Raw genomic sequence first — 144,179 nt, 5'->3', positions numbered from 1 at the left:
AATTGTGAAAAACTGTAATGAGCCTGCCAGGTATGAGAACCTGGTTCTATGACATCTTACAGAGCAAACCAGCTGCAGTATGCCTTTGTTCAAACAGAAGCTTAGACTTGGACCATTCTGTTTGACTTCTCAACTCTAACATGCGTTTATCTCACGCGTGCATTCGAGCACACATACCGTATGTCTCTCACCATGCTCTCGAGCCCACATAACAAACAAGTGTCAGAAGCGTACACAGTGCTGCACTGTGCTACTCTATAACCAGACAACACTAGGTTGTTTATTTGCAGAGTCCCATGCAAAAGCCACAAGCTCGCCCTGGGTAAAACCTGGTTACGCAATTCCTGATCTCCTATGCTGTGTTGAAGTGTCAAACTCAAATTACCTTTCTTTGCTGAATTTGAGCGTGTGCAGTATAGCCGGTTGCTTTTGCCTCAGGTTCCACAAGTGTATGCTGTCATCAGTTAAGGCACTCACCAGCGCCCCCTGTGGAGAAGTGCAAAACCAAAACAGTGTTTACTAGCAGTATGAAACCCCTTGTTTTCCCCTTCTATGCAGTTACAACCTGCTAGAGACAGTGCAGCTGAATTACCGAAACATTTCCCATCCCCAAGATGACATTACTGTTTGATCAATGTGTTCACTCAGAGGCCATGTAAACCAGCTTGCTGGGATGAACAGTCCATTAACACAGAGCATGTCTCACACAACACTGATTAGGACGCAGGCTAGTGGGCCCACACTACACTGTGTGTGTTGTAGTAAGACCGTCAGGAAGCATGGGTGTGTTACGACTTTGGGATGAAGGGCAGGTTGTGTGTGTGTGTGTGATAGAGGGTAAAGTAGCGTGTGTGTTCCAACTTTGAGAAGAAGGGCAGGTTGTGTGTATGTGTGTGAGCTCTGGGCTGAAAGCCCAGCTGCGCGACCCACCTCGTTGACCAGGAACTGGAGCTGGATGACAGCCGCTCCGCTCTCGTGCTGGCAGTAACACTCCACTCCAGCACGCCCAAAGCTGCAGCCAGGCTCCATCAAGGAACACAACAAACGGTCGGCCACTATCGTACTGTACACTAAATGTTGTAATATGGTGCAACGTGGTCTTAATGGGACCCACTAAAAATGATTTATGTGTGAACGCTTTGACATTCCCCTCAGCTGTGATGCTGCATGATCTCGTCTCCTCGAGTCAAAACACAGAGGAGCAGTGAGTGTGAAGCGATGGGCTTCCCTAATCAAATTATTTTAAACAGCAGTCAGAACCAGTCCTATTTAGGCAGTCTGCCTTATGAGAGTTGGCACAAACATGCCTCCTAAATACAAGAATGAATAAATAAAGTTACACTATAAATAAAAACCTGAAGGCTCTGACAGACGTATTTATTACATTCAGTGCGGAGGGCAGCATGATCTCAGTTCTTTCAGATCACAGGATCTTAGTTCTCAAGACAGTGACCACAAGGTCAGTCATGTAGTCATGTGCCCCTGGAAAACCACCCACTCTGAACCACTCCTGAACTGTGACTGATAAAAGGAGGATCTGTCTACGGTGAATTGGTTAGGATCAGTGGAGCATTTCTGAGGAACTGGCATTAGTGGTAAAACTGGTTCAAAAGTCTTCATTTCCTATTGTTACCCTTTTGTCGTGTGACATCTGATATACCAGCCCCAAACAGAGGGTGGCAGGGAGACTGGGGACTGAGGTGCTGAAAGAGTGGAGAGAGAGATAGAGAGATAAAATGAGTAGAATATGGATATACTACACCTAACCTGCTAGCACACTCCAGGTTGGTATGAGGAAAGTGAATACAGGTGCCTGAGTAGTGCTTACAGGGAACACACAAACATGCTCTTCATCAACAAGAGTTTAGTAGACCAAACAAGAAAACAATACAAACAACAAGGCTCAGATGTTGTAAATGTTGACCCATAACCTAACCGATGCTACAGGAACTGCCAAGCCTGTCCAGCACTGTGCAACCTCAGGTGTCACCTACTAAACTATAAAGATTGGTGAAGAGTTAACCTGTTAGCACATCTTATTTAACACTGTAGATAATAGCGGTAATAATCACCAAAAATGCAATAATCACCCAAACCTCACACAGTTGCCTTTCTGGGGCATACTAATGTCCAAACCACTCAAATTAAAATGTTTCATGTCATAAGTTAGAGGAGAAAAAAAAAGCCTCAACTGAGGAAATTCCAGTGAACTCCATACCTCTAACTATACCCATGCCCAAACAAGGTTTTCATTTTTGTGGGACAGTAGACCAACATGGCTCCAGCGATATGACAGGTGTCATCGCTTTGTTCTGCTAATTTAACATCTTTAATCAATCATCAAGCGCGGGCCACCAACAGTCATCAGACAGGCTCTGCTTGTCAGAAACGGCAGCATTTGCGACAGTGTCAACGAGAGCTGACACGCTGAAATGAGATATGTCTGAACAAGATTAACAAAGCTGTAATCAAACAATCCCTCCATGCCTTGAACAAACTAAGGTGGGGTTACAGCAGAAAGCCATTAACGGAGGCACCACAGTGGGCATCTCCTTGGCGCCAGGCATAAAAAAAGGGAAAGGGATAAAAGCCCAGCAGCACCAGCCTGGTTCAGCTACAGCATGATGTTCCTCTACCTGCCCTCTCCAGACAACCTTTCACCCATGGGTTCCTTCAGTCCTCCTACAAGGGGGGATTTCTATATTGGTCCTCATATCCAGGGTCCCTTATCCTTCTAAGCTCCCTCACAAACAATAGTTGACCCTACAAACTGGTTAGATCAAGAAGTGCTATTGATTTGCATTGAGCAAGCTGTAAGTGGAATTCCACCTCCACCAACTGTGCTGTGGTCACTCATTCACTCATCTGTCATGCGTTCATTCACAGCAGACATTCCCCAACTGGAACTGAAAGAGTTCAATTTTAGATGGCGCACAAAACAGTGGGGGAAAAAACATTTATTATGAGTGCTCATGAGCCAAATTGAATGCACTTTTGGAATATGTCACAAGAAGTGAGGTCACATACAGACACACTCTTGCCACCTCCTGCCATGACAGTGCAACCTCCTGCCATGACAGTGCACTATCTACAATATCAACCTAATACCAAGAAAGGATCTGCAACAGAAAACACTTCCTTGTTTGGTAATGCGGTTTCCCACACTACGTTGCACAACCTTTCCTTCTACTGATGTGTCCTTTATCGAATAAAGCATGTCTTGGCTAAGAGTTGTTTCTGTTCATGAGATGGATCGATACGGTCTGTCTTTTGATAAATGGGCCAATTGCCTTGATGACAGTAATCCCATCTACTCCCACCCACCCCCCCACCCATACACGTTAGGACAACATGTGTATTTTTGGGGAGGAGACCTATGCACACCTAGCTGTCAGGACCAGCCACAGACAACACTGTGGACGGCCTATCCTAACAGGATAGGCCGGATCACAACAGTCCAAGATCATTCTCACCATAATGCAGATGGCTATGCATGTTGAGTAAGGGCTGGGGCCGAACTGTGCAATATAGATTAAGAAATACATCAAACATCCTCAAGCAGGAAATAACAATAGTTTTCCTGAACAAGGTAGGGTATCTGAGGTAGTCCTGACTCTCCAAAACCGAGCAGGGATTCCCCATGGGGCCTGCAAAAGGGCAAAGAAACACGGTGGGTTTCCCTCTGTCTACAAGACGAGCACAGCAGCACCAGTGATGTTGACAGCACACACAAGACGGCATCCTGACAAACACTAGGCCGCACGGTGGATTAGGTTGGCTACTCAGAAGCACAAGGCATGGGTGTCATCGTGTCACTTCCCTCCCTCCCTTGCCCACTGCCGGATCTCAGGTCCTCTGACTCACTCATGCAATGACCACCTTTCATGAACACAGCCAGCTACGCCACTGAAAAGCAAGCAGTTCGATGGTGAGATATTGGTGAGGTATTTATACAGAGGAGTGAGTAGAACTCATTCAACTCAGTTCCACATATGGCAGCTGAGCGTTTTATGCCACAGTGGAGATTACATTAATGAGCCAGGTTTCTCCTGGAATAACACAGCAATGCTTCGAAAAACATGGCACAATACCATCTAACCATAGCCTCAGGCGAACAGTATTTGAAATACTTCTTGTTTGAATGAGCTTTCCTGGAGCAGAATTGGAAAATATTATGTAGGGGCTGCAAATACCATCCCATATCAGTCAATATCTCCACTCCACGGCCATTACCAAGTATAGTGCTTCGTAAATGTGAGGTATATCAGATGAGTCTATCGACAGTGTAAATACAATGTACAATACAGTAGTAGCAGTAGGAAGAGATGTGGTTGGCAAGACATGAGAAGTATAAACATTTTGACCTATCGACTGTTCAAAAAATGCAAATCTTTGTTTTCAAATTGTCGTTTGTAAAAAGATACAGCCTCAAAGCTCCACTCTGCGTCCCGATGGCCAGTATCTTCTGCACAGGGTCAAACGCCATGGAGGACGGTTGATGAGGGAAGCCGTGACGCACAGTCTATATTAGAAAGCACACCGTTGTTAATGCTATATCAGTCCATAGTAACTGAAAGGTGAGATAAAAGTACAGTGGGGCTCTAGGATTTTGGGGGCCCTAAACAAAAAGTAGTGTATGGGGCCCATTGATTGGCAAAAACATTTTGTTTTACAAATGTTTTTTTTTGTGGGGGGACCAATTGCGGGGTCCTAACCATATATTTAATTTGTTTTGTTTATTGGGTTGGGCCGGCCCTGAGTGGGGGCTGAATACAGTTTCTGTGCATGTTGCTCAGGCTGTGAACATTGGACAGTTCAATACTGTCTGACAGTGGGCCAAGTAACTACCAAAGTGGAATAAAGCAAATAGCCTGTTTGTTGACTGAAATAGTATGAAGCACGTGACAATGTCATAAACTGGACGACTAGAGACAACAAGCAGGCCTACACTCAGCAGATAAATGACTGATCTTCATAATATGCTTGCAGCTAACTTGCTAATTCACACGCTTGCATGTGAAGCTGGCTCATCTCGCCCGAAGCATATATTCAATGCATTGCAAACAACAGTGTGTGCTGTAGCTGTTTAGCTAAGCCATAGCTTTGCCTATGCTAAGCAATGCATGGGGGGAGCAGAGTCAGCTGACAGTGCTCTGTGGAGGATTTGACAGCTAGCTAGCCAGCATGCTAACTAGCTTAAAGGCTACCCTCACAGATATAGCTTGCTAATGAAGTACAATTTCCATTTCGGTGCTGGCCATGGCATTTATGCTACAGTTATTTTTAGTTTGCGCTATTCATTTGAATAAGGGAACTGCATAATACGCTCATACTGGCATCAGTCAATACTTTTGGCAGTAGCATTGCTATCTAAATTCCTACCTTGCACAGCTGAAAATGCTCTGATTGTAGGGATTCTGGAATTGCATCGTTTTCCTTGCTTCCCGATTGTGCAGATGCAGAGGAGGAGGAAGCTGCCGTCAAGCCGTCCAAGACCTTTCTAATATTAAACTTCTTCATTTTCCCACAATATAGACGAGTATGAAACTGAAAAGAATTATCAACGGAGCCACCATCAATTTATAGAGTGCTCGTTAAAGACGTACAGTTAATATATTGCTCTGTTGATCTCACATGTTACAGAGGGTGTTGGCACTGCACTCTCCATTTCATAAAACAAAAGCACCCCGCTGATCGCAAATAAACATTGATTGAGTCTTCTACGATATTAATTTTGAACCACTGACATTGTAGTATTGACGTTTTTTAGTCGGACTCAATCGTTTCCGTGAGCTCCTCTGACAGGAAAAACCGAGCTAGTGGCTAAACACGGAAACGCAATGAACTGCAGAAAGGGAGTAGCATGCAGAAAATGTCTAATATAGGGAAAACTGTCACTCGGGAAACTTCCGGGTTCTGAACTGGTTGCAGTTCCACTCTAGTTCCATATGAGGGCACTAACGAGCGAGTGCAGAATGAATTGAGGTCTATGGAGCTATACCCCTCAAAATCCACTTTTCTCACGATATATTTTTTTGTCTAGTAATTTGAATTCAGAATTCGAAAGGGGAGGCAAAAAAAGATACACTGCAAGGTGTTGGATTGTTTTAAAGTTGCCTTTCTGTTCTAAAAAGCCTTTTAAAATGTCAATGACGTCATACACATTGTACGACCAGAGATACTGCTTTACTGCAAGCTCTGGTCACTTCCTTTTTTCTCTCGAGCCATCGACAACACAGGTGACAGGTTAGGCCATCCTTGTCTATACACATGCTAGACGGCACTATTCCATGTGTATTAGGTACATTTAACTACAGGACAGTTACTCAAAAGTACGCCTATTTTATTTTCAATCCCCGCATTCTCCACTAGGTGTCTCTGCCTACACATCTTCTACACAAGATGTAGACACGAGAGGGAACCATTTACCAATCTATCTATTCTCTCACTTTAGGTGTCTCAAAAACTCCAAGACAATATCCACATATTTCAATGACTCGATTTTGTAAAGAAATATTACTATGCAATTATTAAACGAGATTTTAATTCCTTTGTAGAAGGGAGGCTGCCTATTGGTTGTTTTGTAGCCCCCTTAACCCTTTCTCAGGGTTTTCCGTGAGTTCTTGCCATCGCAATTTTCGTCTTGGCCATACCTCGAAGACCAGCGGTTGTCCAACACAAACACCGGCTTTATGAATGAATAATCACTGCATCACAAGTCTGACCACTGAGGGCTGTGCACGCTTTTAGATTGCAAATCACGACTTCACGTCGGAACATCTCTGTGAGAAATACTTATCCCATATGCCTCGCAAGGCCGATCTGAACTCTGATGTTGAGGGATTGTTAATGGCCGGGTTTCCCAGATTCGATCGTTCTTAAGGACTTAAGAAGGCTCTTAAGAAGGGTTCGGCTAAGAAGGAGCGCTAAGATAGGGGTGTTTCCCAGACGCGTTCTTAACTGCCTTCTTAAGATCCCGCCAAAGAAGCTTCTTAAGAAGCTCTTAGAGGGAGCTGCCCACCGCCGTGGTGCTGAAACTAAGTCAATCGATGCCAGGCAAATCGATCACCCACCACTTTATCAGCGCATAAATCACACACAACACCCTGTTTCTCTTATTTTTTTTAAATAAACTTCTTTTCCTTTTCAACCATGTGTTCTGTGGATCATTTTGCGTCATTTCCTAGCTTTCAAGCCTACATGATAGTTGGTATGGGTTGTGTGATGGTAGTGGGTTTAATGTTGGGAGTAGGGGGGTGGCACCCTATGTTGAAGGCAGCGTAATGTTTCCTCCCAATCCAGCACGGATCCACCAGGGAGGGATTGTGGATTGGGATCAGTGTGCCATCCACGACACCAATCACCCGGGGGATCCCAGCCATGGCATGAAATCCACGGTGGACCTGGCGGACCTCGTCCCGTATGGTGGGCATTCTGATGTGTGTCCGGGCATGGCGCAGGAGGATCGGTGTCACGGCTGCCACACTACGTGAAACCGATGCCTTGCTGAGGCCGGTGCCGTCCCCAACCACCTCCAGGAAGCTCCCCACTGCGTAAAAACGCAGCGCGGCCAGGAGCTGCACCTCCGGGCTGAGGGCAAAATTGCATCGGGTTGCCCTCTGACGAGGCGTTGGATCTCCACACGGGGAAGCCGGTACTTGGACTGGACAGCCCGGTCCGACAGCACATTCAGTGGGGAGAAGTGCTGACGCACATAGGCATTTATATAAACTGTCTGGCTTCGCGCACGGCGACGCTGTTGATTAGCAGCGAGAATATGCTGTATTGCAGCCATGGTGTCTCACGCGTGGACTTCAGCAACGCCTTTATATAGACTAGCAGGTGGAGCCTCTCTTGATGAGGTTCCAGCCGAGTTCAATTACACCTGTCAGTTTCCCTGATATCTGTGAAATACCACAGGGTTGTTGATGTTTTTATAGCTAATGTAAACTCATATGCATATGCCGAATGTGTGTGAAAACGTAATGAGTGATAGTAATGATGATTCATTTTATTTATGTGCTATAGGAACACATGGGCAATTATTTATTTTTATATCTTTATTTTTCTTCTTATGCTATTATTGTTCTTGTTCTGCAGCTGTGGGCGCACATTTATCATCACGCATGGTTTTAGTATTCCTTTGAGTGTCAGATATAACTTTCCCTGATGCAGCTGCAGTGAGCGTTTGGTCGCTAAGAAGGCTGTTAAGAGTGGGTCAGGCTGATCTTACATTTCCTTCTTAGTGAAAGATCTTCTTAAGCTAAGAACGACTCTGGGAAACACGTCCTTCTTTCACAGCGCTCTTAGAACGCTCCTAAGAAGCTCTTAGCGCTTAAGAGCTTCTTAACGAATCTGGGAAACCCGGCCAATGTCTTACTGAAGTGAGTCGATTTAAAATTAGTTCAGCACCATGGAGAGTTACATTAGGGCTTGGTATACCATCTTTTTTTTCTTTTCTTTTTTGCACAATTCAAGCAATACAATTACAAAATAAACAAACATAATAGAGATAAATGAATATCACTGTACAGGAAGAGGCAAAAAGCCAACTGAGCTTATTTGAAGCCTCCACCTATATAATATTAAAATATTTTACAAAATTACAAACAGAAAATGAAATATGCATAAAATAGACAACAAAAGAAAAGAAAATTATATAATTGCGTTGAGTGTGTGTGAGTGCATGTGTGTGCATGTGAAAGTAAGCTCGACTTGTGTTTGTTCAGGGATGTTGGATTATACCCCTGTGGTATTTCCTAAGCGATGGGAATGCTAAGTGAAACAACTATAACGGCAAAAACAAGAAAGAAATTAACAATAATACATAAAACTCTTACAAAACAGCAATTTACTTTGAAGTAGGTCTTGAAATGACCTCAATGAGGTCATATAAATCCTGTAGAAATAAGTATACCCATACAATTAGATCTGCAAAAAAGAAATATTTCAGCGAAACATTTCTGAAGTGTTCAAATGATATAAAAAATAAGTGGAAAGTAATAAATCAGGTGCTGCAAAGAGAAAAGACTACCAATGAAATTCCTTCAGTCTTTTTGGATAGTGACAATTCTCTTGACAAACCGGTTGAAATCGCAAAAAAATTTAATGAATTCTTTGTAAACATTGGTCAGGATTTAGCTGACAATATTCCAGCTTGTCATGGGAATCCAGTGGATTTCTTGTCAAACAGGTGAAACAGTCAATACTGCAGCCACTTGTTCACATCTTCACCTTGTCTTTGAAAACAGGTGTTGTGCCAGAAGATTAAAACATTTCCAAAGTTATTTCTTTGTTTAAAGCTGAAAACTCATGTTGTTTCAACAACTATAGACCCATATCTGTATTGCCTTGTTTTTCAAAAATACTAGAAAAAATCGTACAAAAAAGGATTATGTTTCATATAGAATCTAATTTAATTCTTTACAAGCACCAGTATGGTTTCCTTAAAAATCATTCAACATATATTTACTTTACCTTGTTGATACGGTTATCTCTGAACTTGACAATAATAAGTAAACATTAAGTAATAATAAGAGTAAACATATTGACTGTGTTTGTAGAAAAATTAACAAATCTATTGGAATCATACGAAGGGTTAGACACCTTGTCTCTGCAAACTGTGTCCTTATTTTTTATTATTGTTTAATTTTTCCTTATCTTTCATATTGTAATATAGTCTGGGCAAGTACTTTTCCTACTTCTCATACAACATTGGCCTTGAGGACAGATTGGAGACATCTTTAATATTTAGTATGATAGGCTACATAATAAGCATGTATTCCACTGTTGTCGGGTAATGGAATTGATGACGTTTTCACATGAGAATAGGCTATCAGATGGACAGTGTATAATATCAATGTAATAATTTATGTTATCGATGAGAGTTTTTGGTGTTTGTCCAGATCGACACCAAATGGAGGCAACGTCCCTGCTTGACTTCAGAATCTAGGTCTTGTGTATCTGGGACATAACATCCCGATTTAGTTGTTGCCACTCCTTCACATGCCCTCAGGCAAATCTACCATACAAGGTAAAGTACAATCAGTAAGTGTGTCTTGCGTCACTCCTGAGTGATAGAAACACACCAACCAACTATTCAAAAGTAGCCTACTAGGGCTTTCTCAAGGTTCCCTGCAAGGAAATATCACCTCATGACTTTTTGGACTCATCGAAGGAACCTCAATGTTAGACAAGTGGAGCTGGATAGAGGCACAGTAAGCACGGGTATATAGAACAGATCCCTAGACACACAGCAAGGACACTGCAAAGTAAAACTACAGTAAAGCAAATAACAGATGGGTGTGTAAAAATAACCAGCCACTAATATACAAAATGTCAGCAAATATAAGGGTCAAGGTTTCACTTTCACTCAATGCAAAAACGGTAACAAACAACTATCAGGACTTACGTACGCGACCTGAACCACTGAACAAGTCTTTATTTCATAATCCTCTCTCATCCTTTCTTAATGGAACAAAAATATAGTGGGTTGTGTTCCAAAACAGTTTGAATGAATCACGTGAAAATCAACACTCTTTTTTAGAAACTGTGATCGTAACTCTGTCTTCCCTGTTTTGTGACCACAATGACTCATGTCCAGTTCCTGTCTGATATGGAGGGGGCCATAGCTCTCCCACGGTTCTCCATGCTTTCAGTCACACTCCTGAATTCACAGACTTGATTTGTGTTGGAGGTGCTGTGGTGACTTTTCACCGGACTGTCTGGTTTATCTGGTCATTTTAACCAAATTGACTGCAATGGGAATTAATCCCCTATCAAGATTGCACAGACCCATAGAGGGTGTTGTGGCATGCTGCAGTCTCAGACACTACATTTCATAAAGCAAACACCCGCCAAAATGGGCCACGTCTAACTCTGCATGTTCAATTCTATCAACATTTACCACATTCATAGTGTATGTGACAACCTCTGTGCCTTGTGTTGGTTTTTCTGGTGACAGAGATGATTATATCCACAAGTTACACATGAGACCCACAACACTACAAGAAAAAAATCTATTTTCTCATCCAGTCAGAAGCTTTGTAGAGATATACATTTACATGACAGACAGGTAAAACTGTTCTTTTAAATAAAAGAACAGTTCCTCAGTATTTCCATGGACAGATAGTGTACGACTAGTAGGCAGTGCCGATCCTTCCTATAGGCGACATAAGCAGCCGCCTAGGGTGGCATGAAGAGGGGGTCGGCAATTTTCCAAGTGCATCCATTTAAATGAACCCTCCCGCTGTCCTTGAGTTTCAAATGCATTACCAGCAGAGGGCGCCAACCACGGCACGTCATATGTCCGCGTTGTGGTTGACCATGGGGGGGGGGGGGGGGGGGGGGCAGTGTAGGTTAACCCTGCCTAGTGCACCAAATGTGCTAGGACCGGCACTGCTAGTAAGTCATCTGTGGAGTGGTTGTGGTGTAAGAGAGTGTCACAGCCTTCTCCCAGCATGCCCTGTATCACGCTGCTCTGTATATTGGCCTGTTGACTGTATCACTGGATTAACAAGGGAAATTAGTTAAATCTTCTCCACAGGGGTGTTTATGAAACAACCCACACAAGCACTGGTAAGGAAGAATTATATCTGTCATGATGACGATACTGCACTGCACGGCAAAAGCTGGTACCCTGCTTGTTGCAACGCTTCTCTTTACAAAGTTGGAGAAATATTCTATTACACAGGAATAATCTGTCAGTGCATGAGCTCCACACAGAGCACAAACACACACCTCTGCTGTAGTCTGGCTCTCTGCTTCATAAAATTTGTCTCCACATAGTTAACAGCATGGAGTTCGGTGCTGAGTAACCATGGCCTCCTGCTTCACTTTGATCTTGTTCCCATGGTGCTCTTCATTGGACAAGGATTGGTCACTTAGCAATGATGTCATCCACCATGAGAGGACCTGCCTCATCATTTTTGATACTGGTCTGAAGTTTGTACAAACAAAAAAAATAGTATTTGGATCCCTACATTCACTCTGACCCCTATGTTAAACGTGAAGGTACAGTATAGTTTGAGCCTGAACATCAATCATCTCTGTTAATGTTCTGTCAAACATTTTATATGAACTGCATAGTATGATTAGTCAAAAAATTACATGACTGTGAAATGTGAAGTGCTTTATATAACTATAAAGTATGTGTAGCTACAATGCAAAGCAAAGCAAATTATAGACAAGTGAAAGAATGTACTGATACACACATACATACCTTTGCTGAAGTCTGTAAGTAGCCCAGAAAGCCTTGCTCTTTGTAGAATGTGACAACAAATTTGCTCTATACTATGTGTCTTTCTGTCGCATTTGTTGGCAAAGAGGATGGCAGGGATGGAGACTCCACTGGCCAGTCTAACCTTGCTATCTAGGTCCCATTTCCACTCTATAACTGCCTCTAAAGTAGATATTTTTGTCATGTCGAAAACAACAATAATAATACTTGATTTTCCAAAATATATTACATTTTCAAAACATCTCTTTCCATATCTACTTTGAAGTAGAATCCCGTCTGTGTATTTTCAGCTACTCCTAATAAGAATCTCTAACGTGAAGAAATAATTTCTCTATACTGGCCAAGTTAACCACACTCAAAGTAATAACGCTAAATCAAAGTCTAATAATTCACAAGCAAACCCATAAACATTTTAATACATTTAAATGGATTACATAACTGTGTAAGGCAATTAATTATTATGACAGTACATAAACGCATAAAAAATGTTAATATTAATATAAAGCCTGTCTTTTAATGTTAACAGCCATTGTTGTCTCACTACTGTATGTAATCATTACATGGTAAATCGTTACTTGGTAAATCGTTAGTTGGTCAAAGTTATTATCCTGTACATAGCTCCAACAAGCACTTTAGAAGCTACAAGCAGATTATTTATGCATCTAGCAAAAGTTGGAATGTACATTCACACAAAACCCTTGACATTTTTTAAATATTAACTATACTGTACACTTTAGCACGTACTAACAAAGGCTTGAGGACTCATTATAAAAAGTATCATACAAATCTAATTGATTGGAAAACAGAAATTAGACACAAAAATAAATATCTTAATGGCAGGTATGTGGCACTTTAACATATTCTCTAAGACAGGCTACTTTCTTGATACAGCACTTTTTTCCTGTAATATGGTAATATTTGATTTAACTATGCATCAATTCTGTATTCATCTGACAAGACAATGAATGCTTTATTGCTTCACAATAAGCCACCTAAATTGAATACTTTTTTTGGCACAAATCACTCTGGAAATATCAATAAAGAACACATTCTTCTCATTAACAAACAGTAATTATTCATTTACAAGTTAAACAGTGTATACCTAAGTTCCTACATATGTTATATAAACACAGTTTTCTGTTGTATCCTATAACTGGTAATCAGAAAGCATTATGCAGACACATCTTAGCATTCATCTTCCTAGTATTCTATGAACTTCAAAGCATATTTTGAGACAGCCGTCAAGTGGGCAATTTATGACACAACTATACTGTACTTTGTGATGGGTGTATTCTCTAAAACATATTACAACATCTGCAATGGGGTTTTTAAAAGTCACTCCCACTGATGTTACAGAATTTATCCTAATTCATCAAGTCATTTAGTCACCAGCTCACTCCATTTATTAATTAGACAAGTAATCACATACAAAACGTAATTCCCCATATGTACAGGATACAGTGCACCTTTTAAAGAGTTGAGGAACTTTGTTTGTAGTCTCTGAGGATTACAGAAGCATAGGTCACACTCTGAGGGGTGCACAAGATTGACTCGGACACAGGGGAGTTTGGAAAGGGGTTCCCTGTCCCCATCGAATCACGAAATGGGGAAGGAGGCATCAGGGACAAGGAGTTCTCCATTGCCAGTTTGACCTGAACCAACTCCTCCTCGTCATGAATCTGGGCATTGTCGTACATGTATCCGTGGAGGAGACCAAACTGCTCCTCCTCCAGCTCCTCCTCCTCCTCTTCCTCATCCATAATGGAGATGGGCTCCTCATCAAAGGGGTCCATCTCCAAGGGCAACACCTGGTGCTGCTGGATGAGGTGGGGCTGGTGGTACACCGGCCGGCCCCCTCCCACCATAGAATCCGGCAGACTGATCATATCACTGAGCTGGGGAACATCACTGTTGTACTGTCCCCCCACCCCCTGGAAGGGAGTAATGACGTGTTGTTGGACCAAGCTGTTTTGCTGCAGGCGCTCTGGGGTATAGAACTCCACCTCGTCCTCGTCCACCTCTTTCATGGGCCCGCCAGCGGGCATCTGCCCGTGAGCCATCATGGGAGGACTAGGGGGGTTGTATCGGATTGGGTCATTCTCATCCTCCTCAGCCACATTGTACAGAGTCTTGGTGCTGAGGTCTGAGAAGTCCAGGGCTGTGTTATGGTAGGTATTAGTTAAGGGTTTGATGACCGCCATCTGATTGGAACCTGCCTCCTGTCTCTTCACATGCACTGACAGTCTGTGCCACATGTGATCCCCTTTTGGAGGATGTCTTGAACCTGGTTCAGACCATGACACAGACTTTCCATTAGAACTATGAACAGAATAAAGACGGCTGTTATTTCACAGGAACTCAGAAAAGTGGAGACAACAACAGCATTTCTGGTTCATGTAAAAAAAAAGTAACTATATAACTCTAGGTCGATACAAAGTGATATGTTTAGATCAATATTTAAGAGAAATAAATAATAAACAATAAATAGCTAGCATGAGGTGATTTACTGTATAATTCCAAGGTGTATCTTCAGCCCCTCTGCGATCCATTAGTACTCTTGAGGATGCTGGTTTTAATTGTGTCCCACCGACAGATCAAATGTCACATCGTCGTTTAATTAAACCTCCACTAGGCCATGTCTGCTACAGGTGCCCTGAGAGAGAATTACAGCGAGCCTGAACCAGCATCCCCAAGGTGCCTCCGGAGCAGGGCAGAACTGAAACACAGGAACTCACTTGGCGTTGCCAGAGTTCTTCTTCCTCTTGAACATGTTCAGAAGGCTGTTGCTGCGGCAGGCGATCTTGCCGTCGCCCACGTGCATGCGCACCACGTCGGAGGTGGTGAAGGCGCTGCGGACGTTCCTCTCCGGCTTGGCGATGATGATGTACATCTTGGGCGTGAACATGCAGCCCAGCGCCACCGTGACACTCAGACTGACGGAGAAGGAGGTGGTGATGATCTTGTAGTTGGAGCCAAAGTAGATAGGCACGAAGGCCAGCCAGATGATGCAGGTGGTGTACATGGTGAAGGCAATGTACTTGGCCTCATTGAAGTTGGCGGGCACGTTACGCGTCTTGAAGGCGTAGTAGGTGCAGCTCATGATCAGCAGGCCGTTGTAGCCCAGCGGAGCCACCATGCCCACGTTACTGGTGTTGCAGATGAGGAAGACCTCACGGATGCTGGGGTACGACTTGATGGGCTCCGGGGGCTCCAGGATGATCAGGGTGACCTCCAGGGTGAGCTGGACACTGACCAGGATGGAGGCAATGACCACCTGGGCCCACGCACTCATGAACCTGGAGAGAGTTTTACATTACAAAATGAAACTGTAGATGAATAGACAGACATTTGGACAGACAAACAGACAACCTGTTTAAACAGGCAGACAGGCTGTACAAACAGACAGACAAATAGACAGGCTATATAAACAGACAGGCAGTCTGACAGACAGGCTATATAAACAGACAAACAAATAGACAAACCGACCGACCGACAATCAAACAAACATACCGACAGACAGGCAGGCAGGCAGGCAGGCAGGCAGGCAGGCAGGCAGGCAGGCAGGCAGGCAGGCAGGCAGGCAGACAGATTCTATAAACAGCTAGACGTAAAGATTGACAGTCTGTGTCAACAGACAGACAGACCTGGGCTTCCGGGTGCAGATCTTCTTCTTGCTGCCGGCCAGGATGCGGGCGATGCGGTTGGTCTTGGTGACCAGCGCGGAGTAGCACATGGCGGCCGAGAGGCCCACCAGGAGGCGCTGCAGGTAGCAGGAGAACACGGTGGGTCGGGCGATCAGCGTGAAGGGGCAGATATAGCCCAGGAAGATGCCCGCCAGGATGATGTAGCACAGCTCCCGGCTGGAGGACTTCACCACAGGCGTGTCGCGGTACAGGACGAAGATAAAGGTGACGAAGGACGTGACCAGGATGCCCAAGCAGGAGAACACCACCTGGACTATGGATTCTGGGTTTCCCCACTCCAGATAGCGCAGTTGGATGGGTTCACAACCTGAGAGGCACAGACATCTCCTGTAAGTTTTTACGTTGTTAATGTTTTTGAAATGACTTCCATTAAATACGCTAAAGGATTCATGGTCGTTTTAAAATGGTATCTTTCTTTGGCTGCAGAATCATTACAGAATCGGCACAGTTGGGGAGGAATTAAAAATGCCTTGATTGTTTGCCTTTTTCTTTACTGAAGCCTGTGACATACGCATACATTTCTTGTGTGTCCAAGTCTTAAAGTAGGTTTTCAGCTCAACTATAAATACACTGTGTCTTGAGGGGGGAGGAGGAGGAGGGGGGGGGGGCAGAGATACAGAGCACAGCCAGGGGAGACTGAGGCCACTGCAGCAGGACTAAGTAAATCACTGTAGATCAAAACTTGTACAGGAATCAACCCCAACTGTATCTGCAAACTGTCAACACTGAATATTCCTTCATTGGACTGTCCTTAACCTAGTGTCATTATTAACTATTACAGTTATTAACAAAATCATGACAGTAGATTTTTTTAACTGTAGTTTTAAGATAAAAAAAAAATGGTCATAATTTCCAGATTTGTTTGCTGTTTTATCTTATAATTGATGTCTTTTATCTGTTCTTTATGTAACAGATAAAATGATGGAAACAGGAAATCTTCTGAAGAAAGTGTTGAAAGTGTCGAAAGTGTGAACGACGCAGGGTGCATGTGAAAGTAGGCCACAGTAGAAGCCATTGTGGCCTGTCGGATCAGGGGTAGAGATGATGAATGGGGCTCAGGTGTCATGGGAAACCTTTGAAAATGGGGCACCCCAGGTTAACGAGACACTGCTGTAACACCACAGCAGGATAGACAAGTTAGAAGGAGAGGGCTTGCAGTAACAAAATTCCTCAGGCAGGATAAAGCCTCTTTTATGCTTGAACTCCAACATGAACGACCGAGGTGACCAATCGGGTCATCCGACAAGCATCCACGCATTCGAAGCCACACGTTCTCAGATTTTATCTACAGCAGATCCTGGAGAGCTATCATGTACAGCGGCTTTTTACTCCCACCCTAATTTATCACACCTCATAACATCATTTACAAATAAGTTCAGGAACTAGATGGTTAACAAGCAGAGTCAGGTTAGCCACAACTGGTGTTGGAGTGAAAGCCTATGAGTGTAAACCTCCAGCCCTGTTCTACAGCAGGTGTCTTCACTGGGGTCAACTGTACCTTCCAGTTCGTCTTTAGGCCACCAGCCAAGGTCGCAGACCTTGCAGGTGAACTCATCCAGGACGTACTCGTTGTCCTTGCAGGCCGTGCAGATCCAGCAGCAGCTCACCTCCCCCTTCCTGATCACCTGTACCACACAGCAGGAAACACGATGGATTACACAATCACACTTTGAACAGAGTTAGTATCCATAACATGATACGTTCTCTAATTCTAATGTAACATTCTTTTAGAAATGCAAGATGTCTTTCAAGCCATGCCAATAACTCTGACTATCACGAAATAGTTGAGATCTAAATTATTCGGAAATTAACACACTGCTATGCCAGCAAGAGGAGCAGGACCAAGAATTTCAGTGCGCCCGAAATAGGACTTGTTGCAAATGGCAAAATAAACCTGAAATCTGCCAGAGGGACAGTCATAGCTTCTGTGCTACCTTGATCTCCCCCTTGGAGCAGGGCTCACTGCAGACGGAGCGGACCATCTCACTGCGGTTCATCTGGATCATGTAGTCATCGATGCTGAGGAGCCCCTCATGCCATGAGCCCACGTTGATGTAGTCGTACATGCCAGGCTCCACATACTGCAGGTTCATGATCTCATACCTGAGAGTTGGGAGAGGGACACAGGTTGGGTCCTTGTCACAGAGGTTGTGGTTATCATCCAGTTCTAGAGGTTTGTCTGACTCACAGTTTGCTTTTACTGTAAGTTGAACTATTTATAGCCCAAAATGCAGTGCTTCATACTTTCATGCTTCTGTGCTTCATATACGTACCTTCCAGGGGTGTCTCCGTTCTCGTCGAACCACACGTCTTCCCCAGACACTCCGGCGAAGGACGTCCTTAACAGGAAGTCCAACAGCTGGCTGCCGTCTATGGGGTCCATGGCTTCACAGAGGCCCACGTGACCAGGACACAGGTGTTTGTGCATGTCATGAAGGCCGTGGGCCATGGCATAGATGGCATTGATGACAAAACCCATCTTGCTGTCTTGAACGTAGTTATCCTCCAGATTTTCATAACCTGTCAATACAAAGAAAAGAACACAGAATCAAAATAAGGAACGAGGACATTCATTAAGGAGTGATCCATAAGTGAGAGTGCTGGTTTAAGCAGTTACAGCGCTACAAGCGTTATGCAAGCATTACACAATGAAAATACGCAATCAGGTCATCACTAACTGTTGCTCGAGAAGAGGAAAATTACAGTGTCTGAGTTTGTCAGCTGTCTGTCTGTAGCATGATGTAACCAGCTTATTACAAAGGAATGATAGGGTTTCCAAAGACACATTGTTAAGCTTTAGGCAAGAGGAGTTCCTCGCTTCTGTGGGAGAGAGCATCAAAGGGCAGACAGCACAAGAGTGAAGCTTCAAAAGAATGCTCGTTCACAAGGATCAGCGGGCCATTTCTGCATTTTCAGTTCAGCCTTCAATGTTAAACATTATGCATATTTGTATAACTAATTAAGAGAGAAAACAAGCTCAATCATCTAATTTATTCAGACCTCCCTCTGTTTGTATCCTCACTTGGCACCTAACCACGTTCTTGGCGTGCTAATAAAATCAGGATGTTTAATTCACAACTCAGCTTACTCTTTTATAAGAATATCTGTGATAGAAACAATTCTTAAGACACTTGCATTCTTAACACTAATGTCCAAGGACACCCTATCAATTCAGTTGTATGCAAGCTAGAAGCAGGAAGCGTGAACACTGTAAATACAAATGAAGCTATTATAAATATGTCAACAAACCAAAATCTATCAAGCAACACAATCAACAATTTGTTACACTATCAACATGTGTGTTATATATTTGAAGGGCTTTGGTAGAAATATTACATACTTTAATTCGCTCATGTGTTAGTATTAACCAAAAAGGGCAACATCTGACACCAGTGCAAATTAACACACTACTAATCAATCCAGTGGGCTAGCCGCAGGCAATGTGCGCATTCTCCATGTGTGAGATCATATACCAGCAGACACCAGTGAGGAGTGACCTAGTTGTATTACTCCTTGGGTTCGACCCCGTCTTGCTTGTAGATAAATTGTACTAGCATGTAGAAGACTACTAATGAGTGTTGTTTGCGATAGAGTTCATCATTTAGTTTAATCTGGTGAACTGTGGTGGTGTGGTGGTGCTGATGGCAGAAACATAGAGTAATCAAAACCCAACCGTGAAAAAAGAATTTGGAGAAAACTGTGAGGACGTGTAAAACTCGAGCGAGTGGCTTAGACTACCGGGCCAACATGCAGTTTGTATAGAGAGAAGCCAGTGGGCAGTTTGTGCTTCAGTTGTTATTGGGCTATGTTATTATACAGCAGTCTGAAGGTCTTGAAGGTGTGAGAACACAGTACACACAAAAACCAGTCAATTGTGCTCTCACGCGCAATGCATAAAAACATCCCAATAGCTGCATATATTAGAGGTCAACTGACATCTGAAATCTGCCACCATTTAGATTTTCAGATGATATCAGCAGGGGGTGGTGGCAGGAATTTAGGGCCTGAAATTTATTTCAGGCATCCCTCCCCCCAAGATGTTCCTGGGCCCTTTCCTAGCTGAGGCGTCCTGAATGCCTCCCTCTTTTTCTCTATGATCCCCCTGGATATCAGGGTAGTTCAGTTTCAGTGACAGTTTTAGGTCCAGTATTTAAGAGTTTAGGTCACAAAGTGTGATGAGGTGTTAACAAATCATTTGACCTCTATCTATATTGCCAAAGTGAGGTGTTTTATTACTGAGGGTCATTCAGAGGAGTACACTCACCATCTCGAAGCTCTACACAGAGGGACAATAAAAGTGACAGAACAGCAAGCTATAACACTATCGCTGATTATCACAACGGATCAGTTTTAAACATGGTACCACTTATAGGTTTGTACGTTTAGAAAATAGCGTGGAAAATATTGAAATGCTTGAGATATGTGAATGAGGCAAGGAAAAGGGCATGTCTTTCACTCAAGCAAATCCACAGATCCAAAATAAGATCAAATCAATTGGGAAGGTTGATGTAATAACTGAAACATAATTCCATGCAAATACCTTGTATTTTAAAGAACTTAAGAGTTTAAATTAACACAAAATAAATGGCTAAAATGATTTGTGCACTGTTGCATGCATACTTTTATATTTACGTTTATCTTAAAATTAATTTAACATAATTTATTTAAATACAGGATATTTTAAAAACCACAATATGACTCAGAAGTAGCTCATAAGTTTTCAAAACGTAAATATATTTTTGAAAAGGAATAATATGTGAAAAGTGGAAAAAAAGTTTTCTTTTGGTTTGAAAATATGCTTATTGAGCATTTTTTCACGTGATCAAGAGTCTAATGTGTCTGTTTTCATCCTTTCTGTGTTGGCCGATGTGAAAAAGGATTCCATTTTTACCTAGATCAGCTTTTGTCGGCAGGGAGAATGTTTTAGAAATAAAGTAAAACAAAGAAAATATTAATATATTGTATGGATAGATGCATAGCATGTCCCAACTTGTAGAGGTCAAACCTATTGTAAGTTTTCAGCTTCTTGAAGATTTCAGCCATTTGAGGATGTAACATTTAAACAAACGTTGTACCTTATCATTCAAATGTTATTGACAACTGGCATGAGCTGACAATAATGACAGCCTTTGCAGTTTCAACCAGGGGATCAATAAAGTGCTACCCTACTCTCTACTCTACAAAAACCGTCTTACTGACACAGGAAATTGGCTTTGTTCTCAGCATCACTTTCACAGATAGACAGACAGGCGGCCTTTACAGTAACATGTTCATATCTACCTGAGCAGTTTCGATAGTAGTTCTCGTTTTCCTGCGGGTGACCTGGGATCCGGCACTGGAAGCGATGCTGCCAGAACTCAGGGAACCAGGGGTTCCTGGTGTTAGTGTCCAGACGCAGCTGCAGGAAGTAGTTGTCGAAGGAGGTGACCTCCTCGGACTGCAGCTTGACGGTGATGCCGCCCACGGCCTCCTGCTCATAGCCCTCCACCACCTCGTCTCTGTCCGCCCAACCGTCACTGGGGGGTGGACCGGGGGTAGAGGGGGAAGGGGGTGGAGTGGAAGGGTAGGAGGGTTAGCGTGGAGCCATGTCTGCTCCCCAACGCTTGACACATGTCTTGCAGCTGTGTAAGCGCACTGTCGTTACAACAAAAACATTGTATACTTGCGTAATTACGTTGTCATGAAGGGATGTTCAAACTGCACAGAGATGCTTTACCAAAAGCAACAGCAGCCTATGAATGGTGCATTTTCACCACATGCCTGACGTATCACAAGTTTATGACAAACTCACAACACAAGACTGGGCCAGCTCAGGCTCTCCCACTCTGGCATGGCAACATTAGCAGCCTTCCGCCATCTGTTTCACAGCACCATACTCCCCCTAACCAAACTGTCTGCCAGAACCCTGCTGGACTGACGCAAGCACATAGATGTGATCATACAAACCTATCCTAGCATCAAACTGTACCACCACAGACCAAATATCTAACCACTGCAAAGCTGAGCTATGCGTTTGTATCATTCAAGTCATGTCAAATTCCAAAAAGGCAAAGAAAGAGATTGAGTCGACACATCCGTGAAATGGACTATGGATCAATCCTACGAAGTCACAGACTTGTTCAATCTGTTTGCTGCCACACACTTAAACCAGCACACAACATCATCCACCAACAATTGTTGCAATCCTGTCAGAGTCTGATAAATGTGTTGTTCGTTATTTTAGGGGAGACAAACAAGGTTCATCTTGTGCGACATCAGTTTCCTCCCCCTCAGATCAAAGGATGGATGGCCAGCTCCTCTGGTCTTCTGACAGGCCCAGTCCACCAGCCCACCTTCCCTGTGCCGCAAATGCATTGCTCTAAAAATGTTCCAGTAGTCTCCTTGACCCAGAAAGAAACAACCGCAACGAATCAATGTCCTCTTTATCCTCTGCAGAGACTTTACAGTCGAAGGCAGCCTGAACTCTTGAGTTGCATTTTACATGTCTGCTTTTGAAAATGTCTCAAATAAATTCTTTGGAGGGGTGAGTGAACAGATAGTCTACCCAGATTTTCCCTCCAAACCACCTTGGTTTCTGTCTGATGTATTCAGCTATTTATAATGAGCTGTTTGAATCTAGGACTCAGGGGGAACTTTGTGTCTTTTTAAGCCGTTACTTCTTCTTTTCCACTCATCCCAGGACTATGCATGAGCTTGGTACTCTGTAGAGCGCTACAGCTCGTGAGCATCTAGCCGTTCACAGCAGCTTTGATGCTCAGCACTCATCCTTCCTCTAGCCTGCGCTGGAGGTGTTGTTCCATGGTACCCCGTGCCACATTCTGACAGGGAGAGAGGGAACTCGCTGTAGATGCATTATTCATGACTTAACCTGACTCGAAGCATCTTCTGCTTTCAGAGGATCTCCACTCCTGCCAGGATAATGATCCCAGTTCATTCTGTGTGAATTGCAGTGTGCCTGATCGCATGCCTGGGAAAAAAGTCCCCTAATTGTGAACCATGGTTGTCACCATCAACACTCTCATTTCAAAGTAAGCTACAGAAACACATGACTAGAAAGACAGTTATGTGTCTTCTAGCAATGTACTGCATAGGATAATGCAGTAAACTATGTAAATGACTATGTAAATTACACCAATGTGCAGAGGTGTAAAAGTGCATTTTCAGAAAATAGAATAATGTGTTTGTTCCACACATGGTCTAAGCCAATTGCTGGAACCAACCCATAGTTTTACTCACACTCTGAGCATATTTGCTGGCATGGCCCTATTCATAATGCATTTATTTATCTTTTATCGAAAGCAACACATGACAGGGATTTGAACCTTGGACCTTTTGATCTGCAGTGGCTTGCTCTAAACACTGAGCAGTACCGACCTACCTTCCAATGAGGAGAAATTCCCCCACTACGCCAAGGCGTCTCATGGCCATGAGTAGCCCTCGCACGGTCATGCCCTCGCAGAAGCACACCACCACCCTGGCTTTGGGCAGGCGTTCCCTCAGCTTCCTCAGCAGACGGTCGAAGTGCTTCTCCCCAGCGTTGCTGTAGATCTTGTCAGAGTGGGCGATGCACAGGCCCTCCTGGGAAGCCAGCTCTTTGAAGGCTTCCATCCCGCTCTCGCCGTAGTTCCCTGAGAACAGGAGAAAAGGATGATCTGGTCGTCATGGTATTTGTTTTGTCTGTATCCACTTGACAATCATATGATGAATACACGTTCACTGAACACTTACTTACTTCTTACTTAAATGGTAAATGTTATAGATTTTTATCACTTCATCCTAAACACATTGCTGAGGCCCACTGCTATTTCTTAAATGGTAATGTGACCTGTAACCTGACATCATATTACCTAATAGGACCTGTAACTTGATATTATTTGCTGTATGAGTAGTAACTGTTGAAAAGCATAGAACAGCTTCATCAAGCTCAATGCACACCGCTCTCTCCCACCTGGACAAGGGAATACATATGTGAGGATGCTGATCATTGACTACAGCTCAACATTCAATACCATCATCCCCTCCAGACTCGTCTCCAAGCTTGTGGACCTAAGACTAAGCACCTCCCTATGCGAGTGGATCTTCAACTTCCTGACGGGAAGGCCACAGGTGGTGAGAATCGGTGACCGCACCTCATCCACACTGATCACCAACACAGGCACCACCCAGGGCTGTGTGCTCAGCCCTTTCCTGTTCTCCTTGTTCACTCATGACTGTGCGGCAACGCGCAGTTCCAACCTCCTTGTTAAGTTTGCTGACGACACAACCATTGATTGTGGACTATAGGAGGCGGCAGGAGGAGGAGCATGCATCGGATCCAAAGTGGAAAAGGTCAGCTGCTTCAGGTTCCTCAGGGTGAACATCAGCAAGGACCTCACCTGGTCTGCTCACACGGACAAGGTGGTCAAAGCGGTCCGGAAACGCCTCTTCTTCCTGAGGAGACTGAAGACGTTTGGCATGGACTCAGTCCTCCTCACTAACTTTTACAGATGCACTATAGAGAGCATACTGACTGTTTGCATCACAGTGTGGTATGGGAGATGCACAGACAGGGACCGCAAGGCCCTACATAGTGTGGTCAGGTCTGCTGAGTTCATCATTGGCAGGAAGCTCCCAGCCCTACAAGACACCAACCACACACGATGCCTCAGGAAAGCAGACAGGATTCTAAGAAGCTGTTACCACCCATCCTTCAGTTTTTTTTACCCCGTTGCCTTCTGGCAGGCAATACCAACATTTTCTTTCCAAGGGCCATCAGGCTTCTGAATGGACATTGATATGGACATTGATACACTACTCTCTAGCCACTTTACACACTGTCACTTTCAGCTACTGGTTGCTCTATCAGCAATATTGCACTATTGCACTAATTGTACCCCACTGTCTCTAGGTTGGTATAGGTTTATAAGGTTAGTATAGGTTATTATATGTATTAGAGGTTCAGTATACTGTACTGTATATTGTATATTATTTTGTATATTTAGGAGGTTTATTATATTTTCGCTTATCATAGATGTAATCTATGTTAAACTGAATACTTATATGTTATATGTATTTGCGTTGTTTTGTCCCAAGAATTTCAGTGCCCAGTCTGACCTTGTGTTGTTCTGTGCATCTGACAATAAAAGACTTGAACTTGAACAACCATTTTCATCGTTGTGGTAAGTAATGGAGGTGTAACATTTACATTACATTTACCTTTAGTCATTTAGCAGACGCTCTTATCCAGAGCGACTTACAGTAAGTACAGGGACATTCCCCCGAGGCAAGTAGGGTGAAGTGCCTTGCCCAAGGACACAACGTCATTTTGCACAGCCAGAATCGAACCAGCAACCTTCGGATTACTAGCCCAATTCCCTAACCGCTCAGCTACCTGACTCGTAACAGGCGTAATTGGATTTTTTATCACCTCATCTTAAACACATTGCTGACTCCCACTGCTAAGGGAGCAAGGGCTTCTGATGAGGACACAGCATGGAGATCAGACAGCTATGAACCTGATGTCATCCCAGGGTCTCCACTGGAACAGGAATGTTAATTATTGTATAATCCAGTCCCCAATCTGAACTCCAAGTTAGAAAACCATATATATTCTAAATGAGAAACTGAAACGCATGAATGAAAAACCTATACTGTTACAGCCCTAACAGGATGCCATTGAATCCGAACTGAATTGAGTCCAAAAATGCACAGGCCAAAATCAATCCAGCTTGTCATTACTTTATCATTCATCAGTCGGGGACAGACTCCATGAGCTTATAGTCTCCATGACCTCATTCTGGAGCCATTTACAGAAGGTCAACTTGACAAGCATTTTGACAACTGGAAACCTGTCACTGGCATCACTTCTTTAGATTAAGATTAAGATTATTGCAGATTTCTTTTCTGAAGCATTTGAAGCAGCTGTATTTTGAATCAGGTAAGAAAAATTGCATTTTACATAATATTACTGTTCAACTATTTGACTTTTTGGATGTCTACTGGTTGTATTAATAGGTAACCAAGTAAACAAGATTAGATATTTGGCAACAGGAAATCATCCCTTTTGACCTCATGTAAAAGCTTATATTGTGCTTCTTGCTCTGGGAGATTAAATACTTGGCTCATGGTTTAAAACTGGATTATTCTTGCAAATGTCCAAAATGGAAGTTGGAGTCACAATAGAGGAAAGACGCCCCAATGGAGATGGAGTTTTTCCCAGATGCATGCATTCATGATACCCAACAGGGCCTTACCCTCTGTGTGGACAGCTGATACGTAGGTCCAGTTGTAGCGTTTGACAATGTCTAAAATGGCCCTGGCCTGAAGGGTGTCAGAGGGCACAACTCTAAGAAAATACTTAAACAAGGTTTTGTCACTCAGATCGATGCTCGTTGCAGAGTACGCAATCTGAGGGATGTTGAAAAGTTGCAGTAGGTTTTGAACTTGAATGGCCACTGAACTTGACCCAGGCCCAATGACCCCTGCTATGGGTTTCTTTGTTGGGGGGGGCTGGCTGGAAGGCACTCCTTCAATACACCACCTGGAGCCGTCCTTCTCATCACGGATGGAGATGAGAGAGTCTCTTATGAACTCGATGCTTTGCTCCAGAGCCACTGATGAGTGCCAGCAAGAGTCTCTGATCTCGCAGCCCAAAGTGATGTTGGGTAACAGGTTGGGGTCAGAGTTGATCCGATCCAATGCATGGAACATCGCCTCCACTCTTTGAATTCCGTATTGCTCCCGGACTTCGCCACATTTTCTTTCCGCAACTTTCTCGGCCGAGGGCTGGTGGTGGACTGAGAAGAGGGCACCGATGATTACGTCACCGTCCATCCTGGCCACCATGCGGGACGCCGCCCGCGGCACCAACGACCTCTCATACTTGTCACTGGGAGACACGAACGCCTCGAACAATAGAATTGGAAAATATAAAATACCGATTGCACTCAGACAAATCATATTCCACATTGTGTCAGAGGTACTGACTGCAGAATCAGGTCATCTCAGCCAACCAAGAAGACTGCGCATCCAAGTTTTTATTGGGTATATCCATCAACTTAGCATCCCTCTTTCAATTATGTCCTTCCTGTAGGAGAGATTACATGACATGAAGTAATTTCTCTTCAAATGGTATACCTACTAATATGTGCCTAAATATAGTCCAATAAAGCCCTATCAAGTGTAAGGAACATATATAACTTTCAGCACACAATTGCGAGTAAAGCATACATACAAGTGTGCAACTCATAAGTAATGTTGACACAATTCAGCCGAGGTAGCTAACCTGTCATTTAGACCTATACAGAATGAAAATCATTGAGGTATCTGCAGAATACAGAACGCAAAATAATTTCAAAGTTGATATATCATATATATACCACATCGTTCCCATCAATTCAACCCACACATATTCAACTAAATTATCCAATTCCTACAGTTTCAAACTACCTAAGCCAAAAACAAACTCCAAAAGAGAACCTTTTTTTTTTACCGTGCCGCTAATCTTTGGAACACCCTACCACCAAACATCAGATCTCTGTCCAGTCTTGCAAACTTCAAAAAGGCAATTCACCATTTGTTCGCAAACTAGATTCATAGTTATGGGAATTTTTTTAAACTGTATATTTTATGTGATGATTATGTATGACTATGTTTCTTTGATCTGTCATCTGTATATATATGTCATACATGTGTGTATTTGTTAATTGTTCGAACCCTGGAAGATTAGCCCTTATAGGGCTAAAGGGTATCGCAATAAACAGAATAAACAGAATATATAGTGACTGCGTGTCACTGGTTTCAGCACCCTGGACAGCACATTTGCAGATAAACTGTGTTTCTCTCGAACGGGTGAATACGTCTCTTCTAAACCCTCTAAAACTTGCCCTGGATGGTCACATCATGTTTTGATGGCACATCGTGTTATTTTAAATTCATGGTCAATCAGTGGCTCACGAATTCGTATATTTTTACTTAATCTATTCCAAGCATATAACATTTGGAGTAGCCTGAGTATGTATATGAAAGTATATAACTTCAAGCCTCACACACAACACATCTATAATTTAAATTATATTGGGAATCACCTCATTTTAAGTTTTTGTGTTTGTCGCATAGCCATTAGCCATATGGCAACATCTTCAATTTACTAAATATTCAACTCAGGACATGCTGGAGCCTACCTGCATTTGGTAGCAAGGATCATTGCGTACCTCCTCTTCCCCTTTCTCACAGCGTCTGGAATCGAAGTTAAGCCGTTACCGCGCAAGATAGCGCCTGTCTCTCCCACTGGGTAGTGAAGATGGGTGCCCCCCTTCTCTCCCTCTTCCTCACTGCATCCCGTAAACCGGGTCACAGAGACTGCAGTGTGGCACCAATAAAACAGACGAAACAGCGATGTTTGGTGCATTTTGAACAATCTGAACGTGTGTATCCTTTGTTTGCATTATCATGCATTATTTAAATTGTTGAAAATAATGAATCGCTATTAAGCCTTAAAGATCATGTGGTTGTGCTTGCAGTTAAAAAATATTGTTCTGTTGGAATGTTCAAGTTAGCCTACACAGGATATTAAAATCTGAATCATGTGAACGATCTCAGTAAGGTATGAGCAACAAAATCGTGTGCTAACTTGTAGAAAGGCAGACTTTCGGAGAGTAGACGAAGTCTACAGGCATGAACGCTCAAAACAGGGCCCTTAGAAACAGTCCCGTGTGAAACATGTTCGACCGACGTTACCAAGACTTTACTGACATTTATTGAAGTTTTCACTTAACATACACAACTGTCTGTTGAAGGATTGAAATTATTTGTGTCTATTCCAATATGTAATGATAGTATTCAATGACACAAATCTGTGTTCTAGAAAGAGTGGTCTGGAGTCACAGAGGTCCGATAATATCAGCTTTAATGCAGCAGTTGGAAATCAACAAGTACAGAGCTCTGGGGTTGTCTAAGTTTCCCTACCCGCAACAGAGTTTGGGCTGGTTTACGAAGTCCAACTGGCTATCTTTCCCTGCCCCAGCATATCATATACAATGCAATTGAAAGTTTTGAAACACAATTATCAAAAAAGGGTTGAGCTTGTTCTCTCGTGCATCAGGGAGTTGTTCTTGCCTACGTGTCCCACCTGCTCGGGTGCCATCTCCACCCAGTTTCAAGGTTGTTTCTGAAAATGAAGAGATAGAGACACAAAGAACATCCTGCTTCCCAGACCCTGTGTGAGACACCATGTTTAAGCCTGAGCACACTTCTCAGATCATAAGACAGAACTTTAATAAGCACAATGCATAACTTTACTAAGCACAATATATTCTTTACTGTAAGCATTAACAAATTGTAATTGATATATGAACTGAATGCAATAGACAAGTTCTTGCATAATGAGTTTCATATTCGACATTCGGAAAACGCTGGAAGGCCCAGTGCGCCCCTCTGTCGACCACATGTAATTACCGCCGACTTGCATGCAAAGTCGTTGTTCTTTGCGCCTTGCTTGACGCAGCCCCGTCACTATGGAACGCCGATTGGGTCACATATATACACGTGGTTTTAAGCGTTATTCTTGATTGGTCACCCGTTTAGGAAGCGCCTGAATTTAATAAGCGGCGCAGCCGTAAATGTGCAGGTGAAAGTTACACATGAATTTACAAGTTAGTTAATGCTTGTAGTTACACCTGACATGCAGCGCTTGTTTGCTCACCAGCCACTGTGGCTAGTGGTTTTCCAAAGTTACTAGCCACTCAGCAACTTCATTAGCCACAATTTTCGTTGAACAGTCTTTTCTTTTTCTTTGTCTTGTCATGATACAAGTTCTCTGTGAAATAGTAATTATTTAATTAATGCACACAGCTATAGGCAAATGTCCACATATGTGGACTATAAATATCATTACAATCAGTTCATAAATATTGAAATCCACGGACATCTGGGCACTTGAGCCACTCTCCCTGGTATTATTAGAAAACACAACACAACTATTACTGTAAAACTAAATACTAAGGATTTAGAGATTAATTTAACACAATCAATTATCTTTGGTAGAACGTGCCTGTTCTTCCACTTCTTCGTTGTGTTTCCTCACCCCAATCCGGTGACCTTCGTCCAGTTGCATAGTGATGTTGTCTCTGCCTAGCATGGCTAGCTTGATAGTATTCTCCATGTGTGCCTTTGTGCACTTGTTTTGTTTTCTCAGATACATGTTTAATGTCCTTAACCCCTGTAACAGTCCATGCTGTATCTGTTCCGAATGTTATAAAAAGCAAGCACGGGAAGCAAAATAAGGCATTGACATGACTGCATCCAGCTAGCCAGGCCTTTCTGTTGTAGCTTATCGTTGGAGAAACCTCTCGTGTATGATTTAGCTCTACCCTTTTCGCTCGCCTGTTGTGTTATTTTAATGTCAGGTTGATCTGGGCCAAACTCTTTTATCTTTATTTTCTCCACTAAAGTTCTCCTCTCAAAAGGATTTTGGAGAGGATATCTGACAGAATTTGAGAACTGCTAAAGTCCGGTCCAGAGTCATTCATTTTCAATAACGTAAAGTAGGCCCTACAGTTGCAAAATCACTTCTATACTCTTAACTCTTTGCTTGGGGCGATTATTTCAGCGCCCTTTAGGAATAATTTTTGAGGACGCTGATTGGCTAAATATGTGTTTCTTGTTAGCAACGGTCAGCAATTCACCTATCGCCAGCAGGTTGGTAGGCGTTTCGATGGGCGACTTTTCTAGCGCCCCAGATGTCGAGCATGAAGTACATTTATCCCAAAACATCCCTGGCGCCCTCTATTGACCAGCCGGTCTGGTCAATAGAGTCTGGTCTGCCCTCCGGGTTTTCCTACACCTGTTATGTGCTGCCACATCCTAGCCTTGCAGAGTTTACTATTTTAGACAGGGTCCTCAAGTTTTATCAAAAGCTTGGAGTGACATTTAATGTAGGCCTATGTTTTGACAGGATATGGAACATTACAGAAATGATATCCAGAGCACTCTGCTTTAATAAATGTAGTCTTAATGTAACTAGAAAGACTATTAATACAGTATAATTTGAAATAAAATGAAGAAATACATCTTCAGTCCTTCCCATACCCTCTAACATATATTTGATCTCCTCCAGGGTCCCACTAACTCCCGCTCCCTCAGACCCTCTTCCTCCATACACCTGTCTGTCCCCTCTGCCCATCTGACCAACATGGGGAGTAGAGCATTCAGCCACTCTGCTCCCCGTCTCTGGAACCTATTACCACCCCAAATTCCCCATTTGAAATCACATCTCAAAACACATCTGTTTAAGTAAGGGATAATGCCCGACGAGGTGTCCAGTATCACCTGATAATGGACGATGCGGAGGCGTGAAACGTCCGATGCGCAGCAGAGTCCATTATCAGGTGATATTGGACACCTCGAAGGGCATTATCCCGCTTATACCATGGTCACTTGCCAACGATTTTTTTTTTACAAACATTAATTTATGTTTTCAGGTGTTTTGCAAAATAAATCAAAAGTTTTTTTAACGTTAGCCAACTTTTTATATTTTATAGTCCACTCAGCTCATAGAACCAACACCGGCTTTCCCTTGGCTGAGCTATTAGCCCGAAAGCTAACGTTATGCTAGCAAGATTCAGAGGCATTAACATTGTGTACGGTTGACAAACAGTAAATATAATTTTAGAGTATGTTTGGCAATAAGATTTGCTAGCTAACCTGTCACTGTCCCAAAATCAATATCAAGATTTTCAGGAACAAAGTATCGGCCATACAAGTACTAATCTACAGTACGGCCGCAGCCTGTGGAGCGAGTTGAATAGCAAATGGATGACTAGCCAGCTATCGAGCCATGTCATAGTCCCTAAATAAATTCAAGATTTTTAAGAAGAAAATAATTGGCCATGTGTAGAGTTGCTGCTACTGTCGTGTTGGCCGCAGCCTATCTGCAGTAGATTGACTAGCGAGGTGAATAGCGAATGGGATGTGAGATGAGCGGTTACGTGACACTGACACACTACATTCAGAAAAGTAACATTTTTCTGAATTTTTCTGAACATCAAGTCACTCATTGTAAATACAAGTTAGCTTGTTAAAGTCTTTCAAAATTATAAATGGAGGCTTTGACTCCATCCCTGTTGTTATGGTTACTTATTTCAGACACTTTGTACAGGCTCATATACTATGTAGCCAGCGGAATAATTTAGAACGGTGAAAATACATTTTCGCTGCAATCACGTAGTAGGTGTCCGTTATCACCCGATAATGGACACCCCTGCAGCCAATCAGAATCGAGTATTCACCCAGACCATGGTATAAAATTGCTTATTCCACTTAATGTCAATTGCAGTGCTTCCTTCTGGTCCTTCTTTTTCTGCTGCTTTTAATGTTTTTTGTACCTCTGTACTGTGTCCTTGAGTGCCGAGAAAGGCGCCTTGGAAATAAAATGTATTATTAACATTTCCCTTAGTTTCAGATTCTGTAGGCCTAAACCAGCCAAACTGAGCCAAAGCTTCTGGTTGGAAAGCAGTTGTAGAGTTTTTGACTGCATCAATAATAATTTTGCAAAAAGTAGCTATAAATGTTCTAGCCTTGTGGAGTAAATACAAACAATGTAAGACGGATCCCACACCAACTCCATACACTACTAATTTACATGACACTCACATCCAAATATATTTAAATATTAAATACTTTAATTTTGCTTTACATTAAAATCATACCAACGGCTCTCCCTCTTCCAGCTCCTCAGCTCTCTCAATACCTTTATATGTTTCTCTCACTCTCACCTCGTTTCATGATGACGACTAGAAGAAGAAAAACAACGTTCATTTTATTATTCAGTCAGATCAGGGGGGGCCACAGGGGGGGCCAGGGACATTTTTACAGGGGCACTGGCCCCTGTACGCCCCCGTGTAGAACCGCCACTGTATGCACCTTCCTGCCAAAGTAAATTCCTTGTCTGTGCAAACTTTCAGGGCGATTAAACCCCATTTCTGATTCTAGTTCCAGGGAGCTGTGTGTGTGTCTCACCGACATCACTGACTGCATCGCAGGCACCGATCACTTGTATAAGTAATAGCATACGTGTTGGGAACAGGGCATACAACACATTTCATGTCTCCATAGTGAAAACCTGTGGGAATATACTGTATGTGAGATAACAATAGTTATTGTGTGAGATAGTTGATGTTATTATAAATATAAATATCAAATTTGCTTTTTCACTTATTATTTATGTGTGTTCACTTAAAGATCCTGTAAAGCAAATTCCATGATTTGCTTCTCAGTACATTATATACGTGTGAAATGAGTTCCTGAAAGCATGTGCAAAGCGCAAAAACTTTGTCGCACTGAAATGTGGAGTTAGACCGTAGAACACTTTCTCTTTCGTTTACAGATCAGGTTTTAATGGTGGAGCCAAAAAAATACCCATCTACGTCAGATCACTGAATGGTTCCTCCTGCTGTACTGTTATTGTAGCCTACATCAGCTAGCTAGCTAGCTTCAGGATGTCTCCCTCCACCCGCAACTGCATCTTCCCTGGATGCAAGAACTTCAGCTGCGCTGCAACCAGGGGCGGAGCTAGACTCTCAGTACAGTGGGGACGGAACTTCATCACAGGGCCCTCTGCTACCAAGTCATTTTAAAATTAAAACCGTAAAAAAAAAACGGTTAAATATCTGATGAATGCACATGTTATAACGTGTCACTTGTTGAGCCAAGTAAGCCTATATGTCAAATAAAACACAAAGAAAAGCCACATTTTTTGACAAATTTGTATTTACGAACACAGAAAACAGTTTGCCAGTCAAGTAAAAATGTTTCAACACCACAGACAACAACAGCTGATTGACAGCGATGGTGCTGAACAGGCCAAGTGCGCTCAATCAGATGATGAGAAGTACGATGTGAGAGGAGCACACGATGCTACCACACTTCTCCTACTATTTCGTTCTTTTTAATGCGCCCGATTTACATTTTCTCTCCATTTTCGTAACTATTCTCTTAAGTGCTATATTTATTGCGCTGCCACTGTCTAACTGTACTCCCTGGATAAATATTGTCTAATTTCTGGAAAAAAGCTAAAAGCTATTTGAGAAAGAAGCAGACAAAAGGGTTGCATTATGCATTTGAAGGTTAAACTGTCAAAATGTAAGTAAGTGATGCAAGATCAGTGGTGTTCGAGGGGCCCCTTATTGGCATGGGGCCCTGGGGCGGCCACACCCAAGCACCCACGCTATCTCCGCTACTGGCTGCAACGCTATTTAATTTCCCTATTGATGAGCAAAGGAAAAATATGTGGATTGATTTTGTGAAGAGCCACGCTGATGGAAAGCTTTGGATAAACTCCAACAGCCGCCTAGGCAGTGACCATTTCACAGCGGATAATTTTAACATGGACCAGACAGACGGGATTCAGGGACACACGGCTTCTATTGCAGCGCAGACCCGTACCGAGCATCGCCCTCCTGGCCGTTCCTCCTCCGGTCGCACCTGGACCATCCACCGCTGCCAGCAGTTCATCACTCAGTTGCACTGAAATGTTTAGTTAGACTGTTGAACAGTTTCTCTTCCGTTTTCAGCTCAGGTTTTGTATAGGCGGAGCCAAAACCCGACCGATCTACGTCACAGCGACCTATCTACGTCAGATCACAGACGGTTGCATTCTGTTACTCAGCTGGTACAATGCAAAGACAAACTATTTAATACATAAAACACTCAGAGACTGCAGGTAGGTCTGTTCTGATATCTGCAGCGCATCATCCTTGTCGGCTGTGGAGGAGTACAGGTGAGCCCCAAGTGCATGTACGACATGGGACTGAGTCTGTATGGGGTGAAGTGCATGGTCCCAGTCCTCGTGGTCATTGGTCAGAAACATGACGTCATAGTGGGCACCAACATGCTGAAATATGTGCTACATCAGCTGAAAAATGAGAACAATTATTGGACACTTCACGAGTTCAGTAATCACACCATCGATTGAATAGTAGATAGCTTTTATTGAAGCTGGGCTGGTAGCAAAGCCAAGCCTAATGCATTGTGGTACAGGCTGGTAGCAGAACCAAGCCTGAGGCTGGTAGCAGAGCCAAGCCTAATGCAGGGTGTCGCAGGCTGGTAGCAGAGCCGAGCCTGAGGCTGGTAGCAGAGCCGAGCCTTGAGTGGTTGGTGTAGGCTGGTAGCAGAGCCGAGCCTGAGGCGGTTGGTGTAGGCTGGTAGCAGGGCCGAGCCTGGTGCTGATGGAGGCCGGTAGCAGAGCCGGGCCTGGGTTCCTGGGAGGATGAGAGTGTGATTAGGGGATGCAGAGATGGTGGAAGTGATGTGGATGGTGCATGTATAGTTACCAGGGAGGTGATGTGGATGGTTCATGAATAGTTACCGGGTATGGACTCGGGGTGTGGCGGTCCTTATGGGTCACGGCCGAGCAGCGGCTCAACCGGATCCCCAAAGGAACACTCACCTACGGGCTGCTGCGAGGCTGATGAGAGCTTGAGTGTGGTGGAGATCGGGGAGGTTGGTCCTGACGTATAGGCGGTATGCCTGAGAGGACCAGCGACCCAGAAGCTGGATAGTGTGGTCAGCAACGCCCTGGCTGGAAGCAGAGGAAGCGGCGCCGATTCTGAAGGAATGTGCAGAATAGTGTGTGGGGTCTATGCCTGATTTGGTGAGGATGAGGCGGAGATGATGGTGGAACCAGAACCGGGAGGCGACGAGTCCTGATTCCGTGATGAATAGTGGGCTGGATGGGAGGGCGTGGCTTCCGGATTTGGAGTGAATGAGTTTCTGTAGAGACTCGAAGGGGCTGAGAGGAGAATTGAGGTGGAATAGGAAGATGGGAACTGCGGGCCCGCTCTGATTGGTCTTGCTGCGTTTCAGAGAGAAAATGAGTGTGTCGGGGGAGTGTAGGGTAATGTCAGAGACGCATGGGTGAGCAGAAGGGTCGAAAGTGGAGGAGGTGGACGTGAATTCGGAGCACCTCAGAAAACCGAAGAAAGCCAGAAGGAACATAGCCTCCAGGGTTGAGTCAGTGGAAGGGGAGGAGTAGCCAGACCGCAGTGTGGTGATGCAGGCGGCTAGTAGGTCGGCAGTGAGGGGGAGTCGTGCAGAGGGAGAGCGGGGTTCCAGGCGCTTCAGACCCTTCATGAGAAGGGAGGTCTGGCTGTTGGAGATGGCTGTGCAGGGGGAACCGGAGAGCAACTTGCAGAAGAAGTTGATGCCGCTGAGGTATGTGTGGATGGTGGAAGTGCGGATAGAGAGGTGCGCGTGAGCGTATGAGATGAAGCTGGTGATGGAAAGGAGGTTGAATGAGGGGAATGTGAGGCGGTGAATGGTGTGGAAGGACCTGAAGCTTTTCCAGGCTGTCCAGTAGGTGGAGAGTGTACGGGGGGACAGACCTTGGAGGATGACGTCCTGGGTATGGAGGTGGAGGTCGTGGAGGGGTGCCGTTACGGGAAGATCGTATAGGAATACGGAGGGACCGGAGTGGGAAGGGGGTCCGCCTCTGGGGCCAAGCGCCTGAATTTCTGCAGGGAGAGACGAGAGAGAGAGTCGGCAATGGTGTTGTGGTGACCGGGGATGTGAGCTGCTCTGATTATGAACTGATGTGTGACTGAAAGCCAGGTGAGGCGACGGATGAAGGGCATGGCGGTGATGGAGTCTGATCAGCCTTTGTTGATCCAGGAGACGACGGCAGTGTTGGGGTTGGATACAAGATCGTTATAAAAGAAAGTGATGCCGTTCCAGTGGGAAAGGAGATGATGCCAGAGCTCCAACTCCATGAGACAGGAAGCGTCCAGTGTGATGGTGTGGTGGAGCGACTGTACAGATGAAGCCAGGAGGAGGAGGTGGGAAATGAAGGAGCGGCCTTGGGGGATGATGCGGAGGGGGTAGTTCAGATGGCCGAGAAGGGAGAGGAGTTGGCGCAGGTGGGGGTGATCAGGTAATTGGAAAGAAGGAGCGTGATGCGGTCCAGTTTGTCGGTGGGGAGTGAAGCCAGTCCAGTGTGATACCGAGGAACTCCAGTGTTGTAGCTGGCCCTTCTGTCTTTTCCAGGGAGAGGGGGACACCCAGTTGTGAGAACACCGTGGTGAGAGCGTGGAGGCCTTGCGCCGGTGGGGATGAAGGGGGGCCGATGGTGAGGAAGTCGTCCAGGAGATGGACTAAGAAGGGAACCTTGGACTCGTTGAGGAGGATCCAGCAGAGTGCTTCGGAGAGGCAGTCGAATAAGCGTGGGCTGCTTTTGCAGCCGAATGCCAGTCAGACGGCAAAGTGGTAGGAATCCTCCCAGCAGACCCCAAAGACAGCCCAGTAGTCTGGGTGGATGGGAAGGACCTTGAAGGCGGTCGTGATGTCGGCCTTCGCCAGCCAGGCGCGGCGGCCGGCCAGGCGGATGAGGGAGATGGCGTGGTCGATGGTGGTGTAAGCCAGGGAGTAGTCCGGGCTGGGGATCAAGCTGTTGATGCTGGGGACGGGGCCGCGACGGGGAGCAGAGAGGTCGATCACGAGCCTCTGCTTGCCCGAGTACTTCCGGGTGGCGACGCCGATGGGGCTCACCCGGTAGACAGGGAACGGGGGAGAGGCGAACGGGCCAATCATGAAGCCCTGAGACACCTCCTTGGCCAACAGGGCAGAGACCACGGCGGTGGCCTCGAGCGCCGAGCGGAGGTTTGGGCAGGCAAAAGAGCAAGCGGGCAAGGACACCAGGCCGGGGGAGAAGTCTAGGACCAAGCCGTCCAGGAGGAACCGCACAGCGGCGGAGTCGGGGTGGCAGCGGAGGGCCGCAGCCAGGGCAGGGACGACGATGGGGGTGGACAAATGGGCAGTCAGGGGGCCGGACGGCCGGGGGGGGTCAAGAGAGCAGGAGGAGCGGGAGTGGGCCCCGCCACAGAAGGAGCAGACGTGGAGGCTCCGGCAGGATGACAAGGAGCAAGACCCGGCGTTGAAATTATTGCAGATCATACGCCCCTTCTGCATCAGGATGGGGCGGCCCCGGCGGTCGGTGCCCGCAGGGCCGGACATGAGGGGCTGCGGGGTGAGGGGGTGGGGAGAGGCAGAGGAGCGGGAGGAGGAGGAGAAGGCAGGCCGAGCGGGGGGCCGCAGGCCGGGGGCAGGCGCCGGGCGGGCCGCAACCGTGCACTCCAGCGACGGATTAGAGGGGGCGCCGCACAGGGAACAGGGCAGGGCGGACCGGGCGGCGAAGACCCGGCAGTAGGCTTCGATGTCCAGCACGCCCCAGTAGGTTGACTCATTAAACTGCTGCAGCCGCCCTGTGGCCTCGGAGGCAAACCGGACGTGGTAGGTGTAGAAGCCAGAGCCCCCGAACCACAGGGCGAGCTGCAGGACCAAGGTGAGGTAGTCGTCCAACTCCGCACGGCGCCCGGGGAAGGAGGAGCAGACGACGTCCCGGTACATGGAGAAGGCGTAGGCGAACTCCGCAGGTGTGAGCTCCCGGCGCCGGGCGGGGTCGGGGTGACGGAGCAAGACGGGGCCGCAGGACCCGTCAATGGTATGGGGGGCGGAAACCTGGGAGGGGAGGAGAAGGTCAGCCAGGTCCACATAGTTACCCAGCAGGATGGCGGCCGGGAGGGCAGAAGACACGGGGGAAGGCCGGGAGGCAGAGGGGGCCGCGGGGCGGACCGGGGGAGGCGCCGTGGCCAGCGTGAAGGGAGGGGCGGGCAGGGGACCGGCAGGAAGGGCAGCAGCCAGGGGGGGGGGGGGGGGCGGCCGGAGCGGAGCCATCTGCAGAGGAAAGAACAGAACACAGTCAGGGGAGCAGGGCCCGGAGCAGGCGCGGCCAGGACGGGGCACGCAGGGGCAGGCACGGGGCAGGGGGGCGCCATGTAGGCGAGGAACAGGGCAAACAGCCCAGGAAGGTCGGCGAGGGCGGGAGCCGGAGCCGGGGCAGAGGAGGCGGGGAGGGGGGGCAGGGGGAAGAGGGACGCGGGCAAGGCAGGGGGCAGGAAGACGCCGGCCGCGACCCCACGCCCGGCAGCGGGAGACCGGTGCGGGGAGGCGGGCGAGGCAGGAGGCAGGGAGCTGCGGGGCTCGGCCCGGCGCCCGGCAGCCGGAGAGGGGCGGAGCGGGGAGGCGCGCCGGCCCACGGACTCCCCGAAACAGAGGGCGAACAGCCTGGCCTTCGGATCGGCTGAAACGCAGCCCCCGAGCCCGGAGGAGGCGCTGCAGGCCGGCGACGGTCCAATCGGAGGGCAGCGCCGGGACGAGGCGAGGGACCGCGGGGCAGGCGGAGCCAGGCGCCGCGGAGCAGGAGACGAGGAGCGGCGCGAAGAGCCGGCGGAGGAGGAGAAGCGGGGCCCCCCGTGGTCGCGAGAGGCGAGGCCGGGAAGGCTGAGGAGAGGGCGAGGAGGAGAAACCAGGGCCGGCGCAGGAAGCCGCCGAGACCGGGAGGGACGCCTGGAGCGATCCCGGCAGGAAGGCCGGGGGGGCGGAGACCGCGGGAGGCGGTCGGGCCGACGCCCGGGACCAGCAGGAGAAGCCGCGGGAACCGGGGAAGCCGAGGAGGTCGGAGCAGCGCCGCACGAAGAACGGTCGGAGGCCTCGGGGACGCGGCCAGAACGCCGAGGGCGGGACCGGCGCTCCAGCCGGGAGGGAAACTCTTCGTCGGACGGGTGGAGGTCCAGGACGTCCATGAGCGCCGCAGAACGAGGGCGGGAGGCGAACAGCCGGAGCTGGGAGAAAGGGCGAGCCGGACCGCAGCCGAGCGGGAGCAGCAGAGGCTGCGGCAACGAAGCAGGTGGCAGAGTCGGCAGTCGGCAGGCAGAACAGCAGCGGGGTGCACGAAAAGTCGAATGACAAAAACATGCTAGCACAAGGATCAGAGCAACGGAAGACACTTTATACAAGCCTCGTAATTGATACGGGGAGTTTGGTCGTATTCTTCCGTGCTTTCGCTAGGCTGATGCGTATGAAGTTGATTGGAGTTGGTGCGCATTCTTCCGTGCTTTTGCGATTTGCTTGATTGGAGTAGAGGAGGAGTCTTGGTGCGCTATCTTCCTCCCGAACTTTAGTTAGTTAATCTAACTCCCTTTATTTCACGCAACACACAGGGGTCTTCAGACGGCGAACAGTTTTTGGAGATGATGGCAAGCCTCACGAGATGGAGGGGTGGAGATGTTCCGGAAAAAGTCGGGACAGTGAAGCTAACTCAGGCGGTGACTCTCCTCCCCAAACAAGAGTACCTACTGTGGTGTAGACTGCCAAGTAACGTGCCCAAGTCCCCTGGGAGCACGGTTATTGTGGAGCCTACCACTTCCAGGTGTGTGCCTCGGGGCATCATGGTGGGGAGAGTGGTCACGCCGCTGTTGGGAGATGGCTGGACCCCTATGAAAATCACCAACATCTCCAACAAACCACTCACCCTTAAAAAGAACAGCAAGCTGGCAGACGTCTCTCCTTGTGTCGCGGCCAAAGACTTCACACTGTTCCAGGGTTCCTCTCAGAGTGATGATGGTTCTGTTAAAATTACTCATGTGAAACAGGACGACAACACTGATCTGAAAGACAGGCTGCAGAAGTCTGGTCTGGGAGACGTTGACATTGATCATTGTGAAGCGAGCCCCTCCACCAAGCTCCCACTCGTGACATTGTTGGAGAAGTATCAGGACATATTCTCAAAGCACCATCTAGACTGCGGAAAAGCCAAGGGCTTTGTGCATATAGTCCACCTCACTGACGACCGTCCTTTCCGTCTTCCGTATCGTAGAGTTCCGCCAGCCCATTATCAAAAGCTGCGTCAAACTCTCACTGAGATGGAAGAGCAGGGAATCATACGGAAATCAATGAGTGAATATGCTTCTCCACTCATGATGGTTTGGAAGAAAAATTGCGATCTCCGTATATGCACAGACGTTCGATGGCTGAATGCGAGAACCATCAAGGATGCTCATCCTTTGCCCCATCAATCTGACTGTTTGGCTGCGCTTGTTGGTAACACTGTCTTCAGCACCATGGACCTCACATCTGTTTTTTATAACCTGCCCATGCATGAGGAGGACAAAAAATACACCGCCTTCATATCGCCACTAGGCTTGCATGAGTATAACAGAAAGCCGCAGGGGCTTTGCAACAGTCCAGCGTCCTTCATGAGGATGATGTTAAGAAATGTTGGCGATCTAAACTTCAGCAGTCTTTTGTGCTACCTAGATGATCTCTTGATCTTTGCCCCCTCTGAACAGCAGGCCCTCAGCAGGTTGGAGGTGGTTTTTCCGAGGCTGCGGGAGCACAACCTGAAGTTGAGTCCGAAAAAGTGCCATCTGTTGCGGAGGTCCGTGAAGTTCCTCGGACACATTGTTGACGGTGACGGTGTTGCTGTTGACCCGGAAAAAGTTGAGGCCATCGCCAAAATGTCGAAGAGGGACTTGATGGAAAACGATAGCTGCATTCCTTCAGTCCGTAGAGTGAAGTCGTTCCTGGGGATGGTATTTTATTACCAGCACTTCATACCAAATTGCTCCTCCATCACAAAACCCCTGTTCGCCCTCACAGCTGGCCAGAAACGGAGAGGAAAGGCTGGAAAGTACAATCAGAATCCAGGAGTCTACAGAAAGCTCAAACCTGCAGACTGGACCCCTGACTGTGACTCCGCCTTCGCAGGCCTCAAGGAGAAGCTCCTGAACTGTGCGGTCCTCACCCATCCAGACTTCTCTAAGCCCCTGGTTCTGTCCATTGACGCGTCCCTTGACGGCCTTGGGGCAGTTCTGTCCCAGATACCAGAGGGGGAAATGAAGGCACGCCGGATCGCCTTTTCGAGCAAGACCCTCACTGGCTCACAAAAGAGGTATCCTGCCCACCGCCTAGAATTCTTGGCGCTCAAATGGAGTGTTTGTGAAAAATTCAGCCACTGGTTGAAGGGCCACACTTCTACAGTGTGGACCGACAATAATCCTTTAACTTATATAATGACACAACCAAAACTTGACGCTTACGAACAAAGGTGGGTGGCAAAGCTTTCTCCATACACATTCAGTATCAGACACATCCCTGGGATAAAGAACATCGTGGCGGATGCCCTAAGTAGAGATCCTTTTGCCAAGTCAGTGAGCCAAAGGTTGATCAGAGAGCCATATGAAGGTCTGTTGGCCGAAGCAGGGGGAACAAAGGAGGAGAAAGTCCAGGATCTCTTCCGCTGCAAGGTCCAGTGTCTCCGGACAGATGATGCAGACTGCTGCGCAACCATGGACACCACTCAAGACATGCTGGCTGGTAGTCAAGAGCCCTCACATGCGAGACCTGTTTGTGAAGCTCATGTAGAGTGGGAAAAGGGAGCAGAGATAAGAGCAACTCAGTTTTTCAAGGCTCTTCCTCAGGCGGTACCCTCAGAACAATACACAACTCCTGCCCTCTCCATCGGCGAGCTAAGGCACAGCCAAGAAACGGATCCAGTTATCAGTGAGGTCCTGCCACTCGTTCTGAGGGGTGTGCCACCACCTAGGCGAGGGAGAAGTAGGTTAACAGCTACGGCTCAGACACTGAGCAAGCAGTGGCATCACCTGAAAGTCCAGGACGGAGTCCTATACAGGGTAACTAAAGACCCATTAAGCAAAGAGAAGAGGTATCAGTTTGTGCTGCTTGTTAGCTTGAAGACCAAGGCTCTCGCTGGTGTGCATGATCTTGCTGGGCATCAAGGGCAAGCTAGAACAGCACACCTTGCTCGACAGCGTTTCTTCTGGTCGCAAATGGGAATAGACATCAAGGAATATGTGAGATGCTGCCAACGCTGTATCCTTGCAAAGACCCCTGAACCAGCTGCCGGAGCCCCCTTGGAGAGCATTCGCACTTCAGCACCCATGGAACTGGTGTGCATTGATTTTTGGAGTGCTGAGGACAGTAAACAAAGATCTGTAGATGTGTTGGTCATAACAGACCACTTCACAAAATTGGCTCATGCGTTCCCCTGTGTCAACCAAACTGCAAAGCAAATAGCGAAGAAGTTATGGGATATCGTGTTCTGCGTCTATGGTTTCCCAGAGCAAATACATTCCGATCAGGGGGCCAATTGCCGAACTCCTCAGCCTCACAGGGATTACAAAAACACACACAACAGTATACCATCCCATGGGGAATGGACAAACCGAAAGGTTCAATAGGACGCTTGGCAGTATGTTGCCTGCTCTACCACTAGCAGCCAAACAACACTGGGCCCAACAGATACAGACTTTGACCTTTGCTTATAATAACACCAATCATGAGACGACTGGATATCCTCCGTTCTACTTAATGTACGGTCGAGTCCCCAGACTCCCGGTAGATATGATCTTTAAACAAGTCTTGAAGGATCCAGTCTTGTTGAATTACGAGACCTCTGCAGAGAAGTTGATGGCGAACCTCCATGTGGCTGCCAGCATAGCTCTGCAGCATGCGAGGAAAGAACAGCAACATCAAGCTGATGGCTACAACAAGAGAGTCCGTGGAACCCACCTGAACGTTGGCGACCGAGTTTTGCTTGCCAATAAAACAGAGAAGGGTAAAAGGAAGCTAGCGGACAAGTGGGAGCACACCATGTATACCATCATAGACCGGAACCCTCAGACTCACGTTTACAAAGTCAGGGATGAGAGTGGAAGAAACAAAGTCTTAAAATATTAAATAACGTAGGATAGTCTACCGTCGGAGACAACCACTACGCCTCATTCAGCCAGTTTAACCCTTGTGTTATCTTCGGGTCATTCTGACCCATCAGTCATTGTGACCCACCGTCGTATTGCGACAGATTTACCGCATACAAAGACAAAGTGAAGCCTTTTCTTTTAACCGTTGGGCTGTCTCAGACCCCCCACATTGCGAAGGTTAAAAGAAAATTATTTTAATTTTTTTTTGTATTGGGTGAAATTGGGTAAACACAACGATGGTTCGTTATGAACCTTTGGGTCATGTGACCCGAAGGCAGCACGAGGGTTAAACGGCTGCTATATGACGCTGTTCATTTTCAATGCGACGATAGTTCGGCTCTTTGGGCCGGCACAATCCGGAAGAAACCACCAAAGCTTCACAAGGCATCGTTCGCCCATCCCTAAGCGCAGCTAAACTAGTGTCTGAGATCCTGGGCCAGAACACCAGAGGGATGGTCTGTATGGAAATGTTGGGGCGTGACAAAGGGATGCTATATTTGTGACGTCACAAATGCAGCTTTTTCAAAACCTATCGTTTTACAGCTGCAAGTTGTGAGATTTAGATAGGAAAGAGGTGTCAATGGACTTTGAGGTTCACTGTTTGTCCATTTTACCCACCGAACTGTTGTTATTCAACTATGACAAGGTAAATCGGTTTTGCAATCAATGACCAATGAACACATTCTTCTGTGGTGCGATGAACTTAAAACTCATTTTCAATTCCACTTTGCAGGATCTTTAACATTTGTGTGACATGCATTTTAAAATGAGATCATTGGAACAATAACATTACCAAAATCCTGTGGTTGCTAGCCTAGCCTACTTTTTGACACGGGGCTACTCAAACTAATGTTAATGCAACAAATTCTCTTTGCATGGGACTCCGAGCCTGTTTATGGATCACGTTCATACACAAATGCAAATGCCAATCTGAAAGAATGGAAGGTGGCACTGGGAGTGGTCGTTACACCACCCTTGACTAGACAGCTGCTGCCGCTTAACGAGATGCGGTAGCCATTTCAGAATTATGGACACCAGATGCCAGTAGAGTTCCACTGATGTTCTTACCTTTCAGGTAGGTACTCATACTCCAAATGTCGGTGGCTGGTGTATTGAGTTTATTGAAATGTTGGATTGGACAGAATGTTCATGAATAGCCTGAATCATAGGCTATTACACATCTGCGTATAAACTGATGATGATGTGCCTCATGATGTGCCTAATCATTTACATTTAGTCATTTAGCAGACGCTCTTATCCAGAGCGACTTACAGTAATTACAGGGACATTCCCCCGAGGCAAGTAGGGTGAAGTGCCTTGCCCAAGGACACAACGTCATTTTGCACGGCCGGGAATCGAACCAGCGACCTTCTGATTACTAGCCCGATTCTTTAACCGCTCAGCCACCTGACTCCCTATAATCAGTTAATTGCAGCCAACAAAACGTACAGGGTACACACGGTTATAATACCATTGGAAAACCATTTGGAAAATGACTGAACTTCGACCCTCTTTTTAATGACCAACAATCTCCGAACACAACGTTTATAGCTGCTGTCGACCTAATCTCAAAGCCCACCTTAAAAACCCGCTCCGTTCATTCAATTGGCTTGTCCCAAACTTGTCCTTTGCTACCCTTCCTCTGTCACTCACTTGTTTTGCTAAGTACCTTGTCATTAAATTAGACAGTGCCAAGGCGTGGGCACGAAGTGATCTACTCGTAAATGGAAGCCGCTTGCAAGACAAAATGATTCAGTGCTAAATAACTCCGCTTGCACGAAATTGTACCATTCATTTAGCGGTTGGTAGTAAAACGTATTTAGCTCGTTAATAATCAAATCACATATAAACGGAATGTAATCCAAAAATGGTGTCGTTAGCTAGCTTCGTTACGGTAGCCGGACAAATGTAGTGCTGCTTCTACAGACTGACTAGGTTTGATTCCTGACAGCATCACACGGCGGTGGGTTTGACACATTTTCAAAGGCGCAAACTGACGACTTTGGTTGGCTAGCTATAAGGAAGAGCAAATCGTTAAGCTACTGTATAGCTGGCGAAGTGTGCCAGGAAAAGAGGATACACTTTGTGGTGAGAACGGTGCCATTTATTCGCTCCAATCATATGGATGTCACTTATGTACATTTTGCTAGCTAAATGATCGTATCTTGGGGTCTAGTTTGTTGCAGTTGGATGTCGCGACTGTGCAGCCAGTACCAGTAGTTTGTCCCGTTTTCTGAGGGACGGACTCGGAAGACTGCATTGGACCAGGGAGGCAGAGACAGAAAATCAAACGACAGAAATTAACAAGCATTTTTTTTTTTTTTTTTTTTTACAAATTGCCCTGAAGCAGTAGCCATCTTCCTTAATAATCTAAGATAAGACTAGAGTGGACCGAACATCTAGGGAGAGGCCCTCCGTTTTGACACTACCCCCTCTTCCCTGATTCCCCCGTGATTTATTTAGAATATACTGGCGAAGTCGGACGGTTCTCAACAAGGGGACAACTTAACAGCGAGGCCCCACATTCCCCTCCCCCATTCCTATCTAGACCCTTTTACCACAACCTCGCCCGATATCGGAGCAGAGATTGGGATTCGGAATTTTGTACAGGTAGATCGGTGTAATCATCAGGTCCGGTCTAAAACCGGGCTGCCTAAACCAGGAGGATGACTCTGGAGTCCATGATGGCTTGCTGCCTGAGCGAAGAGGCGAAGGAGTCGAAACGAATCAATGCCGAAATCGACAAGCAACTTCGTCGAGACAAACGGGATTCAAGGAGAGAGCTGAAATTACTACTTCTCGGCAAGTCATACTGTCATCTGTATTTTCCAGTCTTTGATCGATGTTCTCAATTTAGATGTACGTTTGCTAATGCTAGCTTGCTAAAATGTTAGCCTGGCCTTCTCGACCTGGTTTAGCTACTGCTAGCTAGGTAGCATTCAATCAGCTAACGTGCAAGCTAGCTTCGTTATCTAACGACACATTTAAGCAAGCTTTTTCTACATTTTTTTTACGTGTGTTGTGATCGAAGACATCTGACGAAATCTTCACGCAAGCAAGATATATAGCTACAAGCACTATATATTCTAGGTAGGCAGCTGTTTAGCTTGCAACACTGATATTAGGGAGTCTTCACTTAGTTTATTAACACGTTAGGCTAGATGTCATACATGGTGGTATTAAAACGTAGCCAGCTACAAAGTACTTGCAACATAGTTGTTTAAGGCACCAAGGCACATATGCAATTGTAAGATTGTGCTCTGTTCTTTATTATCCAGGCAAGATAATTAGCAAGTTGAGAATATGTTTGTGGCGTTGCAGATTTTAAGTCTTTGAGGCATCCATGATGGACCAGATGTACAATGAGAATGTATGGGCCCCTTGACTAAAATGGTAGCTATTGTTTGCAATATAACTTTTTTCTCCATTGGTTCTTGACAGATCCACTGCCTTTAAGACTTATTTATTTTATATTTAGTGCTGGTTAAGAGTGCCTAACCATCATACCCACATACCCGTGCGGTGACATACAAGGGAGACCTCATTATGTCATAGCAGGACCAGGAAGTGTGTTTGTGGGATACTCAGTGTTTAACTCTATTATTGACTCGAGTAAAACACTCTAGAACAGGTTGTTATTGGCAGGTGAAAAGGATGGGCAACACTGCACATTTTGAAAGCATTTGTTGAAAGATGTAGTTGGGATAGAATGCTCTTCTTAGTCTTTGGTGCATTTAGGCCTACCTATTTTCTGATCTGCACTCCTGTTCTTGCAATTGGTAACTCCATCTGCTTGATCAAACATACAAATGGGGTTTTGTCAATTAGTTGTAATGTGTTTTCTGCAGGCTACTTGATCCACTCTAGTCAAAATGTAATCCACAGTACTTGTGTTTAATGTGTCAGTAAAGTGGGTTTTAAAAAGAAAATTATCCTCTTTGAGTACAATTAAGTCTATCTAGGTTACCTCCTTTGTTTCAAAACGTTTGCTCCTGTTTCTAGCCCACCAAACACAACCCAGGTTACCTGACATGTGGCTTCCTTCTGTTCATTTCCCTGCTGACAGGCTCTGCAAGGAGAAGTAGGCCACACCAGATCCACGATTCAATATTGTATTCTTTTTAGTCTGCTATTCCTAGTCCTCAATGTTACCTTATACTGAGAATTTTTCAAGCTGGTTACTGCTCTGACAACTTCGTTGTCTGGGTGCTTTTCTTTTGGAAAATTGAAAAGAATTGGCCATTTTCAGGATGATGAAAGGGAATAATCTCATCTCAATATGTTGAATCCGTTCTGTGTGTGTACATAAATGTGTATGTCTTCAAATGTGTGTGTCGATGTGAATGGTTTGTGTGTGTTTGCATGAGCCGTGATCAGCCATGCTTTAAATGGCCTATCCTAGGTGAGTTAAGGCTGTCACTGGAAGCCTGGATAAGAACATTTAAGGCAGGATTAGTCCAGGTTTTAATAGGCTTTGTTAAACACAGCCGCAGATGTCACTGACTCCGATGATCCCCTCAGCCTTCCTGTCACACAGGGGTGTAGGAACTTCAGGTAGCCCCTGTGTCTCCCATATTGTCCATGCTGCCAGTGACTGCAGTCTATCAGAGCCCAGAGTGGAGATTACATCTCCATGGCACTTTGTTGTTATAGCTCAGCCTGAGGCAATTAGTGGTGTACTGTTCCATAGGTTGAAGTGTTTCCCATCAAAAAAAATTCCAGGGGGGGCGGTTGACACATTTTGCCCCCCATTTATTTTCAATGGAAGTCAGGTGACAGGACCCGCAAGGCAGTGTGAGATACCTGGCAGCGCAAACAGGTAGCCTAGCAAGATAACCTAACCCTATTCTATGCATTTATTAGGGCATTTGTGGACGAGCAACGTCAGTATGTTGCCAGTCAAAACGAAATTAGCTAGCATAGCACAGTATGCAAGGAAGTAAATGCTATTCCCAGCACCTCACTGAGCCTTGTGTGGAGCGAATAGTCAAATTCACGAAAATGTTGTAGCTGCCAGTGGATCTAGTGTACTCATCGACAGGCGATCAGAGCCCTATACTATGAAGCCGGATGTAGGGTTAGCGAGGTAACTTCAGGTTTAATTTTCAGTGTCACGACGGTGGTTCACTTCTTACCAGGATAGATCACCATGGTAACTCATGCTGCACACTTAACATGCTCCGTAGCAGGTTATGTTCGAGATAACAGATCAACACGTATAAAAGCACAGCCTACTGACCAACCGAAATCGTCTTGAAAATGGAATCACCATTTGTCGAAGAACCCGTGGATCTAATTGGATGGAAAACACTATTGTATTCAGTAGGGCTGCAACTAACGATTATTTTAATCGATTAATCTGTCGATTCTTTTTTCGATTAATCGATGAATCGGATACAAAAAAACAAAAAAGCACTAATTTCCAACCCTTTATTCAAAAACAAAACTGACAGTGCAAATTCACAGTGCAAAAAATCTTCAGAATGTGCACAAACAGGCACACAATTTAGAAAAAGTTATTAATATTAGCGTGGATTTAATGTTATTTTCCAAGATGAGCAATTTATTTGAGTTTTGTTTAAAACTTTATTGAAAATTGAAAGGTTGTGGAAGTAGGCCAGACTTTATTAGAATAATATGGTGTATATTTAAGATTTTTTGACACAATTTAGAAAAAAAATCAGATTTGCGAGGATTAAGCTATTTTCAAAGAGTGATTTTCTATCATTTTATTTGAAACTTAATTGAAAAAGTAAAGGCTGTGGACGTATACCAGACGTTGTTAAGAGACTCTGGTGTCTGTTTGAGGTTTTATATTCCCAAAAATATTATAAAAGTCTACATTTTTCAAAATGGTATGGGTAGTTTTCACCCGGTCCCTAACGCGATAAGTAGCGTCTTCCTATTGTGAGACAAATGTCGAAAATGAAACTAACTTCACCTCGGTCAATTAACACACTTTTTCAATGTATTTAGTGTGAAATGCTCCCACACCTTGGATGACTTGGATCGTACTGATTTCTCTGCCTCCGCCTCTCTGCCTCCATCTCTCCGATGGCCTTTCCTCTACCTCCGCTCTGCGCTCAACTAAACTTTTTTACTTTTTATACTCAAACATCTCCTTGACTTATTGAGTGGCGTAATAATCGCGCAACACAACAAATCAACGCTTTTAAGAATCGATTTTAATCGATTTCATCGATTCGTTGTTGCAGCCCTAGTATTTAGAGTCAGATATACTACTGCCTTAATGAGTGATATTGAGAAGTCCATTAATGCATTCATAGAGTACCCTGCAAGTTTCTGCCAACATTCCATTCTTTTTTGGAAGCAGCAACAGTGTTGCTTTTAGCTTGAATTATGCTCTTCAACTCTTGGTATTTGTTTACAATTTTAGTTTGCTCTTCTTGTGTGTAGTAGGGTGCTCGTAGACTTGTCCATGTTTGTAATTGTTCATATTTTGCAAACCCCACTATTTATTTGAATGTGCTCATCGCTCAATTGAGGAAACCTGGGTTGAGTTAAGGAGTTTATAACCACCTTTGCGATACTGCTTGGTGCGATTGCCGTTGTTGGGCTTAGTGAAGCAAGATGAAGAGAATTTATCCCGGACATGTTGAACTTGCTTCGTAGTACAGGGCCCAGGTGTATATAACAAGGGCAACGTTGCGCTAACTTAAGTCGAGCAAGAAGTGAATTGTTTTTATGTGTGAATACAACTTTATTTTGCGCGTCATTTTTTGGGGGAATGTGTGTATATATAGCCTAATTATATTTTGTCATATTTTTAAGGGGGTGTAAGGTCGTTTTGGGGGGGGCGTTTAGCTGCTTCTAACCCCAGTGGCTCTGTGTCCACTTGGGTGTCAAACAAACTAACCCACAAGGTCTCATCACCGTACCAGATCTCCTCCTTCTCCCTCACTGCGCCCCCCCTCCCCCTAGTGATGCACTGATGCCCAGGGTCTGGTCTGGGCCCGAGGGCCATATCAGGCCATAGCAGCAGGAAGCACCACAGATCATCAGTGTGCCTCTACTTGGTCAAAACACAAAAGCCTGGGAGCTTTGGCCTCAGCTGCTGGTGGGCAGTAAAGTGAAGGCCACTTAAACACAGTTTTGGACATCCAGGTGAACTTCTCCAGCACCACCACCACATGGTGTTTGACTGTGCTGCACCACATCCTCCAGGCCTTTGTACTGAAACTAGAGGTTTTGGCCCTGCGTGATTAGGGCTGGGCTGTATGGACAGTAGGGCTGGGCGATATATCGAATATTAGCGATAATATTGCAATCATTTTGATGACGATGTAAAATTGGAAAATATCGTGAATATAAAAAATAAGTCGGCTAAAATCCTAAAGAAACCAGAAGGTAGCCTAATTAATGTGCTACCAGCAAGGCACATGTGCATCACACGTGTATGTTCGTACGTCGATTGCCGATGTAATCCTATTGCCCATTTCTATTAGGTCGGTAGGTGGTACAAAGTAACATCCACATGAATGGCAGAACCCAAGGCTTCCCAGCAGAACATTGCCCAAAGCATCAAAGTGCCTCCGCCAGCTTGCCTTTTTCCCCATAGGGCATCCTGGTGCCATGTGTTCCCCAGTTAAGCGATGCACGCGTTTCACGTTTTCTAATCAGACCAGGCCACCTTCTACCATTGCTCTGTGGTCCAGTTCTGATTCTCACGTGCCCATTATTGACACTTTCACCAGTAGACAGGGGTCAGCATGGGCACCCTGACTGCAGGGTTTTTTCCTGGGTCAAAATGGGTCTTCGGTGCACCAAAACTCCCCCAAAAACAGTGTTACCGTGTCACCTTATTAGCAGACATCTATGTATTTTTTATTTTTTTGCATTTCATAAAAAAAATGGAGTACCCACTGAATTTTCACTTAGTCTTTTCAGCTCTTCAAATGTGTTTAATAGTTAGCTCCCTGTCACGTGATCAACGGAGCGCAATGACAAGGAGTGATTGACAGCTAATATTAACCAATCTGAAATCTCGATTAAAATTAACGTAAAATAAAGTTTAATTGGCTATGTAACCTTAGATAGAATGGTGGACCCGTCACTATTAGCTCACAGCAGGCACGTACTTTGCAGTGGGCTAATTAGCAAGCATTTTGTAAAGAAATTAATACGGGCCCCACCATAACGATTATTTGCACTCGCACAAATGCTCCCAAATATATTTTGAGGTCGCACAGATATAATTTCGGGAGCATATGCGACGTGGCAATTTTGAGCCCTATATTCACTTGTCAGTGGTAATAATGTAATGGCTGATTTGTGTGTGTATAACAGTGTTCGCTAGTGACTCATTGGGGAGAATAGTAGGAAAACCAGCCAACAGCACGTTTTGTAACAATGATCCGACTAGCAACCTAATGCAAATTTACTATATAACTAGGGTAAGTTAATGCATCTGAAGTTTATCCCGATCTTCCATAGCTCTAAGTAACAAATATCATATCATCATGCTGTATAGCCTATCAATCGTTTTACCACACAAACGATGAATATTAAAAAGGGGCCAGGTCAACAAGACTCATCTAATCACTATGGGCTCTAGATTGGAATGAACAACACATTTTACACAACACCCTCTGATTTAAAAAAGGAAAAACAAGATACAGATAACACTTAACCAACCCTTCAGTGCCTACCTTGGGTGTTAATCACCAGGTAGGCAAATGTGGTCGATGTTATGTCAGCAGTTACACTCATTGGCCACTTTATTTGGTACACCTTGCTCTTACCGGGTTGGACCCCTTTTTCCTTCAGAACTGCCATAATTCTTGTGGCATACTTTCAACAAGGTGCTCTATTGGATTGAGCTCTGGTGACTGTGGAGGCCATTGGAGTACTGTGAACTCATTGTCATGTTCAAGTTTGCGATGATTTGAGCTTTGTGACATGGTGTATTATCCTGCTAGAAGTAGCCATCATAAGATGGGTACACTGTGGTCATAAAGGGATGGACATGGTCAGCAACAATACTCATGTATTTAAAGGTGTTTAAACAATGCTCAATTGGTACTAAGGGGACCAAAGTGTGCCAAAATATAAAACAGTATTTTAATAAATGTTTTGGTCCTCCCCAGTGGAGCCTCTACTGATGTATACATATAAAGTGTGCTTTTTACCAGCCAGACACACTACTAGCGCTGTTTCCCACAGAATGTGATTATATTTGTGGTGGTAGGCAGGGGCGGAGCCAGACGTAAATGTGGGCCTCAGCCCAAACTAATGTCCTAGTATCGGTTAGATGTGAGTGTAGATGGAGAATTTATTGCATTAATTTGAGCGCAAAATAGTTTCGGAGCTTTACACTTGACATTGGACTCATTTGTTATATTTGCTGAATGTATTTAACTATGAATATTATTACATTTAACTTGAATGTATCTGTTTTGGACACATTGTGCAGAGAATTATGATACAAACCGTTCGTAAACTCCGAATTGATCTTCCTCCCGATTCTCTGAAAAAGCTGTTCAATCCCGCGCATTGATTCTGAGCATGCATGGTGAAAGGGGGCTATTCACTGGCAGGTCCGTTGTGAGTGGGAGAACGCGAGCGGGGCAAGAAGGGGCTGAGTGAATCAATGCGCTGCGCGCAGCTCTACAATGAAATGTTTTTTTTTGCCATATTAAACAGTAATATATATATATACACCCACACACATTTGTGGTGGTCAATATTTTATTGTGGCGGGCCGCCACAATATGCATGTATTGGGAAACACTGACTATTATCTCACATTAAAGCCCGACATATAAAGGATTTTTAAGGCCGATACCGATACAAATATTTGGTGATTTAAAAATCCGATATTCCGATATCGGCCAATATAAAAAAATATTTTAAAAATCCAGAAACGCGTAACAAAACAAACTGATTTCCCTAACAGTAGTTATTTGTAGTTTACATTTAGTCACTTTTAGCAGTTCTGCTAAAAAGTTGAGCGAGTAAGTACAGGGACATTTCCCGAGGCAAGTAGGGTTAAGTGCCTTCCAAAGGACAGTTGACACGACACGACGTCATTTGACATGGCCGGAATCGAACCAGCAACCTTCTGATTAATAGCCCGTTTCCCTAACTGCTCAGCCATCTGACTCCTGTTATTATTTCCTCACTAAAATAATATGTTAATGCAGTTTCTGATAAATAAAATGTATAAAAATACAAACTTAAGATATGAAACTTAGTCCTTTGAGAAAAAAACAAAAAAACATTTAATATTCATTTATCGGCCATTATAAATGCCGATACCGGTAGTTTGGAAAATGCCGATATATCGGTTGGGCTCTGTCTCACATATCTATTACTATTATAGCCACTGTTGCTACTCCAACTGTTTTTGCAGTAGCCTACGCAGTAGACATGAAAGGTGTCAATCTGCGTCTCTCACGATTTGCGGGCCGGAAACATGCGTCAACCACACGTTTGTTTCTCTGTTGTACGATTGGCTGTCCATGTAGGGTTTTTTAGGTAGATGAAAAATTTGTATAAAAATAAATAAAAAATGTATGATTATCTGGGGAACATTTTGTGTAATATGTCAATAGTTTCATTCTGCCTATTAGTGCTTCTGTCACAGTCTTGTCTGTTAGCTGCATGTTACAGAATCAAGGTTTCGGTTAGCTGTCAATCATACTGTCACATGAACAGTGTGACTAAGTGGTTGTGGTCTGGTTACCTGGTAACTCACCTTATGGCTAGCTTGTTGCTGATTGGGAAGCTGGAAGTGTCAGGGTAAGACTGAGGTGCTGACCTCCCCCCTCTGGCAAACTTTTCTTTTGTCTTTTCTTTGATCATATAAGGCCATTTCTGCTCTGTTCAGCTGTGTGCATGTCTGTTTCAGAGAGAAGGAAGGAGAGATTGTGTGTGTTAAATCCCTTAATGCCAGGTAAGTGGAGTGTAGCCTCATTAGCTAAAATCTTGAATGTAGATATTTTCCTAGGTGCTCACCTTCCTAAAGTGTGTGTGTGTGTTTTTACGTGTGCTTGCCACTGGCCCGAGGAGTGCCAGCCAGGACACACAACATTTGCTGTAGATGCCGAGTACACACCCTCCTATTTCTCACTTTCTCCAATTTGCATGGTGTTTCTTTAATTTTACACATGAGAATAAGATGCTGTCACACTGCTAAATGGGGTCATTTTTAGGTCTCTCGAGATGTGTGGGTGTATGAGGAAGCTATGTTGTAACTGTCCCACATAGGCCTACTGCTGCTCTGCTTTCAGATGTAGCATACACAGCCTGGTTCTCAACTAAATCCTAGTCTACAAGCTCCATCATTCTTTCCACTATCCCTCCTGCTGAAGTCTAGCTTTCCTGACTTATTCCACTCCTCTCTTGTCAAGACTTTGCTTTGTGGCCTCGATTTTCCGTTTTGTTGATTCTCGTCCTATTCTCCCTTTTCGTCCCAGTCATTCTCTACCCCCAAGCTCCTGTTTTCTGTTTCTGCCAATCTGTATGTCCCATGTCAAGGCTCCAGAGAAGGGGGCCAGTCACAGTAGCTGAACAGCAGCTAATAGCAGCATGTCACTGCAGCACGCCTCACCAGTACAGGAAGAAGCTCTAGGGCTTTTATGAAGGACTATTTGATTTGCTGCTCACTCCCACCCACTCACACAGAGCACTAAGTGCACACTCACTGCCAAACAGACGTAGTTGAGGCATATGAAGGTGGTCAAACTAAGGTGTGTGTGCGTGTGCACGCGCCATAGCGTGTTCGCGTAATTTGCTCTATCACACCCACACGGACTGAGCACTCAGCAAAGCTGAGATGCGTTCAGTGCAAAGCAACCATTTTGCCCAGATACAGGAGAGAGTACTGTTTAAAGCTGAAATAATTGCTGCTTGTAGAAGGTGTGCCAAATTGAGCCACCAAAATATAAGTAACATCTATGCCCTGAGGTTGACCACAGGATCTCTTGGTAGACATTTGGTTGGCATTGTTTATTTGTGTGCATTGTATGCCTTGGGGGCTGACTGCTCCCTTTCCTTGCTTAACCAGCACTACCTGCCAGCGACAGCCAGACCGACACCTCACACATACAGACACCGTTCATCCTAACTGGCCATGTGCATTTGCATGCAGTTTACCATGATATCTCTCAGGATTTCCATAGCTGATAAATCTGGACAACCAAGTTCATAGACAGAGAAAATCTGTGCAGACAGCCAGACATAGGCCTAACCAGCAGGGGTGTCACAGCCATCAGCAGTTTTTCTCTTGTTACAAGTTGACATCCTTTAGCCAATGAAAGCATTGTGAAATCCTGTCTGGTCAGCCATCTTTAAAGGGGTCATTGAATGCAAAACCAAGTTTACCTTGTCATAGTTGAATAACAACAGTTCGGTGGGTAAAATGGACATACAGTGAACCTCAAAGTCCATCGACACCTCTTTCCTATGCAAATCTCACAATTTGAAACTGCCGCTGGTAAACGGGCGGCTTCCAAAAACTCCACCTTATTTGGCTCTGGTCTGTACCTTTGTCACGCCCCAACATTTACATACACATCCGACCGTATGCTCATCACAACCGCAAGCTGTAAGTATGATTTTGTCGCAAACAGTTATTAGCAATGCTAACGTATCCTGTATCTAGCATAGGTAGAATGTGTGATGATTCAGTTTATTGGCAATGGGGCTAACGTCATTTCATTTTCCTGACTGTGTTTCATTCGAATAAATAACCTGTGTTGTCATGTAAATCTACAATTCACGATGCATGTTTGGCTATGCTGCATCTTTGCTCCACAGCTTTGCTGGTTGTAAACCAACCAATCAGCGTGCAGTTCATCTAGATATTCATGAGCATACCATAAAAGGGAGAAAACCTCTCGTTTTCATTCTAGGGCTATTTCACAGGGTTGCATTAGGGCGACAGAACAGCACCTGGGCCATTTTCAGGCCAACCAATGTTTCATACCCCAGGGTTTCCCTTCAGCACTTTGCAGCTAAGGCGGCCGCCTAAGCAACACGCCTACCGCCTTAACTACGTTATCAAACTACTTTCATTACAAACCGTGACCAAGCAAAGCGATAGACTAATAGACCCCCCCCAACAAGCGATAGACGACCATAAGTACTAAGCCTGTACTACGACGGACGATCACTTGTTACCGGGGTAGATCGCCATGGTAACACATGCTGAATGGCTAACCTGGTTGGGAGCAGGTTAAGTTGGAGATCAGAGATCAACCGGTATAAAAGCCCCGCCCACTAACTCATTCTTGAGGATAATGCCGTCACCGTTCATAGAAGATCCTGTGGAGCTTGGTGCGCGGATAGTGAGAGGTGCGCTCAGAAGAGCCAGAACATTTAGAGACCGACAAAACCCTTTCGCATTCCCTCATGAGTATCTTTATGAAAGATATAGATTCTCAGCAGAGGGAATTACGTATCTTTGCCAGCTTCTTGAGCCGTATGTTGCCAATGCGACACATCGAAGCCGTGCGCTCACAGTCCCACAGACTATATAGGCCTATACCGTTTCGTTATTTTGCTACCTACTTTTATAGTTTGGGTGATGCGGAGAACTTGAGCAAGAACACGGTCTGCCGCCCAATTTGCAAAGGATTTTCTTCAATGGCTGTTGCCACCATATTCTGATTAATGGAGTGATGAAAAAGAGATATCCAAAGTGCCCTTTGTAAAAACTTTGGACTGTAATATGTTGACAAAATGAAACAAGGATTTTCATTCTGTCTTCATGCAATGTTCTGATTTCCATTCTGTAAATGTATGCACATTATATCATATTTTACAACTTAATGCATCATTTGCTCATTTAAACATACATTTACAGGAAACTAATAATGAAAACAATATTTGACCTAATATTAGTTATCAACAGGGGAGGTTTCATGTTGATATGTTATCCCTATTCACTGGGGTGTCTCCCCTTAACACATTATGTTGTCCTTAGGTTGCTTTGTGCCTTTTCTAATCATTTCCATATCAGAAATGTGTGTTTCTTTCAACCAAAACATTTCAAACCAAAAAGAACAATGTGTATGGTACCATGCAATGCTCTTCACAAGTTAAATAAATGATAATTTCACTACTTTCATTGAATTTGGATGTTTCATTCACTTTTATAGAATTTTTCAAAAAGAATAAATAGGACATTGAAAGAAAGAAATGGTGAAACCCCCACAAAAGACTCAAAATGCACAACAAAAAAGCCACAAAAAGGTATAAAAAGACCAAAACGTAGAAAAAAGTTTAACAAATACATCCTTATGTGTTCTCCCTTCCCTAGGAACACAGAAAAGCCGGCCTTGTTTTTTAATTAAAAGCCTCTTATACTCTATATCGAGCTCCAGGGTTCTTTTATACTGGGCCCTCACATTGTCTGCTCCAACCTGAAACAAATAAAGAACATTGTCCCTTTGCAAGGCACACTTGGAGAAAGTTGAAGGTGTCCATTTGACTACTGTGTTTCAAGGTTCATTGCTTATAATTTGTGTTTTTGTCTTGGCCTTGAAGTGGAGGCCCTAGGCTCAGGGGGAGGAAGACGTTCCTCTTCCTGCTGAGCTTAACACCATAGCAATTTAATCAATTGAGTCATATTTGAAATGAGCACTGTAAGGACTTATGTCTCATGTTCAGACCACCACCACTAGCAAGTCATTACAGACACTTCAATCACAGCCACACGTTCACACATTCTCACCATCTGTGTTGCAAGTGGAAAATAAAACTCAAAAGTGTACCCCCAAAATGCTCTCTGAGCTGGCAGACACAGTTTCCTGATTATCTAAGACCTCCACTTGAGAAAGTAAATGGCATATTTAATCAATATTCAGCAACCACATATGGCATGCATACTGGCGTATGACTATTAGTTTCACTGTTACCTCTGTATGGCACGGTGGGACAACAGTGGGTGGTGGCAGCAACACCACTGTATTTCCTGTCACTGCAGAGAACAGTAATACATTTCACTCCTACAATATCCATAAATAATTGTTGAATGAACATGGTCACATAGATTACTTGAAACTTGCTTGGGTTTCCGAGCTGCTGCCACCAGGGTCTGAAGAAATGCCCCCTTCCACTCCTTCCATCATGGGGTGACCCTGATAGCTGGAGAGGGCCAGCTCCTCAGCAGGAGTGAAGTCCTGTGAAGGAGGCCCCCCCCAGTTTTCTTTGCCTTATTTTTCTTCCTGTTGGCTGCAAGCAATGTCATTGTTCTATTGGCCCTTTGTAGCTATACCAATATCCTACAAAAGGGACTGACTCAGGCAATTCAGCCTTGTACTTGTTGGCCTTAAAATATGTGCAAGTATTGCCTACTGCTACTTACCGTTTTGAATTATGGTTTTATATTTATTTTTTATTTGCTCCCACGTACGTGTAATTATGGTCACATCTTGTGCCTGGGGCACAAGATATCAATAAGTCATGTAGCTTACGCATTTACAGCGTCTGCTATTTTCTGCCAGCTTGGCAGCAGCGACTTTGTTGATTTTTGTCTGTATTATACGTCTGTATTCCTGATATGTTTGTATTACAATATTTCACGCAGGAGGAGTAGACAAAGTTTGGAAGATTATTGTCGGCTCCTCCTGCGTGAAATGTGCGACTCTTGTTTTGTCCATGTTTGCGATTGGACATACGGTGCCAACACCGCCCCTTTATGTGAACGCATACGTCTCTAGATTGGAAAGATTTGGGTTGAGTTAGAGAGTTGATAACCGCCGTCGTGATACCACTTATCGTAATTGCGATTGTTACGCTTTGCGTAGCCGGGTAACTGAAAGTGATCCAGAGCATGTTGATCTTGATTCGTAGTACAGGCCCCAGGTGTTGTGTTATGTCTGTCTGTGTACGTCTTGCATGGTTCCCCCTACATTTTGCAGAGTATCCTCCTGGCAACTCGTTGACTTCTGCATAGGTGTGTGTGGGCACACTGCTGTGTAGTTTACTTTGCACTGTTGCATTGGGGCGTAATCGATGCTCCCTCTATGCCTCTCTCTCCTTCTCTGCTATCTGGAAAGGAAAGTGTTATCAAACCTAAGTAGTATGAGCTATTAAAACGTGACCTTCTTTTTCTAGATCATCCTCAAAAACAGAATAGACCTGATTCAAGTTAGGATATCCAAAAAGCCGGACAGGGAACCGTTAGAGAATAGGGAGGCATATTTCCTCTTTAAGGGACATTGGTGGGGTTGGGGTGGGTAGGAGTGCTGGGAGGACTGAAACAGGCGTGTATGGTGTGTTGTCTGGAAGAAGAGGAAAGTGACACAGCTGAGGGAGAGAGAGTGGAGAATGATCTTGTGACGGGGTCACAAGAAATAAATCAGACATTTAGTAAGTGATCCTCCTGCTGCTTCACTTAGGCTGTCTGCTCTGTTTCTACACTGCAGGCACCAGCAAAATTATATATAACCTGTACTTGTGTGGATCCCCTCTCCTCCTCTCCAGCTGACAATCAGTGAATGCAACATGTTTGGGGACTATGTCCAAATAGAGATAAGGACAACAATAGAAACACGTTTTGACAAAAGATGCAAATACTTAGAAGTGGCCATGGTTATCAGATACACTGTTTCTGCATGACTTGATTGATGGAAATGAACCAGCTGCCTGGCCCGACAGTAGATAGTAGGGAAGCGGTCTCCAACCTTGAAGACTTGCAGGAGAGAAGGCCCTTCCAGTCACAGTAGCGAGTGAAGGAACAGGGAGAGGAACGGAGGGATGCAGAGAGGTGCATAAACGTAGGGTGGGGGCAAGGGAGGGAGGAGGGAGCCTGAGGGCATCATAGTTATATTTACTATCCTCTAGAAAAGAGGGGTTGAGTGAGTGAGAGAAAAAATTGCAACAAAACGGAGAGGGATAGAGGAGAGGTTGCCATGGCAACCAAAATATGGCTGCTCTTCAAAAACCTTGAATGCTTGAATGTAGGCGGTGTGTGTGTTCTTCTGTCTTCTGCTTCTCTTTCAGTTTGCACATACTGTGGATCCCTGTCGATTTGATTTGATGAGAAATTGAGGATTTAGCTGGCAGTGGACCAGTGCCCTGAGGGTTAAGCTTGGGTTCTGGTTATGGGGAGAGTGAGGGAATGAAATATGGGTTACTAGCTCAAACCCTATAACAAAGCAAAACTAGCAGGATGGTAAGAGAAATACTTGACAATTAATAAAATGCAGGGCCTGTAACATAATTGTCACACTTGTTTAGCAATGTAGAATTGAGCAAGGAAGTCTATGTTCAAATGGCTTACCTGTGTGTATATGTCGGCCTGACTGTGTGCCTGTGTTATTACTGTGTAATGGACCTGCTCCTTCTAAAAAAAAACATGCCACATTCGTAAACTTAACCTACTGTAGACCGATTAAGATAAACCCTTCACAGTGCTAAAGAAAATAGGACTTGCCGTTCTAGGTGACAACTGAATCAGAGACTATATAGAGAACCTTGTTGCTCATTGAAGGGGCTGTTTTTATGTTCTATGCCGTCTTTGTCACTCTCCAACCATCCTCTAATTCCTAGATCCTCCATCCTTGCCCTGCCCTGTCTTAGAAGAGACAAATAACCTTTGACATTAAACAGGATTTAGTTTAGCATAATCCATTTAGGTTTGTGCCCATTGGGTTTTATAATCCTGGAAAGACCCTGTTGAGGTCCACTCTGTTTTGGGGTCAAATAGATGCATGTCAGGAGGAGCAAGGGGGAGGGTGCTTGGTGCTGAATGGTCAAGGCCGGAGTAGCCAGTGGTGAAGATGAGAAGCTCGTTGGCTGGTCCATGTTTGGAAAGTGTGCGTTGTGAGACATTTTTGTAGGACTTGAAGAATGCCACACTTCTTCTAATGGAGATGTCCTCTTCAAACTGTTAGACTGAACTCCCTCACTTTCATCCCCCTTGTCTGTCTTCTTCACCAAGACAGTTTATTTCTGGAATGCTATAGGCTTACTGGTTCCTCTGTTCCGTTTTACAGTTCTGCTACCATTCTCTGCTTTCAGTGCGCTGTTCTAGGTTCTCCCCCTGAGTCTGTTGTGTTCTCCCTTCAGCTGTGCTGCATTCAATGTGTGTGTGCTGTTATATGTTCCCCCCTGCTCTGTTTGGTCCCCTCTGACGGTCTGCTGTGCTGGTGTTTTTAGGCACAGGAGAGAGTGGAAAGAGCACGTTTATTAAGCAGATGAGGATCATCCACGGGGCGGGCTACACAGACGAGGATAAGAGGGGCTTCACCAGGCTGGTCTACCAGAACATCTTTACTTCCATGCAGTCCATGATCCGTGCCTGTGAGAACCTCAAGATCCCTTACAAATACGAGCAGAACCGGGTGAGTTACTGTGGCACACTGAACCAAGCACAATTTAACATCCCTCATCCCTCTTTTAAAAATTTCCCTTCTCCCTCTTTTACTTCTTCTCCCCCCCCTTCATCCCTCTGTCCCTGCAGTCTAACGCTATGCTGGTGAAGGAGGTGGACATTGAGAAGGTATCTGGGTTTGACCAGCCGTACATCAGTGCCATCAAGACCCTGTGGGCTGATCCAGGAATACAGGAGGCCTATGACCGCCGCAGAGAGTACCAGCTCTCTGACTCCACCAAATAGTATGTGCTTGTGAGTGGGTGTTTGTGTGTGTGCATATGTACAGCTTGTCTGTGTTTATGTGCATGTGTGTGAGTTTGGGGAGACGGGTGATGCCAAAATGGTGTGTGTGCTTGCACGTTTGCTTATGCTTATGCGTGTGTGTGTTACGTGTGTACGATCTTTGGTGGTGTTATTTGCAAAGGTGCTTTCATGTGTGTACATTGAATTATTTATACGTGTGTGTGTATGTATGTATGTTTCTGTGTTTGGGTTACGTCGTGCTGTGCTCGTCATTCAGTTGAGTCTACTCCAGAGATTTGGAGCATTATCTCAGACATCCCCTCAAATGCAAGCGGGAAAACCTCTGCACATTTAATTCGTTATGGATGTGGTCAACTGAGTTGCATGTGTGTGGAATGATTTCTACACTGTATTCGAAGGTGGAAGGTGGTTGGTGTTCGATGTGAAGATGAGCTACTTGACTCAAACACTAGATTAAAGCTGAGCCACTGCATCACCTCACTCTGCTCCCTGGCTGTAGGTTGAGTGTATTACAACCTAATACTGTATAATTCCTGCCCCTAGGTCTGGCGTGGGAGTGAGTGTATACGTGTGTGTGTGTATGGACTCTGCATCACTGCTTTGAACATGTCTGACACATGCATGAGTTTGAGTCATCCGCTACCCAAATAAGTGTGTGTGTGTCTCCAGTTACCTTAGTGATGTTGACCGTGTGACGGCCGAGGGCTATGTGCCCACCCAGCAGGATGTGCTACGGGTCCGGGTTCCAACCACCGGTATTATAGAGTACCCCTTTGACCTGGAGAACTGCATCTTCAGGTAGATGCCCAGTAACAGGAACCCTGCATCAGGCACCAGGCAGAGGCTGTCCCCTTCGCACTGCTCCTGGGCTAGGCAATTGTCCACTCCTCTGGCTGAGATTAGAGTCGAGGGAGGATAATCCTGACCCCTGACCTGTGGTTAGGGGATAACGTTTGCTTGTGCCCAGGACCTAGATGAGTTATGGATTTCTCAAGGGAAGCTGGCCCTGTCCTATCCGGGACCCTGATCAGGAAAGGTTAAAAGGTGATGTCATAGACCCTCATTCTACAGGTGGCCTGTGTATGGCCTCTGCGCTGTGAGCTCCATGAAACTCTTCTAAGAGATGGATCTATTGAAACTGAAACAGTTCCAATGTGTAGCCCACTTCCTGGTTTCCTCTGACATCATCTGTCTAACCAGTATTCCTCCAGCTAGCTTCTGCTGCTCCCACTGATGTCCTTGCCACGTCCTTGTGTGACACACACAGGTCCCAACTTAGCAACCTCTTTGAGACTGGGCTGGAGAACAATATTATCTGAACAAGACCATAGAACTGTTACTTTGCTTGGAAGGTCTTTATTTTAATGGAAGAGCTGAGACCTGTGAAGAAATTAGAAGTAGGGTTGGCTTCTCTATGATGACAAATCTCTGGTCTCACAGAGGTAAGCTGGGAGTGGCGGTGAATGATTTGACTAACACCCTTGTATCTCTTCGACATAGTACGGTCTCCCAAGCCTCATCCACCAGACCAATCCACTCTGGAATGGCAGGGGGTTTTGGTAACTGTCTTGTCCCGCTTTATATGACTGTTGTCCTTGTTTCTCTTTCTCCCTCTCTCTCTCCACTTGTTTATTCATAGCTATCTAACTGATCTGGACCGTATCGCAGAGCCCAACTATCTGCCCACCCAGCAGGACGTGCTCAGGGTCCGCATCCCCACCACTGGGATCATAGAGTACCCCTTCGACTTGCAAAGCATCATTTTCAGGTAGAGGATGCTCGCTTTAGCTTCCAGATGGAGACTCGAGTGAACCAGTCAATCATCCCATGTGTTCTGCCTGTCTCCTGAACCCATCCGCTCATTAACGTTGTGCCTCCCCCATCTTGGATGTAAAGTTCATTAACTGCTGAAAGCTGGCGTTTAGCGCTATGCCCCATATTCGCCCCGTGTCTCCATGCACATTCACAACACACACCTTCTCTGTTCTTACTCGCACACTCCTGCACTCTCCTCCATCCCCACATTAACATTCTCATGAGCCCAAAGTCCTACATTTTGTGTCTCAGTAAATGGGTCACCTCGCTCCACTCTTCTCTTCCTCCCTCTATCCTCTCTTCCTATCCTCTCCTCTCTGCCTGGCAGAAGAAACGAGGTCGTCCTCTCCGCGCTGGAGGAGGGTTATTTTGGGCGGCAGGTCCTGCAGAGCTTTGATTGGCCCCGGGTCTCTGTGGACCCCAGTGGACTGGGCCACCACCAGAGGGCACTGATGAACTCCAAATTAAAATCCCATCTGTTACATGAGACCATGTCTTTCCTAACTCGGCCTAGTGTATGTATATACTATACATACTCAGAAACACCCATTCTTTGAATCACGGTGTTGAGTAGCTTGATTGTCCAGAATCTCATGTCTCTGAGGAGTTGATGAACGCTATAAAACTGAGACATGAACTCTTCCTACAAGAACTGGCTGACCTTGACAGGACGATCAGGTAGTCGGCAAGGAGAAGGAGATGAAACAGAATGGTTATTAGTGGTCCAATCATGCTGACAGTGGCGCTATAAGAGCTTTCAGTGTGTAGGCGTGTTCCACACCCTCTAGGTCACAGAAACCTGCCTCTGTACATTCTCGTCACATGCAATCCCAAACGTCCACCAACCAAAGAATCCGGCAGTCAACGTCCTTCTCCACCCACCCACCCGCCCTTCCTCTTCTACTCTACTGCCCCTTCGTCAGTCTTCCGTACTCAGTCCTCCACCTTTCTTGCTCTCCTTTTAACTCTTTTATTTCTGTCCCCTTTGCTTTTTATTCTTTTTACCTCTCCATCTGTTCTCGTCCTTCACTAAGGTTTCATAGCTGCATGGCTGATCCTGTCTGATGCTTCAAACAAACACACACATACACCTCTGCCCCTTCTGTCTCACAGATTTACATGGGTTGGGGGGGTATAGAGGTTGCCCCTAACCAGTGTGATGGAAGTCCAGAGATGGCCTCGCTCGTGTGGAGGTTCTAAACACTGTGATTAAGGGCAACATCTACCTCCAATGCATCACTGAAGATGGTGTTGGGCACAACTCACTCACTGTGGTTATAAATCTTGTTCATGTTTGTATCCTGTAAATGTGTCATGTCACAAGTGTGATTTGTGTTTTATACACCAAGCAGTGTTTGGCAAACTGACAGCTGTGCTGGCACCAACCATGCCCATGGCAACAGCAAAAATTACCTTTCTTACCATTACTTTTTAAGTTTGCCAGACTCGGGTCATATAAGTGTGTAGTCATGCTCTTTCAGGTTCTATATCTGTCTTGAATGAGAGTGACAATGGCCGGGTTTCCCAGATTCTTAGAACGCTCCTAAGAAGCTCTTAGCGTTAAGAGCTTCTTAACGTTCTTAGAACGCTCTTAAGAAGCTCTTAGTGTTAAGAGCTTCTTAACGGATCTGGGAAACCCGGCCAATGTGTTTTTACTCATAAGTAACAACAAGTTAAAGCGCACAGTTGAGCAAACGTTCTGAAACTTTCAATGAAATTCTTACGACACTTTCACTAATGGAATCATAACCTAAATGAAGGGGAGACAAAACGTCATCATATAAAAGCAGTCGTTTTCTCGTAGCTGTTGTGCTGAACAAATGCACAGATGCATGCCCACAACCACACAAATATTAAAATGTGTTTGTGGTCCTGCGTATTCTGGCTCCTCCCCCTCAAGAATGGTGGATGTGGGGGGTCAGAGGTCAGAAAGGAGGAAGTGGATCCATTGCTTTGAGAACGTCACCTCAATCATGTTCCTGGTGGCACTGAGCGAGTACGACCAGGTCTTGGTGGAGTCTGACAACGAGGTAACGCACACACAAAAAAATCGAATGCATATCTGGATGATGCACCGTCTTTCCCGTCTGGCTCTGTCTGTTTTTCTCTCTCACTCTTAGTCTCTCTGGCTCCCTCTTATCAGAACCGTATGGAGGAGAGTAAGGCTCTGTTCAGGACTATCATCACCTACCCCTGGTTCCAGAACTCTTCAGTCATCCTGTTCTTGAACAAGAAAGACCTACTTGAGGAGAAGATCACCTACTCACACCTGGTTGACTATTTTCCAGAGTTTGATGGTAAGCTGGTGTTTGTATGCACGTTTGTGTGTGGAGGGTGGGAGGTTAAGGCTGAGGGACTTGTGACTGAAAAGTGTGTGGATTTCAACATGTGCATAGCTATAGTAGTGTACCTTTTGGGGCACAGGTAACCTTTTTTTAGTTTTTAGCAAAAATGCTTTAAGAAATAAGGAAATTAAAAGTTGAAACCATTTTATTTTTTATGCAAAATTGCACTTTTATACTGCTGCACAAATACATAAGACACATTTTATGTATAAGACAATCTTCATGTAAAATATCTTTGGTGCCTAAGACTTCTGCACAGTACTGTATGTGAGGTCACACTGCCTTAATTCAGTATGATGGTCATTATTAGGTAGAAATCTGTGTTCTGTTATGTCCACACTGTAAGTGTATGTGTGTGTGTCATAGGTCCACAGCGAGATGCTCAGGCAGCGCGGGAGTTCATCCTGAAGATGTTTGTGGACTTGAATCCCGACAGTGACAAGATCATCTACTCCCACTTTACGTGCGCCACGGACACTGAGAACATCCGCTTTGTGTTTGCTGCTGTCAAAGACACCATCCTGCAGCTCAATCTGAAAGAGTACAACCTGGTGTGAGCTCACACCAGAACACACACACCTCACTGAGTCTGTGCTTGGCTCCACATGCATCAATACATACCAATCACACATGAAAACACACACACAGACACCTATTGGACCCCATCCTCTTCTTGATTTTCACTACAATGGTTTTAAAGACACCACTGTCTCCCCTGTCAATCCCCCACCTGCCTGGCCACAGCTGGCACTCACCTTCCTCACTGGAAGCTTGGATCAGTATTTCCCCAAACCCCCCTGCCCCCACCCCCCACACTAATCTGGCACACATACACCCTCATGGGCTGTACACTAACTATGTAGGGGACATTGGGGTGTGTGTGTGTGAGGGGGTGGGACAGCAAAGACCAGTGAGGTGCTGTGGATTTGTGGCGTCAGGGGTTTAACCCTTGAATCTCTTGAGTTGACACCTGCTTGTGAGTTCACTTCCTGCCTTCTTTCTGAGCTCTTGACAGCGGAAGTGGGAAGCAGCGAATAGGAAACCATCAACAAAAATGCAGCGTGGAACACTGCCGTGAGCTCAAGGAGGAACAGCATGACCCAGAACAGGATATGATGTTACACACAGGAAGGTAGGGGGCGGAGAAAAGAGTCTCCACCTTGCATCCATGAATGTACCCTCCAGTGTGAGCGTGGCAATCGCAACACATATTAAATGCATACGTCAAAACACTAAAGCACGAGACGGAGAGAAAAAGCTAATCTAAAATCTCTCTTGCTGAGATTTTTAAAACATTTTTAAAAATAGTAACTTCTATTTATGGGATAATGGTGACTCAGAGGTTAATAACACAGGATAATAAAACACCGAACCTTAAATGTCAAAAAACTGAAATATACAAAAATAAAAACATGGAAACAGAAAACTTACTTGACATAGGTATCCTTTGCAGATTTCTGTGTTTGTTTTATGTTGATCACATTGCTTCCCTCCTCAAGAGGATTTCTGTATGGAATGACAGAGACTCTGTAACCTTCCATTTAACAATCTCAGTATCTGGTTCCACACGTTCAGACTTCAATGATGACCCTACCACTCGACACAAGTTGTGCTCTGATTTTGCCATCACTAGGGGCAGCATGTTGTCATTCGGTGTGTGCGATCATTAAACGCAAGAATGTCACCTTAGATGGCATCTAATCGCTGTCACTGCAATCCCATTGGATACACGTACTGAGTGACATGGTGACGTTCATTATATCAAACACAGGAAGGATTTCTGTTTACTTTTTTATTGTATAGTCACTTTTTGTTTTATATAAGATTGCTTATGAGTGATGAAGTGGAGATTATTGACCTTTATTTCCCAGATTGATGGACACGTGCACTCTGAAGTCTGCAAAAGTTCTTGTTTGTGTATATTTGTTTGTAAATACATATACACAGAATCACTCCTGTATAAACTCTGTGGTACACAATATTTGGCAAAAAAAAGGAAACAAAAATGATCCACTTCGTTTGACAATGTACTGTTTTTTTGTTTTGTTTTCGTATGAATTTAAGATAGTATTGATACTGTGATTCTGGATTTTGTTCACTTTATTATTAGAGAAACATTCAGGGCTGAGTGGTGCTGTGGGAATAAGAGAGTCTGAAGAATAGGCACGTCCACAGCCTGTCCTGTCACTCTAGACTCCACCATGACACTACAGCCCTTTAGTACTGAGTCTAGAGCAGGCTAGATTCTACACTATATGGTGACAAAAGAGATAATAAAAAAATGTTTAAAAAAAGTAATTAAAGATTTTTTTTTTATTTATCTAATTTATGGACCAGGTTTGAAGGTGTGGATGATTTGACTGCTTTTGTTAAGTCATGTCGAAGTGCTCCTCTCTCCCATGGGAAACCAGGGGCATACTTGAGTCTACTCTGCTGTAAAAACAACCGTCTGGTATAGTATGGGCTTTCTCTGCTTTCTATTTTCTCTAAGACATTTCCAGTTGAACTAGCCATTGCATCTCCATGTCCGGACGGTATGGTTTCTTTAGCAGCCCTCACGTTTTTGTTTCATAATTAAAACTAGTATTTCCTTTTTTTTTTTTTTTTTTTTTATGCTGCGCTGTAATACGAAAATAGAACAATGTACAATATGAACGTAGGTGTTTTCTTTGTTTGTTTTTCTTAAATGATTGAAGACCTATGCTTGCTATTTGTAATTTATCACATGGTTCTGTCGTTGGTTTGCATTGTTTAATTTCCAGTTTTTGAGGCTTGCTTTACTAGTGCCAGTGATGTGCTGATATACTTTTGGTCTTTGAAGCTTTACCTTTTTCTACGGGCAACTTATCCTCCATTCTCATTAAGGGCTATCACAGTGCATCAAGCAGGTAATAGCACAGGGTCACAGTGAACAAAGTCAATTCACTCACGCTTGTTCCCAGATAATCTTTGTTCTCACAGCAGTTTTAAATCTTGGGAGTGGTGGGCAGTAAGGGACTAATATGATGTAGGATCGTTTTACGTTTGTTCATTGGCTCGATAGTGTAAATTCAGTTTGGCACAGTGGTTAACCTGTCTCTGTCCAATATATTGTATCAGATGTGAATTATGTGTTCTTATCTATAGGAAGTCTCAAACACTTGTCACATTTAAAAACAAAGTGTAGTTCATTACCAGGTGTTTGCTTTTGGCCAAGTTTTATGAAGTGAAGCAAATAGTGAGAGTTGCCCTTTTTTGCTTAGTGTTTTTTTCAGATCTTATCGATAGATAATTGATTAGCTGAAATGCTCTGTGGACAGTAATTAGCACAGCTTCAGTTCCCTCACAGTAAGTAGTGTTTGTCCTTCCCTGGACCACAGGTTAGCGGCTTGTACAAGTGATATGGTACGTTTACATCTCTGCAAGTTAGGTTCAGGTTAATCTCCTGTGTGCAAGTACAGAATTGCAGCACAGTGTGGACAGCTAGACTGTTAACGGATCTGCTCTATCTGGCTGTATGGGTGCCAAGGAGAAGAGGTTCTCTGTTCAGTTCCCCTGTATTTGCAGTTGTTTCCTTTCATCTCACCTGAGAAGAGCTGTATTGTGAGACTGTAGACAGTGTGGATTAATGAGTTCAAGTACTCCTATTTTATTTTTGTTGTACATGACCTATGACTGCTAGTTTGTGAAAGGACTGGACAAGTTTCTGCTATCATGCTGTAACTTAAATTTTCTTTTATTTGTTTGTGTAATTAGTGGTATTAGGTAAATGGGGGACAGAACAGATGCAAGCTGGCTCAGTATTAGAACCTAGTGTACTCTGTAGCCATTTGAAAGTTGGGGTTGGACTTGCCATTCCTGTGAGCGAATTAACCAGTGGAATCTCCTTTCTGTTTAGAGATCAACATGGACACGGTGCAAATTGAGAAGTTCAAGCTTATTAACTTTGGTTCCATTCCCCCGCTTTCTTCCTTTCTTTGTATGATAAAAAAAACATTACAGAAACACTATTGTTTTTAGGACCACTTGATTTTTTTATCTAATGAAACCTGATGGTAAATGTGTAGTGGCGTATAAAATGCAGTTTTCTTTTTATGTAAACCAAATGTAAATGATGTATTATACGGAGTGTGCCAACCTCACTCTCTAGAGCCAGGATCTCTTAAAGTGCCAACGCAGTGGTCATTATCAGTTAGAGGGCTGCACTCCCAGGCGGCCTCCTTTTTCAAACACACCAGAGACAAAACAAAAGATAGATTAGAAGTACACAAAATACTTTATTCTGTATTTAAGATTTAAGAGAAAATTGTAACTTTTTATTTTATTTTTTGGGAAATTATAATTGCATGTGTTTAATTTGTCTTGCAAGTGAGGTTTCATATGTGCTTATTGAAGCAGAGTTCTTAAGAGTTGAATCTTTTTCAAATTTTTATTATTATTGATTTTCATTACTCTGCCATATTTCAGTTTTTTTTGTTTCATGTATTTGTTTCAACCACTGTTGCCTGATCCTCATTCAAACATGAACATGAATTATGATCATTGCCGCCTTCTAAGAGAGAAACATAATGACAAGGTATCTGTTTTAAATTGAAATAAATTTGTTCCTATACTTGCTTTTTGTGTGTTTCATGATTGCTTAGTGTGTGTAGTTCTGATGTCTAAAGATGTGATGCTTCTGTAAACCTGAGATTCTATTCAAATTGCTGAAGTATCATTATACTCTATCTTGGGAAATAGACAAAATTGTGAACCCGTACTTTATTTGCCCTGGCAGATGGGTGTGGCCTAGCCTCTCATTCACAGGTTTCCACCTCGTCCTGGAAAGTGCTGAGCCACTCACAACCTTTTTGTCTGAAATGGGGCTGATTTAATATTGTGAATACAGAGTGCCGCTGAGTCCTTTTCATACACAACCAATGTGACGTTTTGTTGCTCTAATTAGTTGTTTCAGTCCATTTGTGTCCAGAGGCATTTCCAACTACTCCCATTGAAATCGTCCCTATAAAATCCAGACGCACACACATTCCTGAGGTCAAATGTATGAAGGTGCATAAAAATGCGAGCCAAAAAATGCATACAGGTGTTTCTACAGTGTCAGATTATGAAAAAAACACTTGGCGTGAGAATATGCGTACCACTGCGCACATTAGAACCCACTAATGCACAGTGCCTGTGATTAAGTAGGTGACACAGATTTCTGGAATAGATGCAATGTTTTTCGGTGGTTTTAGTACCTAGATTTCTCTGATCACAAAAATACTTGTTCAGCCTCCACATCATTTAGTCACTTATGCACATTATAAAAGCAATTTCTTGTAATTCTAAACAAATTGCTAATGCTCTGGTACATTCGTGCAAATTAGGGCTGCAACAACGAATCGAGAACATGCGATTATTAAAAGAGTTGGCAACGAATTTCAATATCGATTCGTTGTGGTGCACGACTATTACACAACTCAATAAGTCGCGGAGATGTTTGAGTATTAAGGCCGAATCCCAATACTCTATCTTACGCCCTTGTCCCTCGAAACTGAGGGGTAAGGGCTACATAGCCCTATGAAATGAGACACCAAGGTTACGGTTATGTACATCGATGTCTCCAAAGCAAGATTGTTATGCACTGATATCAAACGAAATTCGTTTGCAATTCGCTGCTAATGGAGTTTAATTCAAACTGTAGACATGGAGTCCATTCAAAGCTAATCAGAGAAATGCGGGACTGTTGTGCAAATCAGCAATGGAACGTTAGCGTAGCAAACTACTAACGATTTTTAAAAACGTTTCAATTAAGAATATGGTTGCAAATACATATGTACAGGACTGTGTAATGCACCAAACACGACTGGCATACTTTTTTAATCAATTAGTTAAGCCGAAAATATTACATTTATGGGACTCTGGATGATCTGCCCGCCATTGTTGCAGGTAGCGCAGTAACAAAAGCCTGGCTCTGCCCTCCTACGTACTTCCGCTCAATTTTGATTTTTGCTTCTGTACTAGGTCTGGCCATGAGGTACGTAAGTCAGATGTCTCAGGTTAATTTTCTACCGGCCAATCAGCGAACAGAGGGAGTGGCTGTCGTGTGCTAGTTTGTGTTGTAGTTCCGTAATGGCGGTGGAGAAAGATGCGAGCGAAGCCATTCGGTCCGTTGTGGTAAGGCTGCCAAATATCCATAAGCTAAAGCCAGAGCAAGAACAAGTTTTGCTGAGTTTTGTTGGTGGCCATGATGTTGTGGCCCTCCTCCCCACAGGGTTCGGAAACAGTTTGATTTTCCAGCTAAGGCAGCTAGCTCTGTTACAGTAGTGGTGAAGGAATTGGCTAAGGCGAACGCTAGCGATTGGTTATGGCAGATCAGAGTGGCTCTGGGCAGATCCAATAGTTTTAAACTTCAACAGAGTACCCGCCTTCAAAGAAGTCAACGCTTGTCAATGGAGCGAGGCCAGACTCTCTGTACAAATGAAATGTACGAGAGTCTGGTTAGGACCAGGCTACAGTAACATACCCCTTGGTTTCAAGTAAGCTCCCGAGCTCACTTGGTTTTAAAGATCCTGTTAAGCTAATTCCATGATTTGCTTCTCAGTACATTATACACGTGTGAAATGAGTTCCTGAAAGCATGTGCAAAGCGCAAAAACTTTGTCGCACTGAAATGTGGAGTTAGACTGTAGAACACTTTCTTTCGTTTTCAGATCAGGTTTTAATGGTGGAGCCAACAAAAATACCCATCTACGTCAGATCACTGAATGGTTCCTCCTGCTGTACTGTTATTGTAGCCTACATCAGCTAGCTAGCTAGCTTCAGGATGTCTCCCTCCACCCGCAACTGCATCTTCCCTGGATGCAAGAACTTCAGCTGCGCTGCAACCAGGGGCGGAGCTAGACTCTCAGTACAGTGGGGGCGGAGCTTCATCACAGGGCCCTCTGCTACCAAGTCATTTTAAAATTAAAACCGTAAAAAAAAAACGGTTAAATATCTGATGAATGCGCATGTTATAACGTGTGACTTGTTGAGCCAAGTAAGCCTATATGTCAAATAAAACACAAAGAAAAGCCACATTTTTTGACAAATTTGTATTTACGAACACAGAAAACAGTTTGCCAGTCAAGTAAAAATGTTTCAACACCACAGACAACAACAGCTGATTGACAGCGATGGTGCTGAACAGGCCAAGTGCGCTCAATCAGATGATGAGAAGTACGATGTGAGAGGAGCACACGATGCTACCACACTTCTCCTACTATTTCGTTCTTTTTAATGCGCCCGATTTACATTTTCTCTCCATTTTCGTAACTATTCTCTTAAGTGCTATATTTATTGCGCTGCCACTGTCTAACTGTACTCCCTGGATAAATATTGTCTAATTTCTGGAAAAAAACTAAAAGCTATTTGAGAAAGAAGCAGACAAAAGGGTTGCATTATGCATTTGAAGGTTAAACTGTCAAAATGTAAGTAAGTGATGCAAGATCAGTGGTGTTCGAGGGGCCCCTTATTGGCATGGGGCCCTGGGGCGGCCACACCCAAGCACCCACGCTATCTCCGCTACTGGCTGCAACGCTATTTAATTTCCCTATTGATGAGCAAAGGAAAAATATGTGGATTGATTTTGTGAAGAGCCACGCTGATGGAAAGCTTTGGATAAACTCCAACAGCCGCCTAGGCAGTGACCATTTCACAGCGGATAATTTTAACATGGACCAGACAGACGGGATTCAGGGACACACGGCTTCTATTGCAGCGCGGACCCGTACCAAGCATCGCCCTCCTGGCCGTTCCTCCTCCGGTCGCACCTGGACCATCCACCGCTGCCAGCAGTTCATCACTCAGTTCTGTGTGCTTGTTATAATTATACTAAATAACTTTTCCAGAGGTAGCTCTGCTATCAGTTAGTGCAAACCGCTAACTTGATATTAGGCTACTCGGTGTAGAATGATGGTATTTTGGTGAAATGGTAATGTGCTAGAAGTAGTTGGAGAGCTCAAATGGACACCAGAGACAGCTTTTACTCCTCTGTTACAGCTCAGGGGAACATTTCATTTATATGCATCTGTATGTTTCACTCATTGAACAAATAAATTCTAATTCTATACAGTTTTGTTCGGCTTGACGTAGCGTCCATTATCTGGGTAGTCGGTAGGCAGCGAGGGGCGGAGCTTCAGCTCCTTCAGGCGACACGCCCCCCAGTCTCAAGCAGAAGAGTGCTGATTTTCTCACGATTTCAAAGCCTAATTTAACATACTTGTCTGTGTTTTTTTTTTCATTCGAATTTGGATGGGTAGTTAATAACACATTCTTCTGTGGTGTGGTGAACTTAAAACTCGTTTTTAATTCCACTTTACAGGATCTTTAAGCGGTGTATAGAACTCCGGTAGTTGACGTCATGCACTCGCAGCATGCACCGGTCATCGACATTTTGGAAGGAAAGTGGAGAGCAAAGTGGAGCGCCAGAGTGTATATTCATATATACTTACATACATATACATAGTTTAATTTGCTGCCTATTTCAATAAACGTTGATTCAACATGGTGGATAGCTGCTGTGCGCCGGGATACCTGAACCATCGGGGAAAAGATAAAGGGAGAGCATTTTATAGCATTCCTAAGATCCAGAGAAAAGAACCCCATAATTCCTGACAACCACCCATGGCTTCAACTGAGGATCATTCAGTTTCTTGGAATGACTTATCTGTAATAAATATGTAATGGCATTTTGGTGATGAAAAGTGCACTGATATAATGTAGGCTACGTTAGCCAACGTTAATAGCTAACCGTTGACGAACGTTGCTAACGCTAGCTAGCTATACAAGTTATAAAACTGACTGCATTAACGTTAGCTACACATAGCAATTTGTAGCCGGTAGATTTCAAAGCTGAATATTCATCACTAATCCATCTGATTGCGTCCATTTCTATTCCTCCAGGCTTTTGTAGGCTTTCAAAGACTCCAGAGTAGGAAGAATGAAAGTTGATAGAGAGTTGTAAATATCTGGATACAGAAGGTCAGGGAAGCCTTCCGTTTCACTCGCAAAGGTCGTAAAAATAACTCCGGGAGCATGGATCACTAATGTTTAATCGATCAAGTTTTGCTTCATAGCTGCCTATGTGTTTTGAATTAAAGTGCGCAGTGAACTCGGACAGGTTGAAATCCGCACTGGCGCAGTTCATTTTTGCCACTACTTTCCTGCCAAAATGGCAACGTAAACAGTAAAGTCACGTGACGTCCGGAGCTTTATTACCGCCAACTGATGAAGTCAGGATTCCGCAGGTTGATAATAGGTGCGTTCGACATGGACTGCGGCTGCATGAAACGACCGGCGAGAGTAGCCGCTTGCAGTCGGGGAGGAAAGCATGAAGTCAGTTCATGTCGAACGCACCTATTAGACCAATTATTTGTTTGTAAACATTCGGGATGCGCGCGCAATGTGGTTGCAGAAAACCGGGAAATAGCCTAATGGCTAGAGAAGTACACGGATTATACAAATAGTTCCATTTAAAAAGACCAAAAAGGTCAAGGGGGACCGCCTTTAACCCTCGTGCTGCCTTCGGGTCACATGACCCAAAGGTTCATAACGAACCATCGTTGTGTTTACCCAATTTTACCCAATACAAAAACAAATAAAAATAATTTTCTTTTAACCTTCGCAATGTGGGGGGTCTGAGACAGCCCAACGGTTAAAAGAAAATGCTTCACTTTGTTTTTGTATGCGGTAAAGTTGTCGCAATACGACGGTGGGTCACAATGACTGATGGGTCAGAACGACCCGAAGATAACACAAGGAAGAGAGAAAGCGATTCCCCATTGATCTGTCACATCAGAATTTTGATTTGGGTCACGAAAGTCTTGAAATTTGAGTGAGAATGTCGACCGGTAGATAGCATAGTCTTAAGCTTAATTTATACTTCGGTCGCGGACACTTTTGAAATGGTCGCCGACGAAAAAAAAAAGTGTTGCTCAGGCTGCTGCATTTATACTTCGGAAAACAGTCGCCTATGCTCAAGGTTCGTGTGACGTAAACAGAATCATTTTACTGTTACATTCATAGCTATGGTTACATTGTTAACGCTTTGTAGCCTAGGTGATCAATCGGAGAAACTGACAATTTTAATTTTTCACTATGTGACGACATCCGCGCCAGTAGAAATTTCTCCTGGTAGGCGACACTTCTAAGCGACGGTTAAAAGTGTCGACCGAGACGTCATTTCTGTCGGCGACCTTTTCAAAAGTGTCTGCGACCTAAGTATAAATTGGGCTTAAGGCGGCAGCCATGTCTTCAGTCTTAGGTGGCAGCCATGTCTTCAGTCATGTCACAAAGTTCATAATTTTACAGTTTTACAGTCAATTCTACACCTAAACAGTCGAGCAGGGCAGCTTTCAAGAGATATGGGAATTCTGCTTTTAGCCAGCTGGTCCGATTATTTTTGTGATTTGTGTAAAACTGGCAATCTGAGTGAGACTGCGTCCCCGCTACACTGTTTTGACGACGTTAGCCTCAGTCAGACTCGGGTCGCTCACTGGCAGTGTGCACAAACGTCAGAGGACTGCTGGACAAGGACAAGCCTGCTGAAGATAGCCAGCAATCTCGGATTTCTTTAACCAAGCCTGTTTCATTCATCATTTGCCTGAGAAAGCGACCTCCGTTAGCCAGGCTAGTTTTGCCCAAGCCAGCCTAGTTTTGCCCGTTCACTCCATTCTACACTAAAAACGTCAGGGAGGACTGCCTTTAGTAGATACGAGCCTGCTGAGGATAGCCAGCATCTTGGATTTCTTTAACCAAGCCTGTTTCATTCGTCATTTGCCTGAGAAAGTGACCTCCGTAAGCCAGGCTAGTTTTGCCCAATCACTTGGTCAGGGTATTTAAAGGTATTGGGGTCAAGTGACTTTTGTGCATGGATTAATGAAGCAAGCCCTGAAAACCAGTGGCCAGAGATGATGACCTGATCGACACTCCAAGTGTAGGCCTATACCCGGGATAAGTTCATCTTTTGCATCCGACATGCGCAGTTGAGAATGCTTGACAGTCGTGTGACGTAGGGTAATAATTGCATAAATATATATAAATATCTTACGGCGGAGTCTAGAACGTCCACACATGGCGGCCATCTTGCTACAGTCAACTCGCTCACCCATAACATTAGGTGCGTTCGACATGGACTGACTTCATGGAGCGCTGCAGCCGGCTGCAGGCTGCTGACCTGAAACTGTGTGAATTCTGGTTAGACTTTTTGTCCGACTTGATACGGCGCCGAGGCTAGGTCATTGTGACGTCGCCATCAAAGTACCGTGAGGGTTTTAGTTCGCCTCTCACTAACGGAAAGACTATGTTTAATTATAAATAAAGTAAAGTAAGCAAACAGCGCTTGATCGTCCGTGACTGACGTCAACGCAGCAAACCACGAGAAGCTGGAATGTCCGACTTCACAGAGCCGTTTTCAACTCCTCCCCGACTGCAGCGGCTACTCTCGCCGGTCGTTTCATGCAGCCGCAGTCCATGTCGAACGCACCTAACGTGTTGATGCTACATGTACTTTTTTAAAGGAGACATGACATGCTGTTTTTGGATGCTTTTATATAGGCCTTAGTGGTCCCCTAATACTGTATCAGAAGTCTCTTTCCCGAATTTCAGCCTTGGTGCAGAATTACAGCCACTACTAGCAGTCCCACAAGGAGCTTTCCTCAGAACGCGCTGTTTTGGTGTCTGTAGCTTTAAATGCTAATGAGGAGCGGAGGGGCGGCACCATGCGCTAATGTTTACAATGGATGTATCGCAGTGGCTGTAGCCCCGTTGCTGTAAGATGCCTCGAATTTGCCCATTCTCATCTGATAACCCTGATTTGCAGAGGTACACACTCAGTCATTTCAATGAGGGGAAAGGCGGATATCGCGCGCGCCATAAAACCAACAGCAGAAGGTTATCCAAATAACAAAGAAGTGTTACAACACTCACGTTACAGCATGTGTATTCACACACATACTTGATGCTATCTACTTTTCCATTAGCGACAGTAACTCAGCTGTTAGCTGCAGAGCTAATGTTACAGCCACATTCTAAGGGTAGCAAGATAGGTAACCATATACAGTAAAGCTACAAAATGATATAGCCTAGCGTTAGTTAGCTAACTTACTTGTCCGAGGTTAGTAGCTGAACGAAGGAGAGTTAGTACTGATCCAGAATTTAATTTCAGCAAGGCCAGTTTTGTATCTTCTTCGGAGAAGAATCAGGGCTTGGTTTACACCGATCGAAAATTCTAGCCACTGGGGGACCAAAGGCAGGCTAGCGGAACTCATATTAATGTTAAATAACCTCCTAAAGTGAAGTTTTCATGTCATGTCACCTTTCAATGACCATAACTTTCTCAATTTTCAACCGATTTTTAAACGGTTTGGTTTGTTATCAACGTCAGAGATGTCGTTATGCCACTGCATACTTATGAATAATTATGTTATTTTTTTTTTAAATAGAATAGAAGTGCCCCTCAAAATCCACTTTTCTCAGGATATAATTTTTTGTTTAGTAATTTGAATCATGAATTCGATAAATACACACTGCTGGTTGTTGCATTTTTTAAAGTCGCCTTTTTGTTGAGCAACCCCCCCCCCCCCCCCCCCTGTTGAAATTAACGAATGACTCGAAAAAAGAATCGTTCCTTTTAATGAACGAGATTCAAAGAACCGAGTCCTTAAAAGGATCCGAACTTCCCATCACTATTTCCGAGATGCTAACTTCCGGGGGGTTGGCCTACAAAAAACGTCATTCCTGCAACGTTAGGTGCGTTCGACTTCATGCAGCGCCGGCGTCGCCTGCAGCCCGGCTGACTTGAAGCAACCAATGGCATTCTCAGCTTCAAGGCAGCCGGCTGCAGCCGCGCTACATGAAGTCGAACACACCTACTGTGTTGGTAATTCGCCCCGCCGTCAATGGCGACGCTGTAGTTCAAGTTCAAAACGTATGGACCCACAGTTCTGCACGCTTTCCACCAGGGGCATTCCATGCTGCAACAACACTTCCGCACTGTAATTTTATACATTTGACATCTAAAATGGACCTTTAGTGCGCCACCTCAATCCCACATCACATGGGGCGTTCGTTCCTCGACATCGTACATTGTATAGCTAACTGGATAGCCAGTGAATTGGGGTGGTATAAGCTTGTAAACATTGTTTATCGTAGAAAATATTCCGAGTCTCCGTTCCAATCTGAACAACGGAGTTGTTCCTCGCGATGATCCACTTAATTTAAGACAACTAGCTACTAGTTTATATATCCTTTGTTTAGAAAATTCCCTGCAGTTTTTGCTAATCTAACGTCTATCAAATGTCACGGAAAGGGATTGTCAAAGAAAACAAAACATTTGAGTTGGCTTTGTGACAAGCAAATCGAACTGAACAAAAACAACGGTGTAAGATTGAGAAACGATTGCAATACAGCTGGCTAGCAAGCTGCTGCGGTTCCACTTCAAGTATAATAGCCTGTCGACATAACTACCCAACCGAATAGGTGGAGGGTTTGAGTTTATTCACCTAACCGCATAAGGAAATATTCCGTAAGATCCACTGACATGATGTTTCCACAATCAAGACACTCGGTAAGTAGTTATCCCAAGCGTAATTTTGCTAACGACGTTAGCTCTAGCTAAAAAGCTAACGCTAAACTATCTTAGTAGCTAGCGTTAGCTGTGTTAGCATATGTGAAGTCAGAAGTAAACCTCTTAATAGAAAAAAAATAGGAACTGCTCCTTAGTTTTACGCTAGTTAAGCCATTGTCTAGTAAACAAGACAGACAATGATTAGAGCTACCAACATTCGCCCAACAAATCGTATTAACTCGATAATAAGCGTAGGTTCGTGTGTGCCATGTGCCCCAAGCATTCTGTTTATTTTCTTTCCCCCGATCAGGTAGAAAGTAATCCTGTAGTGAATTACTATAACATCCAAGGAGCTTGCCAAAACACACAAAATGCTAGCTCTTTGGTTGATTATCAAGCTAGCGTGTTGGTTAAGATAGTCTTTCAGTCGGTAAATCAGACCCCCATTTGTCTAACCTTAACATAAAACGCTGCTATCTAATCCAGGATTACTTCTCATCATCATCCCCCCAATCCTGTTCTAAATGAACTGTCGTAAATTTGAGTCCTATATAACATAATTTAGAGATAAGATAAGGTATAGGATAAGGTATGGTATAAAGACCCTCATATACGAGCATTTTAACCCTCAGTTTAGTAAGCTAGATAGTAAGATAAAGTAACTATTTTATTGAAACTATTTTAGTAGATATATACAGGGTGTTCTCTCCCTCTCTCTCACACACACTGGTTTTGTAGACATCTTCTCAGTCCAGTCAGCCCCTCAAGTTCACCACCTCAGACTCCTGTGACCGGATCAAGGATGAGTTCCAGTTCCTCCAAGCACAATACCACAGGTAAAGAGTCAGTTAACCACACATACGTAAGCACAAGTCTAGTAAATACAAACAGATACACATGTGCATACAGTTGGAAAGCTGACTTTAATATGTGTGCTTTGTGACCTGTCTTTTCAGTTTGAAAATGGAGTGTGATAAACTAGCTAGTGAGAAGTCAGAGATGCAGCGTCATTACATCATGGTCAGTGACATAATCTTAGTTTGATATCATACCAAAGCTCATAAACCAACTATTGCTTTAATTGTATGTCTCATACATGCTAATTTTGCAGTACTATGAGATGTCCTATGGACTGAACATTGAAATGCACAAACAGGTAAGAGACCTCCATCCGCACCTGACCATTACTTTGTTGTCTTTTTCTTTTGAAGTATTTACGGCATTGTTCAGTAAAATCCAGTTTTTCTGGATTTGTTGTTTCTTCCTCCCAGGCTGAGGTGGTAAAGAGATTGAATGGAATCTGTGCTCAAGTTCTCCCCTACCTATCACAAGAGGTATGGCATCCTCCTCTCCAAAGATTTGCTTGTCTAACTTCAGTTGAGCTGCGTTTCCGTTCAGATTCTCAATCAAATCAATAGTAGGATTGTCAAGTAAAGTTACTGTTCAGATAAGTGTAGATTATTGATCATTGTAATATAACTTCTGTTGTTGATTGTGTGTGTTTGTATATTTCAGCATCAGCAGCAGGTCATGGGTGCCATAGAGAGAGCCAAGCAGGTAACCCCACCTGAGATGAACTCCATCATACGGGTAAGTGTTTGCTTCATATGTGTGCGTGTTAATCTGTTTGTACTCTGTGTTTTTGTTACTATACAAAGGGACTTCTGTAATAGGGTTGGGCGATACAAGCACTTTTTCCTATGGACAACCGTCACTACTTCTATCGGTGATTGCCGATGTATTTAGGCAATTTGTGAGTGGTGTAAAAGCCCGTAGTTGATCCATGATCTGTACAGATCACATAATTCCCCAAATCTCAATGCAGAGTTGCAGTGAAAAGATACAGATTAGACAGACGCAAGCTGTGTTTTACTCTGAAGTGCCAAAGGCTAAAGGTTGGATAGGTACATTTTGTGAAACTAGCCATTTTGGCTTGACTTTGAAAGTATCCAACCCAAAATATCCCGCCCCCTCCCTTCAAAGCCACTCTCCCAAAACACATGAACTAACTAGTTAGTAGCTCACAGTATGGGCCATACTGCTGTTCCTCATCCACTAATGCCCATAGTAAACAGTGACAAACGTGTTCTGTGTGTGTGAATAGTTTTTTACTTGGAACCGGTAGTGATGCTATAATTATACAAACGTAGCAATAGTTATCCAACTAAAGGTAGCTATATGGCTTTGATAACTAGGAACGGATGACAACATAAAGGAGGGCTGGAAACACATAAACATAGATGCTAGGTGGTTGTTGCTCAATAACCCGTGGCAACATTTTACATGCAATTAGCATAGAATAGGATTCGCTCCTCTTGCTGGGTGTCGTATTCACCTGCCTCGTGTCGCCAGCTATCCTGTACTGCCTCGTGCAGGCGGTCACATGACTTCAATTGAATACTAGAGAGGGTAACATTTCTGGGGAAATTGTAGGGTGTGCTTGCTTGCATTGGTTGCAGATGGGTCCGTTTATTAACTGTAATTTTTCTAACTGATATTTCTGTATATTTTATATAAAAATGCATACTTATTATTTATGAAGATTGCATAGATTTAAAAGCATACATTTGTTGCTGCTCATTTACAATTCAAAATACAAAAAGTGAAGTGTAGAATGAAACGGTTGTCTTCTCATTTCCCCTGCAAGAGGGAATAGTGATAAGCTATAGGCTAGCAGCCTCAGTTGAAAAGTTGGATCAAACGAAGATATTGGGCAATCCGGTGTAAAAATGGTCCTAACATCCATGACTTAGCAAAACGTCACCATAAGTTTTTCCCTTCTAGTGATATTTTCAAGCATTTGGCTTACTCATATTGCAATAATTGATTAAGAACCCCCTTTGAAACAAGCTGAACCGTCTTTGAAACAAGCTATTGTAGCTAACAACGTTCTCACCGGCAGTATTTCAGATTAGGGTTGCCAACCGTCCCGAATTGTCCAGGACATCCCGAATTATGGATGATTTTGATTTGTCCCGTCAGGGACAGCTCCAGTCCCGTATTCCAATCACAGCCTCACCGGACAATAATAGGCTACTGTAAACGTGCCAAAACTCATGCAAACGTTGCTATGGGACACGGTTGTTGCTTGTTGGTGACAGTGTGTGTGAACTGGCCACTGGTGAGGTGAGCGTTATTGTGTGTCAAAAGGAGAAACTTGTAATAATTGCCTTGACTATTACTTTGAACAATACATCCAAGCGAGTAGCTATTAGTGGTTTGCCAAAATTACACTGAGTAGGTTTATCATGGTATGGCTAATGAAAGCTTGCGATTTCCGTTATTGTTTTTCAGCTGTTGGTGCGCGTGCGTGTGCACACCTGGAAGAAAGTGTCCCTCATTTGGGGTTGAGAAAGTTGGAAACCCTATTTCAGATGGAATCGCGATTCAAACAGTACCATCTGCAAATATGCCCCCAAAAACGTAAATAAGCTTGACATTTATTTAGGTGGAAATGGCTCATTCAAAAGAAGTTTGCTGGAAGCAATCATTGTCAGTAACCATGCCAAATGCGACCATTTGGTCAGCCTAGAGCCCTGCATGGAGAAGCTGACCCTGGTAAATTAGCCTAGCTGCTGTTGCTAGCCAAACTTCACTGAGAGGATTGTTTGAGAGGATTGTTGACATAAAGTTTAGGCTGTGGGATTGAAGACAGCTACGCACCACACAAGCTTGAGTTTAAATACATCATTTAACGTGACATTACCGTATTTTTTCGATCAGCAGCGTTTATTACACCTTTTTGGGGCAGCGTTTATTTGAGGGCGGCGTTTATTCGAGGGTGGCGTTTAATTAGTAAGAGAGATTTAGTGAATTGTAAGCCATAGACAAAAAAAGAATAGACAAGGAGGTCAAACACAAAGCTTAGTGTAAAATTGAAGCCGCGCATTTAAAGGCCATATGGCAGGTTTATTTTTCCAACGAATTTGCGCTATTTGCTTGTTGGTAATAAACATTTAAACTGTTATCCATTGTATTTGATGGTATCGATAAAAATTAACGATACCCATCCCTAACTAACGGTAAACTTATCTAGATCTAGAAAGAAGACATCATGCTAGCTATGGGCTAGCTACCCAGCTAACACAGTTACGTTGCCCTTACGTTGCCGCAACGTCACTCGATGACCAAACATACGTTGCCGCAACGTATTTGGCGACGTTGCGGGACCGTGCATCTGTGGGACGCCAGAACGTAACCGCAACGTAATCTTGTGACGTTGCCAGTCCGTAACCGCGACGTCGTGGCAACGTTATTTTCCGACGTTGCCAGTCTGTAACCGCGACCTCCTAGCAACGTCATTTTCCGACGTTGCCAGTCCGTAACCGCGACCTCCTAGCAACGTCATTTTCCGACGTTGCCAGTCTGTAACCGCGACCCCCTAGCAACGTCATTTTCCGACGTTGCCAGTCCGTAAGCGCGACCTCCCAGCAACGTCATTTTGTGACGTTGCCAGTCCGTAACTGCAACGTTAACTAAGTAACCTATATTTCTCAATTCTACTGCTTATATTGGGGCGGTTCATATGCAGACCTCATTTGCCCAAAATGCTACTTGTTCTTGTATAATAGGCTACATGGTAGCCAACTTTAGGAGGACTATGTTTGTGTGATGTGTAGCCTAACTCCAGCTAATCATAAACAAGGCAGCATTTCCATGTAACATTGTCATTTTATTTCAAACAAAGTGCCAAACAGTGAATTAAAATCTTCTGCCAGTCCCCACTACAGGTCCTGTCTGTTGGCCCTGACAATGAAGCACAAAATAAGTTAGTGTTCTATCAACATAATTGCACTTGTAAAAAGGCGCTATACAAGTCATAAAAAAATCACATCTAAAATAATATACATCATCAAAAAAAGATGTGATTCTAGATTTTTGTCACATAGCCATGTGAAAGGTTGGATATGGAAGCTGCAATCATGATTCATTCACCTGGCTTGTTTTGAATGGGCTGCCGGGGTGTGTTTGAGTGTCTCCTCTATGAGGAGCTCCACAGCTTTCTCTCCCAGTCCCGTCTTCCACTTCATCACAGCGTCTGGAATTAGAAGTCATGAACTTATTGTCAGCACCAATGTGAACGTTGAACGCTGCGTGTAAGCCATAGTTCATGGCATCTCCAAACACTTACCACTCTCTTTCGCAACTCCAGCACCTTAAGGCGCTCCTCAAGGTCTTGGAGTTCAGCCTGTGTTTGGGCCACCTGTAGGTCCATCACTGGCACCTCTTCAGTGTGTCTGCCCTGTAGTCGCCTGAATAGGAGAGCCTCTCGCTGGTTCTCCTCCAATGTCTCCATCTTCCGGAGCATAACCTGTAATGTGTCTGTCATTAAAGACAAGTAAAACAAGTTTACAAGAGTTAGCATGATTGGCATACACTGGTTCTTCTAGATTAGCTGTAACATTGATGTAAATAACAAATGTTACCTTGAATGGTTGTATACAAAGCATATATTTTTTTGAGTGTCTTATATTTGCACTTGCCTGGCTGCCAGCTGTTTTCCTGGGCCCCCAATTGGTTCACCTCCACCAGACCAGAGTTGACATCTAGGGGTATGGAATCTGGTGATGCAAAAGTTTTAAGTCATGCTTTTGCTTCAAAACATAGCCTTTAGGTTGCCATGGCTCATACAATTATTGTCACTGTTTTAAACGGTCATTCATTACTTTACCATCATTTCCCAGGGACACAGTGCTAGGCCGTGTGACGGTGGTAGGATAATCTGTACAGAAATGAAAATGGAATGTAGTTTATGTACATAGTTATAGCATATTGATATTAAAGGAGTAGCATTGCACATATGTGATTCTGAACATTCCAACCGACTGTTTTCCGATAGACAAAAACTATATGACAAACGCTATAGTATGGCTTCAAAATTTACAATTAGTAGGCTAACAAGTAACACTAGCAGGTAGTAGCATTGCTACGAGTATTATGCTAGGTTGCTAGGTAACGGAAGCTAATTAAAGATACCTAGCTGCCGTTTTGGAAAAATAACTGGTGGAAGCGTCGGAAATATTTAAAACTCACGCATCTAAAAGGTTAAAACGAATAAACTTATCCAAAAAAAGATGTCGTACAAATTGGAAAAATTAGTGAACGTTTATTTTCACTGATTCTTTTGTGGGTGATTTGTGAGACGCTAAACTTTGATAACATGTAGGCCTATGCATTTTCAGTATTTCAACATAACTTTCTGGAGGGTTTAACCTCTACTGTACTGTAGCTATCGAAATCCTAACGTAAACAATGTGAATCTGATAGCACATAAACAGGCTAAATGGCCTAAATTTCAAATATATACGTATTAGCATGCCCCATCAAATTTCTTAAAATATGTTTATATATTTCTGTCAAGAAACTCACCTTTTGAAGTAGCTAATTTCCAGTTGAAATCCAATGCGTACAAGACGGTGTTGAACCCCTGCAAAATCTCTTCTGAAACCCCAGTTTGAGCGATGCGTTGAAATGGGCATGCGCAAAGTTGTTGCTCAGGGGCAGACTGAGGGGCAGGTTTGCTAAGGAAGAATTGTAATATTCTGTGATGACTTGTCTTTGGAAATGAAACTCTTAAGAGTCGCTTACCTTTTGGTCACATTTAACAATTTTGTATCACAAAAATTATTGGAGCACAAATTTGCATTGTGTGTCATACAGCTTTGGTGTGCTATACAAAGAATGTTTGCTTAATCATGTTACACATCACACATTGATTGCTTTTGTACATGTTTATAGTAAAGAATGAAAGACTAAATTATATTCCAAATTCAGTCTTTTATTTATTAAAGCTATGTTTCTGCATATGAGAAAATTGATGACCAATGACATGCTGGGGCTGAGCTGCACATGAATTACATGCATTGTCTACATTTATATGTGCTGGGTGCAACATTTAATATTGTGTGTGATTGAAATTCATGTAGACTATGGCTACATTGCAAAAGTGTCAGAACTGAGAGCCGTCCAGTGTGATCTCTCCATCTCTGGATAAACCATTATATGCACTCGAGATCCGTTGTCCTGCGACCAAAGAGCGACTTAGCCGCAACTTAACCCATGGTACCAAAATCAATGTATCCAGCCGACCAAGGTACAACGTCACGGCAACGTTGTCCACGGGACCAAAAAATAACGTAACCAGCCGACCAAGGTACGACGTTGCGGCAACGTTGTCCACGGGTCTAAAAATAAGGTAATTAGCCGACCAATGTACAACGTCGCGGCAACGTTGTCCATGGGACCAAAAAATAACGTAACCAGCCGACCAAGGTACGACGTCGCGGCAACGTTGTCCAGGGGACCAAAAAATTACGTAACCAGCCGACCAAGGTACGACGTCGCGGCAACGTTGTCCATGGGACCAACTGGCAACATTCCCTTTATAACGTTGCTACGACGTTGCCAGAAGGTAACGTCGCGGGTTACCAACTGAGCACTTACTGGCAACGTTGCCGCAACGTCATGTGTTAGCTGGGTATGGGCTAACTTTCCAGTCCCACCTAGAAATCCCCCCCCCCAAGATCATCCCTAATTAAATATTTTCCCAGACGTTGTAAACACATTTCCGATTAGATGTCCCATGTTTTGATGGTGCTAGCAGAGACCATATTAGACATTCTCTGGTACTAGCTTAGTGTTTATTTGTTGGGTGTCACAAAACAGAATATAATACGAAAAAGTAGCTACTTTTTGCAACGATTCTTCTTTCCCCCACAATGCATTGCATGACGTCACGTTGGGGAGACGACTGACCAAAGCCCGCTTAGAGACCATTGAAATCGATTAGAAAATAAACACTTGTTACTTGTCCAAAGGAGGAAAGAAAACGTTGACTTTCACTCGGTGCTATTCACTGACAGTAAAACAGAATTGTATATGTGCACTGCTGTTCGTAGACTAGCTCCAGAGATTGTTGCTGCTTTGCTAAATGATAGCAACTCACCAGGACACTTCACCAGGACACTTCACCAGCACACTTCTCCACTCATTCTCCTCAGACCATCCATTTAATTGGCTTTGACCAGGTCTCAGTCCAAATATTGAGGGATCCTTAGGGGTGGGAAAATAATAAATAATAATAATATATATGAGAGAAAACAACAATGCTTGTGCTCGCCGAAGGCTTGAGCACACCCAATGAATGGGGAATGACATTTTGTTGGATGAATTTTGCCTCGTTTTCCTATCAGTGGATCCCGGTCTTAACTGTAGTTAGCTCCTGTGTGTGTTTGTGTGCGCTGACACACCAAATCATCTGTCTTTTCAGCAACAGCTCCAGGTTCACCAGCTGTCTCAGCTCCAGGGCTTGGCCCTGCCCATGACACCCTTGCCCCTGGGTCTGACGCCCCCTAGCCTACCTGCTGTCACCTCCAGCTCTGGCCTGCTCTCCCTCTCCTCCATCCTGGCCTCCCACTCCCATGCCCAGGCTCAGCTAGCCAAGGAGGACAAGGTTCGGGAGGGGGCCGAGAGGGACCAGAGAGAAGAGGACGGGGACAAGTCAGACTGACGGGAAGGGACCTTGCAGCATGGTGCAGCATGGCGTAGTGAATGGAGGCTGAGAAGAGGAGAGAGAGGGTAGGGAGACAGGTTTGACTAATGCCCCATTATCGCCACAGTGTGGAGGGAGAGAGGATCATAGGGAAGTTCTCATCAAGAAAGGGAGAGATTCACACAGTTATGGGTTGGTGATGCTGCTTAGAATTCTATTCCTTAAGAGGAATTATCCCAAAGGGTTTTGAGGTAGGAGGAGAGGAGTTTAGTAAGAGTTGACTGTCAGTCTCACCAGACTCTGCTTAAGGCAACATCATTCTGCTCTCCCCTTCTCCGATTTCCTCTTCTCTTCCCCATTCCTCTTCTGTGTGCATCTTTGATTTTTTTTTCTCCAAGGGTTTCCATTATTTGTTGATATATAAAATTAGTCTGATTGTATTTGATTCTGTTGCCTGGCCCATTCTCTATCCCTCTTCCCCCTTCCCTTCCTCTTTGTCTCCACACCTTCATCTTAGACAAGTGGGATAAAGGAGATGCGTCAATAGACCTCCCCCCTTCATCCTGTATCTGTCTGTTGATTGGTGGCTTAGTCCCCTCAACCCCTCACCCTATCTAATGAAAGTTCAGTGCAGAGGAAAGTACAGTGATGTCATGCAAATCTGCACAAGGAGCCAAAGGGACCTCTTCAAGACATGTTCTGTTCCAACCTTAAAGAAGAGGATTCTAAGTAAGAGACAGTCTAATTAAAAGTGTGTGTCTAAACAAGTGTTGGTGGGGGTGTAAATGTGCGTGTAAACAAATCAATGTTTTGTTATATTAAGCACCTTTCATCTCCCAGTTTATTTTTCTGCTTCCTTTATTGGTTTCTTCCATTCAACAAAGATTAACTTAATTGGGACTTTAAAAGTCAAATTTGGCCTAATCAGAAAGCTTAACTAGTTATAAAGAGAACATTAACTTACTAGGGTTACGTTAGCCCACTGCATTCTTAAAGTTAGGGTAGACCTCGAGTTACATGGCTCTTTTTGGGTCTCAGCCAATCAGCTTTCAGCTGTAGTGGGATAAGGACATTTCAGTCCATGAACATGTCAGGCAAACAATAGCACCTAGCTCTCTACATTTTCAATGAGGAGTTTGTAGAGGGTCATTGGGTAACTAGACTACTACTTCCCTTCCATTGCAAGTGTCTTTAGTAGAAGACCAGGATGTGTGGTGGTGTTTTTAGCCAGAAGATGGCAGTAAAGCAGCACTGTTGACTGATGCACTTGACTTACTGTTAATGTTAGCTAGCCAGATGAAATCGGGGCTCTCAAAAAAGCACAGCGTTCCTCAAATATCTTTTTAAAGGCAGAAACTATAGCGCCTTCTAGAATAAACCCTGGTGTCGTGGGGGGGGGGGGGGTTGTTGTATACCAGAAGCCTAACAGTCTATCCAAGCTTACTACCCTGATCTAGTTCCTGTTTGTGAAACCCCTCCTAGGCTAGCATAGGACAACCTTAGGTGAACAAAGCTTAACTCAGACCTGTGAACGGTAGATGTTTGTGTATGTTGTCAAGGGCCAATTTATGTACGTACATGAATATACCTATAATTTTGTAAGCATTTTTGTATGTTTCAGAGCTGCTTTCCAATGTGTGTTTGAGCATGTGTCATGGAGGACTATGGCGAGTAAGTGTGTGTTAGAATGCTGTAGTGACTCTACAACCCCTCCCCCCTCTACCCCTCCTTTCCTTGACAACGATGAGGCAACTGCTTTGAGCTTTGTAAATGTCTTGTCATTTTCATTGAAACTCTTCATTTAGTTGTATGTAAAAGTTACAAATATGTACTTGTTAATAATGTTACGTTATTAAAAAAAAGTGTACTATAGCTTCATTTAAAAAGCAGGGGGAAACAAATGTATTGTAAAACCAACAAACCATGTACTCTAATTGAATGAACCATTCTGCAGTAAGGAAATGTCTTTTGTGCCTTACAAATAAAAGACCTGATTGAAGCTCCTGAGTTATGTGCTTAACCCATGTAATTCCTCTGGCTCCCACTGAGGTGATCCACAACCCCTTGAGGCAGGTCTGAACATGAACCATCTCTGTGCTCTTCACTGTTGTCAAAAGCTGCATGAAGGGAAAGTACTTGGACAAAAATATTCAACTGCTGTCCTTATTTGCACACAGGGTCTAAACACAATTAACCCTTGTGCTGCCTTCGGGTCACATGACCCAAAGGTTCATAACAAACCATCGTTGTGTTTACCCAATACAAAAACAAAAATAATTTTCTTTTAACCTTTGCAATGTGGGGGGTCTGAGACAGCCCAACAGTTAAAAGAAAATGCTTCACTGTTTTTGTATGCGGTAAAGTTGTCGCAATACGACGGTGGGTCACAATGACCCGAAGATAACACATGGGTTAAGCAGTCTCACTGTTTCCCTTTCAAAGAAAATCAAGACACCACCTCTTATAAGGCATATTGAGTCATATTTAATCATAAAATAATTGAAAAACATACCCACGGATATAGAACAAGTATCAAAAGATATTTGTAAACCATTTAACAACGTGTAAAATCCCCCATCATACGCAGACTTCACACAAATGTTTTGTAATTCCCCATCCCCTGGGGCCTGTTGCACAAAAGTAGAATTAAGACATCCGGGATAAATGACTCAGCTGAGCTCAATGAAGCCAAAACATGTGCGTCCAGGCTTAATTGGTTGCACAAAGACCAAGCCAGGATGAGCAGACACGGATTCATTAAGCCAGGTGAAACCAATCCTGGATAGGTGCGCGCTCACGGCTCACTCAAATAGACCCCGCCACAGATCACAGATTAACTGATTTACCATGGCAACTAGAGCCGCATACTTTTCCCCGTCGGAAGCACAAATCCTCATGGAGGCATACGAGGAGGTAAAAGATATAATTAAGAAGAAAGGCAACACCGCCACAGTGATAAAGCAAAGAGAAAAAGCGTGGCAAAGTATTGCAGACCGCCTGAATGCGTAAGTAGTGCACAATTACACACTCACCGCTCCGCTGAAACATCACAATTACAATTCAAATATTTAATTCACATCTCCAAAAATGCAGTTGTACTGTAATTATGAAACGGTTAAATTTTTAATTGAAATGCACTGCAGATATGAGTGAAATTGTGTAAAGTAACTCCATCACACTATAAAGCTATGATAAATTTTTTGATATTTTTACTGAAAACAAGACAAAAATACCAAGTAATTTTTTGCAGTGTGACTCCATTAAATGTGTGTGTGTGTGTGTGTGTGTGTGTAGATTAAACATGAACGGGCCAAAACGGACATGGCAGCAGGTCAAAATCAAATACAAGAACATTCTGCAGAATGGTATGGTCCCTGACTAATATTTAACAAAGCACAAGCATATATTGTACCCAGAAGGTGCCTGCTCACACATTGTCTGTACTGTTTTAGCAGTGAAAAAGAATACCCACAGACAAGGCACGGGTGGTGGGTCACCAAAGGCTGACCTTACCCCAGCAGAGGACATGGCCTTGGAGCTAAATAAAGGCAGGCCCGTCTTAGAGGGGATCCCTGGGGGGAAAGAGACGAGCATAGGTTCCTCCCAAGATGCCACCCGCTTCATTCAAGGTATGTCCTTCCATCTCTACATGGGATACAACCACATTCATATTGAATCAATTTGGACTGTCTGACTTTGGTTTACCTATTGCCTTGCAGTGTCTGGCAGCACTGTGTTCCTGTTAGAGCCACCAGCACAAGCACCAGACGATGCTGATCCAGTGAGTACTCCATCAAAGGCATACTGTAGGCCTGGCATGTCTTGTCTACTAGCTTCAATATGAATCCGATTAAATGTGATAGGGTGAAGGCCCCAGTGCAGCAGCAACAGCACATGATGGAGACGATGATGAGGAGGAGACCATCTCTCTGGATTCCAGAAGGCATGAGGTATCATGTTAAGACTGTGAAAGTACTATTTACTCTACAATGGTGAGGAGTCCTCATCAAAATCAAAAAATCTAATTTCTTTTACAGGACCCAGATGCTATACAGTGGGAAAACCAGCCTGGCAACATAGTGCGTATTAATAAAAGGACACCACATCCTGCCAAATTCCAGCTGCGCTAATTGTATTGTGTTCACAGAGCTCACAAGCTATCAGAAAGTTGTATGGCAACCACCTCCGGCGCCAAATAGAACTGGCAGACATAGACATTCAGTACAAGAAGAAAAAGGTGGAAAATCTTGCACTGGAGTCCGAAATAAAAAAGAGGACAATTAGGAAACTGAACCTTGAAATAAAAAAACTTGAGAGGGAGGTGAGATATGCCTTCAATGTACACTGTATGCTAACTGTAACACAAATGTATTAATCATTATTTTTCTTTCCTCCCCCAGCTCCAAGAAGATGACACAGCTGAAAATAAAAATTAGGTATATTCTCGTAAAGTCAAGTGAGCCATGACATATGAGCTCTTATTGTGAGCACACAGGACGGTGGCATCTTTCTAAGGTTTTTTTTATTTTCCCAGCAATCAGTACAACCAAGTCATCGTTATAAGGCATCGCCCTCTTTTGCCCACCCCCCCAGCACCAGGTGTGGCCACTAGCCTATATGAAGGCCCAAAATTGTGTGTTCCTTTCTGCTCTGACAATGGCATGCCCATTCGTGCGAGATGTGGTGGATGAAGAAGCACTTGTGCTGAGGAGAGCCTTCAGGCGAGAAAGGGTCTTCAGGGACCGGTTGGACCCACTGGCCTTCCCTGATGACCATCTATATGAAAGATACAGGTTTTCTGCAGATGGCATCAGGTATCTATGCAGACTACTGGGTCCCAGGATTAAGCACCGCACTGCACGGAGCCATGCACTGAGTGTGGAGCAAATGGTTTGTGTGGCCTTGCGCTTTTTTGCTAGTGGAGCCTTCCTGTACTCAGTGGGGGATGCAGAACAGCTGAACAAGGCCACAATTTGCCGCACAATAAGGAGTGTGTGTCTGGCTATCAAAGCATTAGCAGATGTCTTCATCTCCTTCCCTGGCCACAGAAGACTCTGTGACATCAAAGAGGAGTTCTATAGGATTGCAAGTAAGAGGATCTACAAATTACAGGACAACTGTTAACACATAGTAGGATACTCATTACTTTGTGTGACAGGTTTCCCCAATGTCATTGGTGCAGTGGACTGCACACACATAAGGATAAAAGCCCCCTCAGGTGCCCATGAGGCCGATTTTGTGAATAGGAAATCCTTTCACAGCATTAATGTTCAGGTGAACATAACTTTTTGATATTGTCCATTGACGAACACTCTGCATTGCCAGTGATGTGCATTGATTGGTGTAATATTCCTCATCTTATGATTTCAGATGGTCTGCAATGCTGACTGTGTGATCAGCAATGTTGTGGCAAAATGGCCTGGCTCAGTCCATGACTCCAGAATCTTTCGGGCCTCTGAAATCTATCAGTGCCTATCACAAGGTAAGCCACACAACCCCTATTTATAACCATCATGGCTGTGTCAAGAATATCACTGTGTTTATGAGGTAGTAATGATGAGATTTTGTGTTGACAGGTGAATTCTCTGGTGTGTTGCTGGGAGACAGGGGGTATGGCTGCCAGCCTTTTCTCCTGACACCTTTCACAGACCCCCAGGAAGCACAGCAGGCCTACAACCATGCCCATGCCAGGACCAGGGCCAGAGTTGAAATGACCTTTGGCCTCCTGAAGGCACGCTTTCACTGCCTTCACAAATTAAGGGTCAGCCCTGTTAGGGCATGTGATATTACTGTGGCTTGTGCTGTCCTCCACAATGTGGCCTGCCTGAGGAAGGAGAGGGCCCCCAGAGTGCCACCAGACATGGACTGGGACAATCCGGCAATCTTCCCTGATGACGACAGTGGTCGGCTGCTGAGGGACCAATATGTGTTGAATTATTTTAGTTAGTATGTGTGCTTTCAATTTTGGTTAAATATGTCCTGCGGTGGCAGAGGAATTTGGGTTTTTTTGGGTTCGTTTTTTTACGAATTTGGCCTCTTATGATGTTTGTGCGGTATACTGTGTGTAATACAAGGCTGCAGGGAGGCTACTGCATCCATTCATTTGTCTGTTCAGTTGATGTGTATGGATTTGTCCTGCATTTATTTTAGTGTGCAGACATGCAGGGTGTGTTATATACAGACCTTTGAATGTGTATGTATCATTTTGTATAATATGCTTGGATTCTGTGCTTTCCATCTTGTAGAGTCACTGTGACTTCAGTTTCGAAAGGAGCTGATGGTTTACCTGCTTTGTTTTGTCCTTATTCAATAAAGGAACATAATGTTACACATTGTGTTTTTATATTCATATGGAATGTGTATTTGTTTATATGACAGAGTACTAGGGCCACACTGAAGAAAAAGGATAAAGTCATAAATTTATGAGGCTGGTTCTTTCTGCAGAAAAGCTACATATTGTTTTTACAGTTTTGATACTTATGACAATGTGATACTTAATATTCTGGCACATCAGCATGTCTTTGTTTATGAAACCATACTGAAGTACAATTTCACGAAATGCCCCACATCTGTCATTTTAACAACTGTCCTCCTTCAAAACAACTGGTTACAATATTATGACTTGTGTTTTTTTCCCCTCTGTGGCCCTAATATTCTATCATTTTATATATAGCCTTATAGTCTATGGGAAACTGTAAATTATCTAATGATAGCAACATCATCTAAAAATCCTTTTTTATCCAAAATCATTGAAATTAATGATCACAAACGTTTAAATAATGACAGTGGGTCTAGTTATATGTGATAACAATGTATAGTGAGCAGTGAAATAACTATTGGTTTCCATTTGTGGTGACTGCTGACTGACATTAGGGATGAGATTAAATAGATCCTGGAATTTAGCCTGGTCTGGAGCAGGCTAGCTCCACAGAATAAATCTCCATGGTAATTTATACCATAACATATCCTCCTGCCCCCTATCCATCTTTAGTGCAACCGGATTACGGATCAATTGAGCCAGGATCACCAAGATATCCTGGCTTAATCCCTTATCCTAGTTTTGTGCAACAGGCCCCTGGTCTGTGGTTCTGTAGGCACCCAGGCCTATTCTAGAGTTTGGTGATACATCACAGTAAGGCTTAAGGTTTAAGAAGTGTGCATGGCCTACAAACATACTTTTGTGTGTGTGATCCATGGCTTTACTCTTTACTGATTGGATATCTCCAAACAATTAGGAAATCATCATAGTTACAGTTTGGTATAATCATTATAAAACATTTATAGTGTACATAAAAGGTTATAAAGGGTACAAAAAGTCAAATATTTCTTTGAGAAAAGAACAATGACGAACTGGAATTACTTTCTTACAGTTTATACAACGTTGGTTTAGACAATGATTCTGTAAACAAAAATAAGATATAACAGCATGACAACATTTGGTACATGTAATGCAGTCCACAGTATACATATTTCTGACATGTATTATTGAGTTCAAAAACGTGGTCCAAAGACACAATAGTGTAACGAGGGAGGGAAGAAGACAAATAAGCGATATAGCTACAATGCACACTGGTTTCAGAAAGATACACATCTCTTGAAAGGCACAAGCTGGATAATGATTTCAGTTGGAATAAAGTTGGAGAACAAAATGTGCACTTTGTCTGGTTGTTTCTGCATCTTTCTTAGTATCCATTTCCCCTTTTCTCTCCAGCAGGTTAAACATTTTACTCATATATGCTTAAATCATATAAATCCCTTAAATTGGTTTGTTTAAGCGAAGCGAAAGCGAATTGTGGTATGTGTTGTCTTTGTGCTCACAAGCTTGCACCAGAGTGGATGTAGTGGTTTTTCATTCTGATTAAGTTGTCTGAACATGTCCTGGATCGTCACTTTTTTTTATAGTGTGGTTGTTTAACACAGCTCGTCTGGTGGCAGTGGTAGATGTTACTGTGTTGTCAAGTACTCATACAGGCGCAGAGCAGTTGTAGTGGTTGCTATGTTGGTTGTCAGGTGGCTGCAGGCTGGGTTTGCATTCCAGATGTTCGTTCTCAGAGGGGTTTGCTGGTCGCAGGCAGCGGGAGGGGCGGGACTTATAGAAGTCTGACACGTAGCGGACCTGAAAGGAGTAGAAAGAAGAGGAGCGTACATTTTTAGATCATAGATCAATGATAACTAGATATAGAGTGTATGATGCACAGCCACTCCTACCCTCTTCTTTCTCACTTACGTTCAGCACAGCAATGAGAGCCCCCTGTAGTAAACCTACCACCACATCGCTCCAGTGGTGTTTGAAGTCCGACACGCGTGTGTACCCCACGTACACTGCAAATGCAATCAGGAAGAACTGAATGGTAGGTCGAACAAGGCGGGTCCACTTTCCCTGCATACGAGCCTGCACGTACAGCTAGACACACACACACACACGCACAGGTCATGATCATCATAACACATGGTCATCTGTAGAAAACAGAAGAAGCAGTTAATAGAAAAATTGCGTCTACGGTCATTTTAAATCCACTACTATTGGTGCTTTTTCATTGCATGGTACTGGCTCGACTATTTTGCTTTTCCATTGCGTACATCTCCGTCTAGGTTCAAAGCAAGCCAAAGTGATAACAAAAGGTGATGTGAAAACAGAACAGACTACTGACTGGTCAGAGAGAATCAAGACATGGCACAAACCCTCCATTTAAAAAAAGCTGTGCTACTGTTATAGAGGCACATAATAGCAACTACTGGCTATAATAGCGGTCACAGTTTTATTCCATGGACTACTCAATTAAATGTCAACCAGTAAAACAATGTTGTCAATGGAGGAGGTGTAGATGTTCCTGTGGTTGCTGATGAAAGGATCCAGCGAGAGTGGAGTATGTTGCGTTGAAGATGTTACGACAGTTTCATGCAGCGTTGCTATACGACGACCAGCTTCATAGAGTGGGTACTATCTGCAGTGGAAAACTTGCAAATACAGTTGAGTCCAGTCAAGATGAGCCGATACCATGCATTGGAAAAGCGCCATATGCACAGTCCAGCACTCACTGCTAGAAACAGCATACAGTACATCCCGAAAGAGGAGTGGCCCGAGTAGAAGGATAACCTGGAACATACAGGAACAAACCGATCGGCAAACGCAATGCTTCAGCACATCACTAAGATGGAGGGAGTAGGACAGAAGGAGGTAGACAAGTACCATAATACCCACCTGGATTCTGTGACGTTGCGAGGGTTGCCGGTACAGTTGATCTGAGGCATAAACCCAGAGCACACGACAGGAGAACAGACCGCCAGGAAATTGGGTCGAGGCCGACCTATGGTGAACTTGGCCATGTCTGTAAGTGATTGGCTGACACCAGCTCCAAACAGGAAGGTGCCCACTATCTTGTAGAGAGCTGCCAGGTACTGGTTGAACTGGGAGTTGGAGTGGAGCCGCTTGCAGTAGACCAAGTACGCCTCTCCAATGGTGATCTTAGAGAAAGAAAGTGAAAATACTCTACCACTGAGCTATTCCTTTCAGCCATTAATATCCCCCAAATCCCATACCTGTATAGAGAAAACATGGCAGCCAGGCTGGACCAGAGAGATGGGAGCAGGTTTGAACTTACTATTATGAGGGAGGAGGAGATGGTAACTGCAGCCATGGTGCCATGGGAAATGGTGGCCTGTCTGAACGGGTAGCTGATGGACTTGTCTTCACAGTCGATGCCTCGCAGGTATGGCTGGAACATTATGGTCAGGATGGCAGAGGGTAGGGCAACTGGAGAGAGTAAAGAGAGACGGTGGAGGGACAGAAAGACAGAGAAAGTCAAAGAGAGACAGAGAGAAGTACAAGAGGAAGTATATAGTTCTAAGGGTTGTGACCTCTATAGGCTAAATTCCCACTCTTTCCCTGTGGAGGAAGTTTCTATCACCATTGATATGTGGCTTGGTGTACTAGCCTTTAGCGTCTGACCCTGAGGGCTACTGACAAAGACAGGGGCCTGGAAAGCAACCACTGACACGTGACATACATTACACCCATTACACTTTCAAACAATACAACCAAACACACACACATTACTTCTACGACACACATACACTAATTTGCTAACAGTCAACAATATAGAAATCATTTTTCTTCAGTACACAATCTCACATATACACTTCTGGGTCACCAATGTCTTTATATACATTCCTCTCATGAGAAATTCTGATCTCTCATGGAAAGGTCCATGGAAAAAGTGGTTTCCAGTAACCTTTTTATCTTTCTCTCTCCCTATCTTACACACATTCAATCCCTCCCTGCAAAGCACTCACACTCATTATCTGTCCTTGTGAAGCATACACACACACACACACACACACACATTCTCTCCTTCTGCAACACACATGGACCTAACTGTAGATCTGGGCAAAGGTATTCTTTGTCCTGAGTATCATAATGTATGAAACTGTAAGATAAGGGATAAAGAAAGGAAAGTATTGTTTTACTCTTTCTTAATCTCATCTGGCAAGAAGTTCCGGACTCCACTCAGAGAAAATAAACATGGAAAAATGTGCAATTGGGCACAAGTAGAACTTCCTCTTAACCTCTGACCTGCCAGGAAGTGTAAGTGTTCCTGTTATTCTGCTTAAGATGAAACATGAATGCCAAACTGTACACACCAGCACTCACATTACAGTCCCATCCAAAAGCAACAACGACAGACATCCTGACACATACTGCCCTCTTCATTTAACATTGTACATGCACTGCCAAATGTAAACAATGATTACATGTATTGCTCTTGCTCTTTTTCTCACACACACTTTTGATTTGAACAATCAGCATTCATCTTTTGCTCTCCCTCTTTTTTGCTGTCCCTCTCTTTTCCCCATTTTGTCTCTCCTTCTCTTCTTGACACTCTTTCCCTCCCTCTGTCAGAATCATGGTTATTTTCACACAGGAACGTCAGAGAGCAGGAGTCCACACACCCCCCCTCCTCCTCCTTGACACTGACACATAGTTGGAACTCAAGAGGCTGTCTGTTTTGTGAGACAGTAAAACTGTGGGATGGATCATCTCTTAACACTTATGTTACTTTGTCAGACAAATGTTGGAGCTCCACTGAAACACTCCAACTCCAAACTGGTAAATCCTAATTTACTCCTAACCCTTAACTCATAAACCCTAACTCCTGAACCTAGTCTCTATACTCACCCTAATACCTAAGGCTAAAATCCAAAGTCATAACTCACTCCAAAACCTTAACTTCTAAGCCTAACCTCTAAATAAACACTCAACCTAACACCTACCCCAAACTTTTAATCCCTAAACCCCAACTCCTGAACCGAACCTCTACATAAACACATAAACCCCAACTCCAAACTTCTAGGCCCAGTTTCCCAAACATGGATTAAGCCTAGTCCTAGACTAGAAACTTTTTCAATGGAGATCTTCATTAAATTGTTGTTTTACTTTAGGACTAAGCTTAATCCATGTCTGGAAACTGGGACAAAAACCATTACTCCTAAACCCTAACTCCAAACTCCTAAACCATAACTCCTAACCCCTAACTCCGTACTACTAACTCCGAACTCCTAAACCCTAACTCATACTGATTGGCAATCTTCACTTTATATCAATAATACTGTTGCCATTCTTGTCTTTTGGTATGGCAATTTCTTATACTTTTTGTTATTAATTTATTTTTGCAATATTCTTCTTTTGCGTGCGTGCTTTCCTTTGATTGTGTTTTGTATTTCATATAATTTTTCTTTTATGCCACTATACATAGCTGCCATGTCACAATAATTTAATTGTCTATAATAAACCTGTACTGTGCACATGACAATACGTCTCTTTGCTTTTGACTCCTAAACCCCAACTCCAATCTTCTAAACCTCCAAACCCCAAATTTCCAAACTCTCAGTTGCCCAGACATAGATTACAGTTTTTTCCCAATTGCTTACACACTTTTTTCAATGAAGACGGGCAAATCTCCAGGAATTGACGGCCTATCTGTTGAATTTTATATACATTTTTGGGATCTTCTTCATAACTCTTTATTATGTGTATACAAAGAATGCATCAATCACAAGGAGATGACAGCTACAATGAAGCAAGGCATTATTTCTCTTATCCCCAAACCTGACAAAGACACTCTATTAATTGATAATTGGCGTCCTATCACTCTCTTAACAATAGATTATAAGATGTTGGCTTTAGTTTACTCAAACAGACTTAAGAAAGGGCTTGACTCTATTATAGCTGAAACTCAAACAGGATTTATAAAAAATCGACATATTAGCTGTAATATCAGACTCATCTTAGATTTGTTGGATAATGCAGATGCAGTTAAGTCTGAGGCACTTATTTTGTTTCTAGGCGTTTACAAGGCCTTTGACACAATTGAGCACAACTTTCTTTTCCAGTCCCTTAAAGTGTTTGGCTTTGGTAACAGCTTTGTAGACATTGGCCGCGTTTCCCAGATTTGTTAAGAAGCTCTTAGCGCTAAGAAGCTCTTAACGAATCTGGGAAACACGGCCATTGTCAGTATGTTCTATAAAGATATTAATAGCTTAGTTATAATTAATCTCAATACCTCTAAAATATTTCAAATTAATAGAGGGGTCAGGCAGGGGTGCCCTATCTCCCCCTTCTTATTTATTCACTGAATTATTATTGCTTAGAATTATATCTGACAACATTTTTGAAGGAATCTCAATATTTGGTAAGGAGTTAATAATATCCCAATTGGCTTATGACACTACAATTTTTTTAAAGGACAAGAAACAGTTATGTAACTCTATTAACTTGATAGACCAATTTTCCAAGGCTTCAGGTTTAAAATTGAATATGACCAAATGTGAAATCTTATCTCTGCATGGTTGTGATGATAGTGTAATTGGAAATATCCCAGTTAAGGATTCCGTCTATTTGTCTATTTCGTTACCTCAGAATAATAAGGTTCTATCTGCGTTCAGGTCAGGTTTTGAGATATTGAGGTTTAAAGTTTTAGCATTACAAATAGCAAAACTGACAAATGGAGCACATTTCTTTATAGCACCAGAGTTACATACACCTTACATGTATTTTACATCTGAGATACCAAAGTTCTACATGAATTGTAAATTAGGGTTTTTGAAACAGGTCAATTGTAGATAGAACCTTATAGTTCTAAAAACTAACAGCCGCCTTGGAATTATAAGGTTCTATCTTAAAAAACTGAAAAAGGAACAATGATTATCAAATAAGTTTAACAATTTACTTATACATACTGTTGGGATGTTCAATTTATATAATAAAAAGTGTATTTTTATTGGTTAATATGTTAAATCTTCATGCATTCATGCACTTACTGCTATAACACTATTTTTCCAGTGCGTCATTTTTCCTTTCATCTTTCTTATTCAAGATAACAGTAATTTAATAATGTTAAATGTAAATGAATGATTTAAAAAATACATGGTCTGATGAAGGTCAAGTCCTTCAGTTTATCAAAGTATTTTCAGTAGAAAACCAAAACGAGTTGAAAGAATATTTAAAATCAGTCTTTATTTTTTTAGTTTATCAAATCATTTTCAAACAATTTAAATGTAAAATTCATCATACATCACACATGGCAATACTGACACTCATTCAGATAAAACTGATCAGAAATGTTTTGCTTATGAACAAGGTATTTCAATCGAACTTATTTGAGATGCTGCTCCTTGCAATGAAAATAATTTAATGCAATAAAAATACACAGTATTATAGTAAGAGATACATAGTATCTCTTATCTCTTACTATACACATACATCACATACATCACATACTATTCACTTTATAATCAACACACAGCTCATGTTGGCAACATTAAGGCCTATTGAACAATTATTTCATATCAATGAATTTCCAACCCATCCATACATCTATACATACATACATACATACATACATACATACATACATACATACATACATACATACATACATCTGTACATCTATACATCCATCCATACATCTATACATACATACATACATTTTGCTCATTTCTTCATTATTGTATGGTAATACTCTTTATCTGCAAGTGGCATGAATCTAAACATTGACTCTAGATCATTCATCTTGACCTCTGGGACGTGGCTCTGTTTTGGGAGCATCCTTGGCTTGGGTAGGGTGCATGTAGGCGCCAAGTTTGGTTTCCTGGTTTTACTTGGTCCTCTAAGGTCTACTGCTACCAATAATGCCTGTGCATGTGATGTTTTGTAGTAAAGTGTATATGGGCACTGATCAAATACGAGCTGACACACTGCAGAAAATGGCACCTGTTTGTACTTGAACAGTTTGGAACATGAGTGAAAGTCATAGAAATCTGACTCTCTCATCTGTATAACTCTGTATGGGTTGTTCCTGTTTACTTTGAGGAACACACGCAATAATGACACGGGAGAGTAGAATTCAGATAATGCCATAGCCTTCTCAATTTGACTCTGCATGTTATCTACCTCTTGTACAGCAGAATGACCTGGGGTAGAGTACTTCATTGTAATCTGGTGAATCTTAGAATTCCTTGTCAAGAATTCTGCCATAGCAAACGCTATTATGGAGTTTCTGTTTTGGGACACACAGCTGTCACTCCATGTAATTATGCTCGTGGCATATGGGTGGTCAAGAATAATTTTGTCGAAAATTTTAACAAGTGCACTAGCAATGTCGTTAGCCCCTCTGCCTAACATTCCCTCTGTCCATATCGCACAATAGCCTTTCTTTGAGAGAGAGCTATGAGCTGTAAGATTGTACACGTTCAGTTTTCGTTTGTAGAAAAATGAACTGATCTCTGCACGTGGACAAGTTATAACATTCTGAAGGTCAAAACACACTACTAATGTGTTTTCAGCATCCCTGTCTGCCTGTCGCTCTTGGCGCATTGCAGTTTTGTCGGTAATGTGTTTCCTCTGTTTGCTATCAGCAACTTCGCTAAGAAGATTCTGTTCGAGAGCTGTCTGATAAGATTCACACTGATCACACCTATCCTTTTTAGGAACGTGAAAACTGAGGTTGAACTCAGAGTTGAAAATGAATCTATAGAAAGACTCCTTTACAGGTGTATTGCCCTCTTCAAGACATTTACGTTTGTACAGATCATACATTCGAGACACATTGAGCGTGGATTCCAGATACTGCCTCTCTGTCCTAGCCCTGCAGTAATGGGATTCAACAACAGGGAAAGACCTGATGTGATCCCGAACCTGCTCTTTTAGTTGAAGATCTATCACACGTTTTGTATGTTTGCCTCTAGAATCAGGTTTTGGCATGCCAGTCGTTTGGTTTTTCTTTAAATGTGTGTTGTAAACTGGCTTCTGACTAATTGCCAGAGTGCCCAGGTAAAATGACTTGCACACTCTAATCCTCTCACCCTCAATATTCAGGTAGTATTTAAATGAGAATGTGCGTTTTCTTTGTGATTCGCAGCATGTTTGCCTTTCTTTCATTGCACATTCTGTTGTCATTGCAATGTAATCATGTTTCCTGTTTTGTGTCAATTTGTAGTAGTCCAAGAAACATTCTTCCCTTTCAGTAGGGGTAACCTTCTGTGCACATTTAAATTTACAAGAGAGGGCACAATTTTTCTGTGATCTTACTTTTTTGGCTGGAACTTTTGTATTGCTTGCATTAGTGTATTCTTTGCCTTCTTGGTGTAGCCTCTTGCGGATATTTGCTTTCCATTTAGATGAATTTGATGGTCTTTTTCTTGTCTTTTTCTTTGGTTCTGTGTCCCCCAGCTCCTCTCCTGCCATGCCCGACTCCTCTGTTGCCCCCAACTCCTCATCCACAGTCTCACCCAGAATGTCTGTTGCCCCCAACTCCTCATCTACAGTCCCACCCAGAATGTCTGTTGCCGCCAACTCCTCCTCCTCCACAGTCCCAGGCTCAGCATCTTGGTCAACATCACCAGTCTGTGGGAAAATTACTGATATTATACCATTGCTGTAATCATATAGCACAATAGAAAATAGATGAGAATCAAGGATAAAATTAAAATCCCTTTAGGCCCATGTATTCCTCCATTATCAGTTCTAGATTACATTAAATTCAACTTTATCGTCATTGCACAAGTAAGGACAACCAGTATGAGATGCAATTTAGCTAGCGTTAGCTAGCGTTAGCTATCTAAGTTGCCTTCGGCATAATCTAAAAGCACGAGAAAGAAATATATTACTTAAATAAATACCACTGTATGTTAGGGCTTGCCTCAAAATGATGACTAAATTACATGTATGCTACTAAATTAACATTAGCACACTATCTATAGCCTGGTATTATAGATAGCCTATGTAGTGATTATCTCCTCAGCTAATACTGCACAGGAATGGCAATTTCCTCAACAAGAACTGACATTAAAGCTATTTTAAGAAGATAACTCACCTGTTTCTTTGTTAGTTCATCGATGAAATCATTAACCTTTAAATTGCGCGTAAATCTGGCTTTGGTTTTGCTTGACATTTTTCCATCTTCTATTACTGGGGTGAAAAAGACAACCTGGCGCCATAAAGAGACTTCAGAGAGCGAGCGCCTGACGACAGTATTTGATTGGTCCTTCTGTAAATATTCCAAAAGATGATTGGGCCACAGATAGAACCTTATAAAACTCCAAGTCTGAGCGTAACTTTGTAGATAGAACCTTTTAGTTTTGCGAATAAAACACCCAAAATTAATTTTATTTAAAAAAAAACACCTTAAATAATGTTCACAAGTTATACCAGAGTAAGACTATGTAAATAACTCAATTTTGACAAAAATTTCAGATAGAACCTTATTATTCTAGGGTAGCGATTTGTCTGAGTTCTCCTCTCTAAAGCAGAGGGTCTATCTCGTTTCCTGTATCCCATCTTTATCATTATTTGTAAATGACTCAACAGCCACTGACGTAAATAGAATTTTTCTGGATTTTAATTGGAAAAATAAGTCACATAAGCCTCAGAAAAATTTACTTTCCAATAGTAAAGCAGAAGGTGGTCTAGAACAGTGGTTCTCAATCCTGGTCCTCGGGACCCCCTGCCCTGCATGTTTTAGATGTTTTCCTGTTCCAACACACCTGATTCAAATGAATGGTCGTTATCCAAGCCTGATAACGACCATTTATTTGAATCAGGTGTGTTCAATCAGCAAACAGAGGGAGTGGCTGAGAATGATGGCGTTGATGTTGTGTGCTAGTTTGAGTTGTAGTTCAGTAATGGCGGTGGAGAAAGATGCGAGCGAAGCCATTCGGTCCGTGTTGTGGCTCTCCTCCCCACGGGGTTCGGAAAAAGTAAGATTTTCCAGTTAGCTCCGTTAGTGGTGAAGGAGTTGGCTAAGGTGAACGCTAGCGATTGGTTATTGCAGATCCAGAGTGGCTCTGGGCAGATCCAATAGTTTGAATACACACATCAATTAAAGCCTAAGTAATGTAATTAACTAGAAAGGCATTTCCTGCAGAAAATGCGTTGGAATACTGAAAGATGAAATAAAAAAAATTTAATTGCTGAAAATACAGAAATGAGAAAATACCCGCAAGCTGAAATGAATTTCAAAAATGTGTGAGTCACACAAAAGAGGCAGTGTGGACACTGAACTGCATCATCTAACAATGCTAAGAGCTGAAATACAATGCGGGAGAAGCTGAAAGCTGAACTGTTAAACTGTAGAAGTCGTAGAAGTAGTATATTCGTTTTAGTAGCTGAAATGATAGTGCTCTTAGTCTTTTAATGAGACGAGTTGACTGAATAGCTCTGTCTTGTGACTCCACTAATAAGCTAATACCAATCACCTGTGTAAGAGACTGAGTGGCGCATGTCTGTTTGGTTCATAGAGTTAATATTACTAGAGGAAGCAACTTTTGTCTTCCAAGATGGCGTCCCCATTCATTTCTATGAAAAGTGCTCAGTGGCGCAGTGAGGCAAGCGAGAGCACGAAACTGGACCGCGCCATCTTTCCACTTCCGACTCTTCCAATCTAGCTTTAAACAGTGGCTCTTTTTTTCCCTAGCTCCGAGACCTCGTGCACGCTTGCAACTAGCTGTACACGTCATACTTTGCGACAACCAGTCGCGAGCATAGATTTATATGGTTGCGAGCGTGTGAGCTAAGGCATTGCAGTGGCAGAATGGGGTACAAGTCCGATAAGAATCAGAGACATGATGCAAACTTTACGGAAATGTATGCTGTCACTGTATAGTATTCCTTTCACTTGGTTTTTAGAAATAGGCTATAGGGCTAAATAGGCTATAGGGCTATTCTAGATGGAACTCATCACATATGTTGATTTTTCTTAGTGATATATGAGTATGATTTCCAACGCATTGTATCGGATTAAATAAACTGTTAACATGAACACTTAGCTCTGTCGTTGTTCTCACCAGGCAAAGAAAGCTTAATAGTTATTTTTGTAACAGAAATCTTCCATAATGCAGACTTACCATAGCTTACTGTCAACTTTATATTCAAACGAAATGCCACGAAATTCACACTGCCTTCAATTTAACATGAGTGTAGAAATGTGGCCTGTGTTTTACATGTTCAACCTACAAAACCAAACGCCTATTAATGGATATAACGTGATCTAACAAGACTTGGTAATAATGTAATAAATTGAGAAGTGTGTCTAAAATATAGTCTACTTTATTGAACATGTGCCTTTGAAAGTGGCATATTAACAGAACTATATACAAGACGTTTCCATCAGATATAAGTGGGGGTGAAACAGAGTCACTGAGGACCTTCATTGTCCCAAAAAAGCAGTCTGGCTTGATGACACGATCAAAAAAAGAATAATGAGTGTGTTTAACAAAAGCTTCTGACTAATATTATTAAAATATATATCATTTCCTATTGTGGTTATCAGTTAAGGTATTAATCTTCGTCTTTGCTCCAGATAGACATGTCAACAATCTATGCTCACGCTTGATATAATATAATATTTGCCATCATGTCATGAACGTTTTTACGAAAAATCGAATCTGTTTTAAAATAACGGGAATAAACTATATTAACAAACATTTCATGTATGTGTGACAACCATTTGCTAAACTTGCTACAACAGGGCAGGCAACTCAAGCCATTTCTTTCAGCTCCAGGTAAATCGGCTATCGGCCAATGTGAACTTTTGTGCTCGTGCCCTGTTAGTATCCGCAAGCACATTTGCAGGCAACTTTTATTGACGTAAGAAAATATATGGGGTGCTAGTTTACCCATTTCGGATTGGTTTCAAACTTAGCAAAAATCAGGAAAAATTCTTCTATGAAAAAGCTAGTAGTATGAGCCAGGTTCGAGAATCGAACAAAAATTATTGGGGGAGATAGTTTTGTAAATGTTGACTGGAGTTAATAGAATAAAAACGACCGGAAGAGTCAGAAGTCTAACAAGAAATGCAATACCACCTACATCCACCGGGGCCGTTGCTTCAAGCCGAGGGGCGAGGGGTGAGGGCTTGGTTTGGTTGCCACGGTGATGGTGCAGCTACGATTGCTAACGCGCTGAGGGTAGAGCGAATAACAGAAATGTAGCTAGAATCCACACCTCAAACAAGTTAACCTAGACGCAAAACTATACGTCCAATCCAAAAAATAAGGATATTTTCCGAGACCCAAGACTTTGCCGAAACCAGAGATATCCTTTATATGTCTGTGCGGTCAGAAATACGACTCTACCGGCAGTTTCAAAAACGTCTAACTTCTGCTTTCTCTGAGAAATGTGTCACCAGATTTGCATTGGTCTCTATGGGGCGAGAGTTGGACTTTGTCTCGCTTTCGTGGGGCTCTGAACACATGTGTACGTTTGTTGGATTCCACAGACAACTGTCTACGACCAGCACAAAATTAGCTATCTATTGATCCAAAAATGAAGCATAAAGAGTGAAAATTGTGGCAATGCTGGAAAACTAGAAATACTTTTTTAAACTGATTTTGAAGCTCCCCTCCACTCTAAGCGTTTCAGTCAGCACTCTAGGCTCTCACATACACACCCATGTAAATCTCAGAAACGGTTTGAAAAACTCATGAAACATAATCAGTGATATAAAAAAAAGTTGGATATCAAAAAGCTGATTCAAAAAAAAATTGTTTAGGGTTTTGTCAACATTTTAAAGTTTAAAAGGGTAGCTGTAGCTGAAGGATTGAGGAAGAAGAAGGATTTGAAAGTTGAAGATGTTTAATAGGATTGAGAGGATTTGAAAAAAACTCCATTGGAAAACCATGTAAAAAATATTATGAATATTGATTTATATTAATTCAAGCATAAGAGGTACAAAGCTGAAAAGATGTAGCAGTCATAGCCTGAAACTGCTGAATTTTTTGATAGCTGAACGGTTTTAATAGCTGAAGATTTGAAGGCGCTGAAAGATGTCGCGGAAGAAATAGAATAATAATATGAAGAAGTTGAATAAAGATTCAAAGAACAATACTTGGAATGCTGAAGCAGCATTCCAACAATTAATTAGGTGTAGTAACTTGGAGTAACCACTAGGTGTTGTTTTTGGGTATCCCAAGTGTTGTGTTCTATCCTGAAAAGTTAGTTGAAGATGTCCCATGCAGGAGGTATGGAGTGTTGTCTGTTGCTATATTGTTCCAAACAGAAAGCAAAGAGTCACTTCAACTCAATTCATGTAGTAGTCTGATTTAGATTGAAGATATTACATGAGAAAATATTTACTATTTAATAGATAAGTAGTTCACAACAACTAATATTTCTATATTCATTTATTTATTTATGCTAAACAAATGTTCTACTTCAGGTAATCACGGGTGTGTTTGTGACGTTAGTGACTGTGGCTAGCTAGTTAGCCACTGTTAGCTTCACTTTTCACCACAAAAACTAAAATTACGCCTAAACCGTGCAACGTAACGTAAAATACAAGCAACACAATCGTGACCAAGATTAACATTTGGACACCGACATTGTCTTTGTAGTGTAAATATACCTGTGGACCAATAATATATTGGTAATATATTGGTCCATGGCCCTCTAGGGGCCTGAGGAGAGAGGTCTGCAGTTGGACCCTTCTCAGATTTATTGCAATGTCTGAACGTCAGTTTCCACCCCTACTGGCCTCCTCTCATTATCACATTGGGAAGAATAAAACAGAAAAGAAATGAATGAATAAATAAATGTATACATAAATGAATGAATACATGAATAATTATATAAATACAGAAATACAATAAGTCAGCTATTAATTGACAATTGTGCATCAATTAATAAATTTAAATTAATACGTTTAGTTCTTAGGAATAGTTAAACTTCTGTACCTTTACTTAATTTAAGATTTGTATATGTTTAGTGTTTGCACCTCCCTGCCACAGTAAATTCCGTGTTTGTATAACATACATGGCGAATAAACCGAATTCTGATTTATTTTTGTTTAAACTCATGGATGTGGACATTTTTTTACATGGAAGGTTTGGTCCTCCATGGCAGTAAGCCCTGGTAGGACAATTTGACGGGTAGGATGAAATGTCAGGACACCGGTTATTTTTACTGAGCCACACCATTTGGCTCAGTTCAGCAATAAGAGACAGCTCCTGCGGGTCTTAATCTAGTACCCCTTTGGCTTTTATAATTAAGCAGAATTTAGCAATGTTTTTACCTATATTGGTATAAGTGTGTACATATATCACTTAAATTATTCTATGTAATTATACTAAATCTTATCATTTCCAGAATACCTTAATTGGTGGCCAAGCAGCGAAGTCTGGCAAGGCACAACCTATATTCTCTCTCATATATATTAAAAATTTATTATTATTTCTATTCCCACCCTAACTCGTCCCTCAATTTTTGCACTACATAGACAATGTTGGTGTCAAAATGTTAGTCTTGGTTGTAGGGCTGTTTTGGCAGTCCCTTTGTCACTGGTCACCCAGACACTCGTCTGTATAAACAAAAGTATACTATTATCATGTTACTTAAAGTATACTAGCAGTGTACTTATTTATATACTATTTTTGTACTTATTTATATAATATTTTTAAATTAAGTAAACTGAATTGGCCCACTTTTTAGGTCACCAAGTACACTTTAAAGTACACTTATAGTGTATTTCAAGGTTTACTTTTGAATACTGTAAAGTAGCCTGTGTAGTGCATTTTCAGTTCATCAAGTATACTTCCTAAAGTACCTCAAAGTATACTTTGGAATACTCTAAAGTAGCCGGTGTAGTGCACTTTCAGTTCATCAAGTATACTTCCTAAAGAGCCTCAAAGTATACTTTGCAATACTTTTAAGTGCACTTTCAATTAATGTAAGTACTTCAAGAAGTAAACTTAATAAATTAAATTTTACTATTACTTACTAATATGTTTAGGAGCCCCTCAAACGCCTCAGATTGTAAATCACTTAGCGAGAACAGGGGCCCTTGCAAAGTTACACTGCAGTTTTTTTAGGTGAATGAAGCTATTCACTGCGCAAGCGTTGACTTTTTAAGAATCCAGCTCTTCTTATGAAACGTAACAGTAATTTAACTCATGGTTACAATGGTAAACCACCACAACAATGACCACGCAACAAAACACTACATTCTAAGCAGACACATTTAAAAAACGAAATTCATGAAGTTACATTTGAATTTCGAACAAACGGCAAACTTATCAGCAAATTTTAACACTATTTACCGCCTTGCATGGGAATTGACCAGCCAATCAGCCACGCTATCTTCATTTTTTCACGTCGTTATTTTGTTCTTCAGTCAGTTTGACAGTATAACCTTCAAATGCATAATGCAACCCTTCTGTCTGCTTCTTTCTCAAGTAGCTTTTTTTTCATTAATACTCCAATTGATAATTATTAGTATAAGATTATAGGGCTTCTGAATGTTTTGGCAGTAATCACGGTTACAGCTTCAGTACCAAAAACGATTCAATGTGCAATGCATAATAGATTTTCATAAACATGAATAATTAGAATGAGATGGATCTAAAAAATTTAACCTGTAATGTACTTTAAATTATTTTGACTTTTTTTGCTGTATAATAATAGAAAACGTACATCCTACTCCAGAAGAAATGTATACCATTTTCTGTTTCTAAGCATACTTCTTAAAAGTATTTTTTATTTTTTGTAAGGGTAGTCTTCATTGTGAATACCTTTGTTAACCATTGCTCTGAAGGTATGTTTTGTATTTGATGATATTTCATTATTGTATTGATTATCTTACTATTTAGATAATAAACTATTATTGTGCATTTTAAGTTACTTGTTGTCCTTGAAACGTATCTATCACGCTACAGCGGTGAAAACTTTGATCTAGTCTGGTTGATGCGGCTTATACTGATTATAAACATAGACTTTTGAAGTAGGTTTTAACCTAAGGCCTCTGAATCATTTACAGTGGATCTCCACGCTCCGAAGGAATTTACCGGAGCCTCTGAGTGATAGGTTTACATACTAGGTCGGTGGTTAAATCCATATTATAGTAGAGATAATCAACTGATTAGTGAACACGCATACTTTAAGGTCGATGCTCTGATCAAGCAGAAGATTTTTACCTAGCCAGTTTCATGTCATTAACTGTTTAGCGCTCAAGGTTACAGGTAACGCACTTGTGCACATTTCTAAAATTTGAGTCAGATATTAACGAGTCAATTATCTCCCTGAACATCTAGTTAACCAGAATTTAATTGTGTTTCCCAAGCCGGGGACAAACACAAAGCGTCTCCGGCCTTACGATCCTCTTACATACATGGTCACGATTGTGTTGCTCGTATTGGATTTTACATTCTGTTGCACGGTTTAGACTTCATTTAATTTTTTGTGGCGAAAAGTGAAACTAACGGTGGCTAATTTGCTAGCCACAGTCACTGACGTTACTAACGTCACTACGTCACTAACGTCACGAAAACACGCGTGACTACCTTTGGCAGAACATTCGTTTTGCATCTGTTAACTTGGGGGATAGCTAGGCTAACTATAGCTTTACTGCAAGGCAGCTGCAGAAACGCCACAAGCAAAGAGGCCAGGGTGATAACTATTTACTCATTTTACTTTGTGATATGACACACAATTGTGATGTGTAATGTACAGTATAAGCTGATATTATTAAGGAAGTACATCTACTTTCGGAAACAGTAGTCTACTATTTCACTGAAGTATTAGCATCATGACATTAGCCTGTGTTGCCCGGGCAACACATACTACAGTGGTCTATGATGTAGCGTTATCTGTTTTCAATCGTTAAAATAAACATTCCTCACATATACATTTTCGTTGTAGGATTTATTCTGACATTAGTAAACGATTTGTTGGTGAAATTACCATTACCTGTGGTTTCAAACCAGTGTAGCTCACTGCAACGCTGTAGCTTACGCGAGACACACAACAAAAACATCTAACTTACACAGCTGTTTAGGAAGTCAAACGGCGACAGAACGTGCCGATGTTCGGCACTCCCCTTACTTAAATCAAAAGTCTATCTAACTACTAACCTGAACTTCATTGCCACAGCCTAAACGTTGTCAATCTGTTCATGAAAATAATTAATTTCAGCCTAAACCGTACAACGGAACGTTACATCCAATTCAACCAACGCAATCGCTACAGTACCAAGACGAACACAGCAGTAGTCTAGTACTGTACCGTAGTAGAATTTACCGGGGCAGCTTCTCCACACAGGGCTATATCGCATTTTGCGTTGTTACTGACAATGATCGCTACCAGTGAGATTTTTATCAATGAGCGATTTTCCACTAAATAAATGTCAAGCTTATTTACGTTTTTGGGGGCATATTTTCAGTTAGCAGATGGTACTGTTTGAATCGCGATTCCATCTTCTACTGCCGGTAACGTCGTAGAATAATCTTCAAAGGGGGTTCTTTATTAATGAATGAATGCAATGAGTAGGATAAATGCCTGAAAATATCACGAGAAGGGAAAACTTAAAAGGACGTTTAAATCATAGAGATTAGGTCAATTTTTACATCGCTCTGCCAAATGTATTCGTTTTGATTCAGCTATGAGGCTGCCTCTTGCAGGGGAAATGAGAAGACATCTATTTCATTCTACACTTCACTCGTATTTTGAGTTGTAAATGAGCAGCAACAAATATATGCTTTTAAATCTATGTAATCTTTATAAATAATAAGTATGCATTTTTATATAAAATATACAGAAATACGGACCCCTGTGCAACCGATGCAAGCAAGCACACCCTACAATTTCCCCAGAAATTGTACCCTCTCTAGTTCCTTTATGCATCCACATTCTGTGTTTGATGTGATGCTAGTTACGGAGTTCCCAACGTAATGCGAGCGCGCAACACGCGCGAGCGAAAGATTTTGGCCTTTATTTGAGCGCAAAATAGTTTTTGAGCTTCATGTAAAATAAACAGCCGTTTATTGGTAAAACCTTGTCTAGTGAAGGTGATGTATTTTTGTCTCTTAATGCTTCAGCCCCACCCTTACGTTTCTTAGCCTGGTTTTCCAAATTATAAACATTTAAAACTGAAAGCATGCAGCCAAGGAGCTCTCCACCTTTATTACTCATTTAAAAACTATTTGATAAATCGTATATAAAAGCATCATAGAATGTAAAGTAAAGTAACAGCTAGCTGGCGTCAGTTAATTGTAAAATGCATAGATAATGTTTAACAGTAAAATCTCAATTTAGCTTGCACCTAACATATTTGAGTGTGCTAACATCAGCAATAACGTCAGCTAGTTCGAGGTGTATGCATAGGCTAACCATTAAATTAGCAGCACATTTCCCGTATTTAACAATGATTAAACATGGACTTACCTGAAAGTGATGCACGGGCATCATTTCGCAGTTTTTTTCTCTTTCTTATTTCTGCCCCTGACTCCTGTTGTCTTTTTGAGTCCATTTTCGAAAAGTTGACCCTACTGTCAAAGTTCGTCAGGCCACTGAGATAGGAAAGGGCACCCACGGCGAGCTTGGGAAGTTGTGTATTTGTTTTTTGGGGGGGCACCATCGTAACTTTTTTTGAGCAATTAAATATATCTCTTGTTCTGCCTGTTTTGTGATATACATGCCTAAAAGGTGCCTAATATTTATATACTGATATAATATCGGCATTATAATTATTAGTACTATGATGATTTTTGAGTTGGCAATTTTTTGGTGCCCCCTCAGGACTTGGTGCCCTACGCACTACGCGTTATGGGAGCGGCGGTACTGCAGGCATTGTATAATATACAGTGAATAATACCATATGTCGAATATACCAAATGTCTATTGTTGTTTTGTGTAGGCTAAGAGCCTACTGTAACATTGGGACTCCAGTTCCAAGTGTGGCAGGTTACGCAAGAGCAGTAGCGCACTGTGTAAAACGTAAGTTGCATTTGATAAATCAAGTAGGTTGCCTCTATTACAATTAGCCAGACAGATAATTTATAATACGTTTTGTTGCTTTTACATCTACGGACTAAATAAAATAAATAGGCTAATCTCGGGCATTGCATTGTGCACAGGATTTTTATTTTATTTTTTGCTGGTAAACCGTGAATGCATCTTTCATGCATCCCATCCCCCCTTCTAAAGATCGATCGCATAATATGGTACAATACAAAATATGGGCATTCATTGCAGCCAGATGTAAGAGGTTGTAAAATGATCATTTACTAATTTATACCTCTCGATTTTTCAGAAATGCTTATGTAAGCAATTTTATTCAGTGGGCTGTTATGCTATAATGTTATGCAGGTAGTATTAGAAAAGGGGGACTTTGATTGTGAATGAAGAAGTCGTTGGAAAGAGAGTGGAGACCATAGACGATTCTAGGTTTTAAAACTGGGTGTGCAAAGGGTAGTGTTTTTTTTTTTTTTGCTGACAAAAACATGCTCAAAATTAATACTAGATCTTAACATTTTAAATTAATCATTAAAGTACAACAAACCATGACAGAACATACAACTCTGACATCACTTAAAAATGTTCTAAAAACATTTAATCGTAATTTTTTACATTAATTTGAAAAAGTAACGTTTTCATCCCAACCGTAGGGGGTGCAAATGCACATGAGCTGTTATGTAAAATGATCATAACAGCCCCCCCCCCCCCCATGCCATCATTTCCCTTTTATTAGGCCTACCTTATACTCATAAATGATTTAGCCTACCATTTGCAAAATAGTTGCAAACTATGAAAGTCATAATATGATTTGTTTTCGCTCATGTGTGAATATGCTAAATGTATTTATTAGTTTATATGCTTTACAAAACATTTCTTAGGCTGAATAACCTTTGTCTGAATGACAGACTTGTGCAAGAAAACCCTTGCGACATCTGCTGATAGAAAAGCTAATTGCAGCCTTGAAAGGCAGGGGGGAAATGGCAGAATGTGCAATTAAACCAAAACATGATATAGCATATCAAGGAAAAGTAAGTCCTGGAGTCCTGGAATACGATCTAGTGCAAAGATACAATTTATTCTCGCATTAGTGTTAATTAATGTCACAAAATTTACTGATCTATACTGAAATAAGTGTCCACTTTATATTGTATTTTTGTTAGCAAGCCAGTAAAGAAAATCCTTTGAAAGAAGTTGATTCAATGTTATGCCAGCAGTTAGCACTGCTAACCTGGCCATATTGGCGTTACAAAAGCGATATGCAAATTAACTTGTGTTTTGTATTGTCAAATCATCCCATCTATTTTTGAATGCTAGGACAATCTGATTAGGGATTCTCTATTTTGCACTATAAAGTCATCCTATCCGTTAATTTCAATAAATGCAAATGAGGGAGCCGAGGCCCCCCAAGATCCCCCCGTGGCTGGGCTACTGGTGTGTTGATGCTATAACAAAATGATGTTCGCAAATGCATGTTCATATTGTAATGGCGCAATAATTTGGATTTGTCCAATTTATAGCACCAGCTACACTGAGTTGTCCAGTTATTGCCATGAGCTTGTCTTCCTCACTTTGTAGTTGGCAAACATCAAGCGAAAAACGTTTGAATTGTCGGATTATGTGGAGTTTGGAGAGCACATTTTCCCTGTGGCCAAGTAACAGAGTTACTTGATCTCCGGTGTTATTGGGTTGCTTGTTGGTGAAGTGACTGCATCCCTGAGTAGCTTTACTATGGTCATAAACGTGATTAAGCCCAATACCTTTGAAAAGCCTTTTTAGAAACATTAAATGTTTTTAAAAATTGTACCTGCAGCCATTTTAGGTTTGTGATTTTGTCTTAGTGACTTAGGAACAATTTGGAAGCTTCTTTGAGACTTAAGATGTTTTGTGAAAAGGGCCCAACTTCATTTTCATCCAAAACCACAACAGAGGACAACTGATGCAATAACTTATCCTGTCATTGCCTGCATGATGACATTGACTTGAAGACCAGCAGCAACAGCTGTCCTCTGTTTTAAATGGCCTTGCCCTAGAAAGGGCTGCAGATGGCTTTAACACATTGTATCAATCTGTCCCAACAAATGATGGTCAACAAGGCGGAAGGCATTCAAATAATTTGTTGAGTGCTGCTCAGTGAAGACATTAAGGGGCGACCTATGGCATGCTGTAGTTGACATATTTGGGAGGTAGAGAGAGAGAGATGAGTGCAGAAAGTGTAAACAAGTTTATCTCCTGGTATTGGTGTCCTTTGGTGGCATTGTGTGTCCAAGAGAGAACTGTATGTGCAGTGGTGTGTGTGTGTGTGTGTGTTTTGAGGCTGTGATAACAGGAAGGGAGTAGGGGTGAGATAGAGGAATAATCACCAGAGAGGATTACAGGGAAAAATTATGGGAAAGAAAGAGAGTGAGTCCGGTGATTAGTTACAAATTGGCTTCTCAGCAAATTTTCTCAACACCTTCTACATCAATATGTTGCAACACATACACATACAGTTCATACATACACAGACACACACACAAATAAAGGAAAGTATCTCATCTGTGTTGGACATTTGAAATGACTGTTGTACAGCTGACTGCTCCTCACAAGGGGAGGAACACAAAGATGAATAAGACAAGAAAACTCGAGAATAAAAGGGAGTAAAGAAGACCGATCACAGTTAAGATGTTTGTAATAGAACATAACTACTTAATCTATAGATTAAGATATATCAGGATTGTGTGTACACATCGGACCAAAACAAACGCAGCCTAGCCAACAAGTACTGTACAAAGGTCCAGATCAGAGGGGGTTAAGGAAAGACTGGTAATTTCCTTCCTCCATATCACTCGCTGCTTTTTCAATGCATGGACACACTCTGATAACCTCTCACCCATACTCACATGAACACATTCTCATTAAAAAAAAACACAATACACACAGATAATAACCCCCCTAACACAAAGACCCAGTAGTGTCATTGAAGTTTCTTAAGAGATAATGAAAATGAGACATGAGACTGTACAGTAAGAGGATACTCTTCACATGCCTTTTCTAAACTATAACACTACAAGTCAAAACAGGTAGGCCCAGTCAACATTGTAGTCAGAAACACATAACCCAAAGATACATGAGGGATGCTTAAGGAATTGCATTTGAATACATATCCATAATTGTGAAAATATAAAAATGTATACACCCGTAGTAAGTTAGGTCCGAATGAGCCTGGCTTTACTGAACTTTTTACCTACAGAAGGCTACATTAGGTTGCAGTTACATTTCAGTACCAAAATTGACGCAACATGCATCCAGATTCTTCAAAAAAGAACCTGTGTGCGCCCGCGCGAGGGTGTGTACTGCAGCGTCCTATAATCCGACTTGTTTACAAAAATGTGTATCATAGTTAACCTTTTTTAAAGAAAAAACTATCTAGACGTATTTGTATAGAATGATGACACGCGTGTAGGCTAAACACTCTGCTTGAGTCTGCCTGTGTTATTGTGATGTAATACAAATAATATTTCAGCCATGTTGTTGTGAAAAGGGATCACTTACCAGCAAACACACAAAGAACATCCACTACAATCAACATGATCTTCTTTCCCTGGTCCATCATGATTCGTCTTCACTGGTCTACCTTCAGAATATCAGAACTAGTATAAAATGATAAAGTTCAGTTGTAAAAAAGAATGCAAAACTGAGCAACCCGATTTGCTGGTTCTTCCGGCTCCACTCCTTTACCTGTGCAACCTTTTCCTTACGCTAGGTGAGCGGCAGAGTAGGCGACACACAGCAGCGACCCTGCTGCGTCCTGGCTTGGCCCCTTCAACGCCCGGAAATGTTGGGGTCGCTGATTGTCCTCACACACTACTGCACACTGACAGATACTAAAAAGCTACGAACCCATTCCAAATGGGCTGGGAGTATTCCAGGTAGCGGGTTTAACAAACTAAAATGGGAAACTCCGACTTTTCGGTTCCAGAAAAGCTGATTTGAATTGGTTAAATCACTCGGTGTTAAGTGCGGCCATGAGAACTAATAAAAGCCAACATCAATGGAGCACCGATAGATCCACCATGGCACCCGGCGACAAAAAACGTTGTCCTACTTCACCACACTTCAGATATAAGTTTTATTACGTGTTCATGGTCAATCTGAGCACATATTCCGGAAAAAAGCAACACGGCTGTAGCAGCGTAGGAGACAATTGGCGTTGGAGACAATTGCTGGCCGAGTCAATGCATACATTTCAATGCAGTAGCCAGTCCATATTGAACATTTAAACCCACTGTCCGTTAATATGACAGGTGAAAAAGTGGTGGACTTAATAAAATAGTATGTTCAATGTTATATTAAATATAAAAACATACTACGAACAGGTAAGGCATATTTTTCTTGGGCCTATTAACTCGTGATTGTAGCTGTAAAAGCCAATTCAATGTTTTGTATCATTTATGGAAATTAGATAAATTGCCTGTTATTTTGTTTCTTAACAATTACAGGTTTACGTGTAATTGGATTTGTTTCTTTGATATATACAAGGTGTATATTATTTTACATATTTAATTTATGTTTGTCCTGTCAGACGTTTTTATATGCATGTGGCGTGCCTGCGCAGTTCTGCCTGGCCACGCCCGCAGGATGTAAAGCTCTAGAAAGTTCCACAAGGCTGGTAAGTTAATTGAGGCAAGCAGCATGGGAAAATAAATGGTTATTTTACCGTTTGAAATCACTAATAAAGGGTATAATTCTATAGGTCTTAGAAGCTGTTAGTTGTATTAAGATAGTCAGGAAATTACACTTCAGTAATGCAAAGCCTATTTTCTCAAGTTTTCGCCATCCAAGTCTTTGGGGCAATTAAACTTGCACGTTTTTTTAAGAACTTCTGGCCTAGTGTTTTCTCCGTGTACAATACTTTTCTTTTGCACCATACATAGGATCAAGGAAGGCAAGTTTAGACTTTGCTCCTATAGTAGCCTTTACGCCACCTTGGTTTTAATCATATTCGACATGATACAAAGTAAATATCAGTTGGTAACTATTTCAACTTGTAGTAGCAGTTACCCCCAACAGAATGCTTTTCATCACAGCATGATGATGATGATGATGATGATTAATATGACGAAGAGACGTTTGCGTGGAATTGTCAGTTATACACTGACATTATGAGAATAATGAATAGAAAAACGATTTGCGCATTCTGATCCTGTTGAACAGAGCATGGATGCTGTATACAGTGAGATACTCATTTAATGGCAGGTGCATTAGCAGGTGGAACTTTTTAAATGTAATCTCACGTATTCCCAGTTACAAGTCAATGAATCGTACAAACTGCATCTCATGAAGAAAGTGCCAAAACGGACCAAGAGATGGTGTAGGCCTACTTAGGGTAGAAGAATAAAGGCTAATCTTGAAAAAGATTTGCTGGAACACGTTACAGGAGGGTGCATGGTCACAGGTGATGTTAATTGTAGGAACAATACCGTATTTTATGGAAAATAAGCCGCATCGTGTATAAGCCGCACCCCCCCAGAATGAGGATTCCTTTCAAGTAATAAGTCCCCGTTCAAGTGTTGAGAATTAAATTAGTTGGACGGTCTGTAGAGATCTTGAGACAAAGCCACTTTTTTGTTCTAAACCCGGACTATAAGCCGCTTTGAAATATAAGCCGCACAAGAAAACTGTAAAATATAGTACAAATACAAGCCGTGGATTATTTTCCGTAAAATACGGTAGGCAATAAAAATACTCATTGTTGGATTTGTATTTGTAGGCAATGAAGAAGGCCAAATTAAATTTCAATGATTTGTCTTTATTTCAGTGTCAAAAAGCATTTGGTCGGTTCTGAGTGCACATCCACGGTGTGTAACAGTAGCGATTAGGTCAGATCTGAAAGAAAGGTTTACATGCCACTAAAACTGAGATAACACACCCACACAATGAATGTAACATATTATTTAAATATCTTCAACCAAAATATAGAATGGTCTCATTTGGAACCTGGGCCCAGTTGTTCAAAAAGTTCAATCTGGATAAGAATTATCTGGATATTGAAATCCCATGTTTTGCTATCCAGGATCAAGTAATCAATCTTACTTTTGTGCTGGTTTTTCCAAAGCAACATTGGATTGGATCACCCTGATCCAGATACAAACTTTTCAATCTTACTAAATTCAGATTCCCAGTGTTATAAATGGGACTACATATAACAATGTAGGCTACTACATATAACAATGTAGGCTACTAGCTACGTAAAGAACAGGATCAATAGCCAGCATGGGGTCACTTTTAAGTGTTTTGATTTGAAGAGACAAAATAAAATGATCCAAACAGTCAGAGCCATCATCTGACCCACAAACAAATATACATTGTAACGCAGAGCCACAGAAAAACCAGGCTACCATTCACACCCTCTCTTACCCCCGACAAGAGAAAAGGGTTTTCCCCCTTTCCTTATCTTCAGGAGAAGCTTCTAGCCCAGCATGGGGTCAAAAGGTAGGCCACATGGTTCAGACAATGGAGTCAAAATGGACAAAAACTAACTTTTCCTGGATTTATAAACATTCCCAAGGACTACCTGGCTCATGGACACTATTTCAATGACAGTAGTTGATGTGTTAACTTCCCTTCAGGAAGAGTTACGTTCGTCAATTTTTAGATCCAAATAATTGTATCACACTAACAAAACCATTTATGAATGTTGTATTGTTATATTTTGAAGTATAAGCAATCCATGAACATTTGAAATACTGAACTCAAAAGTTACCAATCATTTCACACCGGTATGTGAATCTCAAGGAAACGCCCACTGGAGTAACTGACCAATGAAGGAATTCACCTTCAAAAGGATACCCCCCTTTCTCTTGGATTATAAAAACCTACAACGCATGGTCACGCCCGCTTTTTTGTAAGGATTCACCTGAAGTGTTCGCGACACGTCTAACCTATTCTTCTCAATCAGCAACTCACTGGACAACGAGGAACTTTGACAAAAGATTCCTTTGTTCTATCCGTTCGACTACGATAACGGAACTTTGACCGTCCTTCTTCACATGACAAAAGTAACTGCGACTTTGCTAAATTTCTTACTTGTGACATGTTGTGATTTAATTTGTCTATGTTTGATTTAGTTTACAAATGATTCAACCTAACTTTCGTTAGGATTAGTTACCATAGATTGTCCACCATTATTCTAAAGAGGCCTATCTCTCTCACCCTTCCCCATCCCCACGCTCTCTCCACATAGCCATTGTGTATCTCGCTCTCATTATAGTATACACTAGGCCCTACTGTACTCTTCAACTCAAGACTAATCCATAACTTGTAGCACTCTGAGATTGCTTTAACCCTTGTGTTCTCTTCGGGTCATTCTAACCCATCAGTCATTGTTACCCACCGTCGTATTGCGACAACTTTACCGCATACAAAAACAAAGTGAAGCATTTTCTTTTAACCGTTGGGCTGTCTCAGACCCCCCACATTGCGAAGGTTAAAAGAAAATTATTTTTATTTGTTTTTGTATTGGGTAAAATTGGGTGAACACAACGATGGTTCGTTATGAACCTTTGGGTCATGTGACCCAAAGGCAGCACAAGGGTTAAATATATAGTGCAATACTAATACAAGTTATTATTATTATTTCTCTGGTATTTGTTCATTAGAATTACCATCCATCCATCATCTGCCGCTTTTCCGGGGGTCGGGTCGCGGGGGCAGCAACCTAAGCAGGGAGGCCCAGACTTCCCTCTCCCACTTCCACCAGCTCTTCCTGGGGGACCCCGAGGCGTTCCCAGGCCAGCCGAGAGACATAGTCCCTCCAGCGTGTCCTGGGTTTTCCCCGGGGCCTCTTCCCAGTGGGACCTGCCCAGAACACCTCACCAGGGAGGCGTCCAGGAGGCATCCTTATCAGATCTTAAAAAGAAAGAACGCACTGGTGAGCTCAGCAACACCAAAAGACCCGGAAGACCACGGAAAACAACTGTGGTGGATGACAGAAGAATTCTTTCCCTGGTGAAGAAAAACCCCTTCACAACAGTTGGCCAGATCAAGAACACTCTCCAGGAGGTAGGCGTATCTGTGTCAAAGTCAACAATTAACCCTTGTGCTGCTTTCGGGTCACATGACCCAAAGGTTCATAACGAACCATCATTGTGTTTACCCAGTTTTACCCAATACAAAAACTAATAAAAATAATTTTCTTTTAACCTTTGCAATGTGGGGGGTCTGAGACAGCCCAACGGTTAAAAGAAAATGCTTCACTTTGTTTTTGTATGAGGTAAATTTGTCGCAATACGACGGTGTGTCACACGGCTGATGGGTCAGAATGACCCGAAGATAACACAAGGGTTAAGAGAAGACTTCACCAGAGTAAATACAGAGGGTTCACCCCAAGATGTAAACCATTGGTGAGTCTCAAAAACAGGAAGACCAGATTAGAGTTTGCCAAAAAACATCTAAAAGAGCCTGTACAGTTCTGGAACAACATCCTATGGACAGATGAGACCAAGATCAACTTGTACCAGAATGATGGGAAGAGAAGAGTATGGAGAAGGGAAGGAACTGCTCATGATCCAAAGCATACCACCTCATCAGTGAAGCATGGTGGAGGTAGTGTTATGGCGTGGGCATGTATGGCTGCCCATGGAACTGGTTCCCTTGTATTTATCGATGATGTGACTGCTGATAAAAGCAGTAGGATGAATTCTGAAGTGTTTTGGGCAATATTATCTGCTCATATTCAGCCAAATGCTTCAGAACTCATAGGACGGCGCTTCACAGTGCAGATGGACAATGACCCGAAGCATACTGCAAAAGCAACCAAAGAGTTTTTTAAGGCAAAGAAGTGGAATGTTCTGCAATGGCCAAGTCAATCACCTGACCTAAATCCAATTGAGCATGCATTTCACTTGCTAAAGACAAAACTGAAGGGAAAATGCCCCAAGAACAAGAAGGAACTGAAGACAGTTGCAGTAGAGGCCTGGCAGAGCATCACCAGGGACGAAACCCAGCGTCTGGTGATGTCTATGGGTTCCAGACTTCAGGCTGTCATTGACTGCAAAGGATTTGCAACCAAGTATTAAAAGTGACAATTAGATTTATGATTATGTTAGTTTGTCCAATTATTTTTGGTCCCTTAAAAAGGGGGGGGCCACATATAAAATGTGTTGTAATTCCTACACCGTTCACCTGATTTGGATGTAAATACCCTGATATTAAAGCTGAAAGTCTGCACTTAAAGCACATCTTGATTGTTTCATTTCAAATCCATTGTGGTGGTATACAGAGCCAAAATGATGAAAATTGTGTCAATGTCCAAATACTTATGGACCTAACTGTACAAGACGTTTCCATCAGATATAAGTGGGGGTGAAACAGAGTCACTGAGGACCTTCATTGTCCCACAAAAGCAGTCTGGCTTGATGACATGATCAAAAAAAGAATAATGAGTGTGTTTAACCCTCGTGCTGCCTTCGGGTCACATGACCCAAAGGTTCATAACGAACCATCATTGTGTTTACCCAATTTTACCCAATACAAAACCAAATAAAAATACTTTTCTTTTAACCTTCGCAATGTGGGGGGTCTGAGACAGCCCGACGGTTAAAAGAAAATGCTTCACTTTGTTTTTGTATGCGGTAAAGTTGTCGCAATACGACGGTGGGTCACAATGACTGATGGGTCAGAACGACCCGAGGAGAACACAAGGGTTAACAAAACCTTCTGAAGGAAAGACTAATATTATTTAAATATATATCATTTACTATTGTAGTTATCAGTTAAAGTATTAATCTTCGTCTTTGCTCCAGATAGACATGTCAACAATCTATGCTCACGCTTAACATAATATAATATTTGCCATCATGTCATGAACGTTTTTACGAAAAATGAAATCTGTTTTAAAATAACAGGAATAAACTATATTAACAACATTTCATTTTGTTTTTGAACGAATCCTTACAAGGACTCGGGAGTAACGAGTCCTCTCAAAGAGTGATTTGTTCATTTTCTCGTGGCCGCGCATCGGGACTGTTGCATAGGCTCGTCCAAGTAAACATAAATGATTCGTTCATTTCCCGACTCGGTCTTCGGGTATGAGTATTTGGATCATTTTTCACGTGACCTGCATAGGCTCTGTAGTGGTAGCTAGAGGAAACGCTAGAGGGAACGATTCGTTCATTTCCAGACTCGGTCTTTCTACGAGTCTTTGGATCATTTTTCACATGACCTGCATAGGCTCTGTAGTGGTAGCTAGAGGAAACGAACGATTCGTTCATTTCCCGACTCGGTCTTTCTACAAGTCTTTGGATCATTTTTCACGTGACCTGCATAGGCTCTGTAGTGGTAGCTAGAGGAAACGAACGATTCGTTCATTTCCCGACTCGGTCTTTCTACGAGTCTTTGGATCATTTTTCACGTGACCTGCATAGGCTCTGTACTGGAGGAAACGAACGATTCGTTCATTTCCCGACTCGGTCTTTCTACGAGTCTTTGGATCCTTTTTTCACGTGACCCGCATTGTATTTTTTAGTAGAGGAAACCGTTTCCTCATTCCCTTTCGCGTGGCCGCTGTTTTAGTAAGACGTGAATGATATTCGCTCCAGTCATCATACTGACTGGTTTTGTTATTTTCACTTTACATTTACACTTACAGTTTAGTGCAGTGTAATTGTTTGCCGTGATAATTAAATGCTAGTGTGATAATAAATGACCAAATCATACAAACTGTCATGATGAATTATTTTAATTCAGGAATTTCTTTTAACCCTCGTGCTGCCTTCGGGTCACATGACCCAAAGGTTCATAACGAACCATCGTTGTGTTTACCCAATTTTACCCAATACAAAAACAAATAAAAATAATTTTCTTTTAACCATCGCAATGTGGGGGGTCTGAGACAGCCCAACGGTTAAAAGAAAATGATTCACTTTGTTTTGGTATGCGGTAAAGTTGTCGCAATACGACGGTGGGTCACAATGACTGATGGGTCAGAATGACCCGAAGATAACACAAGGGTTAAAATAGTATCTGCTGGTGCACATGTCATGCACTAACCTACATGAGAATATTATACGTGTTTGCAGTGGACGGATAGCCCCCCCCCCCCCGTTGAAATGAACGAATGACTCGAAAAAAGATTCGTTCATTTTACTGAACGAGATTCAAAGAACCAAATCAGTAAAATGATCCGAACTTCCCATCATTAGTAGGCAACTCAAGACATTTCTTTGAGCTCCAGGTAAATCGGCTATCGGCCAATGTGAACTTTTGTGCTCGTGCCCTGTTAGTATCCGCGAGCACATTTGCAGGCAACTTTTATTGACGTAAGAAAATACATGGGGTGCTAGTTTACCCATTTCGGATTGGTTTCAAACTTTGCAAAAATCAGGAAAAAAAATTCTATGAAAAAGCTAGTAGTATGAGCCAGGTTTGAGAATCGAACAAAAATTATTGGGGGAGATAGTTTTGTAAATGTTGACTGGAGTTAATAGAATAAAAACGACCGGAAGAGCCGGTCTAACAAGAATACCACCTACATCCACCGGGGCCGTTGCTTCAAGCCGAGGGGCGAGGGGTGGGGGCTTGGGGTATTGTCCTCCCATTGCACATCTCCCAATAAAGTATCGAGTGTGTATGGATTGTACAGAGAGTCTGGCCTCGCTTCATTGACAAGCGTTGACTTCCTTGTAGGCGGGTACTCTGTTGAAGTTTAAAACTATTGGATCTGCCCAGCCACTCTGATCTTCCATAACCAATAGCTAGCGTATGCCAATTCCTTCACCACTACTGCTAGCTGCCGTAGCTGCAAAATCAAACTGTTCCCGAACCCCGTGGGGAGGAGGGCCACAACATCATGGCCACTTACAAAACTCAGCAAAACTTGTTCTTGCTCCGGCTTTAGTTTATAGATATTCGGCAGTGTTTCCGCAACGGACAGAATGGCTTCGCTCGCATCTTTCTCCGCCGCCATTACGGAACTACAACACAAACTAGCGCACGACATCAACGTCATCGTTCTCAGCCACTCCCTCTGTTCGCTGATTCGCTGGTAGAAAATCAACCTGAAAAATCTGATTTACGTACCTCATGGCCAGACCTAGTACAGAAGCAAAATGAAAATTGAGCGGAAGTACGTAGGAGGACAGAGCCAGGCAAGGTGTATTACTCTTATCGGAGGAATCCTAATTATATGGCAGCACGCCAGAAAGTCAGTGGAAACAATTTAGGCTTAGCCTGATAGCTAGCCTCCCCGGGATCACGTTAGTTTCCCAGCATAAATTGCCGTAGTAAATTTGATTGAACTATGTTGAATTTGCTGTATGGAACCGAATAATCTGAAAATTGGTCCGACTAACTGAAATAAACCTGTCTTATTTGGTAAACTAGTTTTATGGAACAGGACCCTTGACAACTGGAGTTTAGAGAAAGGAACAACTTTTCTGTGATGTCATAGTTCAGTAGAGAGCTTAGAGTATGAAGTACGAGTATTAGCACTGTTAGGATAACGACAGCCATAAGCTGTCATTGCACAATTATAAAATGAGGGTTCTCAGTGTAAAACAGGACAGGAGGATATTAATGTGATGGTAAACTCCCAGTCAGCTTTAGGCTTTCATTTCACCAGGCTGCTCTGGCTGGATCAGGCATGACTGGACATAGCTGCTGCCTGGAAGAGGACAGTCACTCAATAAATCCTCAAAATAGCTTGTTGATTTATTGTTCAATTTAATAAGTGATTGATAGCCCAGTTGATTGATTGGACTGGACTGAACTTTGGAAAATCTCTCTCTTACCTGTCACTGCCTTAGGCAGACCAGGACCAGCACGGCCGTGAAGGCGATGAAGGGCGAGGTTCATCACCACTGATCACCGGTGACACAATTTCAGATTTGACTACACTGAGTTAGTCCGGGGTGTTACATACAATTGATTAAGCACAATGCAGACCACAGGCGAAGGTAAGTCTATTTGGGTGTTTATTAACAGGCAAAAACGATCAAACTAAAGAAAACCAAAACTCAGGTTCTTCCTCCGTTGAGGGTATGGCTTGGCTCAGCTCATCAGCTCCACAGCTTTACAAGACCTGAGTGAAGTTGGACCCCCACTCCGTTTGTGCTGCAATTATTTTTGTTTGTGCTGCTTTCAATTTTTAGATATTGAAGAATGTTTTATAGGTCTATTTACAATCAGTTTGGAGCCAGGGGGGGGGGGGGGGGGGGGGGTTGGTGATGTCCTTGCCCATAATTTAGACAAATATTGTTTGTGCTAAACCAGGACTATGTGCCACCAGCTAAAATGTGTCAAACTTACATAAATTAAGCTAACACCTTTCCAAAAATGGGTTTGATTTTGTTGTACGAGTCTTTTTAAAATCCAAACCTGCCATTGCAGTGAGGTGTCTATTCATAATCTAAATATAGACTACATCAGTAGGCAAAATCAATTTGGTGGCACATAGTCCTGGTTTAGCACAAACAATATTAGGGTACAGACACACATGTGCATTTGTTTATCCGCAGCATCCCCTGCAATAATAGTCATATAGTTTTGGAATTTTCACAATTCATATGAAGTTGCTGGATTTACTGTACAACTATTATGGGGGCATTACAGAAATTCGATTGATACAACTTAATCATAATTTCCAAGGGCACCGGAGTCCACCAAAACCGTATTAATGCTGATTGCACTTTAACATATAGATTGTTTAATTAATGTGTTGCATCTGTCAAACAATAAACAATACCTAGATTGCGGCAGTTGAAAGGTGCTGTCCATTGGCTCTTTTGACACATTTCTTTGTAAGAATAAATAAGGGCACTCTCCCGCTCCTCATCATTATCCCTGGCATCCAGTGACAGCAGTAGAGGTGGCTGGTCTTCTCCTCCTTGCCTCAGTTCTTCTAGAAACAGCTGCATGGCTTCTAGTGGGGTATCTGCTGTTTTCCATGCTTTTTGTGAGACAAGGATGGAATGTGCGTAATTATACTTCACTGATCATGAACAGTTTGATTTCCAAACAGGATATGAAAATGTTGGATTCATGTAAGGATAAAAAAAAGCTGACCTGATGATATGTGAGCTGTTGATCAGGTCCAAGAAAGCTTTAGTGTCTCCATATCACAATAGTCTTGCTTTGTTACCTGTGTTACGTACGATGTTAAAGGTAACAATGTTCGACTATTAGTACTATACCAGCGGAGTGTCAATGGTGTACCCAGGCACAAACAATGCAGCGGGGTCATACGGACGGAATAATGTACATTTATTATTACAGAGATGCAAAAAGGTATCGTCAAACCGCAGCAAGCCGTAGTGACATACAATGACAAATAGACAAGGGACGTACCAGAATGAGAAAAAAACACGGAGAAGGGACTATGAGCGATTCCCGATGAGACAAACAAAGTGCACTATGCTAAGGACCGAAAAGGCCCTGTTGGAAAACCACTAACTAACCTACTAGCATTTCCATTCTAACCTGACTACACTAAACTCTAAGTTACAAAGGGTGCAGGTGGAACCGCTCCTAAACTACTGTACATAACATCGGTTATCTACGTGTTGAGGAGTATACCCATGGGTCTCTACACTATCTCCCTTCTCCTCTTACACATCTGGACAAAACAACTGCCGCTCAGCGCAACTCCCCTCTTTTCCTACGCCAGACAGAACACATTTAAGCATGACGACAGTGTCTAATTAGGCCCGATAAAACACAGCCGCTTCAGGTCCAGATCTCGACGATGGGGCGCGCACTCCGACGTCATCACCAGCACTGTCACAGGAACACCTACAGACAAGACACACAAACAAAACACAAACCCCCTACAGGCAGGAGTGGGAGCCGTAACAACCTGTTGGTAAAGAAGTAGTCAAACAAAGGGCTGATCGAGCCACAGAGGAATCTGCAGTTGAAGGGCCTGGGACCTCCATATCACGATCCACAATTGTGTTATTGCTGAAGGATCTTACAACAAAGGGACATAACACAAAACATTATGGCACATGTCAATACCACAATAATTGTGTACAATAGCTTGGAGCCTCTTTTGTTACCATACATTGCTTACCATACCATACATTGTTTTTTCCTGTTCTCTTTATATGTTACCACTCGGCGCAGTGGCGGTCATAGCACATTTTGCGCCCCGGTCAAGTTTTTCCCTTACACCCTCGGCTGGTCTGGGTTGTTACATGTTTTGGAAACTGCAAAGGCAGCTCGAGTCTAAGACGGATTCGAGAGACTGCAAATACTGCGGCTTGTACTTTGTGAGTTACATTTTAATTTTTAATTTATTTGTATTACTTTTATCACTTGTATTATTGTTTTTATTGATTTTATGTAAAGCACATTGAGCTGCAATTCTTGTATGAAATGTGCTATATAAATAAAGTCTTATTATTATCAGGTAAGCAGAAGTCGATATGATCCTTCAATAATGACAATTAAAGTCTGCTCACCTGTCGGTCTGTCTTGCTGCTGGTATGCTGTTTTGTGACGCCAATTGATAGGATGAAATCTGTCAGTCGGAGGTGGAATGAGTTGCACGACAATGGAAGATAGTTGACTTTGTTTATTAGACGAGCTCGGATCATGTGACTTCCTCACGACATAGTGGTCAGCATGAGTGAAGAACATGTCTCACAGAGGTCCTTTATATAATGGATGGACAGTACAGATATATGATTCACAGACCGTTTCCTTACAAGGTCAAGCAAAGTACAGCCCATGGGTGTAGTAGAACAGACCAACAGGTGATAACGTCATAACTCATGTAAATGCAGTTTATACATGTTTCCTTCTTACTGTCTCCCAAGAGTCTGGACAGTGCATTCCTATTGTAAATGCGTACTATGAGAATCAGAATTCGGTTTATTCGCCATGTATGTTATACAAACACAGAATTTACTGTGGCAGGGAGGTGCAAACACTAAACATATACGAATCTTAAATTAAGTAAAGGTACAGAAGTTAAACTATTCCTAAGAACTAAACAATCTAAGAATAAAACAATTTAAATATAAAATATCTATAAAAATAAGAGTAAGAATAAGAATGAGCAGCATGAGATAAGAATGAGCAACATGAGGAGCCTCACTGTACAGTCTTATGTAAAAACTCTGCATATCAACAGCCATTCAGTCATACGTCTATCATATCAGTGTGCAGACATTCTGGTGACCATGGACCATTTCACAATTTCATTGTCGATTTATGTTATCAACTAAGACCGAAACACGTTTGTTTTAGAGGTTCCGATCAGGTTTTGATCCCTTTAACCATCTTTGCGAATACACCCTGAAGTCAATATATCAATGAAGAATCCTATATGATCAGCATTGTAATGGTCAAGAACACAGGAAGTATTTCACAGGTTGGTTTATTTGTGACATGATTCACATTGAAATAAATTATACAAGTGATGGAGGTAGACTAATTTAACAGACACAGACATTTTGTTTTTGAAAATATCTTAATAAATATTTCCGCCGCTTGAACGTTTTCATGTAGTTTAGTATAACTCAGGAAAGTATGTTATTCTGAACATGTACACAATTTGTTGTACAAATCTAATGCACACAGTAGTTAACTTATGATATAACTCTGACTCGAGTGATGAACAACTCTGCTGCAGCATCCTCAAACTCCTTGGCGTCCATGTTGATTCCTGATGCCTCTCCAGCTGTGTGTGCCTCAGCCATGGCCTGCACAAGCTTGCAGGGCGAGATCTTAGCACTCGCCTCCAGATAGCGATTAGCCTTAGCATTAGCTTCCAGGTAGGATTTAGCCTTTGGCTTAGCATTAGCATTGGTGTCACATCCCTGGGAGGTCTCCAGGGCTTCCTGTAAGGTCCCCAGCACAGCCAGACACAGGGCCCGGCCTGCAGGCCCCTCGGCTGGGCCACAAACCTCTGCGTACAACCGCTGAACACGCCATATGTAGTCAGAGAACACAGCACACGTCAACACGCCATGCCCGAACACATCGTAAGGTACTGCTTCATGGTTCTGGCAGTGCAGGCGCCTTAGCAGCGGGGCAGAGGTGGAGGCAGGGACCCCACCTTCGCTGCACAGGCATTGAAGAGTCTGGGTGTAGAGGCCCCCTCGCACACCGCCACCGGTTGGCCTGTTGGAACTACGGCCTCCAGAGAGCTGTTCTCTATATCTCTGGGGGCCCGTCTGGGTCAGTAGGTCATATGCCACACGTACATTATTGCTGAAGGCAGATCTGTAAGGAAACATGAAAAATGGCATGCATGGGGTGGTTCAAATCACTAGCGCATATATTTTCATAAAAGTAATATCTAGCCTGGCATACAACACTAATGTGTGTCAACAATTCAACTATTGATGTATCAGATAGAGTGGTAGATGGCATTTAAGTCTGTATAATTCAAGACAGCTATCAACTCGTCAGAAAACTTCCCTCCGTATGCCTGCGCCTCGTCCATTCCTTTTATATAGCGGGACAAGTTATCCTTTACTTCTCAGAGTGAGAAATACAAGGTGTGGCTGTATCGATCTGTATCGACTTTTGCGCAAGTCTTTCTACAACTTTTTCACTTCAGCTTTTGCTTCTCTCGCTGTTTCTCTCCTAACATGCATTGTAAACTTTTACTTTGATTGTCTGAGTTTCGTGAAGTGATTTAAATAACTCATGAGATCATGACAACACATCGTAGTATGGAGTGCTGTCTGGGACTTTCCCAGTTCCAGCGTTCATTTAAAATAATGGTTGCTTTATTTAATTGAACAATTATGAGAATCTTTGCTGGTTTGTATTGGCCATGTGGCCATGCTCATCAGAATCAGATTCTGAAGTTTCAGAGGTGCTTTCCTGAGCGTTCTTCTTCGCGTCGGGGTGCTGTTCGCCCTGAAGGGGCTTATTTTCCCGATAATGACAACGGCGTTCTATACATTATCCCGCTTATTACACGGCTACTTGACAAAAAAAAAACGTAACACAGTGTGTCTTATTACAATTTATATGTTACCATTCGTAGTGTTGATCAGCAGAGAAATAGTTCTCCAAAGACGTTGAACTTCATAGACGTTAAACATTCTTTAGGCTTCAAATCAGCTGACGTCGCTAAGCAACGGAGTATTCTGGAGTTGAAAAGTTACCGGACTACTTGCGGAGTGCTACGAAAGACGTGTATCCGAGGCAAAAAGGCCACTTCTCTTGACAGCGGTCAGTTATAGCAACGGTCTGTAATCGAAAAATAATTGACCGCAGAACGTTGGGAAGCCCCATTCAAGTGAATGGGGCATTCTACAGCATTAAGAACAGCCGTGTAATAATTGTATTTACCCGCCACGGTGGCCGGTAGGTGAAGCGACACAACACAAATATCACCCGCATTTGGCTGGTGGCGGGTGCTAATTTCCATCCCTGGTAGTATGTGACGAATCCCGTAGGAAGGACGGCAAAAACATTTTCGATTGACTAATGCCTTGATTGCGTTTCTCTGTTCCTCTTTCAAAATTAATGCGCTGTCGATGTCTTCTAAAACAGACTCGATGGCAGAATCTACACATCTCAGCTCTCCAGCGGCAGCCATGTTTGTTGAAAACGAATTCAACCCAAGCGCTCTTTGGTGACGTGGTTGATTACGTTACTGTTGATAATCTGTCCATCATCATATAAAGCCCGCCCTGACAATTTGATTGGTACAAACAGCTCTTGTTCGGGCATAGTTTTTCCCCAACAGAGCAACCCCAGACCGAACTTCCCGACCAAAAATGTTGTGGGCGGGGCTAAGTTCGGCTGGCACCCAGGCTAGCGTGTCACATGACCAAAGTAAACCGCTCAATTACTACTCTTTGGCTCTCAACGAAGGCGGTCACATTTTTCTCTCCCTCCCCTACCCCTGACCTTCCCTGCTTGGCTTCTATCTTATTGTCTTGTCTTGTCCTGTATACGAGAGACTCTCTCCGCATCACTCTCCGAAGCAAGAAGCATGGAATTGATTAGCTGGTCTCTAAATGCAATTGACACCATCTACTCGGCGAGAAGCTTGGGTTCGGGGGAACCTAACTGCCCTGACGGGACGTTCGCTGCTGGCTACTCTATGGACGCGTGGGACAAGTGGCGTGTCGTGTGCCTAGCGGCGCTTTCCGTGGAGGACGTTGAAGACACCATGATTACAGGCTTTCTGCTGATTGGATTGGGCAGTACCCTGTTTTATCGGAAAATTGTTGAAACGGCTGCAGCTGTCAAAAGCCCCGTAAGGCTGCCCGACATGATTGATGCGGTGGGCAGAGCTGGTGGTGCTCAGACATCATGACAACAGACAACATCATGACATCAGACAACATCATGGAGTAGTTAGCGGCTCTGCAAAGGAAAGTGGACCGACTTGGAGGCCCTAACGATGTGTAGACAGGGAAATTGAAGGCGCCTACTCGACCAAACAACAACCCCAATCTTATCTGCATTCGGCCCCGTAATCCAGCTCAGGCCTTGGCCAAGGCCGTTGCTGGAACAACAACTCCCCTGGAGAGTGCTGCAGTGAGACTCTCTGCAGTCTCTTCCCTTCCCCCTCCCACAGACACCTGTGGATTGCGTCTCTGTCTTGGGTCATGACCAAGGATGTCTCCATGGCAATAATATCTGCGGACTGAGAATCTGACTGATTGTGGCCTAGGCGAAGGTGAACAACCCCCAGGCATACTCATACACTAACTTTCACCTACTACAGATATGCCATCACCCCCCCCCACCCCTTCGCCTGCTTGTTCCCCCAGGGTGGCTGGTGGGTCTGTGACCAGCGCCTACTATGGCTGCAGGTCCAGATGCTGCTTGTCTACCCCCCCCCCCTCCCCATTGCAAGTCATGTGTTTCTGTAATGTTGTACAACCTATGTGCTTATGTGCTGAGGTGTTTTTTGCCTGTTCCCACACTGTACTCCTCTGGGAGCATAGTCTGGGGGTTGCCCTTTCTCTTCCCTCCCCTCTCCTCATGTTATGCTGAAACTTTCTAGTTGGCGCCGATTATGGCTGCCTCGGTAGGCACCTTCCTGCCAAAGTAAATTCCTTGTCTGTGCAAACTTTCATGGCGAATAAAACTGATTCTGATTCTAAAATCACAGCATTTGCGATTACAAAATCAAAATGAAAATAATCGTTCAGCCCTAATTATAACAATATAATTCAAAGACAATGTTAGAATCTGTGGTGTTTATTTGTCTCCGTCAACAACAAAAAAATCATTATTAACATAACAACAATATAACAGTAGGCTACCAACGGCCAAAAAAATAACTATGCATCAATAACAATATAGGGGGTCAGATGGCTTTTAGGGAATTGGGCTATTAAATCAGAAGATTGCTGGTTCAATTCCCAGCCGTGCAAATGACGTTGTGTCCTTGGGCAAGGCACCTCACCCTACTTGTGTCTGGGGGAATGTCCCTGTACTTACTGTAAAGGCCGAATTATACTTCTCCGACTCCGTTACGGACAGACGGAGTCGGACGGATTGATTGAATTTATAGTACTCCGAAGGCTGTGGGTGCTGAAAACAATTCACCGCCAGAAGAGTAGGTGGCGCAACGGTTTTTTGTAAGTCGTCAACGAGTGTTTATTTACCTAGGTTATCGAGAAGTCGGAGCAAATGTACAAATTAGCCGTTTCATCAATAAAATACGCACATTTTCAGCAACTACACTGCCCATTTCTCGTCACGTTTTAATTCAGATGCTGATTTACATGTACTGTTTAGCTTAAATATGAATTGTAAAAACTTACAGCAATGGCGGTCAAAGGATTCTGTTCGTCCTGTTTATCACGGCCATCACGGCAACCCCGCCCCCGACGCAAGCGGTTCTTAATACGGACCAATCACAGCCAAAGGGTATCCGTAAAATGATGGACGGACAGGCGGATAGTCAGGAAAATCAGGAGGTGCACGTAGAGCTCTCCGAGGGGCTCGGAGAGGGAATTCCTCGTCGGAGAGGGCGTTCCCTGTGTCCGTCTACATAAAAACTGAGAAGTATAAATCGGCCTTAAGTCGTTCTGGATAAGAGCGTCTGCTAAATGACTAATTGTAAATATAGACAAAGGTTTATGTTCTCTGACATTTATTCAGCTAACAGCACTGCCAACACGGATTGGATTCAAACAAAAAACACTCACTAACGGTCCGGACCACGCGAAAGGAACTTTGACCATGGTACGACCATGCGACAAAACACAGCAGTTGGTCCGGACCGGATGGTACACATAATGGTACACGGCTTCAGCGTACCCTAGTGTTCCCAGACCACCATCCCTCAGCTTAAGGCAACGGCCCCGGTGGATGTTGGTGGTATTGCATTTATGATTAGGTACCCGACTCGTCCGGTCGATTTTATTCTATTAACATATCCAAAACTATCTCCCCCAATTTTTGTTCTATTCTCCAACCTGGCTAATACTACTAGCTTTTTCATAGAATAATTTTTCCTGATTTTTTCTAAATTTGAAACCAATCCGAAATGGGTAAACTAGCACCCCATTTATTTGCTTACGTCAAGAGAAGTTGCCTGGAACTGTGTTTGCGGGTACGAACAGGGCACGAGCACAAAATGGAACATTAGCCAATCGCTGATTTACTTGAGCTGAATGAGCACAAGGAAAAAGGGCTTGATAATCTACAGTTGCCTGCCCTGCTATAGCCAGTTTTACAAATGGTTGCACACATACATGACGGTTGTTTATTGAGTTTATTTCCGTTATCTTAAAGCAGATGTAACAATTTTGTAATGAACGTCATAACTCCATGTTATTACGTTCATGGCATGACAAATGTAATTATAGCCTAATAAAATTAGTGATATTGTGGCATGTTAAGGCGTCATTATAGATTGTTGACATGTTCTTCTGGAGCAAAGACAAAGATCAATAAATCATGTCTGATAACCAAAATATTGTTATGGTTATGCAACGTTATGTCAGTTAACACCACAATGATGGCATTAACAATAACAGTAAGCTAGTAAAAGTAAAGCAACACTCATCATCATTATAATAGTAACATATTGGTAAGGGATAATGCCCGACGAGGTGTACAATATCACCTGATAATGGACGATGCGGAGGCGTAAACCATTATCAGGTGATATTGGACACCTCGAAGGGCATTATTCCGCTTATACCATGGTCACTTTCCAACGATTTTTTTTTACGAACATCAATTTATGTTTTCAGGCGTTTTGCAATAGAAATCTAACGTTTTTTAACGTTGGCCAACTCTGATATAGTCCGCTCAGCTCATACAGTAGAACCAACACCGGCTTTCCTTTGGCTGAGCTATTAGCCCGAAAGCTAATGTTATGCTAGCAAGATTCAAAGGCAATAACATTGTGTACGGTTGACAAACAGTAAATATAATTTTACAGTATGTTTGACAAGAAGATTTCCTAGCTAACCAGCCATGTCACTGTCCCAAAATAAATATCAAGATATTCCGGAACAAAGTATCGGCCATATACTAGTACTAGGCTACAGTACAGCCGCAGCCTGTGGAGCGAGTTGAATAGCAAACGGATGTGAGAGGACCGCATCAAAGTTTACATTTTCTCCAAACAGTAATTATAATTTGACAGTATGTTTAACAACAAGACTAGCCAGCTATCGAGCCATGTCATTGTCCCGAAATAAAATCAAGATTTTTAAGAAGTAAATAATCGGCGATGTGTAGAGTTGCTGCAACTGGCCGCAGCCTGTCTGAAGTAGATTGACTAGCGAGGTGAATACCAAATGGCCCTCCTCCCCACAGGGTTCGGGAAAAGTTTAATTTTCCAGCTACGGCAGCTAGCTCCGTGGTGAAGGAGTTGGCTAAGGCGAACGCTAGCGATGGGTTATGGCAGATCAGAGTGGCTCTGGGCAGATCCAATAGTTTTAAACTTCCACAGAGTACCCGCCTTCAAGGAAGTTAACGCTTGTCAATGGAGCGATCCCAGACCCTCTGTACAAATGAAATGTACGAGGGTCTGGTTAGGACCAGGCTAATCATAAATAGGGCTGTACAAAATTTTAGGACGTCTATCAGCAGTGATTGTTAGAGTTCGTGTCGGAGAATAGCAGGAACGCGCTTCACACCGCAGTTGAGATTGCGTGTGTGCGTCCTTGAGAACTTTAAGTCGTATAACTTATGTTGTACCCCTCCCTGAGTCACCACCTTACCGCGGTGGAGGGGTTTGCGTGTCCTAGTGATCCTGGAAGCTATGTTGTCGGGGGCTTTATGCCCCTGGTAGGGTCACCCAAGGCAAGCAGGTTCCAGGCGAAGGACCAGACAAAGCGTGGCTCAAAAACCTACCATGAAGAAAACAAACAATGGTTCTCAGTTGCTCTTGCCCGGAAGCGGGTCACCGGGGCCCCCCCCCTGGAGCCAGGCCCGGGGGTGGGGCTCGATGGCGAGCGCCTGGTGGGCACAGCCCGAAGAGACAACGTGGGACCCCCTTCCAGTGGGCTCACCATCCGCAGGAGGGGTCATGGGGGTCGGGTGCAGTGTGAGACGGGTGGCGGCCTTGGCGGGATCCTCGGCTGCAGAAGCTAGCTCTAGGGACGTGGAACGTCACCTCGCTGGCGGGAAAGGAGCCAGAGCTGGTGCGCGAGGTAGAGAAGTTCCGGCTAGTTATAGTCGGCCTCGCCTCAACGCACAGCATCGGCTCCGGAACCAGTCTCCTTGAGAGGGGCTGGACTCTCTTCCACTCTGGAGTTGCCCTCGGTGAGAGGCGTCGAGCTGGGGTGGGAATACTTGTTTCCCCTCGGTTCGGCGCCTGTACGTTGGGGTTCGCCCCTGTGGACGAGAGGGTAGCCTCCCTCCGCCTTGGGTGGGGGGACGGGTCCTCACTGTTGTTTGTGCTTACGCACCAAACGGCAGCGCAGAGTACCCAACCTTTTTGGAGTCTCTGGGAGGGGTGCTGGAAAGCGGTCCTCCCGGAGATGCCCTCGTCCTCCTGGGGGTCTTCAATGCTCATGTGGACAATGACAGTGAGACCTGGAGGGGCGTGATTGGGAGGAACGGCCCCCCCGATCTGAACCCGAGCGGTGTTTTGTTGTTGTACTTCTGTGCTAGACACGGCTTGTCCATAACGAACACCATGTTCAAGCATAAGGGTGTCCATATGTGCACTTGGCACCAGGACACCCGAGGTCTCAGTTCGACGATAGACTTTGTCTTGGACACTCGGGTGAGGAGAGGGGCGGAGCTGTCAACTGATCACCACCTAGTGGTGAGTTGGCTACGATGGTGGGGGAAGACGCCGATCAGGCCCGGCAGGCCCAAACGTAATGTGAGGGCCTGCTGGGAACGGCTGGCAGAATCCCCTGTCAGAAAAAGCTTCAACTCCCACCTCTGGGAGAACTTCGATCATGTCTCGGGGGGGGGGGGGGGGGGGGGCGGGGACATTGAGTCCGAATGGGCCATGTTCCGGGCCTCCATTGTTGAGGTGGCTGACCGGAGCTGCGGACGCAAGGTGGTCGGTGCATGTCGCGGCGGTAACCCTCGGACCCAGTGGTGGACGCCGGAGGTGAGGGAAGCCGTCAAGCTGAAGAAGGAGGCCTATCGGACTTTATTGGCTTGTAGGACTCCAGAGGCAGCTGATGTGTACCGGCAGGCCAAGCGGAATGTGGCTTTGGTGGTCGCGGAGGCAAAAACCCGGGCGTGGGAGGAGTTCGGCGAGGCCATGGAGAATGACTTCCGAACGGCTTCGAAAAGGTTCTGGACCACCATCCGGGGACTCAGGAGGGGGAAGCAGTGCACTGTCAACGCTGTATATGGTGGGGATGGTGCACTGCTGACCTCGATGGGGGACGTCTTGGACCGGTGGAAGGAATACTTTGAAGACCACCTTAATCCCACCAACACGCTTTCCGACGTGGAAGCAGAGTCTGGGGACATTGGGGGGGCCCTTCTATCTCTGGGGCTGAGGTCGCAGAGGTGGTTGAAAAGCTCCGCGGTGGCAGGGCCCCTGGGGTGGATGAGGTCCGCCCGGAGTTCCTTAAGGCTCTGGATGTTGTAGGGCTGTCTTGGTTGACACAACTCTGCCAGACCGGGGTGGTGGTTCCCCTCTTTAAAAAGGGGGACCCGGAGGGTGTGCTCCAACTTTAGGGGGATCACACTCCTCAGCCTCCCTGGGAAAGTCTATTCAGGGGTTCTGGAGAGGAGGGTCCGTCGGATTGTCGAACCTCGGATTCAGGAGGAGCAATGTGGTTTTCGTCCTGGCCGTGGAACTGTGGACCAGCTCTACACCCTCGGCAGGGTCCTGGAGGGTGCATGGGAGTTCGCCCAACCAGTCTACACATGTTTTGTGGATTTGGAAAAGGCGTTCGACCGTGTCCCTTGGGGGCTCATGTGGGGGGTGCTCCGGGAGTACGGGGTACCGGATTCCCTGATCGGGGCTGTCTGGTCCCTGTACGACCGGTGCCAGAGTTTGGTCCACATTGCCGGCAGTAAGTCGTACTTGTTCCCGGTGAGGGTTGGACTTCGCCAGGGCTGCCCTTTGTCACCGATTCTGTTCATAACTTACATGGACAGAATTTATAGGCGCAGCCAGGGCATTCAGGGGGTCCGGTTTGGTGGCCTCAGGATCGGGTCGCTGCTTTTTGCGGATGATGTGGTCCTGATGGCTTCATCGGGCCGTGACCTTCAGCTCTCACTGGAGAGGTTCGCAACCGAATGCGAAGCGGCTGGGAGGGGAATCAGCACCTCCAAATTTGAGGCCATGGTTATCGACCGGAAAAGGGTGGAGTGCAAATCTCCGGGTCGGGGAGGAGATCTTGACCCAAGCGGAGGAGTTCAAGTATCTCGGGGTCTTGTTCACGAGTGAGGGAAGAATGGAGCGTGAGATCGACAGGCGGATCGGTGCGGCGTCCGCAGTGATGCGGGCTCTGCTTCGGTCCGTCGTGGTGAAGAAGGAGCTGATTCGAAAGGCGAAGCTCTCTATTTACCAGTCGATCTACATTCCTACCCTCACCTATGGTCACGAACTGTGGGTAGTGACCGAAAGAACGAGATCGCGAATACAAGCGGCCAAAATGAGTTTTCTCCGCAGGGTGTCCGGGCTCTCCCTTAGAGATAGGGTGAGAAGCTCGGTCATCCGGGAGGGGCTCAGAGGAGAACCGCTGCTCCTCCGCGTCGAGAGGGGCCAGTTGAGGTGGCTCGGGCATCTGATAAGGATGCCTGCTGGACGCCTCCCTGGTGAGGTGTTCTGGGCACGTCCCACTGGGAAGAGGCCCCGGGGAAGACCAAGGACACGCTGCAGGGACTATGTCTCTCGGCTGGCCTGGGAACGCCTCGGGGTCCCCCAGGAAGAGTTGGTGGAAGTGGCCGGGGAGAGGGAAGTCTGGGCCTCCCTGCTTAGGTTGCTGCCCCCGCGACCCGACCCCCGGAAAAGCGGCAGATGATGGATGGAACTTATGTTGTCAGTTCATTTAAGCCTGTTATTGTATTAGTCTATAGTTTTTGCTAATTTAAATTAAGTTAACTGGTGATTTTCGTTGTTTGTATTCTTCCCCTGCTAGCTACAGTAAATTGCACGTCTGTTGATTCGATAGCGATTGCTGCCTTTGCTTACGTTTGTATTTTAGGTGCAAAAAGACTTTTTTGGTGTAGATTTGACTGTAAAACTGTAAAATTATGAACTTTGTGACATGACGTGAAGACATGGCTGCCGCCTACTATGCTATCTACCGGGCGACATTCTCACTCAAATTTCAAGACTTTCGTGCCCCAAATCAAAATTCTGATGTGACAGATCAATGGGGAATCGCTTTCTCTCTTAACCCTCGTGCTGCCTTCGGGTCACATGACCCAAAGGTTCATAACGAACCATCGTTGTGTTTACCCAATTTTACCCAATACAAAAACAAATAAAAATAATTTTCTTTTAACCATTCCAATGTGGGGGGTCTGACACAGCCCGACAGTTAAAAGAAAATGCTTCACTTTGTTTTTGTATGAGGTAAATTTGTCGCAATACGACGGTGGGTCACAATGACTGATGGGTCAGAATGACCCGAAGATAACACAAGGGTTAAAGGCTGTCCTTGACCTTTTTAAATCGAACTATTTGTATAATCCGTCAAATTATCTAGCCGTTATAAAGGCTATCCTTTCCCGGTTTTCTGTCACCATGCTGCGCGCGCATCCCGAATGTTTACAAACAAATAATTGGTCTATACTGACCATTTACAGTAAGTTGTTACGTCAATTATTAATTGGCAGCATTTATGCCATTTAGAACATAATGAATGGAAGGTCTCTTAAAGTAGCTTAACCTTATTGCTTTAGGGGAAATAGGACGAAAATATGTCCAATATTACATTAGCTATTAGACTATTACATTAACCTGCTCCGAAATATAGGGTTAGAACATTGTTTCGGCTGGGGGGGAGTGGTTCGGACAGACCTGCCCCCACTGCTGAAAAAAATCCTAGAGGAAACATTGTACGTGACACTGACACAGTAAATTCAGAAAAGTCACATTTTTCAAATAGGTTAAAATAAATATTCAAGTCAGTCATTGTTGTAAATACAAGTTAGCTTGTTAAAGTCTTTCAAAATTGGAAATGGAGGCTTTGACGCCATCCCTGTTGTTATGGTTACTTATTTCAGACACTTTGTACAGGCTCATATACTATGTAGCCAGCGCAATAATTTAGAATAGATAAACACGCAAATAAACAACAAGCTAATTTAGGTTTAGCATTTTGTTCCCAGTTTTTCCCCACATAATTTGTGGTGGTGCGCCACAGAATCAACACCGGCCGCCACATATTGCGTTTCGTTATTTATTTATTTACGCCATTTAAAACACGCAGCGTATTCGTTCAGCTGCATTTCTTTTCCCTGCTCTCCCCCCAGTCTCTATACACACACACACACACAACCCCTCCCCTCCGTGCACACCGCGTCTGTCTCCATGAAAACGAGATCATCCCTGGAAGCGTGGCCTATTTGGTGCAGAGAAGACGGCTGTATTTTCCGCGACTGAAAAAGGCACGTGTTAAGGATGAGGACCAGCCTGAACCGGAGGTATCAGTCTGAAACAGAGCTGAACAGTCCAACCAGTGTTAGTAGTTATGTTATTAATTTTTACAATATTTTCAGGCTTATTTAATATAATAAAGTTCTGTGTAACAAATTATCTGCCATGGAATGTTGTGAGCAATATGAAAAAGTTGTCAAGAATAGCCACAGTATCACAGTTTGATCAAACAGAGAAAATGAATACAACCAAGACCTTGATACTGTGGCTTTTCTTGTTGTCCCCGTCAGATCCTTACTGCGATTGTTTACAACATTTGCCTAACCATATAATAACAGTGGTTACTTCCTCCTACACAGTTGAATGATCCTTGTGTTCCTACCGACTTTCAAAGCAAACCTACGCCCTGGGAGGGACCATTTGCAAGGTATTCCTACCTCTGGGAGTGATGAGCTAGTTTCAAGTGCCACAGTGCTTTGTTGAGATGTTGCTGTTCTTGAACGCCGGCGGTTAGTGTGATACTTTGCTCTCCGTCGCTGTATCCCGCTGTGCCGTTCTCTGACTCGGATGCTACATTACAGAAGTGATCGGCTAAGACCCCGATAGGGTCATCCGATCTAGCTTCAACCATCTTAAGCAGAGCGCCTCGAAGCAATTCTCCCACCCCCACCTGCGAGAGAAACTCCTTTTCGCTGTCCGTTTTAGTCGATTTGGTTTCTGACATTGCTGCAGGGACACCAGGTCGACGTTTCTCCGCCATTATTCTTGGTATTAACAACGGAAGTGACTCGTTGCTCAGGAACGATTTGTTTGGAGAATGTAATCGTTTGAAATGCTCGCCCTGATGCATCACGTACAGAACTGGGGGGTATTCCATCAACGTAGATTAAGGAAAAGACAGACTTATTTCGATAAGTCTCGCTTATTTCAGTGAGAGTTCCGTTCCATTAAGTAGACCTATTATAGTCCTAGCTAAGTAAAAAGGGTAACTTATACCTCTTACAAGCCTATTCCGTGTCAGCCTAAAAGTCGGCCTGAATTTAGCTGTGTTTCAAAGAATTTCAAACAGGCGGAAACATAATCTTAAAAGACTGTTCCGTCGAGTGTCTTTGTTTTGTCCGTGTTCGGAAACATAGGCAAAGTGCAGACTTTCTTTCTCACAATGTTTGCTTTATCTCCAAAGAACGTATTAATTTAAATAAACAAGTTAATTAAGAAATCATGCAACTTTAACTGTTTTCAAAAGCCATTGGTTAATTGACATGAGATAAGGCCTAAGCAGTGCGTCTAGACAAGTTACAAGCAATTATGACATATCCGTTTTTCGACAACCCTGTGGATGAAGGTGCACAGGTAGGCCTACCAAAGACCGTTTATCCCACCAGCCCCAAGGGTTTTCAGAGACAAGTAATGCACTGTGCTTCCCTGACCAGTATCTGTGGAAGAGGTAGGCCTATGGGTTCAGTAGGCCCAGCAGTTTATCGAGATTGACAAAAATCTATCTTTCTTTTAAAAAAAGTATATAGGCCTATAGAAAAATACTTTAAAACTATAAAAACGGTCGGTTTTGAAAAAAGCCATCGAACTGACGTCAGT

At 43.3% G+C, this 144,179-nt stretch overlaps 6 protein-coding genes, 2 long non-coding RNA genes and 1 pseudogene across 25 annotated transcripts in view; 3 read left to right on the top strand and 6 right to left on the bottom strand.

The window, feature by feature from the left end:
• The window catches only part of LOC134026259 (syntaxin-binding protein 5-like), a 26,805-nt gene extending 20,965 nt beyond the window's left edge, over positions 1–5,840 (bottom strand). For all 14 annotated transcript variants that reach the window (XM_062468829.1, XM_062468835.1, XM_062468830.1 and 11 more), the window contains exons 1-4: positions 5,383–5,840; positions 4,425–4,522; positions 931–1,012; positions 386–486 (exon numbers count right to left, since the gene is read on the bottom strand). In XM_062468829.1, coding sequence (XP_062324813.1) covers positions 386–486; positions 931–1,012; positions 4,425–4,522; positions 5,383–5,520 — 419 coding nt within the window. In that variant the 5' untranslated portion in view covers positions 5,521–5,840. The remainder of the gene's footprint in view (positions 1–385; positions 487–930; positions 1,013–4,424; positions 4,523–5,382) is intronic.
• A 5,947-nt stretch (positions 5,841–11,787) lies between these two features.
• On the bottom strand, positions 11,788–13,640 carry LOC134026606 (ras-related protein Rab-32-like; annotated as a pseudogene).
• On the bottom strand, positions 12,654–28,248 carry grm1b (glutamate receptor, metabotropic 1b). 2 transcript variants are annotated; one of them, XM_062469881.1, is made up of 10 exons: positions 28,104–28,248; positions 26,175–27,007; positions 23,321–23,570; positions 21,223–21,458; positions 18,216–18,462; positions 17,877–18,045; positions 17,441–17,567; positions 15,883–16,249; positions 14,974–15,534; positions 12,654–14,557 (listed from the first exon to the last, which is right to left on the bottom strand). In XM_062469881.1, the coding sequence occupies exons 2-10, from the start codon at positions 26,887–26,889 to the stop codon at positions 13,708–13,710; spliced, it is 3,522 nt and encodes a 1,173-aa protein (XP_062325865.1). In that variant the 5' UTR covers positions 26,890–27,007; positions 28,104–28,248; the 3' UTR covers positions 12,654–13,707. The 2 variants fall into 2 exon arrangements, with proteins under 2 accessions (XP_062325865.1, XP_062325866.1); XM_062469882.1 differs by having other exon boundaries at positions 14,267–14,522.
• Positions 28,249–61,622: 33,374 nt separating this feature from the next.
• LOC134027092 (guanine nucleotide-binding protein G(q) subunit alpha-like) lies at positions 61,623–70,890 on the top strand. 2 transcript variants are annotated; one of them, XR_009931417.1, is made up of 7 exons: positions 61,623–61,843; positions 61,963–62,117; positions 63,779–63,907; positions 65,855–65,984; positions 66,098–66,251; positions 66,666–67,431; positions 68,637–70,890. XR_009931417.1 is itself a non-coding variant. In XM_062470239.1 (6 exons), the coding sequence occupies exons 1-6, from the start codon at positions 61,697–61,699 to the stop codon at positions 66,854–66,856; spliced, it is 906 nt and encodes a 301-aa protein (XP_062326223.1). In that variant the 5' UTR covers positions 61,623–61,696; the 3' UTR covers positions 66,857–70,890. The 2 variants fall into 2 exon arrangements, 1 of the variants encoding a protein (XP_062326223.1); XM_062470239.1 differs by having other exon boundaries at positions 66,666–70,890.
• An 8,371-nt stretch (positions 70,891–79,261) lies between these two features.
• LOC134026448 (TLE family member 5-like) lies at positions 79,262–90,352 on the top strand. The gene is made up of 7 exons (XM_062469218.1): positions 79,262–79,862; positions 80,601–80,698; positions 80,819–80,882; positions 80,974–81,018; positions 81,134–81,196; positions 81,378–81,452; positions 88,132–90,352. The coding sequence occupies exons 1-7, from the start codon at positions 79,836–79,838 to the stop codon at positions 88,369–88,371; spliced, it is 612 nt and encodes a 203-aa protein (XP_062325202.1). The 5' UTR covers positions 79,262–79,835; the 3' UTR covers positions 88,372–90,352.
• Positions 84,782–86,389, bottom strand: LOC134026859 (uncharacterized). Its single transcript, XR_009931390.1, has 4 exons — positions 86,232–86,389; positions 85,534–85,584; positions 84,994–85,423; positions 84,782–84,900 (listed from the first exon to the last, which is right to left on the bottom strand). It is a non-coding gene; the product is annotated as an uncharacterized LOC134026859 (long non-coding RNA).
• Positions 90,353–92,625: 2,273 nt separating the features above from the next.
• Positions 92,626–94,681, top strand: LOC134027202 (uncharacterized). Of its 3 annotated transcripts, XR_009931432.1 has the most exons (5): positions 92,626–92,674; positions 92,754–92,789; positions 92,888–93,627; positions 93,724–93,835; positions 93,930–94,681. It is a non-coding gene; the product is annotated as an uncharacterized LOC134027202 (long non-coding RNA). The 3 variants fall into 3 exon arrangements; XR_009931430.1 differs by having other exon boundaries at positions 92,646–92,674; positions 92,754–93,627; XR_009931431.1 differs by having other exon boundaries at positions 92,668–92,789.
• A 1,454-nt stretch (positions 94,682–96,135) lies between these two features.
• Positions 96,136–118,634, bottom strand: LOC134026841 (phospholipid phosphatase 2-like). The gene is made up of 7 exons (XM_062469831.1): positions 118,349–118,634; positions 118,163–118,244; positions 97,956–98,107; positions 97,556–97,818; positions 97,393–97,450; positions 96,581–96,757; positions 96,136–96,469 (listed from the first exon to the last, which is right to left on the bottom strand). Exons 2-7 carry the CDS (start codon positions 118,221–118,223, stop codon positions 96,317–96,319), a joined length of 864 nt encoding a protein of 287 aa, XP_062325815.1. The 5' UTR covers positions 118,224–118,244; positions 118,349–118,634; the 3' UTR covers positions 96,136–96,316.
• An 11,067-nt stretch (positions 118,635–129,701) lies between these two features.
• On the bottom strand, positions 129,702–143,637 carry tpgs1 (tubulin polyglutamylase complex subunit 1). The gene is made up of 2 exons (XM_062470272.1): positions 143,021–143,637; positions 129,702–131,836 (listed from the first exon to the last, which is right to left on the bottom strand). The coding sequence occupies exons 1-2, from the start codon at positions 143,458–143,460 to the stop codon at positions 131,200–131,202; spliced, it is 1,077 nt and encodes a 358-aa protein (XP_062326256.1). The 5' UTR covers positions 143,461–143,637; the 3' UTR covers positions 129,702–131,199.
• Positions 143,638–144,179: the final 542 nt, after the last annotated feature.

The sequence above is a fragment of the Osmerus eperlanus genome, chromosome 9 (genome assembly GCF_963692335.1).
Source record: "Osmerus eperlanus chromosome 9, fOsmEpe2.1, whole genome shotgun sequence".
Classification (NCBI taxonomy): Eukaryota; Metazoa; Chordata; class Actinopteri; order Osmeriformes; family Osmeridae; genus Osmerus; species Osmerus eperlanus.
Note: the sequence above shows the minus strand (reverse complement) of the source record. Positions and strands in the feature narration are given on the sequence as shown.

Bases quoted from the DNA above. Each gene is read 5' to 3' on its own strand.
- grm1b (XM_062469881.1), bottom strand. From the start codon at position 26,889: ATGTGGAATATGATTTGTCTGAGTGCAATCGGTATTTTATATTTTCCA. The intron at 21,459-23,320 runs GTAGGTCGGTAC...TCCACCCCCCAG, and splicing joins GAATTTCTCCTCATTGGAAG to TGACGGTTGGGCGGACAGAG. The intron at 15,535-15,882 runs GTCTGTCTGTCT...AACTCTCTCCAG, and splicing joins ATCTGCACCCGGAAGCCCAG to GTTCATGAGTGCGTGGGCCC.
- LOC134026841 (XM_062469831.1), bottom strand. From the start codon at position 118,223: ATGATGGACCAGGGAAAGAAGATCATGTTGATTGTAGTGGATGTTCTT. The intron at 98,108-118,162 runs GTAAGTGATCCC...TACTCTCTCCAG, and splicing joins TGTTCTTTGTGTGTTTGCTG to TTGCCCTACCCTCTGCCATC. The intron at 97,819-97,955 runs GTAAGTTCAAAC...TCTTTCTCTAAG, and splicing joins TCTCCTCCTCCCTCATAATA to ATCACCATTGGAGAGGCGTA.
- LOC134026448 (XM_062469218.1), top strand. From the start codon at position 79,836: ATGATGTTTCCACAATCAAGACACTCG. The intron at 81,019-81,133 runs GTAAGAGACCTC...TCTTCCTCCCAG, and splicing joins ACATTGAAATGCACAAACAG to GCTGAGGTGGTAAAGAGATT. The intron at 81,197-81,377 runs GTATGGCATCCT...TGTATATTTCAG, and splicing joins TCCCCTACCTATCACAAGAG to CATCAGCAGCAGGTCATGGG.
- LOC134027092 (XM_062470239.1), top strand. From the start codon at position 61,697: ATGAGGATCATCCACGGGGCGGGCTACACAGACGAGGATAAGAGGGGC. The intron at 63,908-65,854 runs GTAGAGGATGCT...CTCCCCCTCAAG, and splicing joins TTGCAAAGCATCATTTTCAG to AATGGTGGATGTGGGGGGTC. The intron at 66,252-66,665 runs GTAAGCTGGTGT...TGTGTGTCATAG, and splicing joins CTATTTTCCAGAGTTTGATG to GTCCACAGCGAGATGCTCAG.
- tpgs1 (XM_062470272.1), bottom strand. From the start codon at position 143,460: ATGGAATACCCCCCAGTTCTGTACGTGATGCATCAGGGCGAGCATTTC. The intron at 131,837-143,020 runs GTAGGAATACCT...GTTTCCTTACAG, and splicing joins CTAGCTCATCACTCCCAGAG to ATCTGCCTTCAGCAATAATG.